The sequence below is a fragment of the Trachurus trachurus genome (genome assembly GCF_905171665.1).
Source record: "Trachurus trachurus genome assembly, chromosome: 5".
NCBI classification, from domain to species: Eukaryota; Metazoa; Chordata; class Actinopteri; order Carangiformes; family Carangidae; genus Trachurus; species Trachurus trachurus.
The window spans coordinates 11,987,207-12,131,385 of NC_139896.1; the positions used below are offsets into that span (position 1 = coordinate 11,987,207).

Sequence of the window (144,179 nt, forward strand, 5' to 3'; positions counted from 1 at the left end):
TAAACTTGAGATAAGAAATAGAGATTAGTATAGCATAAATAAATACATTAGGCTACTAATAGAAATATTAGCGTAACAGCTAGGCTAGGCTAATAATAAATTAAAAATAAGAAATGGTGGATGATCTTAAAGTAGCATTATCGCAAATACGGCAATAATTGCAATAAAAAAAACTGAAATATGCAATGAATAGGTCCAGGAGAGCTATAACTATACACGGTTTTGCGTAGGCCTATATGCGATAGGCCTACGCAAAACCGTCTTTGGCTGCACCACTGGCCGCATAGTGGCCGAACAAAGAATTGGAATTTGCGATAGTGCTACTTTAAATCAATGTGATGACGTGTGAGCAAGACAACTTCTTCAAGTAGCCTATAGCCTATAAAAACATGAATTGATCTGCAGGAAGATTGGCTTTTAGTTTGCTATAGATTAAGTCTAGGCCTTCTTATTTACTAGTGTTTTATTTTTCTGTATTGTATAAAGTTGACAAAATAGTATATAATAGTATATAATAGTAGGGAGTAGGGACAGTGCATTTGCAGAATAGCTCCTTTTCAGTGTCTGTTAGACTTCTTTTAACATGAAAACTGGGGCTTGCCCAATGGCCAAACTTCAATATTTGAAAAAAAAATAAATAAATAAATAAATGACACATTTTACTTAAATTTATGCTGAAATGAAAAAGTGCACTGCCACGTTCAAAACATAAAAGTGTCCTGTCCATTTTGCTGCAATCGTAATTTCGTTTATTCAGCCTAATAGAAATAAATTGCATGCTGCATATTTGCAGTTTTTTTTCAACGCATAAGTGAAAGTAAAAGAAAACACAAAGATTCAGTCAGGTCACGGAGGGGTTTGACCGCACTACATCCCGTAACTGACAGCACAGCTCAGCACATTACAATATTTCCTCTGTAAGAGAAGGGTGGGGCGCCCTCAAACGCCTCTTTTACAACAGCAACTTCACTCGCTGGCCAAAACGGTGCAGCCATCTTGCACGGCGCATCGGGACCAACTAAACTCTCGAATCTGGCTTGTTAGCTTGTTGCAAACCACGTTATTATTCTACCAAAAGTCACTCCGCACGACGCTGAGGCGAAATAGTCATCGGGACACCGTAAACACAGAGGCGACGGTGAAACATTTGATGGAAACAGTTTCGTCTCCGGTACGATGTTGTTCCGTCTCGTACATCCCCTGGAATGACAGTTGAAGCCATTGGAACCGCCTTTTAGAATGCGGAGCAGCCAATCACAGCTCGCCAAAGTCCCGTTGACTTGTTGTGCGCATGCGCATGTCAGTTGGTAAGTACCTCACTTCTCTCACAAGCTCACAGGAGTGTGAAGATGGCGGTTCGCCCGGGCCCGCTGGATGAGCTGCTTTTACACACAGAGGTGAATAAAGCGGTAGTTTGTCATCCTGTCCGGTTTGTAGAGTCACAACTATCGGTTTTGTGTCACAACAACCACTGGGGTAGGCACGAAGCAGCCGGTAATTACATGGCTATAGTTCCGGGACAAGGGGGTAGCGAGAGCTAATGTCCAGCTGGGGACTTGGTCAAGACGATTGCTAAAGCAGGTACGCGTTGGTAACTACTTATGTTGTTTTCCTCTTTGTCTCGAAAAGAGTAGTACACGAAAACCAAGCACCGGAGCTGTCAGAGGAATCCAGTAGATGTGTCAGAGTCTCTTGCCCCATCCTCACATTCAAGATTGTTTGTGCTCCGTCTAAACAAGTTGAAGCGCAGGGGGTCTCATCACAGCGAGGTCCCCATGGTTCAACTATGGACGCGTCGACGGCCAGCACGGACTCCTCCACCACCACGGGACACGATCCTCCTGGCAAAACACTTGTTGTTGTTAGTGGCGGTGCAACTTCTCTCCCTAATCACCAGGGGAAAGTAGGCTCATACTCAGCGCAGACTTTCAATGGGAGCCAAACTATGAACTCTCACACTCCAGGAAGCGCTGCTGCTGCTGCTGCTGCTGCTGCCCCTCTCGGGGGGGCGACACTAGTGACAAGTGGCACTGGTAACAGCAGCGTCTCTGCGGTATCTGTCGCAGCTGTCAACAGTGGACCAGTGTTGTCTAAAGGGCTGGCCAGTCCCATAATGCCCCCCTCGTCCAACAGTGTAATCCAGACGCCTCTCATGAACTCGCAGAGTGTTGTCGCTGCAGCTCAGCCAACAGGACCCACTGTGACACTCGTCAGGCCGCCTATGCAAACCGCGGGGTCGGGTGCAACTTTGAATGGGAACAATAATACGAGCGCTGCTGCTGCTGCTGCTGCTGCTGCTGTGGTTGCCAATACAACGGTGCAGTCAGGTATTGCTGGCATACAAACTCCGCTTGTAAACAATGGCCAGCCGTCCAACTCGGCGTCTGTCAGCAGCGGTAGGTCGCACATTATCAAGGCAGAGCCACCTACAACAATAATACAATCGGCGCGGTCGTCGCCGGCTCTCACTCCCGGTGCCATCAGCGCTCCACGGACTCAGGCTCCGGTAGCTTCTGGTCCAGCGGGGATCCGGACTATGACGCCTCAGATGTTGGCCCCAAGACTCCCCCAGACCTCCCCAGGACAGCCCAGCATACACAACATCCAGCTCCCCCCGGGTGAGTCAAGTCAGAAGTTTTTATTTCATGTACACTGGAATTTATTTCCTCATTATTTCCCACACTGATTCATTAGGTTTAATTTTAATTTCAATAAGCACGTGGTAATATTGTTATTGACTACTGCTCATCCAACACAGAAGCCTTTAACAAATGTGTGTCCCTGACTGTAGACTCCCTATGATAATCAGGCTGAACCACTGATCTGCTGTGGTTAATGCTGACCACTCCATGATTTTGATCAGATATGCTCTGGATCAGCTGTGAGCTGTTGTATTTATCCAGAAAAAAAACAAAACTGGCTTGACAAGTTTCTATTCAGCAAGTGTAGGTGCTGATACAATTTTATTTAAGTTGTCTCTTCTCATCAATATACGGTCAGGTTGCCTCATGTTTTGTCTGATCTGATTCAGGGATGGTGCTTGTACGCAGCGAGAGCGGACAGCTGCTGATGATTCCTCAGCAGACTCTGGCCCAGATGCAGGCCCAGGCACAAGGAGGCATGGCGCCCCGCGCTGCCACACCAACAAATGTGCCTCCAGGCCAGGTAAGATCACACACTCTGCCAAACAAAAGCTTTACATCAGTGTCAATTACGTCAAATTTCTTAAGTGGCAAGGGCATTATTACAGCTCATGCTCAGCTTGACTTCCTGCCTGCAGCTGTGAGAGTGACCTGTTGAGTATAATTAGTTTATAGCACATTTGTAGGTATATGGACAGCGGTGCTGTTGTATTGCACAGTTTAATGCAACATATGGCTGTGTTTTCTTTTTTAATTAATTTAGATATAAATGGAGGATGCCTTTTCTAGTTTGATGAAGGAGTGTTGCACATAACATTTCTCTTTGTGCCTCCTTTAGGCCCCAGGAAACATCATCAGCAGGCAAGTGGCTCCCAGCACTATAATTCGACCGGGCTGTCCAGCTCCAACGACACTCGCAGCGACCACTTCTCTTCACAGGCCTCCTGTTCTTCAGGTAACTCTGTCTGACTGTGGGGATTACATCACACAATTTCTTAGAATATGCATTTAGTTTGTTGCACACTGGATTGTGTCCACTATTTGCATAAGCTGCAGCCTTTCTCACCCATTGTTCCATGACAGAATCATTATGTCACTAAGCACTTAAGCCACAGAGAGCAAATATATCTGAGTTACATTTATCTCATTTACACAAAGTGTCTCATTAACTGTTTGAAATTGGGTCAGCATGTTATTGCATTATAATTCACCATAATATTATCAGTTAATGTGTCACCAGTGACACCAGAAGGATCCTATTATGAGTGCATTTTCTCACATTGAAAAGGACACAAACTCTCATTTTCTAGATGTGTTAGTAAGCGCATAATGTGAATTAATGTCTTTCATTTTACCTGGACTTATTGGCAGTCCTGAATGTTGTTTCCTGGATTTAGTATGGCAGAGCTGAGGCGTAGACTTGAAGGAATTGTGCTTGTTTTATAAAGTAATATTCTATAAATGCTCTCAGCTAGAGAGCTGAGGATATGCTGGACTCTGGACGTGATGCGTAAACGTACAAAATAAATGAGACCAGAAGACCAGAGTAAGACCAAAATAAACCAAAGCGTGCTCAGATTTCTATGTCACAGTCTAATGCAAATGCTATTATACAGTTATAAATAACTATAACAAAGTAGTGTGATAAGGGAGGGTGGGAAAAAAGTTAGCATATTTATGCATTTTCTAAATGTTTTCTTATTATATATCTGCATAATTTGTTTATATATTTCTACTTTTATTTTTTCATATATTTCATTCTGTGTCAGTGTGTTAATTAAGTAGGCCATCCTTCATCAGTCCATAGCTGGATTGGTTATAGCAGTGCCATCGATTGGGTGGATATGTGCTACTACTCCCTTGACTGGTACACAGGAGCTTTGCCTTTCCAGAGTTGCCAACTTGGGAACTTTGACACTCAATTTTTTTTCTGACACTTGAATGACATTTATTTCATTTCATTTCATCATAGTCGCCCAAATTGGCAAAGTGTCTGTACCAGACAAGGTAGCAAATTCATTTAGACAATCGCACCGCTAAGATCAATCTAGCTTCAGACTGAGGAAGGACTAACTAATTACTAAACTAATTAACATATGGTTATGTAAGTAAGTGAATACATACAATCCTCACAAAATTCTAAACATATTCCACTGCCACCTTTTTGCTTGTACCTTTGAGTAAACTAAAGACACTGTATTTATTTTTTGAAGAATACTGAATTGAAATTCAGTAAAACGCGCAACTGTTTCTTATCAGAAATCTATTTGAAACTGCACCAGGACACACACTCTCCACTAAAGACTTGACAAACATGTTTTAAAACCTTTCAACAACTAAAATAACAAGTTATGATGGTGATGTCTCAATTACCAGAGCTCTGTTGGGGCAGCAGTACCAGGAATGACCACCAGGACTGTCACTCAAACAGCTGGGACCACAGTTACTTCAGTAACAGTGAGCAAAGTGAGTGAGTTAAGAGATCCAATATTGAATGCTGGGTTTGTAAATGTGTACTGTTAAGTGACGTATTTCATGTAGACACTTAACTTGTACTGTATTTCTTACAAATATAGTAAAAATAAAAGACGGCCAAGTGTTTTCTGGTCTATGTCATGGTTATTCACAAATGAGACATTCCTTGGTTTTGTGTTTCTGACAGGAGACCATGGAGAATGTGAAGAAATGCAAGAACTTCCTGTCTACGTTGATAAAGCTGGCATCCACTGGGAAGCAATCAACCGAGACTGCAGCCAGTGTGAGGGAGCTGGTCAAGGACCTGCTGGTGAGTGAGCTGTACACACTGACAGTGACTCTAACATGTCAAATGCCTTGTTGTTTTCCACTTTTGACAAAGTCTTCGACAATTATATATATGAACTTATTTGAAAACGCCCTTGACAGCTCACACTCCTCATCTTGTTTATATTTTGTACTAGGAGGGCAAACTGGAAGCTGAGGAATTCACCAGCAGATTGTACAAAGAGCTCAATTCCTCCCCCCAACCTTACCTTGTGCCTTTCCTCAAGGTGAGAAAACATATCTTGCTGTCACTGTCAGTGATACGCTGTCCAGAGAACATCAGATAAAGGCGTGGTTTATTCTCTCTGGACCATGGGAAACTTGATGTCGTATTTAAAGGAGAAATCCAGGCAAATTCAACCTGGGGCTATAGTTCCTTAATATTTTAGGTCTAAAAGAATGGATCTGAAGATTTTCTTTTTTAATTTCTCCTGTTATGCAGTAGTTCTGTCTAGGGATGTCACAATTACTTGTTTTCACAATTAATCGTGGTATTAAACGCCACAATTAATTGATCGTATTAGATTCCTAAATACCGTCACTTTCTGAAAAAGATTATGTTGGAACCATATCTGCAGATGTGCACCAAAGTAAAGGTAAATGCACAGATACTGGTCCATTTATCTAAAGTAACACTGAATTAGTAGGCATTTAAATGTAAGCGTGTCATTCGTATTGTGAAAAAATCATTAAAATAAACATAAACATTTGATATAGGTGACAATTAATGACTTAAATATTTCAAACACATCCACCCCCAGTGGATTAATAACTGGTCCTATATTAAGAGATTAGTCATGTAATTATATTTTGACTATATATGATTTTACACATTCATAGTGTTGTGAAATTTATTGATGCATAATAATCATGATAATCATAATACCGTGATTATTTCTCTGACAATAATCGTACCAAGAAAATCTATAACCGTGACATCCCTAGTTCTGTCTGTCCCTGCATCGGCACACCAGCATATAATGGGAGCAGATGGATCTTAGGCTGTGTATAGGCTGTTTACATCCCACAAAACCGTGTTTTTTTTTTCACAGACAACATCAGATGGCTATTCAAACATACACCAAGGAAAGCGGACATGATTGTAAACTGAGCTGTAATAGTAAAAGTCTCGTGAAGTCTCGCACAATCTCGCAAAGTTTTCGTAGCAGTAAGAGTAAATCTGGCTATTGTTTATTCTACCTATAAACACACTGAGTGCGTCAGCTTGACTCTCGCGTGAGACTTTGCGAAATCGCGAGACTTCGTGAGACTTTGCATTACAGCTACGTTTACAAACATGCCCGCTTTCTTGAAGTAAACAAACCCCTCGGTGTATGTTTGAATAGACATCTGATGTTGTCCGTAAAAAAAATGTTGGTTTTGTGGGATGTAAACAGCCTAAACAGCCTAAGATCTGTCCGCTCCCATTATGCCGGTGTGGTGATGCGGGGACAGACAGAACTAATGCATAATAGGAGAAATCTTCAGATCCAAATCTTTTTAGACCTAAAATATAGGAAACTATAGCCCCAGGTTGAATTTGCCTGGAATTGTCCTTTAAGTGCATTTCTAAAGTGTTCATCTACTTGTATGTTTTCTGTAGAGAAGTCTGCCGGCTTTGAGGCAGCTCACTCCAGACTCGGCAGCATTCATCCAGCAGAGTCAGCTCCCCCAGCCAGCCTCAAGTCCAGTCTCCTCCACCTCACCCACCCCCAGCCCCAGCCCCACCCCCACCACAGTGGTCCTGGGCAGCCCTGCCCCTCGCCTCACTGGCCCAATCAGCAGGCCCCAGCTACAGCCAGCTGTCAGCAAGCCAGGACAGACCCCCCCACTGGTAAACTCACTGCTCGGTTTCTCAGATGTCAGCTCAACTTGAAAATTTTGAGTTACATCAAAATATAGTGAACATGAAATGATCCATATGTGTCACCGTGGTAACAATGACATAATCGGCACTTGAAACCTTGTCAGGTTCTCCAGCCTCAGCAGCAGAGAGCAGTGTTGAGACCTCAGGTAACCTTACCAGCGACCCCCATGGTGACTCTCAGGAATCAGGCCCCTGGCCGCATCATGCTGGGACAGCAACAGGTCCAGCTGAAAGAGCTGCAACCAGGTGATGATGTGAATCTGACAACCACCTCTCCGTGCATGTGGCTGTCTTTCTCTGAGTGACCTTTAATATTGTGATTTTTGTGTCTCTCCCAGTTCCTGTGAGGCCAGAGGTGCCATCTGCTTCTAAACAAATCTCTGCTGCAGCCTTGACTCCAGCTCAAAAGAACAAGCTGAAGGAGGCGGGTGGCACTTTTAAGTAAGAGAGTTTATCATTTTATTTTCCACAAACATTATGATGGTGTCACATAAAGGATAATACAAATCCAATGAATAAATAAAAAGCCCTTAACAAATACTCTATGTCTTGTGGATTCATTATCATCAGGCTAATGTTTGTCTAAGGTTTATCTCACTGCGTTTATGTTTGCAGGGATGATGATGACATCAACGACGTGGCCTCCATGGCTGGAGTGAACCTATCAGAGGAAAGCGCTAATATCCTGGCAACCAATTCTGGACTAGTAGGAGCGGTGACACATTCCTGTAAGGATGAGACCTTCCTCTCCTGCGTCACGCTGCAAAGGAGAATGCTGGAGATAGGTTAGACACTTTAACATTAACAGCACACAACCACCATCTATTCACCCAATCGTCCTTTTCCAGAGGCAGTAAATACATGGCTGTTCTCTTCCAGGCAGGAGGCATGGTGTGACAGACTTGGGTGCTGAGGTGGTGAACTTTGTCTCTCATGCTACACAGCAGCGACTCCGGAACCTGCTTGAAAAAGTTACCCAAGTGGCCCAGCAGAAAAATGTCAACTTAAAGGTTTGTTCACAGCTGCACTGTGGACATGACAATGTGACCTTTTCCCATCCTGGTTTAAATTCAGCATCAATCTCTTGCAGAGAAGCAGCACTGATGCTATGACGTGTCCAATGTGTTTTAAGATGCAAATATCACCTGCATCTCTACAGTGTTTTGCATCTACATATATACAGTAAGTTCTCCATCGTTTCCTGTTTGCAGGAGGATGACAACCACGAGCAGAACAGTGATGTTCGGGCTCAGCTCAAGTTCTTTGAGCAGCTGGACCAGTTAGAAAAACAGCGAAAGGAGGAACAGGAGAGAGAGATCCTCCTGAAGGCAGCTAAGGTACGGCACCACAAATGTCAAACTTCAAAATAATCCATCCACAGGCTATTGTTGAAATGACAGAAAGTCCCCATCATATTAAAACATAACGCAGCAGCTTTGTGGTGAGGAATAAAGAAGAATCTGTTCATTCAAATAGCGGGTTTGAAATAATGTGTGAATAGACAGTGAGATTTGGATGAAAACACCTTTCTGTTGAGAATAGATAAAAGATTATTTCGGAGATTGAAAGAACAGCTTATGCAACCTTTAAGATATGCATTTTGTTGCCTTGATGTTTTAAATTCAGCAGGCACATCACTGATGGTCCTCTAGGTTCAGACAGATTTTCAGCAGCTACAAGCATCCACTTTTATTATTATTTTATTGTCCAACTCTGATGTCTGTTATTTTTTAATGCTTAGATGAATTCAAGGCCCTTGTATTTATAATAGCAAGTGTGGAATGAATAGTTATCTGCTTGGCGTACATTTAGTGTTTTGGGTAGGATGCAGCTTTTCTCTTCTCCAGAGGTACATTAATATTCTCTGAAGTTTGACAAATGGCCACCTGTGATTGCTTTTGACTCACCCTCAGGATGCCAGTTAGGATGTTACTCAAAGTGATTTTAACAAATCTATAGTGTGGTTTATCAGATGGCGCTTTGGATAAATTTATAACATTAGATTTAAGTCTAATAACTCTATGACATTAAGAATAAAAATGATACATAGCTTTGATAAATCATGTGGGCTTTACACAGCAAGTTAAAGCAGTGAAAACAATCTTGTGCAGCTGATGTAAAGTCTAAAAAACATTTCAGCTTTGAACGAAATATTGATGGATGTGGGAATATTCAGAAGACTTCAGACTCGGCCAAAATAAGTAGTTAATGACCTTGGCTCTTTCTTCTGCCAACATTAACATGTCTCTCCTTTTGGTTCTGCAGTCTCGAGCTCGACAAGAGGACCCAGAGCAGCTGCGTCTGAAACAGAAGGCAAAAGAGGTACGCTGAGAGAAAGGGTGGGGGGGGGGGGGGGTTACAGTCAGCTGTCGGCTGTTTCTGTATGTTTAATCACTTGTAGGCTTGACTTCCATGTTGGCATGTGTGTGTTTGTCCAGATGCAGCAGCAGGAGCTGGCTCAGATGAGACAGAGGGAGGCCAACCTGACGGCACTGGCAGCCATCGGCCCCAGAAAGAAAAGGAGGATTCTGGACTCTCCGTCTTCCTCTGCTGTGGCTGAGGTAACTTTAACCACTGAGCGTTTCCCAGAGAGTGTTGTTTATCCCGGGAGAGCTGTCAAGTCAAGTCCTGTTGTAAAGTCCCCATGTACTTTTGTACATTGTTTATGTCTGATGCTCTCCTAACTCATAAACACTTGCCATCCTCACTCTGTAGAGGAGATGTCTTCACATTGCCTGTTGGAATAAACTGGGCCTGGACAGAATGGAAAGCCATTCATAACTCACACTCACCATAGTTAAAACAGCAGTGGCAGTAATAATAACAGCATGATATATTTAAAAACCTTCTATTTGAGTGTAAAATAGTTTCAACAGACATAGTTTACCACCAACAGTTTGTTTTGTGTGTTATTTTCTGTATTGACTGTGTCAGTCACACAGTGTTTGACAAAGTCTGTCACTGACAGGCCCACACTACCTTGACAGACACCTGCTGTCAGGCGTCTGTGCTGTTGCCAGACTGGAGATGGAAAATGTAATAAAGCTTCTGCTTAAGTCTGGCAGAGCAGTTAAACAAGTCACCAGTTACATTCAATCAATACAATGTGGCAGACTTCGTAATGTGCTAACCAACCATGCTGCGGCTGTTGGCCGTGCTTGGCTCAACATCAATGTTGCTGGTTGAGTTTATTGATTTTTCGTTTCACCACCACACCTCCAGATTCTTGGCTCCCTCGGCCACCATGCACCTCTCCATGTTTACTTTTCACATGTTTGTTGGGTTCTCCTCTGTTTAGTGTTGCTGCCTTTCTCTCCACTCTTCCTCTTGTTTTGGCCCGCTGGGGAGCATCTAAAAGAGCAGGACTTGTTCTGCAAAAGAGCTGTTAAGCCAGTTGCTGAAATAAATGAGCTGTTTCATTTAAGTGTCTCTGAATGGAAAAGGTACATAAACGATTGTTAAGGAAACGATGTGTAATTTATCTCCCTTCATTTACTGACTTCGGCTCAGGTAACTATTTAAAGGAAGTGTTTATTTGTGCACCTCTTCTGCCCCCAGTCACAGCGGTGCTGCTGTTGTGCTGTTTTTCAGTCCGTGGACTTGTTTTTATTGTTTCTTGGAAAATACAAGGGGAAAGATGTCTCTGAGTTTTACCTAGTCCTCTAGAGGGCATGGGAATGGTTGAAACTGAGAATGGGTGATCCATGACTTTATATGAAAATCTGTGATAGTTCTTACAGTAGGAGTCTCCAGAGCCACATTTTGTCACGATGACACATAGACACACATACGCAGACAGACTCTGAAGGTAAAAGCAATACCAGCTCTGCTGTCACAGCAGGTAATAACAGTTAAATAAAACAGCACAACACCTGGGAGAGATTTTGAGTCGTGTAGTTTTATGAGTAACAAAGGCCGAAGCTGCAGCTTCATGAATAATCTGCAGGAGTTTCCAACTCTTAGCTGTTTCAACCAGTTCATCAGCTCAATCTCTTTCTAATAGCTCTGTATGTCTCAAACATGAATGCTTTACTTTTAGTGATACATTTTTAATTTGTGATTGAATTAATTACTCTTAGCCTATTTTTTAGTTTCAGTATTTTTATCATTATCTATTTTAACCTTTTAATCTTGACTATTAGCTCGCACCACACCTCTCAACTCATTTACTAGTTTTAATGCACTGTCAACTGCATCATAATCAGATGTTACAGCTGACTCAAAATGTGGATATCTTAGTGTGTGTGTGTGTATTTTTTTTAACAAAGTGATTTTTTCTTAATGCTAATTCACAATCTTTTCTATGAATTTACCTGCAAGAGAACATGCAGACTGTGCACAGACAGGCCTGAGCCAGATGGTGCTTTCAAACATTCAGCAGACTAAGCCATTTCTCTGCTCCTTGTTGGTCAAAATCAGTAATTTAAATGTAAAAATATACAAGATATGCAAGGTTGGTAAAAGTGCATGCAGGCATAAACAAGGTTTTGAGGTGTTTGTTTTTCACCCTGCCATCTCTTCTCATCCTGCAGGGATCAGGAACAGGTTCCTCTCTGTCGGGTGGGGCCGGTTCGTCGGGCTCCAGACCCACACGGCAGCGCATCACACGCGTCAATCTCAGGGACCTGCTCTTCTGTCTGGAGAACGAGAGATTTACCAGTCGCTCCCATTTCCTCTACAAGGGCTTTCTCAAATAGGCTTGATGTCAGAGAGGAGAGAAGAGAAGAGGAGGAGAGGTGAGAGGGGGGGGGATGACAAGTGTGTGGAGAGACCAACAGCTTCCACCAGAGAGAGAGAGGGAGAGCGTGAGAGACTCTTAGAAATGAAGAGGAGAAGAGCAGCAACTTGGCACATTTCAAGGTTTTTCAAATGTACCTAATGACCTGAAATACAACAGTAGCTACATTTGCTGGCCTCTCTACCTCCCTCTTCCAAAAACGCCTGTTGTCTTTCAGAGGAGTCCTGGACTTGTGCCCCTTTATTTAACCTGTAGAATTTATTTTTGAAGAAGGTGCAAAAAAAAAGGATTATATTAAGGGTTTTTGTATGAACAAATGATTTATTGTACTATTATGCACTGCAGCACAGTACAGTTTATTTTCTGATTATTTGTATGTACATTAGGCTTTAAAGCAATGAAAATCATTTGTTTTACTAGACCACCAACTAATTTTATTAATGATTATTTTATTTTTGTTTGTCAACTGAATTAGTTTCAGCTCCAAACTGTATAACCTACTGAGTTGCCTTCCTAACTATGAATAAGCCATATAGCCATCCCGAAGCAATTAACCCTGCTGTATCACATGAAGCAGTAGCTCGCTCTCTATCTGTCATCTCCGATACTTTACTTGATTTTATTTCCCAGCGTATTTATTTACTAAACTCAAGCTTAAATTAATGTTTAGTTATTTATTTAATTTCATGTGACACCTCAATTGTTTCATGTAGCTTAAATTCAAAACAGAAATGTGCATTTAAAAAAATCACTTTTGGATATTTTATGGGGTGTATAGATTTCAGTGTGTGAAGAGGTGTGTTATTTGTTTTAAATATGTTCAATTGTTCTTTTAAAATTTGTTTGACCTGTGTTCATTTCTAAAACATCAACAGGTTTCAGAAGCTTTTAACCTGTACTGCTATACCAAACAAACTGATCTCTATTTTTGTAGTTGCCCACCAACTCACATTTTTACTCTTTCAATAGTAACTGACAGTGTCCTCCACTCTTTTCCTTACCTGCTTATATTTTTGTGTGCTACTGGACAGCTCCTTAGGTTTTTAGTACCTACAACTTAAGAAACTGGAGTTTCTTCCTGTATATTTGTAAATGTTACACCTAAGGTTTTACACACGGTTTTGTATAGAATTGAGAATTTACCCATACAGCATAAAGAAAAACACATTTTCTCTATTGAAAGTTTGAATAAATAATGATTTTACAGTAACTGTTGTGGGTTGCCGTTCATAGAGATTTCCTTGGGTCATAATCATTTTTATTTTTATTTTATTTTATTGTGATGCACTAGGGGGCAGCATTGCATTGTTGGAACATCTGGACGTGTGATGCATGTGCTACACTGGATAGTGAGTGAGGCTTTGTACATGAATGAGCTGAATGCCTTTAATTCCCTCTTACTCTACCTGTTCACAGATAATTCCACGTAATCCTCTAACATCTGCGGAGCCACATGTAGTACACAGCGTGTCTCCCCTGGGCCTATACAGACATCTACTGAGTAACTCCCATGAGCACAACGCACAGCTCTCAACCCAAAATGAAAGCGCACACTCACACACAGCCTGCTACCAGTCTGTGCTGCTCTTTGTTGGGCTGTCTTGTTTGAGTCCGTCTCCATTATCAGCCCAACACACAGTGCATTGGCAACAGCTGCCACATCAGCTGCTAACATTCACCACAGCCACGGGCTGGAAATAATTAGGCCATTCTGCCAGTGGGACAGTAGCCTGATGTTACAGTGATTGGGAGCAGCTTTTGTATCTGCGTTGACCAGAGAGGAGCAATAAGTGTGTATTTGGAGTCATCAGTGGTGATGAGCCACAAATTCATTTCCCGTAATGAAAGAACATCCAGAGGCCACTAGATGGCAATAGCTCATTTTACCACATCACTGCTGACATGGACTGAGGCAGCATCTCCAGGTTCTTTATAGTTACCCTTACCTGGTCTCATTTGGTTGACTATTGTTCACATGTTTATGCTATTTGTGCTGTTCGCAACACCCACACTGCAGACCACAAGGCCAAGCTGTCAGACACTCTCTACACTTTGCAACACACACACACACAACAACAAGGAGGGGAGAAGCAGTCTATTGTTGATGAAATAAAGTGAAGTGCTGCTGTGAGAGCACAGAGTCTGATAAAAGCCCGGCTTTCTGTCGTGAATCAGCGTGGCTCGACACTGCTTCATGGCGTCTCTGTCTGGTGGCGGCGATGTTTCAGGTAAGGCCTCACCCTTTGTGCCTCGGCCCAATCCAATATTTTTCCTAGTAATCCCTCTTCCACTCCTCAACACTGCTGCTCTTTCAGAGTTAAGTCCACATAAGCTCCCACTTGAGTGCCAGAGGCAGAGCAACAACAGGGATGGTGCGGTTGCCTAGCGACGTCTCAGTCACTGCACCTGAGGGTGTTGGGTAAACACCCTGAGCCTGCCAGAGGGAAGAAGGGATAAGTAACACCACTGTTTCCTTCCATGGCATTTATTAAAGGGGGTTGTTATTAATTTGTTACATTCAGTGTTGTCATTTTTTTCTTTCACCCCAGGGTGAGATTATATAATAGACCATATCTAAAGCAAGTTTATTTGTGTGTTTGCGTGTCTGCGGGCACACACACCTGCCTGTGACTGTTCATCTTGTACTTAAGATGGGGTTCGACTGCTCAGACAGAGCTTCACAGTTGGTGTTCCTCTTGCACTTTTATGATAAGTCTCTGGTCTCTGCTTCTTTGCTTGTTTACGCTCACAGAGGGGCTCAGTTTTAATGATGGTTGGAGGCTGATGAAAGCTCCCCCGGCCCCCATTACTTACATGGATCGGAAGGTTATGAAATCCTTTATTAAGGTAAGACCCCTATAGCTATATGAATAGGAAGGTTGTGATATTTTTTTCATTGACATTACTTTGCAAACCAATGAATTCGAAATTACACTCATAATCCCACTGTATTCACGCTGTGAGACAAATGCAAAAACTAAAAGACAGTTAATTAATTTTATCCTTTTCAACGCCTCCTTGCATAGTGTTGATTAAGTTTTGAGCTTATGAATAAAACTCTCTCCTAGGTGGGACATGAGAGTGGGATGTGGGGGAATTGATGTGGCATGGAGTGATTCAGTGGCTGCCCTTTATCATCCATTAGGATGCACAAATCTGGTGGCCTATATAATACTTGAAAATGAAAGAGTGTGGTTTTTTAGCTTCTTCTGAGGAATCAAACCCTGGCATATAAAATGCAACACTAGTTCATTAGTCTACATCACCTTGCGACTCCATTTCACGTGCCTCTGCACCCTTGTTCCACCCAGGTTAATGCTGACTTTAGGATTCTTTTGTTACGGGGTCGACCGGGGCAGTCTGCTTTGGCCCGGAGATGCTATAATAAGGCCAGTGTTTATGACTGCTGCTGAAATGGGTTTGTAAGCACGGCTGAACCTGTGAGGTATTGACGCAGGGGTTAATAGCCTGTTGGCCTCTTTAATGGAGCTGAATCAGGTCAGGCAGCAGGCAGTGTCAGCCCACAGGAGAGGAACATCTCCATTTACAAAGTCATCTCCTTTATGAGGCGATACAGCCACCAAAATGTGTTGAGCATACACACCTGTGGTGCACACACACAGAGATGTGATGTGATGTTCCTGAGCACAAAAAAACAAATAAGCTGAGACTCAACATGACACAGGCTGATGTGAAAGTCAAAACGGCCATTTGCATTTTAACCCACTGATCTTTTATCTTGTTCTCAAATTGGGGTCAGACTCTTGAAATACTTGCGTGACTAATGTAAGTCTATGTCAGCAGATACTGGCAGCACACTTAGGACGGGAGACATTAAAAAAACATTGCAACACTAAGAGTCCACAGCATTGAGAGCAGCTGGGGAGGCTGTAGATAAGCGCTGTATCATGTTTGCCATCTCTGTGTAGCATGCTAACATTTGCACTAAACACAAAGTAGAGCTGAGACGTGAGCGTGTCAGTGTTTGCAGGTATTCTGTCATAGTATTAGAGGAATTTAAATTTTGACCCCGTGACTCCACCAAAATGAAACATAAAAAATCATGGTAAATCTAGCTCATGTTGACACCACAGGGAAAGTCGGTATGATTCACCATGAATATCTGTACAAAACATGACAAGCCATAAAAAAAATCTTTAGGATATTTCAGCCCTGGACCAACAAATAGATCAGCACAGCCATCCCCAGAGCCGCACCACAGGCATGGTCACATAATGCCGCCATGGAAAAAATATACAGTGAATAAAACATCTGCACATTTTTAATCAGAGGAGGAAAAAACACCAAGAGGGATATGAATGACCACAAAACACCTTTAGGCCAAAGCTCTCACCTGATCCAGAAACACTTTTTAAAATTCAGAAAGACACAAATGAATTATGTATGAGAAGTATAATCTCTTCACCATGAAGTATAAAGTATGTAAATCATGCTCTTTCGATGGAATAAGGACTTTGAATACACAGGACACACGTATAAGATCAGAGTCATAAAAGTACGACTAATCAGCTTAGACGGGGCGTGAGGCTGCCTTTACTCCCCGTCATGTTACTATAATGTCATCATTACATTTACAAGACTAATGCTGCCGCACACGTGTGGTAGTCAATTATTTATTTATACTAATGACTGTGCTGTACATTCATTATTCATAGTAAATGTTGGTCTGTCTTCCTGCAGTGATGCTGACAGAGGGGAATTGGGGGGCAGATGGGAATGGAAGCTTGATTGTACCCTAAAGGACACCAGAGACCGGCTTGGCTGTGAAGGAATCATCTTCTACCATTTAGAGATGTAGCCAGTGTCCCGGGGAAAGCACTTAACCTGTGGCCGCAGTGAGGAATAACATCCAGTTGATGAGAGCAGCAGCTCTGCTCGAGGATGCAGCTCTGGTTTCCCACTGCACTTCAGCATGTAATCACACAAAGAAGCTGCTCTCTGCAGAGCAGCAGCAGCAGCAGCAGCACAGGTTTCATGTTCTTGCATTAAGGATGTCAAATAACACAAGGGAGAACCCATGATGCATCATTCATTCTGATTATATTACAGATGTTCCTGAATACGGCACACATGTTCCCTGAATGTGTGTGAACATTCACAGGGTCACATCTCATGATTAAATGGTTCAGTCATCAGTGGTGGAAGAAGGTTTTAGTTGCAGAGAGTTCCTCATTTCAAGCTCTGAAATCCAGAAGGTCGTTTGTCTCTATATTTCACCGCTGTGATAGACTGGCGACCTGTCCAGGGTGTACCCCACCCTCACCTTATATCAGTTGGGATACCACAGGAATCCAATCAGCCACTGAGTCTTAGCCTGCAGACATCAGCTACACTGACATCCATATTCATGTTTGTTTGACTGTGTTAATGTTGATAGAAGTTGTCTTCATTTTAAGACACTGTTTTAAAATGGAAATGTAACAGTGTGGACATAGCCGTAGTGAGCCTTGGGCTCTTAATGGGTTTAATATATAGCAGCAAACTCGGTTATCTCAATTTATGGTATGTTTAACATTTATAAAAAAAAATTAAGGGAAATAACTAGTTGGCTCTTATGAAACAAATGTAAAGAAGTAAAAAGTACAATATATTCCTTTGCATATTCCACCACTGCTTCTTTTTTTAAGACTCACTGAAAAAAACACCAGTGATGTGTAAGAAATGCTCTTTTTAAATGCTGTTTGATAGGGCATAGAGAGTGTTTCAGCACTGACTGATGAGAGCACCCTGTCTTCATAATAGCAGAGTGTCTCCATTGGACCGGCCATCCATATCATAAATGGCTGGTCATTAAACAGTAACCCCCCCCTCCTCCTTGCAGCAAGAACATCAAATTTATTCTGCTGCTTTGATCTCATTTTAGAGTCCTGAAATAGCAGGAGGTTCAGAGAGGTGCCAGCAGCAGCAGCCTGTCCTGGGTGGTGCCTCCGCTGCAGAGCGACATCAACACTAAACTGTGAACAGCTGATCACGCAGCCAACATCAGAACATCAACATCAGCTGGTGTTTTTCAGATTGGACCGCTCCCAGCAGAGACCCAAGAGACCCACTATAGCTACAGTACGAGAGAGTGGAAATGAAAGGAGCCAGGCTTGGACATGTTTGAAGAGGAGAACTTTATTTACAACACACAAGCCACTGGCTTCGAGCCAGCAGCAAAGCTCTCAGTCCGTATACGCCGTTTATCAAGGGGACGACTTGAGTTCTGCCACATGGAAACCCAGTGAACTTCGACTAAACCCTTCAAAGAAACCCTCCCTGAAGTTAATCTCCTTATCAGCCGAGTGGCTACGACCAAGACGACTTTTTACCATCTTGATTATTATTTCAGAGCAGAGCAGCCCAACCTCTGATGACTCTGTTATTAACTTGGGTCCACAGGACAATTCATTATTGTTCTACTGTAAAGGTTAACATAGGTTTATTACTGGATGTTCTCATTACTGGGACACTCCAGTGGAGATTAACAAGGGACTCAAAAACATCTCTCACCAACTAGTCCGGCAAGCTCCATTAACTCTGCTCACCTCTGCTGTCTTCTGTACCACTCCTCAAATTTGTGGCCGTAGTGAATAATCCAAGATTAATAATGGCTCTATTTTCCCTCCTCATATTTAACATCTTTTTCCTAAAAGCATTTCATAATTGTTATGCATTGTCCCTGCTGTGCTTGGATCTCACTTCCTCTGCTGACCCTCTCCTCCATCCTACTAATCACCTCTCCACACGGCCTACCTGCATCTTGCCACCGCCTCATTTTTCTTCCTCTCTCTTACTGCCTGCCTCTCTGCTTTCTCTCTGGGTGTCTCATTAAAGGCGCTCTATCTAATGAGATTACGCCGTGGGGATTAATGGTGTGGCTAATTGATAGACACACAGCCGGAGAGGATTAAAACCCTTTAAGTCCCCAGCGGGTTTTTTGGCACTTCAGCTGACTAATTGAAATCACAGGATTGGACACAAATATAGTTCCTGACCCCCATACACTGCTGTAATGCTCCTTGGTCTGAGATGCAATAAAAGAAGGAATAGTTGGTTTTATTAGAAAATGAAGCCATATCCAAACAATAGGGTCAAAGATTAACTGTGTAAATCCAAATGGAGTCTGTTCTGCTTCACGGCCCTTTCTAACACTTAAAAATAAATTATTTCACGGTAAAAAGCAAAGACGCTACAATGACTCAGCGCACAAACACAAACCAGTCATTTCATGAACAAATACAGAGGGAAAACTAGTGAATATGAAGCCACTGTGTGTTGAATTTTAATGTGATTTTAGCATATTTCAAATGATTCTGATGGTGTAAGTGTTTGTGGAAAACAACTTGAAGAGTGATGCACTGTCTCTTGTTTTCGGCCCATTTACCATCAGCGCTGCTGTCGACCACACTTGGTGCATTGCCAATGCTGTGCACAAATGGTAGAAATATTAAAATCCAACACACAGTGGCTTTAACTTTAAGCTATCTGGGACACGTCAGTGATAAATAATGACCACGGAGTTATATTTGAAATCACCGAACCAACGCGGCATGATCACGACCCGATCACGATGTGAGGAGGGAACATTCAGAGAAAGATGGCACGTTTTCAAAACATGTCTTGTTTATTTTCTAAAGCACACATCCAGTATCTAGATGAATGAGTAAAAGAATTTCAATACACTGAATAATATAACAACTATCAGCAGGCATGGCTAATGAACCCTCCACTGCCCCGGGGCCAGAGGCCAACAGGAAGAACACATCCGTCAGACAATACAGAGTGAGAGGGGAAGGCTGTGTTTTATATATAAAAGGAGTGTAACAGCATTTTTAGAAATAAAAAAAGAAGGAAAACTGAACTGAAAAATGAATAAGCAGGCATTTTAAAAATGGAATTATGCTTCAACAAAAGACAAAGAAACAAAACTATCCACATATTAAAAATGAACAGGCCAAAAAATCCCCTAGGCCCAATGAAGAGCCAGAGAAAGAGAGCAGCAACGTTTATGTCATCAATACTTCAAAAATAGGTATCTTACAGTATTTTTATTTTCTCAGTGTCTTTATACAGAGTATATTCATATAGTTTCTGCTGACTATTTTCACATTCTCACCACATAGTAACAAGTGCTTCGAGTAAAACATTTTTTTGAAAAAAAAAATCATGCACCTTTTAATAGTTTCGTTGGCCTATAAAAAACGGGAATGTTCAAGGCGACAAAAAAAAAAAAATCTCTCTCAGATGCCTTTGTTCCTAGTCATTTCCAGTTCAACTTTCTTACACTGTCTGACTAATCAGATCATGCCTACATAAGCTTTACACTGTGGAGAAAGCAACACAAAACCGTACATCGCAGGCAAGCGTCTCAACATAAAGGCTCCTAAACTCATGAGTCCACAGAGGAAAGGCAGGCATTCTCCACTAAATTAGAAAACCCCCACATATATAAAAATGGTCTCACACAATGTCAGTGTGTCGCTGTAGTTGTGTTAACAGGTGATGCTTGTGAAAGTCAAACTGAGCAGGTCCTTGGAGAAGAGGGTTGCCTTTCGACCAAAACGACTCTCATTAGCGTCTTTTAGGCCAGAATTGATTGGGTTATGATGTCCAATAGTCCGCCCTGGTTGTGTCCTTCCCTCCTGGGACTGGCTGCTGCGGTTGTTCGTCTGCACCACTGTGGGAGGGAGAGGAGAGCGACAGGCAGGGCTGGTCTGAGGAGCGCAGGGGGCCGACGAGAGAACCTGCCTCCACTGTACTGCACAAATGGCAACCGATCCTGAGATAGCAGGAGTCTGATACAAAAACACACCACAAAAGGCACTTTATAAAATGACAGTGCTTCTGTTCTAAGGAAATTCAAGTTGACAGTGAAAGAGAGAGTCAGAGAGCATCTTCCCCAAAAAAACATTCTCTTCAGTGTGAGACTAAAGCAAGAGATGGTTTTGTTTTAACAATCAATCAAAGCACAACTTCACTACTCGTGTCTCTCACGACTTCCTTGATTTGTCCCGAGACGACTCCAGGTCCAGCAAGGTGAGAGAACAAAAAAAAAGAAAAAAAAAGAAACATCACACTACAAACTCGCCACTAAAAAATATAAAGCCAGAATACAGTTGCGTTGCAGCAGAATTCATGTTTGCAGGCTTGGTTGCTTTGAGCAAACTAACACCAGCCCAGGTTAAGGGTCCGTTCCTCACACGTCGTCTACCACGGAGCCTGCGTCATGTTCTCGGCCGCTGCCTGTGGTTACCAGGAGCATCCATCCATCCGACCCTGCCTCTCCCGACCCCCCGCCGCAGCCCCGCCCAGCCCAGCCCCCCTGCTCCGCTCTCAGTCATCGTCTCCTCCTCCGTAGAGGTCGGCCAGCTTCTTGAAGCGAGGGCCCCAGTCGTTGAGGTAGTCGTAGTCCTGGTCCCCTGAGCTGGTGGAGTTGAGCGAGCTGACGGAGCCGGCAGTCGAACCGCTGCCCTCGTAGTCGAACACCAGCAGGGAGTCGTAGGGAGGAGCCGTGGGGTCGTTGTCTGCCGCCCTGAGACCCTGGAGACGCAAAGACAAGAAAGGCAGAAAAGATCTTCAACCCCTCTGCTCTGAGTTACAGCACAGTAGGATACTCCCTTACTGCTCTGTGTGTGTGTGTGTGTGTGTGTGTGGTCCGACCCGCTGTATCAGGACGGTCTATAGTCGTCGGACTGGATCGAGGCCAGCTGCTGTGCTTCACCAACAATATAATGGAGGTGTTGTTTTTCGCAAACTAACAGGTGCTGTGTGCCAGACTGTAAATGTTGCAGTAAATTTCTTCCTATCTGGCTCATCCACCCTTCAGGCTTTTAATGTCCCATGATGCCCTGGATGCTGTTTCTGAGCCAGACATTGAGCTGCGTACAGTGGCCAAATACAGTATTTCCAGCAGTGACAAAGATTCAGTCGTGGAGAAAACAAGATTGATCCCTATTATCCCTAAGAAGATTATGAATATTTACAAATAACCAATCTGTTAACCATGTTAACCATTAAAGAAACACCAACTCCATCCTCCGTCTTACATCATTGATGAAGTCTCCGATGTCTCCGGGGTGGGGCAGACTGGGTCTGACGGGATACTGCGACTCAGTGATCACAGGCCTCTCGTCCACCCTGCGCACCCCCGCAGGCTTATTGATGATGTGGTCCAGAGACTCGGGCTGCTGCAGCTGGCTCAGGTCATAGTCCTGGATGAACGCCATGGAGGAAAAAACTGAGAGTCAGTTTGATAGTGAAAAAAAAAATTATCATCATCCTCATTATCTAAACATTTCCTGTTTCACAGCTGTTTCTCTAACTGCAGGAGTTGAGACTATAATCAAGCTCAGTTTTCAACCTGGATTTTATTTCCCGGTCTGGTCTCATTGTGCGCCCTCACTGTCGCACACACTTTGATGTGTGTTCCTAAAGTGTGTGAAGGCTCAGCACTGACCTGCGGTGAAATCTTTGCTACAGCACTTTCTATAAAAAAAAAAAAAAAGGAATCTCTGAGCTCCTTTGTAAATGTGCACTGCTGCTGCTGGCTTCAGCTGGTCCCAAATCCTTGTTACATACTTATTCTAGACAATGTAGACTCACATTGGTTTGTCACAGTGTAACAAAGTAAAGTGTAAAGTTTCAATAGTTAGACATAGTGACAGAAAACAGCACAACATTTGAAACATCAGTGATGTCAAACTTCCACTTAACCGAGTTATTTCTATTTTTCAGCCTATAGTAGATCCTCCATTTCCTTTATGTGTCTCAGTGTGGATGAATCAAAAACACACTGAAAAACAAAAACCAACCCTATCTAATGCGTCAGGCTGCCTGCTTTGAGTTGACTTCTGTATTGATATGTTTTGTACGTTTCCCAGTGTGAACACCCTACCCCCGCTTAGAACTAGGAAATCGATCTGGGACACGAGCCACAGTGTGAAAAAATGTGAAAAACACTATAGCAGTCTGAAATGATAAAAAAAAAAACACCGAAATAGATCAAATATTACTGAATACTTTAAGTTACTATTAGATTCTTATAGAAGTAAATTAAATCAAGAGAAACATGAGCCTTGTTCTTTACTGTTCTGTTACTTTGAAAGCATGTGGAGCTCTTGCACCGTCTGTAATACTAGTCAACGCTCTCTCTCTCTCAGGAACCCACATGCATGCACAGTGCACACGCACAGACACACACAGGCGGCATCAGTCTGCTCATATTTATGTGCAAATTATACTGACGGCACTGTGTGCTCGCTGTTCAATTTACATTCATTGCCAACTTTGAAACTAAATGGTACATAAAAGACAAACAGCACTGTTAATACAAATCTATTGTTTACAACTGTTGAAGTGAGTTGAAGTTTAACTGTATTTTGTTAATACGTAGAGCAGGTTGTTGATGAACAGCTCTCCTGCAGCTGATGACTACACTACACCTACTAAATCCTCACCCAGATGCTTCAGAGCGATTATATGCTTTTATGCACTGCAGCCATGTGATGTTAATGTGTGTTGATGTACGAGATACCTAATGTGTGTGTGGGTGTTGGAAAACAGCAGGTATCCAAAAGGGCATAATTAATTACATCTCTAAATTAATCAAAGATGATGGCGTTCAAAATCATTGTTTTTATTTATGTAAGAAAAACATTAAATAAGGGTGCGTGGTGTACAGTTAATTTATAACTAAAAAATTGTTCACATCCATTTCTGAGCAGGAAAAGGGTTCATCATATAAAAAGAGCTGCAGAGTTGTGGAATTCAAGCCAAACAGCGTTTCAGCCCCAGTACTTGTCGAAGGGCAGAGGGCAGATTGTCGCCTGAAAAACACACTCGCTCGCTTTGCGAAAAATATGTTCCCACTCTGCGGTCCAGCTTGCCAAGTCGTGTTCATGGCTAATTTTGAAACTGTGGTACATGCTCTAATTTTGTGTCTCACTTTCGTGGAATTTTATTTTATCAACGTGAAGGAGCTAATTACTGAGCTTTGAAAGCAGAAACAGGCAGGAACACCAATTTACAGGAATAATTAGCAGTTTGAAATTATCCTCACACTGTCATAAAATTGAACTGGTCTGAAAATGTTAAAGCTGTGTATCTAAGGTCACACAGACCAAGGTATCTTTAATATATCTGGGTCTATAAGAGGTCTGACTTCCAAGATGTTTTGGAGGAAGACAAATCTAGAAGTTTGGAGTTACTGTGCTTCACATGAGAAGCATGTTTCTGACATTTGTGTTGTAATCCCCAAATAACTGTAAATGGCAATGCTTTATCTTAAACATCTTATCTTGTATGTATTCCTTAACCCTATTTTCAATGACAAATCAAGACAATCACTGGCAGATTGTTTGATAATAAAGAAATAATCATACATTGGAGCAATAACCACTCTAATTTATGAATAAATTATATTTTACTACTTTATTTAGTATTGTTTTCATTTATAGCTCCACAGACTCCTGAGCTACTGTGAGCCACCTGTCAGAGTATATGGGTGACTCTCACCCTTGTGGACATTAGTTATCGAATCTTTTCTATCTAGTCAGTCCATACCCTGTATAAGAGCGAGAAAACACCACAAGACGCCACAGCTCACTGTGCCTTTGGTACAGTATATTTACTGGCTACAAAGGGTACCTGGTCCTCCTCTCCTCCTCCCTCCTCATCGTACTTGAGGATGTTGTCTCTGACATCGTCCTCGGGGTCGATCAGCAGGGGCTTCGCCTGCCGCTCCTTCTCTCTGCGCTTCATCCACACCACAAACAGCAGAACCAGAACTGTGGGAAAAAGAAATGACATTATAGCAAACACAAGCTGACGAAGGATTCGGTTTATGAGCAGCACTAAATTCTGTCACTTTCATGTTGTATAACAGATGAAAATAAGCTCATGTAGACGTGTTTAGCTTCGACTGTTCCTCTGCGTTGTACTCACTGAGCAGCACGATGATGCAGATGAGGATGGCGATGATGGCCCCGGTGCCGAGGCCGGCTGCTGCTACAGCTCCTGTGGCGCTGCAGTCCCCGTTATCATCACAGGGACAAACTTTGACTCTGATCACCGAGCGGTTGGACAGAGGAGGGTTCCCCGAGTCCGACACGATGACGGGGATCTCGTACATACCTGGGTCCAGGTAAGGAATCCTTAGCCTGAGCTGAGCATAGTCACCTGGGAGGGAGTGAGGTAGCATCAGAGACGGGGGAGAGTGGAACGAGAAGAAGCGTTAAGAGAAGGAGAGCAGTGAGTGGGAGGGGAGAAGACATAGAGAAGGAGGAGAGGAAGAAGAAGGGGAAAACAAGATTAGACAGTGTACTGCAGAGAAATTACATTTTCTTTACTGCAGGATATCGTGTCCTCGTGCGTAGGTATGAGTGAATGACACACAAAATAAAAGCTGCAACCAAACAAACTGTCAGCAATCATTTTGACATGCATGTATGCAAGGCGGCATTAAAAAGAAAAAGGAATGTGTGTAACCTTCAGCATCTATCACTCAGTCAAGCTAAGACAAGAGCCTCGATGGGAGAGGAATCCAGGTATATGATCAGATTTGTCCTCAAGACAACTGCTGTGACACATCCATCTGGGTGGATTTGGTGACAGATCGGTTGCTCGGGGGACAGAGAGATGAATGGATCTCATTTATCACAAACCCGAGATGATACGTCAGCACTGGATGGCACCCGTGTCTCTCACTGCGAGCTTTGTGAGACATTTTGTTAAACTTGGACTTCTCTCACAGCTTAGAGCGAGCCCCGGTCCCCCGATTGATGGCCCCTGTTATGCTGCAGAGGGGTTTTGCATCACATCTGTTTAGTTTATGGTTTAATTCACCTCAGGATGCTGAATGGTCATATGTCATTCCTCCGTACGTCGCATTTTTTACACCACACGGGTTCACATCTTGAATTCTAGCTGCGTTAAAGACAACGTAGAGCGCTTAATTACCACTCAGCCTGGAGATGGTCCAGTTGCGGCGAACGCTGGAGGGAAAAGATGGCAGCTCGAAGACAAAGGGCCCCACATTGGGGTCAGCGTCAGCGTCTGCTGCAGTGATGTTGACCCTGGAGTTAGGGCGTGCACGTTCGCACACTTGGGCCTCCCGGGGAATCAGCACTGGAGCGTTGTCATTTACATCGATCAGGTAGATCTGGAGGGTTCCTGTCCCACTGGCTTGAGGAGAACCTGAAGGGAGGGGGGGGTGAGGAAAGAGAGAAGGAGGAGATGGTGAGATAATGTTAACGATGGAAAGGGAAGAATAATGGTTAGGTAGAAGAGGGAAGATGAAATAAGTGGAGGTGGAGCAGGAGGCAGGAAGAGGGAGTGTGATGAGAAAGCTTCAGAGGGCCACAAAACAATACTTGCATGTCTGTGACATTTTTCCAGCTGATTCATGTGTAGGAGAGAGAAAATGAGGCGTACAAGCAGAGAAACAACTGGGAATAAAAAATGTTTTGTTTACAGAGAGGCTGAAAGTGGAGGAACAATACCGTATACATTTGTAGTGGAGCACCCAAACAAAACAGCCAGAACAAATGAAAAGACATAATGTTTCAGTCCTTGTGTTCAGAACTGGCTGCTTTCTGAAAAGGCTGAGGCTCGACTCATATTGGAGAGGACAATGCTCACATAAAGATTTCTGTTATCTGCTCTCTGCAAAGCCACTGGGAGCAGACTCGGACACGAACCCTTCGCTGAATCCAACAACACAAGCTCATCATAACACACTCAGAGGTTTTTTCCATGACTCATGACCAGAACAGAACCGAATCGGGTTCAGGGAGAAACATTTGTGATGTTTTATGCACTAAGAACAAAACCTCTAATGTGCTTTGATTACAGCAGACACAGTAAATAAACTGCACTTACACTGACTGATAAATATTGTTTTTCAGCCGCTGTTTCTGCTGATTCTGTTCATCATGGTGCTAGGAGTAAGCGCCTCATTGTTTTTTAAGTGCACCACGTTCAAGTTGTTTTCAAAAAGGAACACAAACTCAAAGTTATTGTTACGAGTCAGTGCAAGTTGAGGCCGACCAACAAAAGCAGTGAAAACATTAGTAATGGGGCTGAACTAAAGTGCAAATATAAATATTTAATGTCTGGACTGTTTAAAACCCCGGACTGATGGAATGATAAGAGAACATTTATTTTAAAAAACTTATTTCACTGCATCTTTATGTTTTTGTTGATGAAAGGCCCTTTTTTCCCCTCACAATCAGCTTGTTACACTTAGCAGCTGTTTGGGTTATTTCATATGTGATGTAATCCTGCTGTTCTGTTTCTGCTCAGTGGTTAAAACTTAATGGGAATCAGTTGGAAAGAAGTGATGTCATGATTTTCATGCACTAATCACACTTTGATATAACAATTGACATGAGCATATGTGGAGAAAATAATCCACTACACATAATTTACCCCACAGCTACAAGGTACTTTGAAGATTATGATTTTACACACGCAACATAGCTTCTTCTAATATATGACGAGTTGTAAGGTTACAGTGTGCTGTATATATCCATCTAATTTAAATCATGAGCTATGCTGCTGATCCTGTTGAGGGTTGCGGGGGACTGGAGCCGGTCCCAGTGGACGGTGTAGTGCCTACAGCCATGTACAAAGCAATATATGAAGAATTAGCCTCAACGCAACCAGTTAAGGCAGCAGAATGAGGTCATATGGGTAAAATCAATATCATGATATTTGTCCAATGACTGAAAAAATCACACACAACCAATGTTCAATATAATATGCTGTGGTCCACTGAATAAACCTGACAAACTCTTCACACGTCAGTCGTTTGATTAAAATGCACACATTTAGTCATTAACCCTCCTTCTCTCTCAGTGCCAGTTTATTCATTTTGTCACTATAGGTTTCCACTTGCGCTTGAATTAATACATAACATAACATAATAACATTACAAGCCCCAAACTACGGATGAAGAAAATACGTGTGCTGCTCTGTTGAACAAACAGGCTGCAGTGATATATTGTGGCCGTGATATTCAGTTGACAACCCCCTGAACACAGACTGTCAGCTAGCTGGACTAAATTACTGATGCAGTGCAGCACAGATAGTTCACCGCAGTTGCTCATCAGTGTTGGATTTCAACTTCTTTCCCTCTATCAGACAGTAACTTGGTGCATCAACTATGTAAAGGTCCGTTGCCCTGGGTCCCAAGGCCCATCGACCGTCTTGTCGGTTATGATTGGCTGGGTGCTTTGTTGCTTCTTACGCTTCGCTTGAATAGAATAAGTAAAGAGAATTTCAATCAAAGTGGAATATATCCCCTTGTTGACACTGGGCTCCAGAATCAATAGGCAGTCAACACTTTCAACTTAAGTTGGTGTGCTTCGGGGCAACCAATTCCTCATTTCTCACCGGGGTAAAAACACCTGGGTCCCACCTACTTACACAGAGAGCAAGCACATTTATTTGTAGTGCTTTAGTTCTTTAGCTGCGTACACTGTCTCAGTTCTTAGGATGATACTCATGACCCTCATTGACAGGTTTTATTCTGAGAGTTTTATCTTCTACAGGGACACAGGGCGCTGACCGCCTGTGCTTACTTATACACAGTGCGCTGTGTATGCTTATGGCTCATCCACTCCACAGGCTGTGAAAAATCTGTTTGTTCTGCTTTTATGTTGCTTTATAGGATTTTAAAACAATAATATGGTAGTAAATCAGCCTCTGTTTTGTCATAATGAGTTTATTAGAGCTAAATCACGTCGTCCATTAGACTTGTGTAAACAGGCATTAGCCTCCGCCAAATAAAGTGACAAGACAGACAACAAAACAACATAAATTATTACTTATATTATTTCTTTACTGCTGAGGTGAGAATGTGCTGAGGCGAGTGAAAAAGCTTACACCTACACTCTGATGTCAAGGGAAACAAGTGACAGTACAACATCTGCTCTGGTCTAGTGGGTGTTTTTTAAAATGCATTAGAAATATATTTTTACTGGTGACCCTGTGCACATGCTGGTCTCCTGTGAATCTCCTAAGTGGGACCCGGCTGAACAGGATCTATCTCAGCTATTTATGTGAACCTCACACACAAACCCACACAAAAGAACACCTACAGGATCAGTCCATCCAATATTTCTCCAAACCTTTCACGGTGTCCACTACAGGAAAAGTTGAGGGACCTTTAGGACCCGCATCTTCTGGGGACAATGAATGTCTGAACCTAATTTCATGTTATCTCTGTATCAAAGTGATGGACCAACACACACTGCCGCCCCTATACTGCCCTACAACGCAAGAAGGAAAAATGAGCTTGTCATTTTTGGAACATTAAAGGTCTGCTACATCATGTGGATAAATATCTTGACTCAATCTTGACTCAACGTTATCTTATTTGGGATATATTTGTGGGTGGTTTTCACAGTAACTCCCAACAACTGTGGTGAAACAACGAGAGAACACTTTAACATGAGGTACCTTATTCTGTCTGTGTATAGAGCTACTCAAAGCCGTGGGGAAACAACAAGAGAACACCGTAACATGAGTTACCCTATTTGTGTATAGAATGCACAACACGCCCTACTGTACAACAGGCCACTACCATTTTATGAACCAATGGGAGTTACCCCTTTCTTGTGTTGTATGGCCAGCTTATATTTTGCCTCAATGCACAGACAGAAAGAGGTAACTCTGAAATAAGGGTAAAATGTTAAAGCAGATATCAGCTTCACGGCCGTTTCGGCTAATGCTGCGTTCAAGGCAGGCTTTTGAAACCGTAAGTTACAGCTTCAAGTCACAACTACGACTTGGTAGCGTTCCAGGTAACCCGTAGCTCGTGTTTTTACCATCCTGTTGTCTGTGAAAGTTCCCTATAACGGCCACTCGTAACTTCCGACCCGTGAACTCGTACCAGATCGAACTGGTATGACTTCACAGGAAGGAAAAACACAAAGTACGAGTTTCCGTGAACGCACCATGAGTTAGCAGCCCCCGCCCTTGTCAGGCATCAATTGGTCCTCGTGCTACGTCACCACATTCACGCGCATCCCTTGGCTGCACACACAGCCCTTCATGCCGTTCTCTCTCCTCATTGGATAACACTTGTATCCCACAAGGAAAATTTTCTCCTCGGGTTACAGCAGAGCAGAGTGACGGAGAGACTCGTGTTTAGGCTGAAATACTTCATGTAAGTGATTGCTGATGGAAAATAGGACTATTTAGGACTTATATTAACCCTCTATGGTACCATGTTGCCCTCAGGCAACATACCACTTTTTGGCCTGTCACATCTCCACAATTCATCCCATTTAATGCTGTAATACTTTAAAAAAGAGAGGAGACCTTAGAGAACCAATAACAATGCTTTAATTTATCACATGACTTTCAAGAAGCCATACTGAAACCCATTTTTGCAGACTTTTTCAAAGGAAACAGGTTTGCCATTTTGCTCCACTAAAACGGTCTGAAAACATAACTTCCTGGCCCTTTTTCATCTGGAAAAAAATATATTTACACTAATAGATTAGTAAAGTTTATTTTTTAATAGTTCCATGCAATTTATTTACTTATTAAATAATGGAAACTTGTTAAAATGCACCTGTTGCCCGAAAGCAACAACGTACCATTATAGAAAATTGCAATGTTGCCTTGAGGCAACACTGGACCATTATGGAATCAATATTGCATTATGAGACTATGGTAGTGTGTGTTTAGGTGTAAATATAATGTTCAAAAACATATAATTCATCATAATTTAGTTTTTTATCCTTAATACATTTTATTTTGAATGCAGTAAAGTAAACATCAGGCTATTATGATGATGATGAGGAAGAAGAGAATGAGAATTGGGATGAGGATGAGGCCAGTGAAGGTGAAAGTCTACAGAGACTGGTGTTTCTAATACAGTATATGACGAACCGTAATGGTACAATGTTGCCTACAAGCAACAAACCCCAAAAACTTCCAAAAATAAATAATTTTTTAAAAATTTCTTCAGATTATGTTTATTTAGTCTATTTTGAGACATAAAAACACTCCAAACATTTTTTTCCCCACTGGCATCATAGTGCGTACCATAGAGGGTTAACAAAAACATTCCACTGATATCTGCTTTAAGTTTGAGTTAAATATTTTTTACACAGCTAGACTACTCACAAAAGCAAGGATTTGACCAATTTTATTTTGGTACATCACTTTTTTTTTTAGGGCAGTATAGTCACACTGGTTAATGTGGCAAATGTGCCTCTATTGGCCATTTCTCTGAATCAAAGTCACAACGACACACACACTCATCCTGACTTACCAGACTTACCATTGTCGAATGCTAGGAATGTGGCCTCATACACGTTGTTTTTAACGTACATGGACTCTCGGTCCAGCAGGGCCATGGTGGTGATCTGACCATTGGTCCTGTTGATCTTCAGCCAGTTTGCTGGGTCTGACAGCTTGGAGTACCTGCACACACACACACACAGACACACCCACAGACACAAAAAGACAGAAGGTTCATTAAATACCAACATAGTCCAGAAATGAACTTTTGCAGCCAAACTGTTTCTTGAATTCCAGCAGCTCTGAGCCTTTTATTTGTGGAAGTGCCCATTATCAGGTTCAATGTTCATTACCATAATAAGCAATACCAGCCAAGCACCTTTGAAATATTACAGTGACATGGAGAGCGGAACATATGTTCACCGAGCTTATCATAACAGCAGCTCATTAGCATGAAGACCGATGAAAACCTGAACCCATATGCAGAACAGAACAGGCAACGCTCTTAACAACTTCGCTGCTCTTTGTACCCACACAGCCGCCACGGCAACTCTCATCACTGTCACCGGTCGATACATCAACGGAGTGGAAAGTGACAGCTGGAATTAAGGTCCATATATCCCATTAACAACCATGACGAGTCTTCACGTCTGACTGGAGCGTAGGAAGTGCCTAACTCTCATCTCTAGTTAGAAATGGTTAATTGTAGACAAGCAAGAAGTTTCACCGGCAGCGAGATGGTCAGCGTGTCACTGTGGTGACAGGAGCTGGGGGTGAGAGAGACAGGCAGAGGGAGTGAGAAAAATGAGGGAGTTTATCGCCACGTTTCTAGAAGTGAGAGTAATCGCCGGAAAACGTGATGAGTGGGATACGGGGCTTAATGAAAACAGCGCATTGGAGGCTGACACTAGTTAGCCAGAGCCTCACGGGCACAGAGAAAACTAATTCCACCTCCGGCTAAAGACGCACACCTCTGCACTGGTACACAGTCAACAGAGGGGAGACAGGAACACGGTGGCAGCCTCAAACTCCATCTATGATATTTTAAACAGTTTCCTTTTTGAGAAAACGTAATAAACAGATGGTGATAAATATGATTTCTCATGCAAGACGATGTCATGAAGCGTTAATTGCCCTGCAGTTGAGTTTGTGGTGTTCACAAGGCATGTCACGTGCTCTCATCTCCTTCCTGTGCCAACAAGATGTCACCTCTCACTGTTGTTACTGTGTCTGCACCTGACAGAGTGGAGTCAGTGTCTTACTATACTCATGAGGACTGCTTTGGTTGTTTATTAATAGCACCAGAAAAGAAAAAAAAAGCTTCCTCAGATTCCAGGGTTAATTTTCTCACCCTAACAAGGAAAGAAATGCTAAAACATACAAACAAACACATGTTAATTGCTCCTGTTGCCACTTAAATCACATCTCAGAGTAAAATCAGCTGGCAAACAGGCTCAGTGTCACATCATCTTCTTGTTGCTTTGCTCCTGAGAGAGAAAAGGCGAGGAACTCATTATAAACATAAAAATAATACACAAACTGGCTCCCGTCCCATCTACTGCTCACACACAGGCCTTTCACTCCTCCTCTGTGTGAGCCTACGTGCATGTTTGTGAGTCTACGTTTGTGCATTTCTGGGTCTTTTGTGCGAATACTGTCCCGGGGTTCAAGTAAGGTCACCAGAAAGAAATACAACAGCCACAAAGATGAGGCTGTCTGACTATGAGCTGAACGTCTGCGTGGCATGCTGTGCCGGAGAAGACAGCGGCTCTGAGTTCCCATCAAATAACAGAGACAGAGACTGACAGAGGAAGGGACGGGGTTAGCAGGAGGCAAGAGGGAGGGAGGGATGACAGAAAATGGAGTAAAAGATGAGTCGCTTCTCTCAATGGAGAGAAGAGCTCAGCCCCTTTACTTTGCATGACACGTCCTTTCAGAAGAAGACACCTGGGATGTGGATATTGCTCAGTCCTCTGTACAGAGCATATAGGAGTACATCCCCAACTAACCCCATTGCTATCAATTCAGTAACATTTTTCCTGGTTCCTCTGTGAGAGAGGCCGTCTCGCTGACATTAAGAAAAATCTATCTCTCGTTGGAGATGGCAGATGGAGCGGAACGGTGCCGCTGGACCTTAGTGGACATGTGGGAGTTTCTGTCGCACAAGGTCGATGCCGGGATGGCACGATGCCCGCTGTGTGTCATCCCAGTTAGGAGGGATGGAGGGAGCGATCAATGAGGAGGAAGAGAAGGAGAAGACAGGGATCTAAGGAGGGCAGGCAGACAGTGTCCAACTCATTACAGGATGACCTCTTCACGCCAGTCGCCTGGCAACGGGGAGGTAACTGGAGCTCAGGATGTGGGTGGGGGGTCAGTGGAGAATGTCACGGAAGAGGCATAAACTGTGAAGTAACTGTCCAGCACTGATTAAACATTGGTGACAGAGGGAGGGACGGGGGTGGACAAAATATTGGAAAATACCCCTCTACAGTGCATGTGCTTCACTCCTCTCTTGGACAGCTGACACACACAAGTCCGTAATTGTGAGATATTTCTAAAAATCTCCATCTAAATACACTGGAAACATTCATAACAACTTGTTAACTTGAAGCATGTAGGCTACTGTAGGGGAAGGTCGCATGAGCATCTAAAGAAATGAAAAAACAAATCTGGGGGAATGAAAGGAACTTGATGTCTGTTTGTAAGGGTTTTCTTTATCATTTGACACTTGTGCATCCTTGGATGTTGAATGCATTTACAGAAGTTATGATTTATATAGAGGCAGCTTGAGACTGGGTAAGAAATAATATAGAATTGAATAAGATACTGAAATACTGAATAGATACAATATGAGTTAATGGAAAATAATCTGTTTTAATACCTCCTTAAAACTGCTATAATCATCATTTCATGTCAACAATTGATCAAAAGCCTGCATGGGGGAGAGAAGTGGCTTTTAGATACAAACCAACAGAGTTATCATCCAGTTCTCTGTTAAATGGAGCATTTTAGTATATTTCAGTCCCTTGTGTTGGTTTTTACAACCTACAACTTTTAAGGTTTTGGTTCACTCTCAGTACCCTTTACTGACTTGACTTTACTGTTACCTGGTGACCACAATGGGGTATTAAGCAGCTAAAAAGACATTTATTTCACCAGTTGGTGTAGACCAAAAGGGTAAAACAAGAGTAAATATTCGACTTTTTGAAATACATAATACATGAGGAGAATGGTAATGTTGCTCCATATCTGCTGGATTTGCTAATAACTGAATGTGGAAATAATAATAACTGTTTTGTGAACAAATTTACCACATCAACTTATAATACATATGTAAACCTGGTGTTTACAGCCTGTTTTTATTGCATTTTTAAAAATAGATTTCAGCATTTGAAGGTGGCTGTGTCAGAACTGTACCTGACAATCTGGTGGATGAAGTGGTCGGGGTCTTGGGCAGCGAACACTGTGAGCGTGGTGCCTGCGGGCACACCCTCCTCAAAGCGAATCATCTTGGGGTTGACAGGGAAGACGGGAGGCTCGTTCACATCCTGAACTGAGATGGTGACTCCCGCCGTGGACTGCAGGGAGGACTGAATGCCGCTGGCCAAGTGGGCCTGGTTGGACACCACCACCGTCAGCATAAAGGCACGGTTCATCTCAAAATCCACCGGCTAGAAGAGAGGAGAGAGACACACGCACACACAAAGGAAAATAATGAGCGATCGGTGGAAAATTAGTGTAGCTGATTGCAAGATTTGTTTCTAACTGTGCACCAATTTGAGAAATGACATAATTCTCTGAAAACATTGTGAAACCAAAGTACTCAAGTCATCAGCATCTGGCTCTTCATAGCAGGTGGAAACATGATGCAGCGTTGAATAACAATGGAGAGCAATTGTTGCTTTGAGACTAAAAGAGCTAATTAGGATGGGTGCAGAGAGAGAGACGCAAAACAAACAGCTTCATTTTTTTTTTTTTTTACCTTGACCACCGTCAGCATGCCCTCATTGGTGATGGGGTTGGTGCGGATGGTGAAGTGTCCGGTGGGGTCTCCGCTCACGATGCGGTAGACGGCGTTCCAGTTGGGGCTGTGGGGCTGATCTCTGTCCACCACTGTCAGGTTGGTCACCACCACGTTCACCTTGTTCTCTGGCACTTCCCCAGAAAACTACAGCGAGTGGGAGGGGAGGAGGAGGAGGAGGAGGGGGAGGAGGGTGAGGAGGGTGAGGGGGAAGGTGGATGAGAGAGGAGGTAGAGGCGGGGAAGGGTGGGAGGGAAAACATTAGGCTGATGTTGTTCCAGCAGTCGGCTAATGCATGTTAATAAGGTGATTTATAGAGATTTTAAACATTTGCCCATGCCATCATTAATCTTTGAGTGTTTTGTGTAATTGTGATTAGGAAAACAAACTGCTTTTAGGGTGATGCCAATAATGCTCATTACAATAAAACAGTGGTAGCAAAACAAATGGAGGAGGAATTAGAAAGATAGGAGAGGAAGAGAAGAAGACTCCAGGAGACATATTTATTTAATTGTGGATAATAGAGAATCATAGCTTGCATTATGTTAATGCAGTCTCTTATTCCACGCCATGTCTGCTCATATGAAACTCTTTATCTGAACTAATGGATTTGTTCAATTAAGTGTTTACCCATTTAATTTAGGTTCTGTGCATTCACCAAATCTAGGTTTTAATAAGCAATTAGATAAGTACTGTAATTAAGGCAGCGATAGGAATAATCTTTGGGTAATGATCTTCATTATACTGCAATCTGAGACAACTCCCCTCTGAACTAACTCTGGAGGAAACTTGGTGACAGCTGCAGAGCCCGGAGAAGAATTTACAGCGGAATAGGATACATGTCTCTCTCTCTATAGGGATTTATCTGGCTACAGTGGGATGGGCACTGGAAGGTAGACACACACACACTCATACACTCATACACACATACACACTCACACACACTAAAAGCTCTCATTGTCAGACGATAATCTGTGTTTCCTCTTGTGAAGCGTTAACTTGTTTATGGTGTGTGTCTGCCAGCTGCTGTTCACTTTAATGGCTTCATCACCGTGGGATTGAAGCCGTGTCCAAACCACCCGATTCTCCTCTCCTCTCCTCTCCTCTCCCCCTGTCTTCCTCTCTTCTCCTCTCCTCTCCTCTCCTCTCCTCTCCTCTCCTCTCCTCTCCTCTCCTCTCCTCTCCTCTCCTCTCCTCTCCTCTCCTCTCCTCTCCTCTCCTCCTCCTCTCCTCATATCCCCTGCAGTACAACCAGGCTGATAAGCACAGAACAAATTAAATATGCACTCTCAGTCTCTGGTGTGTGGGCTCCTCCATTTTATTTTCACCCCAAAGCTTTAGCACAAACACCACCACAAACCTCCCAAGCTTGTTTGGCCGTACTGTGAGACGGCTAAATGGAACATGCTCTCTCTGAGGCATACACAATAGTGCTGGCTGCAGGGGCGGGCGCTTTCAAAATGGCCACTCTCTCGCCAAAGCAATGTGGATGTATTGATAAGCCACTAGAGACGCAGACTACAAATTTCTGAAGGATTTCATAGTTACAGAGAAGAGGGACAAAGAAGCAGGGCAAATTGACTTGTAATGTCACAAAAAGTGTTGTCAGGATTAAAGATTCTGGCTTTACACAACTTTCTATACAAACTTTCTGTGCTCTGCCTGTTTAGTAAACAAGCAATAAGGAAAGTTTTACTGGAGGCAAATCTTAGTTAATGTGTGGGCCTTGGCTGAATACAAATCTTCTGAAGGTCTGCAAAATGGATGAGCAGGATCAAAACAAAACCTCTAAGAACTTTGTATATTAACATTTCATTGCCAAAATGCTACAGTAAGATACAAAAGCATAAATGTTTTGCTAAGTTCAGTTTTGAGATTCATGGTCACTGTCTGAAGTTAACCAGTCAATGCAACAGCACATGCAACAGTAAGTGAACCCATCATCATGTTCATACAGCTGCAGTGTTCACCACTCTGACAAACTTCAGTGCAAGTTCAGGGTCTTGCTCCCTCCAACCCTTGTTGCTATGGAACAAGGGCTGGAAAGATTTTCAAAATGTATACATGGAGTAACACCTTTCAGGTGAACAAGGGGGATAATAGGACTTTTAGCATGCATGACACTTTATGCTAGAATTTAAAGACCTCTCTCCATGTGTCTCACATGTATCAATGAACAAAACAAAACTCTAAACAAATCCCAGTTGCACTGGGTCATTTATGCATGGTCATACCCTTTTATTGCCTCTCATGTTTTACACTGTGCAAACATCTAGCATCAAACGTTTGTGCTACAGCGCAGACGAGGGAAATTAGTGATGCTCCAGTGCTGTACAGACCCAAAATCATTTTGAAAAAAATAAATCTGCATCAAAGGTGCAGAGCACAGCAGGAGAAATCTACTGCCTCTTTACTGAGAACTGACTCAGCGAATGAAAATGGCCCATTTTAGATGGCAGAGCCAGAGCTCAACAAGACTAAATGTGATCTTCTCTTCGTTCATGGGGCGTTGAAAACAACACCAAATGCTAATGACGACATTAGGTTGAATAAATGTTCCAAAACAGCATCTTATTGATATCAGACTGACGTCAGTCCACTTAAGACGGCTCTTGTGTCTTCAGCTGTGAAATAAAGATACAGCTACTGGCAACACGCATCTATACCCTCTGCCTTATTGTTCTTGTTATACAGACGTATCGTGCTGTTTTCTTTTGTGGTCTGCTGCTTAAATGTAGTGAAAGCCAATAATAGTGTGCAGCACCACAGGTGAATTAAAAACCGCCCTCTATTCAGATCTGTCAGCCTGTGTGTCTGGGAGTTTAGTTTTTCAAGCCCAAGTCTTCCAAGCGACACTCCTGCTCCTCATTATTGTTTGGTGAATGACAGACGCTGGGCGCACTTCAGCAAAGGTATTATACACTTGATTAAATAGTTTGATTAGATAGATTGTAGCAAGTATCACAGTCTTTTTGTTTATCACATAATGGCGAACATAACACTAACATGGTGCATTCAGGCCCATGTGGTGAGATGAATAAAACATTTAGCTTTTTTCTTCAAATTAGATGCAATATATCAGCCTGCAAGCAATTTCACTTAATTAGTGTGCTTATATTTTCTCTGTGCCACCCGTAGAGAGCAATGAATTTTTCTTCGAGTCTGTCATACACAAATAATTACTGAACTACTACAAATCTAGTTGCTTGTGCAGGAAGCAAAACAAAAAGTAGAGATTGACAAAGCAGCGGAAAAAGCATCTTGTGGAGAACAATTCTTTGCAGCGGATGTTCATGTGAAAGCGTGTTGTTGTCAGTGTGCAGGAGATACAACGGAAATGTATTTATTCACTTTAACTCATTATCATCTTTGAGTCACACATCGGATTTTGTAGTCACTCTTTTACTGGCAAGCTGAGGCAAACCTGCTTTTCTTACATGGGAGTGTTGCAGAGAAAGTAAGTAATGAGGTCCTGAAGAAATGACAAACATTTCTCATCGACTACACAAGCAGACATGTATGTGCATTGTGCAACCATCGTCAGAGTGTGTACTGTGTGTGTCAAGGACAATGTGTTTCCTCGTGTCTGTTGAAGCGCAGCATGTCCGCTTCTGGCTGGCGGGGAGGACTCTGGTCCAGAGCTTCTCCCCAGCGAAGAGCGGTGACGGCGCCAGAGCCACAGACGGGGACAGAGCAGTTCTGAGCAGAGTGGCAGCCTTGTTCGGTGAGCTCTACCCCTGACAGCTGGGGAGCTCTTATCAGAGCATGCGGCTGGAACTGTACTGGCATGCACGCTGACGAAGGCCCCGCCGAGGAGACAGGGATCACACTGTGTGACGCTGACACACTGCTCGCTCTGCCCCTGAGCTCTGTTGCACACAGCATCTGTCTCTCTCTGGAATCTCAGAAATCCAAGTGCTCACATAAAGAGCAGCTATAATCCAGCCTAGGTCTGTCAGGCTGCGGTCAGCGTTGGATTTTTGTTCTATGGCCAGGCTGAGAACAGAGACTAGGAGCTGTACTGTAGAAGCAAAAACTTAAAGGTTGCATATGTATGCAGCACTTGTGCTCAGAGCTTCTGCTGTCAACCGCTGTTTCCTCATCAATAACCCCTCAAAAAACAAACAACTCCAAATACACGGCAATAGGAAAGTGGCTTCCTGTCAGAGGAGTGCGGAGGTTTCAGGGAACAGGGCCAAATGCCTGCAGACAAACCAAGGCCACCAGAGGCCCCTGCTGGCAGGGAAAACACAGAGGAAGGGAGGGAGGGAAGGAGGGGAGAGAGGGAGGGGAGGACCTCCCATCACCAAAACTGCTCTCGATCTCACTCAGTCACAGTACCTCATCCTGTCTCTCCACATGATGTTCTCAGACAGTGTTTTTTTAATAAGCCTCTGTGTTAATTGATATTCTTTATGTATCCGTTCCTACCCTACATCTTTGTCAGCTGTCGTATTAGCATTCACCTCTTCTGAGAAGCCTCTGAACGCACATTTATTACATGATTGTTGTTGTGCAGGTAGTGTCGGCTGTATCCATAAAGAGAAATCTATTCTACATTATCTCAGGGGCGCTGTAGTGGCATAGTGGCTAAATAAGGTTCAGACCATGCTGTTTTGACATATTAGTCATAGTGACTCCATGGAAACCTCTTCTTTCAACGTGAAGCGCCTCATCCAGCATTTATCTAAATTAATATTTTGAACCCTGCCCTTGACATGGAAAAACAACTAGAGACACATTATCTTAAAATTACATATTTATGGTAATTTTCCTTTAATAAAGGGCAGTAAGACAAATAAAGATGATGGAAAACAACTGAGAGAGGCAAAAAAATAATAAATAACAAATACAGCTGTAATCCTGAGATAGAGCTTTTGTCCTCTGTCTATGGCCAACAAGCACCTTTATTACCTGGAGCACAAACAAACACCATCTTTTTAATTGAATTATTGATTTGATCTGAATCATTTTTTCCTGCACAATAAATCTCATAAGACATGAATTCAATAGAAAAAGACTCTCTGTTCTTCCTCCTTCTGGTAGTTTTCTAACGGTTTCTTACACAGAACAAGAAAATATCCACGGGAAAGTCTTGCACTCACCGTCCTGACTGTCAGTTCTGGGGGGTTGTCGTTGATGTCTGTAATGGAGATCAGAGCTGTGGCCGTGTTGGACAAGCCAAAGTTCAAGTTGCCCTCCATGTCTGTGGCCTGGACAATGATGGTGTACTGAGACACTTTCTGCAAAAAGAATCAGAACAAGAGAAAACATGCTCAGGGATTGTGTGGACACAAGAAAGAAACAACAAATTAATATTTCACCCATGTGACATGAACACACTGACACACATATAAATGAATAAATAGTAAATGCATGAGTAAAAATCCCCTAACCTTTAGCTACTATACCAGCCACAGCCATTGTCTGGGGTCTTTTAGAGAACCTGATTTGCTCAATAACAGATGGTAAACAGCACAATACGCACACATGAACACACACACACACAAACTTGCAGAGACAGAGCGGTGTGTTGGTAAAAGGCCCATCCATTATTGCCTAAAAGTCTTGGCTTTCCGCTGTGTGAACAGACCTGGATCATCACTCATTTTAATGGAGGCACCACCACTTAAAGATGCGCCATGGTGCTGCAGATAATACCGGGAGGGGGAATGGGCCTTATTTAGTCAAGTTACAGTGAGGGGGAGTCGTCCCAGAGCGCACTGCAGCACCAGGCAGCACACGCTGAAATATGACACGACCATGACAAAAACACCATAAAGCATTAGGCTTTGTTTAGACACAACTGGATGAAAAAGAAACAGTGAGTCCCTGCTCCAACATCATGACGCTGTCCATGGTTCTGAAAGTTCAATCTGTCCCTAGACTCCACACTGGAGAGAGTCACAGTGTATGTGTGTGTGTGTGTGTTTTCCATCATGACAGTATAAGCTTCTCTGCTTTGTGGTCTCTTCGTCTTCCTACTAATCCATTTGGCTCAGGCCTCCATTGTATCAGAGGAAAGTGAGGGAACCAGAGAGAATGGACGTCAAGGACAGGCCAGTGTTCGCCACATAGGGCCTGCTGCTTTGTTTAACATCCACAATGCGTCCTGTCGTCAGCCTAATGTTCGTTTGTTGCTGGACTTGTTTCGTCAAATTCACCGCGAGGTCATGCTTTGTGAGGACTTGACAGCCAGTGGCACTGGTGTCAGGGACTGCCTGGAGGAATGAGAACGAACCTAGCCGAGAGGTCTAGTAGGTAAAGTCGGCGAGTTGTTTCATCCTGTTGGATGGCAGTGTCTTTGCTTTTTCATTTCTTTGAGTTGTGCCTTTCTTCTTTTTTTCTCCTCTGGTTTATTGTGTGTTCTTTGTTAACTCACATTCTGTGCTTCTTTTGATCTGACGCTATCTTTCTCATCACATCTAGGTTGCTCGGTGTTCTCCGCCTGTCTGTTCTCGATCTGTCTATCTCTCTGTCTGTCCTTCTGCCAGTCCCTGTGTGTATCTTTATATCTCCTTGTTCCCTCCCACTCTCTTTTCAGTCATGAAGGATGCAGTTGATTGTTAGATCAGTCAAACCATTGAGGCCGGCATCTGGAGTCATTTACCATCTCTCCAAGTCAAGTGCGCAGACATGTTAATCTGCACCAAACCAATCCTATTAATGAAAACTCAATACAGACTGACCTTTATTAGACTCATAATGAAATATCAATACCATCTCCCCTCATAGCGCGCTTTAGTAAATAAAGACCTCAATGATTGTGTCTCTCTACAGGCTCATTTAGATCCGGTCACATACATCAATCTAGAAAAAGCACCAGATGGCTGCAGGAAGCTAATAGGCTTGAGCTTTGATGGACGCTTTTTTCTTTGGTCAGGTAAAAGAGGAATGACGGGAGCAGAGCCAGCAGGTGGAGCTCTCACACAGTAGGGGATGTGGCTGATGCGTCCTATCCTGCAGGGTTATATCACTCATCTGAGGGTAGTTGCAAGTTTATGGCCCTTCTAGTGCTCACATGCACATCCGCTAACGCTCCAGTGAGTGGGAACAGGTGGGACACTCAGACTCTTACACACACACACACACACACACCGGGTATATGTGAGCATAGGCGAACCAAACACACAGACACACAGACACACACACACAGCCAAGCGTACTCTCTGCTGTCCAAAAGTGGCTGCCCGAACAAGCCTGTAAAGGGCTCTCTAATGAGTCCTATAGAAGTGCTGAACAGAAAATCTCTCTGTTAGATTAGAGACCGCTGCTGGCAGGAAATACAGCTCCTTGTCTCACGACCAACAGCAACAGCCCAGACTCCCCCACAGGCCTTAAGCCTCACGGACTTAATCTGCAGAAGCTGAAAGCCATCAGAGGCTACAGAAACACCTGTACACGGAGCTGTGCCAACAATAAAAGCCAATCCCTTTCTTCATGGGGACCAAATTAGGTAGTTTACCATCCAGGAGACTAAAGAAAGAAATGGGAAAAGGCTATCAATGTTAGGTACTCGACAAGTCAAGCCAAACAGCAGACAGGACAGGTGGGAAAACCTGGCTGTTCTTGGTTTGTAAGCAAATGGAGTTGTTCTCCAGAGAGACTCTGTTAGCACAGAACACAGTAAAGGAAATAATGGTCTCAACAAGTAAGGCCATGTCAAACAAGAAAATGGAGAGGAGTGGTTTTCTGGCAACACGAGTACAGTGGTGAATTAATTATACCTGAGCTGAGAGTGCATTTTCACTGGGTGTGCTGTACAGAACTATTCAAAAAAAAAGGGTAAAGAGGGAGAAACCAGGCGAGAGAGACCGGCTCTTTACTTGTGCCGTTTGTGAATTGTGTTCCGGCCTGCCGGGCTCCGACCGGCCACAGTCATTAGCTTGTCACTTACAATCTGTCTCAAACGGACTGAGACTCGTGGCTAAAACTGTGGAGACCAACACTCTTCTGTTTCCTCGACTCCGCGCTCTCTCTCCCTCACCGGCCCTCAGTGTCAGTGACCCCATCTTGACAACTTCAATTCACTTCAGCTGAGATCACTTCAATTAAATTTACTGGATTTGATTTGATGCTATTCGATTCCATTTCATCAGATTTTTAGTTCAGTCCAATTCAGTTCAATTTATTTTGGTTCAGTTGAGTTCAAGTACCTCCAGATGTGGGAGTTCTGGCTCTGAGATACAGTACACATCTACAAGGTTATTTTCTACTTTCTCATATTTCATCACAGCACCAAAAATACGCACAGAAGCCAGTTTTGTTTCCATCTTCATCACACCCCCCCCCCCCTTCTTCATCCCTCATAGGGATATCTCAGGCTGGGTTGAGGACACAAACAGCTCAAGACTGGTTTGAAGACATCACAAGCCAGCGGGAACTTACTGCAAGCAGCACACTGCTCTGCGAGAGCTCTTGTCTGAGTCCCATTGTAGAGATATTCATTCGGATACGTAGGTAAATATGAGATATAAACTCTGAATCCACTTGATTAGATACGCCTCCACATTTACGCAAACAGCTCAGAGTCACATTCTGGATAAATAAAGGCTGTGAGTCACATAAGAATAAAGCTGCTGGAATAAAACAGACACACTGGCAAGGGGTTTAGTTAATCGTCCAACCGAGCAATGCAATACAATGCGCAGGACATGACTGAGCATGATGAAAAGTTTTGCCAAATAGTAGGCGGATACCTCTTTTACTACGGTACATCAGTATCACCTTTCTCATGAACAATACAATAATAGACTAAGAAACCAGGCCAGGTCTTAAACAATTCACAATCCAGATTAAAAAAAGGGGGAAATTTCAGCCAGCATCATGTTCTGCAGTTGGTCAAATCACAAGTACAAGGAGCAGATGTGAGTGGGAGTCTAATATCTCCATGCTGAGTTTGGGTATTTGGGCTTTAAATTAATCATGTCATCATCACCACTATCTTGCTATAAGGTGTCAAACAAATATGGATAGAGAAAGAGAGTGTGGAGTAACTACTTCCCCAGTTATATCTGATATAGTGATATAATCTCTGTCTGCTAGTTACTTAAGGATGCCAGTGTGGTTTTACAGGGAAGTGTTGACATCTACAGTATCACATGAGGGAGGGGGGGGGGGGTTGGTGTGATAGATACTGCACATGAGTTACTATTGGAGAAGAGCATGTCTCACAGAATATTTATCCATAGGCAATGGTATTTTAATCCTAGTGGTGCTTATGGGATTGAACACCTGCACAATGTATTCGTACATTGTACACTACAGCGTATATTTCCATTAACACCTAACAGTCCAACATCTGCCTGAAGATTATTAAATGGTTGGTAGATGTCAATACCATAAATACCAGTACCATTTTATACATACATTTTTTAAGCAAGATAACTTTGTGAAAAAGTAAAAAAAAATCTCTCCTCTGTTTATAGACCTCTTTACTCAGACTAGCACCAAAATGTAATGGGTTCTTCCCCGGCTCATCCACCCATCCCTAAACCAAGCCTGGTGCATAATCCTACCGACAAACAAACAAACATACACACCAACATCCGCGGTTTACACTGAATTATCTCACATAGTCTGTCTTTGCAATATGAGACCATATTAAAGGGATATTTCAACATTTTGGCAAATTCCTAGGGGCCAGTTGATTACTTTTAATTGCCAGTGCAAGCTGTTTTGAGCTCTGCACGGCGCACTGTATTCCCGGGCTTTCCCTCATCATATAATCAAATACACAATCCAACAACTCCAAAACACTCTCGTGGACAAGTTGGGACCTGCACATTCACCACGCTATGAAATAATAATGGAACGTTACGAGACAGAGTTGTTTTTGAGGTAACCGGAACTACATTCCCGTCATGGCTGCTCAGCAGAGTGACTTCAAAAGCGAAAGCAGTTCCGAGTAGGCTATTTGCTTCATGTGTCGTAATGTTACATACATTATTATTTCATAGCATGGCGAATGTGCAGGTCATAACTTGTCAACGAGATCACTGTTAATATTCTGAATGCACATATGTAGTTGTACAGTTGATAAAACACTGTGCACTGTATTGTAACGGTTGGGCAACTGCCATTTTTTGTTGCTGTGTGCTGTGTTGGTATGGGTAACGTATGTTGTTTAATGTGTACTGTATCAGTACAGGTTATTGAGTGATTGATTGATGGATTGATCGATTGATTGATTGACTGATGTATATTTTATGATGATGTGTACTGTAGCAGTACGGGTTACTGATCGCTCGATTTTTATTGTTTGTTTGTTTGATTGTTTTTATTGTCAAACTGCGGACCACCTGTGAAGCCCACAACGAATTTCCCTACGGGGACAATTAAAGTATATTGAATTGAATTGAATTGAAGTTTTGGAGTTGCTGGATTGTGTATTTAGTTTGATGAGGGAAACGTAGAAATACCATGAGCCACCGTTGCTTTAGCTGAGCAGCTCGTGTCTCTGCCCAGCCGATCTCAAAACAGCTTGCACCGACAATTAAAGGTAATGAATCTACCCCTGAGACTAGGGATTGTGGCAATAGGCAAATTTGCCAAATGTTGAAAAATCCCTTTCAGCATTTCAAACAATACATACAGGTTTACTTTATAGAGATGTTTGATTTCATTTTTTTTTCTCCTTTATGTAAATGTAACATATTATACAATCTATATTAATCGTCATGGAACTGCACAAGCCTTTGAAGTGTGTTTGAAGAGTTTATCCCTATCCCCCACTACATTCACTATTCAGCAAAATAAATTGCAGTTTTTTCAAATATCCCTATGGTCTTCTTTAATAACATCAACGACACAATAACAATACTTTTCAGATGGAATAAAAGTGTTCCAAACTCTGATCAATGCTTTGGGCACTGAAGTTGCTCATTTTCTTATTTATTATACTGTTTAATATTCAAACAACAAAAACAAGGAAAACAAAATGATAAATAAGTTGTTTACCTTTGGGAAACATTTATCTTCTTCTAAGTAAAATCTACTTCATGTGTCTGTTGAAAATACCTACATCTCTGAGGTTCATTTGGTGAAAAACAACCAGGCGTTTTACAACTTAAAGTATATAAACTGACTAATGTGCAGCTTCACCCTGAACTCGTGGTGTACAATGCCAATATAGTTTACAAATCTTGTTTACAACCCGAAGTCAGTGCATAGTCACAGATGCAATACATATTCTACTATCTATCTATGAAAATATAAATGCAATGGCTACATTCTTGCGCCATAAATGCGAGGTACACTACGTGAAGGGTTCAAGTAGAAGATTATTCAACAAATGCCGAGGTTTAAGTCATCGATAACAAGGTGTGGAGTGTGGATATTAGAGCAATCAGTGCTCTAAAGTGAAAATGACGGATGAGATAGTGTGTGGAAGTGGTGCATTATGAGTGGAACTGTGGAACAGATCTTCATATTGACTGGCAGTGTTGCCTGAGAGAGAGATGAGATACAGGGCTCTAGTTTCGTAGACCGCGCCAACCGGGTGTGTCCGGGTGCATTTGGCAAGTTTCGTGCACCCCGGCGCAAGTTTCACATAGGACCAGGTCGGTTTGGACACCTTTTTTTCCCTAAATGAAATCATCATTTAAAAACTGCATTTTATATTTACTTGGGTCATCTTTGCCTAATTAAAGTTGTTTGATGATCTTAAACAACAAGTGTGACAAATATGCAAAAAAGTAAGACATCAGGAATGGGGAACATACTTCACAGCCTTGTACAGTATGCAGCCTAAGGGAGTTGAAAATCACAGCACATGATATGAGTCAGTGGTCCTGAAATGTTGTTTCTCTTCTATAATACACATTCTACATCTTGGAGGCGACGTCTTTCCACATACAGGCTTCCTTCGCCTTTCAAACGGAGCAGAACCGGCACAACACCGGCGGTAGAAGCAGGTCCATGGAGCTGTGTGCCGCGGACATGCACAACGCGCTTCTTCATTGAAAGCTTTGGATGTGTGTGCGCAAAAGATGCTACATCTGAGCTCACAACCAGTTCAACATTTGAAACACTACTTACTAAAAAACCCTAACATAACAACATCTGACTTTGGATGATATTTGAATGAGGTTATTGTGTCAAGGGAATTTACCATTGACCTGAATAATGCACACTTCTTTAGTCCACTTTTAAATTTTTTCAATGAGACTCTGCTTGCATTGTTAGTTTATTGGCTGGGTTGGGCTGGACCAACAAACTCTGACTTCCTGAGGCCTGCTGCCATGAAAACGTTTCCTCCTAATGAGATTAAACCCTTCTTAACTATGTTTCTCTATGTCAATAGATTCAGAAAGCGCGCACAGGCCCGAGGGACTCACAGGACGTGATGGGACAAAATTCTGATGACAAGACACTGTAACTTAATTATGCTGTCATCTTGTTGACTCTCTCTTCTTAATTGCGTTATGTGTTGATTATCTCAAGTTGCAGTTTGAGTGAAATATAAACATAAGGGTGAGTCTTCTTTTATTGTATTCCTGACAAAGGAGCGGCACAAAATGTGTTTCCTGCAGTCGCTGATCAATAAATGTGTCATTTTGAATGGAGCCTTAGTTCCTTTACTATCAAACTGTTCTTAGCATTCAGAATAGTAGCCACGGGTGTCGCCAGGTAAAAATCAAAAGAGCAAAAATCTTAAAAATGATTTCTCTTAAGAGTGAGCCATAATCAAAAAAGTCATCAAGGGATATGTCCATGGGCGAAATATTAAACCCAGGGAATCCTGAATAGACAAAAGAACTGATATTTTTTAAACAAGTGTAAAAATGGTGTGCTGCTGAAAAGAGACAAATATTTGATCCAGACCAAATTAGAATAGAAAAGTATCATCAAAAAGAAAAAATGGCTTTAAGTGGAACAATTCAGTCTTTTGGGGACAAAATAAGTCCAGTTCATTCCTCACTCTGTGCACATAATAGGATGGATATTGAATGGATATTTTCTTGATTTGAATGTTATAAACAGTCAACATCCACATATAGCCTATACACATCAATACTCTTCATTCAGCAACACACTCACAATCCTCCGAAGGCTTTGCTGTCTGGCTGCTGCAGCCCGTGTGTGAGGCGGCGAGTTAACATAACTCAGCATCTCAGAGACAATAAAGCCCCAGGCCCGTTTAGGACGCCTGCTCTCAGCCTGTGTCCCCAGTCAGGCTCGACAGAACCTAATAGAGCCAGGCTGTGGGCACTCATGTCCTTGAGGCTGTCTTGGCGATGTCCTAATTGACAGAGAGACGGTCCAATGCGAAGCTGGCATCAGCCCGGTGGGCAGCCTGGCGCCCGGCCACGCCACACCATCCCATGCAAAACTGTTCCAACCCAGGGCTCATGGGAGATTGAGACAGCCTGGGGTAATGAAAGACAACAGCTCTGCCTGCCAGTGGAGCTGGTGCCATGGAGGAAGAGCACAAAGGGAGAACAACCGCGCCAGCTGTGGCACCCTGACATCTCTCACTCTGCTACCTGCTGCATGGGAGTTGTAGGCTATACTTCGCTACAAATGCACTTTTTCTCAGTCTGGAGGAACATCATTTTAATATAATCATCATGTAGACAAAACCTCACCTCAGAAGATTTCACCTCCTGTAACCCCCCCCAAGTCTAATTTGTCCTCCAAGAAGTTAAATGCAATAGAAACACACATACACAATAACCATGTTATACTCAGAATTGAGCATATAGAGAGTCAAGCACACATGTACATGACTTGACCCAGCTTGTTAGCCTGTGGGAAGGAGCATGTGGAAGAGTGAGGTCATGTGTGGCAAGAGGTTGTGGGCGGAGAGTGACGGAGAATAATTGGTATTCAGCGGTGTCAGAGGTAAGTGATACTGAGCTAACCTCCATGTGGCCCCTGGTCTCCTCAACACGAGAGAACCTGCCTCACCCCTTAATTAGCACATGAATATTCCTATTAGACACCAGCATGGCGGATGAGGATTAGTTTAAGTGTGAGAGACAGAGATGGGAGAGGCGACAGGTATTCAGTGTCTCTACAGTGGGTATACATATTCATGTTTTTTTGTGTAGCAGCATGTGTATACACAACTGTGGCTGCAGAGTGTGACACCTGGGATCAGGCTTATCATATTTGCTGCTTGCATCTACAACACCACCACCGTCACTGCATGGGAGTGCGTACGCAAAACACGTGCTCATGTGTCTGAACACGTTGCTATGTTTGTGCTGATGACCTTGACAGCAGGTGGGTGAACTCCCAGGTGTGTCCCAGTTTTGGTGGGAGGATCAGAGGCAGGTGGGACTCAGCTTGGCTTGATGTGTCCAGATTAATGAGCTTTCCCTCACTCACATCAGCTGCTACTGCTGCCGCCTGGGCCAAGCTGGAAACAGGGACGCAGAGTTGGCCCGCATTCACCAGACTCATTTATATTGTCCCACAAATGTATCAGGCTATCATGCCATGCCAGCTCCGTATAAAATTTGGATAAGGAATGAGCACTGATGTATTGTATTCTTCTGTTATCAAAACCTGGTTCTGTTCTTGAGATTTTTAACTTTAATTATTCTCCAAATACGCTCTCCTTACTGTTGGTAAAATCCTGCTTAAATTTCCAAAGTGTTGCATGGCTGGGTTTAGTGCCGAGAGCGACCAGCGGGACTTCTCAGAATATAAACATTATGAGACACACTCATCGGTGCCTTTATGTCGGTACTAAAATCAGCCAACTAAGTTATGAGGATGAGGATTATCCTCATAATGACAGCATATGAATTTGAATGTTTCCCGGATTTTGCCAGTAGTATTTGTTTTGTGCCACAGGGAGATCAGGGAAGGTTTGATTTGTGTATACACGTGTGAGCATGTGTGTATGTGTGAATGTGTGTGTGTGAAAGAGAAAAGCTGCAGGATGAACAATCTGCCATGAAACACTAATGCCCACAGTCACCTGACCCAGCTTGGGATAAACAAAGTCGACCCTGCGTGACCTCTCTCATTAGTAGAGTAAGATGGAAGATGGAGCAGGGATGGTGCATGTGTGGATGTGTGTTGTGGTGATGCTGGTGGTGTGTGGGTTGCCCAACAAGCAACAGACACACATCTGGGCGGTGGATGAGACAAAAGAAAACTATGAGAAAGTTTGATCTGCTGGACATACGTGGTCATTATATCTGTATATCTGATCTGCTCCACGTCCAGAGTTACATTTCATTCTGTTTCTACACAATGAGATAACAGGAAAATGTTTCTACTATGTTCTTGGTGTGTTTATTCTGATTTCACTTTTCACTTTTTTAGTATCATCCATGTATAAAATTAGAATTTGTGAGCTCAAATCTTCAGGTTGAGGTGTTTATTTTGTAATTTCATAGTATTGTGTTGCAGAAAAATTGTATTCAAGGAACAGAAAATAAATTTAGTTGTAGTGCCTTTATTTGCCTTTATTTAATTACTTGCAAATCTGATTTGAAAACCTAATTGGTTGAAAATAACCTATTCATTGATGATTGTAATTAATTAATGTGTTAATTTGCTTAAATGGACAAACCAGATTAAGATATCAGTCCTAACATCCTATCATACTACAGCAGCTTACCTGCATTTGACAAAAAAGGACATTTCTCTGACCATAAGAGACGTAAGCTGGAGTGAAGCAATCCTTGACTGTGCCTGTGTGGGTGGGTAGATGTGTTGCAAGGTATTGTCCCTGCAGAGATGCTTTGTGAAATAATAAATGACTGAGTGGAACAACTGTGTTGCTTTCAAGTTAGTTTTTGAGTGGGCGGGACATGAGGGAGCAAGTCGCTACCAGAATGAATCAAGTCAAAAATACAGAGTGGCCGTCCCGGTAGCAGAAGACCCACGGAACAGCTTAGTGTCTTGGAGAATGTTCTTATTTATTGTGAGTTAATCTTAGCACAAAGACAGGAAACAAAGGGAAACAACTTCTCATCTGCAGTGGTGCTGGTCTGTGTCTAGTTGGAAACCTTTGATACTTGATACTCGACGACCACAGTCCAATAAAGGCAGAAATGATTTGTCTCTTTCTGACTCTGGACTAATTGACATATCAACTTAAGTGTTTCACCTTTTGATAGTTCATGAGAAGGTTATTATAACAATAATATTTCAACCATGTTACAGCACCATTGGCCCTGGCTCTGGGGTAAAGATTAATCTTATTGCTGGGGCACAAATTAGACTCAGAATAATCAAATGATGACAGTAACAGGGACACACAGTTGACACTGACCTCTCTGTCCAGACCGGCTGCCACCGTCACTATGTCTCCGGTCTCGCTGTTGATGGTGAACATGTTGGGGATGGGGCTGTGTGGCGACTGTGAGAGGATGCGGTAGCGGACCATGCCGTTAGCTGTGGTGGAGTCGTCAGAGTCAGTGGCTGTAACCTGCATCACAGACGAACCTGAGGAGACAGAAGCGTATAGTTCGCTTAGAAGTGCGGTGGAATAATCTGAAAAGCTGATGGTGCAAACAGCAGAAGGGGAGTTCAAGCTGGGAAAAAGCATGAAGAAAAAAACAAGCAGGCAATTTTCATTATAGTGCAGAGACATGTTTTCAAGGTCCTCCACACACACATTCTGTATATTTTGAAAACACATACAGCGTACTGAAGTTTTCTTGTAAGCCCATTACTGCTAATGAATTTGTCGAAAATATCAGAAGGACGAAGTCTCAGGGAAAACATCAAACCCATTTATAAACAAGAAACAAGTCAATCAGACTTTGCAAATTGCCGTGACATTCTCTGTTTTTTGGGAAACAACTTTGAGAGCGAGTGCTATTACAGTGGAAAGTACGAAAACACAAACAAAATCTGTTAAATAAGCTCTTATTTTAAACTGTGCTGTTTTCTCCTCCATATATAGCCAAGCTAGTGGGGCAAAGTTTCCACCTCTGCAGAGTCCATTTAGTAATGAGCAGCGCTGGGTCTGCTGCCATTTCCACCATCCATTATTTCAGCCTTCAGTGGCACCGTGGCTGCCCTTAATGCTCCCATGCTCTCTCCCTATTTGTCTTAGAATCACAGATAAACACTGCCATTTAAGGCAGGCAGCTCAGAGGTGGTAAGGCAGAGGGTGTGTGTGAGTATGTGTGTCGGTAAAAAGTGTTAGTATGTCTGCATTTACTTACAGGTGTGTGCGTGCGCATCTGTATGCATGTGCTTGTGTCTTCGCAGCACGTATCAGGGTGACAGGCCCTGTGTCCCTGCATCTTCCCCAAGCAGAATTATTGATTTGCACGAGTTTGTCAGCTGGGCTCACAAATGCGATCAGGCAATTAGGAGCACTTTGTGCTGGAAAGAGCAGAGATAACCTCGCCCCTCTCACAGGGTTCTGTGAAAATGTCACTTTCCATCAGGCAGCCATTTACAGGCCGCCGCCGCCGCCACTGCTGCTGCTGAGAGAAAAAGACTGTCAGCTCGCAGGAGGGGGACAGCAGAGACAGCAGCGGCAGACAGCTAACGCGTGAACATTCTTGAATAAGAAGACACTGTGAGAGGAGGAAAACTTAAAGAGATAAGGACAGAGCTCAAGCATAAAAAAGAGACGGAGAATCTGAAAAAAGAAGAAATTGGTAATTACAACGCCTACATGTTAGATTGCCTTGTCTAAATTAATTAGGAACTAATTTTTACAAAAAAAAAATTCTGATGGATATTAAAAATACAACACTGTCTTAATGTGGGAACCGAAAAGAATCTCAGCAAACTAATGCCAACCTCGGAGGGTACAGTAGGTGGTGGGTGCCACGCTGAGGAGGAATGAAACTAACGATGTTCAATTATCACATCAAAAGCAATCAAAATTGTTCGACAAAAATAAATCCTATATATCTGAGGGTGCAGCAGAAGTAAGAAAGTCAAGTTTTCTCCAACACCTTTCAGATGATAAATGTAAATAACTCGGGCGAAGCAGAGGCGACGCTGGATTCGTGGCAGATTTTGGCTGTGTCTCCCTGTGGGTCTGAGCAGCTACTGGTGTCTCCATCCCCATAATTGGGTCTAGATGGCACCATCATTCCTGTGACAGCCTGCGTGGACAGGATAATTGTAGCCTCGATTTTCAATTTAAAACTTCATTAAGTTTCAAAGCCGGATTTGTCACTTTGTCCAGCAAACAAAGGAATAGAGTCCAAGAAAAGACAGGAAGTAGAAAAACAATTACTGCTGTTCCACCGAGGACAGCGTCAATATATAATCAACCTCTCCAGTCGCACGGCGAGGGAGAAGTTGTGATGTTGAATCACACGCTGGCACTGCTCTACCTTTTCATTTCGGTGAGGAGGATTCAGAGATATGATGACGGTGTGCTTTGAGATCCAAAGCGAGGCCATGCCTGAAAGGGTTAATCTCTGAGCCTGTTTAATTCCGCTTTAATTTGAACACTAATTCCAAATCCTAATTGCTTTTCCACCAAAATCACCGGAGCTGAAAATTTCAGTGGTCGGCCACCTTACTCACGTGACTGCAGATCAGCGGTGAGGTCTATCTGCTACCTAAACATTAGTCAGCCAGAGTCAACACCTGCCTGCCAATTAGAGAGAAGATGGAGAGAGGACGGGTGTAGTAGATGGACAGATAGAGCAGGAACAGGGAGATTGGCACACACAGATGCAATGATAGGAAGCTGAGGAGGAAATTGCGAAGCTGAAAAAAAAAAAACAGTCAAGATGAGAGTATAGGTGTGAGGGTTTACAAAGACCACTAAAAGCAAAAGTACAAGGGGAAGTCAGGGAGTGAGAGGGCAGGGGGTGGAAGGCATAAGAGGATAATAACTCTCATCAGTGGAGGGAGATAGAGGAAAAGGAAAAAGTGGCTGTAGTACAGTAGATAGCTAGAGAGAAGGAGAGTTAGAGGTTGAGCTGTATAAAGGAGGTAAAAAAAAAAGAAAGGCTGAAACCTGGTGAGTCTGGGTGGAAGTGATGAAGGGGGGCAGTGTTCATACAAAACCCTCTAATGGAGGCCACTGCTCTCTGAGGACAGTCACACAATTGAAACCATTCACAACCGTTCACTACGGATCTGAAAAAAATACTGGATGGAATGCACAGGAAATGTCTTTGATCCCTATTGTTGCATGATAGCCATTCCTCTGATCTTTACCTTCTCACTTCTACAGTATTCAGCATCACCGGGGTTGAAGCCTGAACCAGGGTGCAGAGTGAAGTGGGGAAAGAAAGTTATTTCTCATGTCCAGCATTTCAGCCGCAGTAAAAGTCAAGATCATTTTCTCCACAGACAGTGGCAGGTGACAGACAGGTGAAGCACCAGCACAAAAGATAAACAGCTCCATTGGCATGTGTCAGGTTCTTTACACTCTCTCACTCCTATTTTACACATCCGTTTACTTGTCATGTTAGACGCTACCTGACCTGTGGGAACATTTGTATTCAGTCCTTTGTAACTCTGGTGCATTGCTGTCCACTGCATTACAGACTAGAGGTCAATTTTACAATCAATCTGCCTCTCTCTCTAAATGTTAAAGGGACATTGTGTAAAGCAATCGCAACCAACTCAATCGTATTGTTTATGCTGCATTCATGTGGAATCGGGCAGAAGGCAGACGGACGACAGCCGCTGCACGTAATGGGATGAACAAACATCTATTTAAACAAGTGGTCCGTTGGCACGAGGCAAAACGCTATACACGTGACAATATGTTGTCGTGGCGGTGTCGTATTGTGGGGGCTGCATTGGCTCCATCCTTTCTTAAACTACAGCGCAGTGATGGTTTTCAAACAGACGGCACCTCGATCGTTTCTCCCAGAGCCGACCGCTCCGGTGTCTCTGGTGAGTTTCTGTAGTTATTGTGGTTACCTACGGTCCCGCTGCCTCTGAACGCAATGATGCAACGCAAGATGGCGGCACAACATGGCAGCCAGCACTGAGCTTAACAGCTCTATGTATACATGAATGAATATTTGTTAAATGGGGGTAATTACTAATTAATGAAACACATACTTTTGAACAAAATAATCGATATTTGTGAATATGTCTCTTTAATGAAATTAGAACAAAGTCAAGAGAAAAATAAATTAGAAAGTTTGCTACAACTGTAATCACAATATTGCAAAGACACTTTTCTGATGGCCTATAAAGAGAAGGTGGGTTTGGTAGCCACAGATCACAGAAGACTAACTGAACAATGTCATGTTGTATATGAGCATCAAGCAATCTGATTTGTTCACCCAACCGGCCTCATTATAAGCCCAGGTGTAATAAAGCAGCAGCATGGAAACATGGAAAAGCAGCCATGGAAACACCCCCAGCGACCCTCAGCAGTGTGCTCCAGCCTGATGGCCACAACATGAACCTACATTGCTGTGAAATCATTTCAATCTAGATGAACATTCAGGATCATTAAAAAACATTCATTTTAATATGGAAATCAACAAAAGCAAGTGGGCTCTGCACCTCTAGCTCATTAAGTAGCTCATTAAACAGCCGGTTTCAGAACGGGAGAAGGTAAAACATGTTTCTGGGTTCTGTGCATTAAATAAATTGGTATCTACCAGTGGCACCGGTTCAAGGAGTTTGGTGCTGTTTACCCAGTGAAGATGTGGAGCACTAATGAACATCTACCATGACATCTGAATTAACTCAAAATCCATTCTGCAAGATACAGAATGATAGACCTTCAAACAGACAGGAATACGTTTTCATTTTAATGTCTCATGTGGCTTTTTGATTATTTATTGCAGCTGCTGGTTTGGTTTAGCCTTGATGTTGCATGTTCTTACTGTCTTTAGTAGCTGGTTAAGGGAACATATTATGGTGATGATGCTGAATAAGGGGAAGTGCTGCTTAATACTGACTTTTACTGCACATTTATCATTTTAATATACTGTGGTATAATAGTTTATTGTAGCCTATAATTCAGCTGGCTGTTGGTTAATCTTTGAAATAATCAGAGCTTTATGGTGAGGTAGTGTCATAACTTTATATCTCAGGCAAGGGATGAGTAGACATGCGGTATGTGTGTGGGTGGGTAGACCTAAAGGTAGACTTTAAAGAGGAACTATGCAAGATTTGCACTTTAATTAAACAGCTTCAGAGTAATTGTGATGGTTAAATGACTTGTTATGGGGAGAGAACCTAGGGTCTCTTGGCCAAATACCAACCTTGCAAGATCAGTGCCTCTGACCCGGTGTCCCAGATTTAGTCTTGTCTCACTGCTTTACGACACTACGACACAACACAGCCGGTAATCTGTAATTTGTTGTTAACGTTAACGACCTTGGTAAGGCAAGGCAAGGCAATTTTATTTGTATAGCCCGTTTTTACAAACAGTTTGTCTCAAAGGGCTTTACATGGCATCGTAACAACATCCTCTGTCCTTAGACCCTCACATCGACTGAGGAAAAACTCCATAGAAAACCCTTTTAACAGGGAAACATCGGAGAAACCTCAGGGTGAGCAACAGAGGAGGGATCCCTCACCCAGGACGGACAGACGTGCAACAGATGTTGTTACAGACAAGACAGATTACAGTTTATGTCACAGAATGTGCGAAATATGGAAATGTTAGCAGGAGTTGATGAAGGCAGCCTCTGGTGAGGGAAGGGGGGGGGGGCAGGGAGACATTGTCCACGGATTGCCGTCTCGCCAGCTTCATTGAAAATAAATGCACACATGTGAAGGGGGTGTATACTGTGAAACTGAATCCTGGTAGCTACTACATGTACATCTAGGAGAGGAAGAATAGAGGACCGACATGTATCAGCTACACTTTGTTAAAAAGATTATGATTATAACACTGAATGAAGGTCCAGTGAGGGTATGGGATCCTTTCTTTACAACACTTACACCTACATACATAATTAATTTGATTTTCTTGCCTTTAAGAACAAAAGGGAAAATAGAGCACATTGTCTGCATCGGCTCCATCACATTTATCGACTTAGGGTACGAGACATGGTGAGAAACACCTGCTGCCCGAGATGAAGTCCAAACACTGTTGTGCTCTTCCACCTCTGCTCACCCCCCCCCCCCCCCCCCCCCCATCTCTCCCCTCCTATGTCAATCACTAATTATCCCTGCAGGCAAGACGGAGAGAGAAAGTCTCTTAAATCTCTCTTGGAAACCGTTAGCAAACTATTCAGGAGAGAGGGGAGAGGGAGCGAAGGAGAAAGACAGAGAGACAGACGCAGCACCCCTGTCCCCCCTTGGGAAGGCAAATCGACTGTGAGAGAAGGCACTCAGCTGCTGGTTTTGATCTCACACTCTCATTTCAGAGGACCTTTTTGAGAAAGATGGTCCATAAAAGGGAACAACTTGCTGTCAGAGTCGGGGATGTGGGGGAGGGAAGGAGAAGAACAGAACATCACAGGGCTGATGTTCTGAGTACACTGCAGCCTACGAACATAAGAGCTCTCCGAAGGAGTCACGCCATGTCGAAAAATCTTTATTTGAGGCCACTTAACACAACGCAAGGACTGTCTCATGTCGCAGTCTTGAAGATTTCACACAGTTTTAGATCATTGTGGTGACCTCACATGAGAACACAGTGGTATTTCATGTGTTTTTTCATTATATGTCTTGGCCTACTTGCGCACGTTTAGCAGGTTTATAATGTTTCCCCATGATTATCCACCTAGTTTCACACTGAATCTCATTTATTCCTCATTAGCAACAACTGAATGTGATCAGCCAACTCATTTTGTCATGTACTGTTTTGTTAGGTTTGATTACCAGCACAAATTAAATTCTATTAGTCACAGGTTCTTGGTGCTGAGCGGGGACCCAGTGGCGCAGAGTGACAAATGAAGCCGTTACAAACAGATCCTGACTGACAGTTTGATCTGGATCTCGGGCCTATGTGACATCTGGTGACGGTGATAAGGGTGGTTCCCTGTAGGTCTAACTCTTTGATGGCTTTCACACAGTGCTAGATGTGAAGATGTGTTGTAATGCTTCAGAGAACCTTTGATATCTGGGTCTGTCGATACAAAATGTGATACTGTTGCAGCTTTATACATATCTCCCCCTCTGCATGACATTTACAGAAATACAAGTCTTGGATTATAAAGGTTTGTTGCTATGATGCAGATTTTTATAAACATTACAAACATCTAACAGTTGAACAGTTTCTAGTTTCTTGGATTATTCACTGTGCACAATGTAGACGCTCCTTTGTGAATAGGTGTATTCAACATCTTCCTCACTGGTGTGGCACAGAAGCTCATAATTAACTCTCCATCTCATGTGTCACATTTCATCTTTCTCTAAGACAGTGGTGCCTGGGATGATGGAGCGTGAGCGCTGAATTAACCGTGTGCCATCAGCACATGAATTTAATTTATCTGAAGTTTTTGAATTTGAATAAATTCACACATTTTACCATTAAAACGAGTGGAACTGAACAGTTTAACCTTTTCGAAGTTACCAAAAATACATTTAGCAGTAGTGCGGATCATTTCCCAGTTTCTTTTTTTCTTTTTTGCCAGGGTTTTAGTCATTTCCACTTCTAAGACTGTCACTGTGCCCATACAAAAAGTGATAAAACTTAGTTTGTAGTGCCTCACAGAAAGAGGTAAGTGAGATATTGCTTTAACATAAAGAACATTTTATGATAGCAAACACATGTAGCAGATGGCTACATTATAAAAAAAGGAAAAACTAAAACAAACACCATACAGTACGACTATGTTGTGCTTGGTTTATCATTATGTGTTAGATTAGATAAATAGATTTAAATATTCTTTGATGTGCAGCCATTGGTCAGACTTTCTGTGGACAGCTTGATACTCGAGGTATTCCAGCAGCATCGTTGCCGAGAGCAGCACCTGCCACCTGCACTGCTGTGACAGGTTTCAACACGCCACCTGTTGCAGGGATGGAGAGAGGCTGTCTCCCGGGGTAACACCCGAGGGATTTCTGTGGTCACTTTGTGATTTCCACTGAATAATCTCTGTCATATGCAAATGCAGGATACACACTGGGGGATTTGAGAAGCTCTGCATTGATCCAACCCACACCTCCTTTCATAATTACTGAAAATGTCAGTCAGTTTATGTGTCAAAACATTTAATGAAGAAATCTATATTGTAAATACTGTAAGAAGCAAGTGGGTGAGTCAGGGGGGGACAATAGTGTACCAGTGAAGGATCCTGATGGTAGAGTGGAAAGGGCACCTTATGACACCTGAGCAGCAGGCCATCAGCTCAATACCTTGCATTTCTTGTCTCTCTCCTCCTAAGGGCAAATAGACCAACCAAAAGATAAGACTGAAGAAAAGAAAAAATACTCAGTACTGTAGGTGTCGAAAAATAAAAGAGTTGCTGAGGCATTAATGAAAAAATATGGAGAATGCCCTCCAGTATCTCTGACTCTCTTCCCTGTTTTCCTTTAGATGGATTATTCAGTGTTTTTTGAAGAAACATTTTTGTTGTATTAGGTTTTGTGATACTGTATTAGTGTCTAGTTTAATTAAGTCAAAGTCAGAAAGTTATACACATTACCTCGGGTGGATATCTGACTCGTTCTCTAACTGCTGGGCTGGAATCAATGCAACTGGATGTAAAAAAAAAAAAAATCTACTTCAGCAAAACCGTGCAATGTTTAACTGGATGTCTGGGCTGGCTTCATTAATATCAAGTAAAGGGTTTAAGTAGCGGAAGATATATTAAAGGCTTAAATGGGCCAGAAAAGTATAAAATGTCTCTAGAACCTACATTAAAGATGAATTGGGCTTATTTATGTTTTCTTTGTCTAAACAAGCAATTAGGCCAACACAGCAATTCAGAGACCAATCACTGAGCTCCACATGAACAATATGCTCTGTTGACACCAAACTCTCAGCATCTGACACCGTGTGTTCACAAACGAAAGTTAGTTGGCAGTGATTACTTAATGAAGAATAATTAATTATATTGCATATCCTGGAGTATATCTCTTGGTAATTGGATTCTATTCAACAGATCCCTTTTCTGTTGAAAACAAAATAGGATTCAAATACTTTTTGTTGTTGCATGTTATCATTTTAAACTAAACAAAGAGCATCAGAGTGAAAAACCAAGAAAGTAGCTTTTGGAATCTCTGGTTGCCCTCACTAATTAGGAGCTCTGTATATAGACCCACGCTCCATTGAGGAGTAACCAGTGCACTCTCTTACACACACACACATAGAGAAACCTCATACTCGCTCATCCATTTACACGCGCACCGCAACATGCTTTCCTATATTGTTTACAAATCCCCCTGAGATAAAATTGTAACAGAACAATATCAGCGTGCTGTGAAGACAAACACGGGTCCTCGGGGTCTGATTGTTAGAACAAGAGTTCTTCCAGTTGAGACGTGAGAGCTACTTGCACATTCTGCTCTTGTGCCTCGCTTGGCACTGACCGCAACTCTGTTCCCTGATTTGGAAGGAAGGTCTACATCTCTCCATGCTCTGCAGAATCTGATAATGATGCATCCAGCCAAGATACTGTAGGACAAATATCTCATGAGGTTGCCCTTGTCTGAACCGACGGAAATAATAATAAAAAAAAATCCAAGTTATGGCAAATTCACACCTCAAAATGTTGGTTCAGGTCTGAGTTTACTTAAGGCCACTGGAAGGGAGATTGAAAAATAAAGGTGGAAAAGATGAACAAAGATGGAAAATAACACATGTGATTGGTTGAACTGAGACTAAATTCTCTCAAGGCCAACGGGGCGACGTACACAGATGAACACCATCTAAAAACCTAAAGGGTCTGAAAGGGTGTATTCAGACCTGGCTCGTTTGGAGCAGTTGTTCCGAAACAGGGAGTGTTTGACCCCAAACAGCGGTGGTGCGTTTGGGCAGATGTGAACACAGCAATGGCAATCGGATACAGGATAAAACAAATGGGCTGAATTCGCCTCAAAGGGGTGGTCTGGTCTCAGCTCGCCTCCGTGGAGCCCTAGTGCGGTTAGCTTGCAGTGAAAACTTAATCAACTCAGCAGCTGACACAATTGACTCAAAAAAAACACACCAGCCACACACACTGTTTCATGGTTGGTGTTTTTCCTTGGTAAACTCCTCCTCCTTCCAGGCAAGATTTCTGACCAATAAGAGAACAGCTGGCTCACGCATGGCATTGTCGTGGAAATTGCTACAAGATTTTACTACAACCTCTACAAAGACTACGTTGCTACTTATTACAATGATAATACCAATCACAGTAAATTTTCCACCACAGCTTTTATTTACAATTTTAGACTGCTTGGGGCCGTCTTTGCTGTTACCTTGTGAACACAGTTGACCCAAAAGAAAAATGCAACAATTGTATTGTATCGGACCCTGAATCGGAACAAAGTGAACGACCATAAGCAAAACTGCAATGTCAAAGTTATTAACAATAAAACCTTTTACTGTATCTGTTCATGAATCGAAAAGAGTCATGTACTGTAAGCGGATTTCATGCTCCCATTTACAGGTATAAGTATTTAGGGCTTAACCAATGGGAAGTGATCAGAGTGCAGTTTGAGCTCCTCTAACAGAAGGCAACAACACTGCCTGTTCACTTCATCGGCCATAATACAAGTTCTGAGCTTGTATAGGATGAATCTGATACGTGCAAATGCAAAACTTTTCTTTTGCTCATCACAAAATATTAACCACAAATACTTCTTCAGGCTGTGGCTGCTTCAGGCCTCTAATAATATTCAAATTAAAAGATGAACATGCTAAATTACTGCTTTTGATTGAAAGCACTCTATTTTTCATGAGTGGTCAAATGACTTTAACTAATCTAATAATCTCATATAATAAAAATGAGCACGGTGGAGTTAATGCTGCTCACACACCAGAATGTGGTGATAATGCAATGAGCTGTTTGCCAACTGCCAAAAAATATCAGTAGAAGCCAAGGACTGTGTTATATTATTATCTATAGGATCTGTTGGGGATTCAACGTAGTTCCTGGTGCAAATGAAGACAGTTTTACCACTTTTGAGGGCCTTCATTGAACAAATTAGTGCAGATGTCACCTGAAACATATCTCACATTTTTATGCAAATGATGACAACCAATGAATGTCAACGTCAAAGTCACAGCACACGTGTCTGTGACTTGAGAGGAGTGCATAATAATTTGTTTTGTTCAGTGTTAATGATTCGGAGCAAAATGAGCAGGAGGAGGCTGCACTGAAAAGCTCAGAGTGACTCGTTTACAAAAATGGGAGAAATGAACAGACTGGGTCATTTTAATCTGCATGAACTGAGCGTTGGTTTCACACTTGTGAGGTGTGAACCTCAATTTGGACCTGAGCTTTTGGATCCAGTGGACCAACACCAAGTGGAGTGTTGTTTTCATGCCATTTAATGTAGTAAGTAACAATCATGAATGTAATATTAAATAAGACCTGTGTATCGACCTAATTAATTACAGTGTAATTACCTATGTAACCGTATGTAATAACATGTACTTACATTGTAAATACATAGTGTATTTTGGTGTACTTACAGGTCCTTGTTACACTTGTAATAAGAAATGCTTGTGCAAAGAGAGAGGCCACTTTGGCATTTCTTATTACAAGTGTAACAAGGACCTGTAAGTACACCAAAATACACTATGTATTTACAATGTAAGTACATGTTATTACATACGGTTACATAGGTAATTACACTGTAATTAATTAGGTAGATACACAGGAACAAGGACCCCTTAAAATAAAGTGTTACCCAAATCACCATCATTTACTTTGTGCTGATCACTCCATGATTAACTTTGTGATTTGTGATGTCTTCACAGAGTTTTCCTTTGTTCCATGGATTTACTCTGCAGCAGGTTTTTAAAGTCTCACACAGTGGACACTTAAACCAAATCAGGACAACTGCAACCCCCTCTAAAACCCCTCATCATCTCCTCTCGGTTGCTTTGGATAAATTACCACTTGAGCCTCATCTTAGTCTATATTTCTTACATTAAATATGGTGCATCCAGAGAACTGCCATGTGTTATTTTTGTACTGAGGGAAACTTAAAAACATGATGATGGACATCAAAGATAATGATACCGCTGGAAGGTGAAAGTCTCACTGAATCTAAATATGTGTATCATGAATCTGAGGAGAAGCATCTTAATTGCCTCCATGAGCTCACAGCCACAGTTTTAGCTCCAACTGTTTTGTTTTTTTGTGTCTTTGAGTGCAGACTTTATCCGTCATGGTAGAAGTACTGTAACTCTTACCTGGTTTGGAGCCTTCGGCCACAGAGCCGTTGTACACTTGATTCTGAAACTCGGGTCTGTTGTCGTTCATGTCAATCACGTAGATGTACAGGTCAATTGGATTCTCAACCTGGTTGCCATTCATGTCCACTGCGTGGGCTCGCAGCTGTGAATATACACAAAAGCACAAAGAAAGGATCATTAGCGCTGAATGCTGTGAATATTAGCTCCAAATATAGCTCAGCTGACAAGAGGCTGCGGGGTTGATTGATATGAAACTCTGCAGTCTGCTGTGTACTCGAGCACACGGCACAGCCTTGACTTTATTAACTAGCAACTTCACTCAACTGGCAAATATTCTGTTTCTTGCCTGCCAATGGGGCAATGAGTATCCCGTTGGTATCTTGGCAAGGACCACAACAACACAGAAAGGGGCAAAGTAGTGAAATGTTCCAGACACACAAACAACACCTATTTTGTTGTTAGCGCAGCCAGAGGCCTAAGGAATATCAGAGAGGTGTTGCTGCTCAAGCTGTGGCTTCTTTTTGTTCGGGGAGAATGTTTGTCTCGATTTGTTTTGACAAAACCAGCCATTTGGATGGATGTCTCCGAATGATGAGCTGTTCCTTGACAATTCACAGTGTGAGAACAGAGAGTGCAAAAGACGGAGAGATTGAAGAGACGGGGGGAAAAAAAGCGGTGCGGGGGGAAAAGTCGAAATGAGATGGGAAGGAGAGGAGGAGAGTGACTGAGCCTTGTGCAAGTAAATGAGAGATGAAAACACAAAGAGGCAGTGTGAGGGTGTGGGGGATTGAACAGGGAGGACTGACAAAAGCAATCATCATCTACAGTGGGATGTCTTAATCTCCACTGCTGCTGTTACACACCCTCTGCTCCCCACCAATCCCCGCTAATGATATCTAACATAACGCAAAGCTTTGTAATAGCCCTGGAACCAAACCGGCACTGTTCACTGTGACTTACATTACTCTCATTCAATTGCCTAGAAATTCATATCCTCTGCAGAAATGTTATTCAATCACGGCCTGGCTTGGTAAGAGGAGAAGGGCTCTTATTCTGGCTAAAACTGACACGCTGGCAGCAAAATATTTTGTCTGCCACTACACAGACGAGGGGGGAATCTGCCTGCCAGCCCATTTACAGGAAGTCGTGATGTATTGTGGGGGTGACATGAAAGATTGAATGGCAGCACCTGCCTTCGCCACAACAAAACTAATCATGTCTCCTTTTGTGCTTGCCTGTCAAGGATGTATCAAAACATACCCAAACACACGCCCGCTGGAGCATTCACACAGGCATCCAAACACCAATTCAGACACATGTTTATGCATATCAACATGGATACTGACACAAGTGCACAAATACACACTGGGGAAACACACACAGCCAATCAAAAGAGCCCTCTTTAGCCACTTAATGATCCTCAAGATGCTAGTTTTCCATTGGCTGAAGCACAGCAAACAAACATGAAGAGGAGACGCTATAAACAAACAAGCCCAATCTGTTTTCTCAGCTGTGAATGTTGCACACTTAGGGATGTGTGACTGAGTGTGTCTGTGTGTGCGTGTGTGTGTGATGATGACTGTGCAGTTCAGTTTTTGCTAAGCTGTGGGTATTTTTGTCCTGAATATTTTATTTATTTATTGAGATAAACAATGTGTATGTCTCAGACGTGTTTGTGTTTGTGTTTGTGTTTGTGTTTGTGTTTGTGTGTGTGTGTGTGTATGTGTGTGTGTGTGTGTGTGTGTGTGTGTGTGCGCGCGCGCGCTGGAGCATGTCTATGTTTGTCTGTGTGTTTGTGAGCTCAATGGAAATGGAGGAAATAGAAATGTGACCCGAGGTGCATGAAGAAGTGTGTGCTGCACAGACGAATGCGTGTGTGTGAACCGACATCAGTATTCTGCAGGGCGAGCTTTAGCATGACTGGACCAACCACAGAGGAGAAATACAGTTTGTATTTGCCCCATTGATCTCCTTACCCAATATATATACCCCCACTTGTCCCACACTTCCAGGAGGCCCTTGACAATTTTGCACACAATTGTCTGTGGAGTTTTCTTTTTTTTTTCTCTGCTGAAATGTTGCACATAACACTGGTGTTCCTGACTGCCTAGCCACTATACTGTAAAACTACAGGCATTTTCCACACAAAATGCTGTGACTCAGTGGTTTCAACAGGGATTTTGATTGATTAAACGTGCCAAATGTGCTGCTATAACTATTCATATTTTTTTTTAGCCAGGCTCAGCACGGCACCGATGGCCTGTCAGTCATTTGGCCCAACACTCAACCAGTGAAATACTTTAACCATTACTGGATGGATTGCCACAAAAAGAGATAAAGACAGATTTCTAGAAGATGTCATGATCACCTGATCTTTCCCTAGTGCAAACAGCAGATCAAATTTGACACCAATTTAGTGTTGAAATGCCTGCTAGATAAATTGGCACAAAATATTGCAGAATACATCATCCCCAGACGTGTCCTATAATGGATTTTGAATTCAACATTTGTTCAATACTTTTGTTTATAAGCAGATGTACTAAAGTGTCTGCACTTTGTTTTGAATGCTAAATAGTAGATATTATGCAAATAAATCCAACTTGAATTATCCTGTTTGCATGCTGATGTTAGCATTTAGCTCAGAGCAACACTGTGGCTGTAAGAACAGGCCCTACACTAGTGGCCTCTTAGTCTTTCTGAGTAGAAATAATCAATACCCTTATTCTATCATTCTTAATCATCTGTATTTATTGGTGAATACTTGTGGCCAATTGAAACCAACCGCCTAACAGCACTATTGGCGGCTTGTGATCGGTGCATCGGTGTAAACACACACTCGCTCACTTCACCCCGAATTACATGGATTCATGCAAACTCGTGGGAAAAAAAAGTCCCAGACATTCATATATATTTGTTCAATTTTTGCTCGTGCCCTGCTGACTCACAGAAGCTCACTCTGACAAAACCGAAGCTCAGGCTAACACCCACTCTCCTCACCTCACAGATCACTTCCCCCTGGTGCTAGTCTGACAGAAACAGCAGCCTCGTCTCTCTTTTTACTTGAACCCAAAACTAACAAGCAAAGTTTGGCCTGCGAGAGCACAGCAGCTCTGGGAACTTCTTGTCAAGTTGAAAGAAAGTAAGCATTGGACTAAATTTCCCCTGGGTCAAACTGCCTACATTCTCCTACACTGAATCATACATCACATCACAAGCAGCATGGGTCCACGGGAGCCTAAATGGCAGCAGCATTCAACCTTAAGTGCCCTCAACCTAACATGCCGTTTCCACTACAGGCAGTGTCAAAAAGGAAATGTTTACAGAGTGGCTGTCCTTTCCCAGGGACCAATAGCCTATCTACTCTATTGATCCCAGTTTGCTGGTTGAGTGTATGGACAGACAACAAACACAAATGCAGCAGCGTCCAGAGCCTGAACGTAGCGAGTCAGGGAACAGGAGACTCATCTAAAACTGAGTGGAACACATGCACAAGAGTATGAGACGAGCCAATCAAGAAGACAATCATTTAGAGCTTTGTGTTTGTTTACAGTCACTGCACGTACTCTGTGTGTTGGTGTTTATAATGAGTGCATATTGCTGAGTGTATGCGCTGACAGACACTGAAGAGATCCACTCTCCTTTATTCTACCCGTCCTCCGAGACAGGAGCATGCCTCTGAATTAGCTCTATCAGCAGCGCGGCAATCTATCATGCTGACAGTCACGCAGGTGTTGTGAGTCTGACACCGGCGCTCACTGTGAGCCGAGGTGTTAGTCTTTGCTGATATACACTGAAACCTGTAATGTGTGTATATTAACCAATGGCCTATTGTTAACACAAGTCTCATGTGGTGTGCATATTTAATTCACACATTCACGGAGCTGTTTAACCCAAGGTTTCAGAGGAACCAGTCTTGAGCTCAACCCTCCAGTTTCTTGTCTGTGTGTATGTGTGTGTGTTTGTGTGTAAGAGAGAGAAAGAGAGAACGAGAAAGAAATCCTATGGGCCATAAGCCGGCTAACTATACAGCTGTCAGCCCACACCTTTGAACAGCACAGCTGCAGAGTGCATGAGGTGAGAGTGCAACAATGTGTGAGAGAGGTGGGGTGGGCTACAAGAGGGCAGCAATACACGGAGACACAGAGACACACACACAGACACACACACAGAAATGAGAGACCTGACACATGAACACTCATCATATATCAGCATTCGATTTGGTCCGTGTGCACACACACACACACACACGCAGCTTTGCGGTCACACAAGCGTATGCAGCCACTCGAAGCTGCACCTGCTCATTAGCTCTGATTGTAAGAACAAAGACAACAGTTTTCCTGCACTCCACTTTGGTCGTCTCTCCTCTCTGTTCTATACATCCTGAGCTGCTCTGTGTGCAGCTAAACCCCAATCTACATGACAGCTGAAGTGGCTGTGTGTTTCCTCAAGGCATCCTTCATTTCATTGCTGGCTTTCGTATCAATCAGAGCCTGGAGAGGCTGGTGTGAAGCCACCACACGGAGGCCAACGGAACAACAGGTCTTCCGCAATGTGGTTGGGATTTGACAGACAAGCATTAGTGTGAGCATGAAAGGTAGATGGAGAAGAGAAAAGGCAAGGCACATTTCCACAGGGATAAATGGAGCGTAAATTGAGTTAGAGGGGAAAGAGAAACAGAAACAGACAAGACAGGCAGTCGTTTCGTCCTTACATGGAAGGAGGCTCTCTCTTCTCTGTCCAGGGGTTGGGTGACAAACATGTTGCCACTAATGGGATCTATGTTGTAGATGCCACTCGGGGGCTGATCAGCGCCTGCTCCTGTGATGCTGTAGCGGATGCCAACATCTTTGTCCTGATCGGAGCGGATCTGAAGATACAGAAAAAGAGAAACAAGTTCAACAGAGAGGAAAATCTGTTTTTTTTTTTTTTTTTAGCCCCGGCTTTTGCTGCATTTTTACCAAAAGACACAGAATGTTCAGAGCATGGTAAATGACATAAATCATCGAAATCACATTGTGAAATGAAAAGTCAAAAAAATTGGACAGAAAGTACATTAGATGTTTGATAGATACTTTTCCGCTGCAGACACTTGAAAATGTACGGCATGAAAGGTGGAAATCGAAAATTGCATAATGTGCAGAGAGGGAAATGGATCCACTGTCAGAAGATTTTGTCCGACCTGTTGAGTTTCTGGTTTATTTCACCTTCATGACAGTTTCTCAGTAGACCTTGAACAGGTGTAAAAGGACCTTACTGTCAGCTACCTGCCTGGATGATGTGAAGCTGATTTCTCATCTATGTCTGACTGGGGTTTAATATCTCAGCGCGCCTGTTCCATTTTTAACACTTGGCTGTTTTTTTTTCCACTCGCAATTCAAAATGTGACATTTAAAGTGTGATATATTGACTTTGAACAAGTTTCAATATGAACGCCCCCACATCCACAGCAGTAAAAATATTAGTACTTTTACTCAGAACCTTGTTGACTTTAAAGAGGACAAAAGGAGGAATAGAAGACAAAAAGGACTGTAGTATTTCATCCAGACGCATTGATTTTCACTGGGCTCCTATTGGATTCTACTGTGTCATTAAACAATGCAGCAACATTAATTAAACATTTGTGGAAATTATGGGTCTGAAAGTGTTGCCATCACAAAGTGGACACACAAAGCGTTTCACCTCTGCACCTAACTTATAATCAATCAGCTGGATATATTAGGTACTTCAGAGTACTGTACTGCTTAGTCCATCATTTATTCAGTCATTGTAGTGTTTGTGTGGGTGTTAAAAGAAAACAGGGTTTTAGCATTTGATTGAGAGTCAGATCAAAAGATTGACACCTCATGGCTACTGAACAGCCTGCACCTGGTTACTTTAGCTTGGTGTAAACTGTCAATCCTACTGCGATTATTTAGGAAAATACGGTATAACAGAGTCTCCTACTCCTACTTCCTTTACAGCTGGATAATATAATGCGTAGGCCAGAGCATCTCTAGATCAACTATACAGTACTATCATATTGCAATATGATAGCATTTTGATTAATTAAAGCTGCAGCAGAAATTAATAATAAAGACTTGCTTATATTTGCACACACAGTAATTAAATAAAATATAATCCTTCAGCCCACCAAATTAAATGATCACTGAATTCTGGTCCAAGTCATTTCAGTGGTGTTAGTTTGATCATAGGCAGAAATACAAGACGCTGGCACTTACACATACACACATGCCAAGTCAAATTAACATTATAGTACATCTTTCTGCATTTTTCATTTTGTTTGTTTAATCACAAAACACCACCAGTGATCATTCAGTCAGTAATTAGATGGAGACTAGATTAATACCAGAGAAAAAAGAATGAGGAGAAGATCTGAGGCTAAAAGACTATTCAGGGCTAAAGCCTTGCCTACATGCAGTCGTAATGTGAATACTTCAGGAAAACACTTATTAAATTACTGCATTATGGAGACACTATAAAATGAACTATAACAAATGTTTCTCTCCTGTTAAATATTTAACTATGATGAGATCAGTATTAAACAATGTCAACAGATGTCTGCTAGTCTTGAGCTGTGCAGTTCAGCAGTGATTCTCTCTGTTTGGACTGTTTAGCCTGAATAATTTAGGGCCATGAAGTCATGAAAATATGTTTTATTTCACAATAAAAAAGATCCAATTGGAAGAAAGTCAAACAAATAAAGATAATTTTGTGAGGCAGATGTAAATGCTTGCCCCTAAAAATCATCCCATGACCACAGTGATGAGTATCTCTACTGAGTATTTGTTAAATAATTGTTCTGACTTCTGAAAAATCATTTTCCAAAGACATCTGTTAATAACTTATGTTAAATGGCCCTAATACTGTAATTGATTTTGTTGTAGTAAATTAGACAGCAACCAGCAATTAGTTATACAGACAAATAGATAAATCTGTTATTATTTTCACAATAGATTGTTTTTGTTTTCCAAATAATAAAGAGGTTATACTCAACAAGAGCTAAATGTGACATATTCAAACTGCTTGTCTTATTATATTCATGGTGCTACTGCATGATGACAAGTATTGTGTCTCCAGATCTGAGAGCTAACGACCATTAAACATTTTCATTTGTTGAATAAAATGAAACAAACTCTAGATGCCACTCATGTTCATAAAAGGCTTGTGAATCATGGAGCAGTCTGAGCTGAGTGCCACATATCTACACATCACCTTTTTGTGGACTTCACCCTCCGGTTCTGAACCATCACAGTGATACTTTTTTTTTTTAGGGGACTGAACCATCACTATGGTTACAAGTCAGAGTGAATAATCACAGAGTCAAATGGAGAAAAAGGAAAGGCTTGACTCTTTTTTCTCTCTCTATCTTTCTCTTCCCCTCATATGCAATTTTCCTGGTCTGTGGGGCTGCAGATCATGCATGAAAATGAAATTACTTCATCCGTTCAGCAGTGACGGCGGCTTCTGCATAAAACATCTCTCTGTTTGAACATGATACCCTCTCTCTTAATTTCCAACATGGTCCTCCCACACCCACAGTGTAGCACTCCACTGTGAGCTTTCACAGCCGCAATTTTCATTTCCTGAGCTCACTTCACTGTGTGGATCCTATTTCTGTCTGTGAAGCACGGATCAGGACCCATGTGGATCCATATGTGGATCCTGTGGGTCCAGAAGTACGGTATTGTATAACTCCTATCAATCAGTAGTGCACTGTACTTTACATCGAACCACGAAGCATGACGATTTTACTGTAAGACTAATTAAATGTATTATTCACAACACCTACCATCTGTCAATCAAAGCCAGTTGAAACTGTGGCATAAATAATAATGTAATTTGATCATTCACCCTCATCATCAGTGTGGAGTGCGCAACAGAACAGCTGGATTATGCATTTCAGTAATGAGAACGTGCTCGAGAAATCCTCTGTTTTATCTGTGAAGGAGACAAACATGTTTAGGCTTCACTGTTCAAAACAAGAAGAAATGAACTGAGGCGCACCATGAAGAGTCCCATCTGCTTCAGCTGCAGGAGCATGCAAAAAAAAAAAAAAAATAAGAAGAAGAAGAAGAAAAAGAAAAAAGAAAACTCTACCACCCTACAGTACATCTGCCATTTCTTCATGTAAGAATTTCCTGGGTGGATATGAGCCTGCTCATGGCCACTCGCACGCGTGTGTGTGTGTAGTGAAGTGTTGGACAGGTAAGAGATTCTCTTATGTGTGCACCAAAGCGCGGATCAAAAGGACCAGCTCAGTTCAATAATTCACAAGGTCGGTCGTCATGCGAAAAACACACATATGAAATCCTCACCTGCCATGGGTTTCTGCGTCTGCATCAGGACGTCTGCTCAGTCACTAAGCGAGTGAGTGTGTGTGTGTGTGTTTGTTTGTGTGCAATCTGTCTCTTCACCAGAACTTCAAAGCAGACCATGTGTAGTTGGTGTAATAGCCCCAAGAGGAGACAAAGGAGCTCTAAAATGTCATGCGGCCTGTGCTTCGATGCCTGTTTAAAATTCCACATCAAGGCCACCTGAGACCTAATGTCACATTCACCAGTGTCTCTTAATGAAGAGTCTTTATATCAATAAATTGAATAAATGAAGAAGCATGGCTTGTTAGAGTCTTGGGAATCCAGTGAGTGACAACTGTTAAATTGAGCCATTTGAATTGAATGCTAATGATAAAAGCTGGGATCCCTTTCCTTCTCCTTTCCCTCTCTATATATCCATCGCCATCTTTCAGTCTCCCGCTTGCTTTAGTAGCTCCTGGCAGATAGAATGGCTACTAATCACACTAAAAATAGCGGAGGAGAGGCAGATGCAAAGGACTTAACTGGCTGTCTGTCTCCGTCAGATCAGACCAGACATCAGATAAGTGACCTATTTGTAGCTCTTTGAGAGTGATTTCCTTGATTACTGACAACTGCTGGGACCCTGTGGGACAAGCTATCAGCGTGAGAAGAAAGATGGAGAGGGATGGAGGCAGGGAGACACAGGCATCGAAAACAGTGGGGAATTGGGGAAAATTAGATGAAGAATTAGTGTTCTGTTAAATCTCCTCAGGGTGACGCAAGGCACACAAACAGATAGAGGGAACGGAAAGGAAAGGAATACATTTCCATTTATTGAGCATAGCGGTTGGCTGACTAATTAGCGCACTGTGAAGTTTCACTCTGTCCAAATCTCATTTAATTGATCCAACCCTGTATGATCACCCTATCTGCATAAATAGTCTGATGCCTACATAAACAGGGATTAATTTGCTGTTTATGCGATGGCACTATGTGTTTCATGTTGGACTTATTTCTAGCGATGCTGCATAATGAACAAAGCAGCTCTCTTCCATGCAAAGGACAAGCATGTGTGGAGTTGTACTTCTCTTTCCCCTGCAGTATTCTGCTTCCAGGAAACAACAATCATTCAGCCAGGAAGTTATTAAAGGACAGTGTGCTGCAGGCACCCATGGGATCATTAAGGGTTACTATGTGCTATGGGCTAATGTCACACAATAATGGGAATCTGTGGTTTACACTCTTTGATAGCCTCTTTTTATATCTTGTCTGTGCTCCGTGGTTCAGGCCTGTGTTGTGGTCCTTTGACTTCACACTCTCCGTCTCTCTCTCTCTATTTTATAGCTCTTTATGGGCTCGGCCACCTCACTTTGCCTTAAAGGCACATCAAACACCCCCCACAGGTTACACAGGAGCCACACCAGCAATCCAGGAGATCGTTCAAGACCACATATTGATTCTCGCAATTTACAAACACTCACCTCACTATTATCAAGAGAACAATGCTGCCTGTTGTTGCCACTAATGGTCACTTTTTAAATTGATCAAAAGCCTCAGGAAACAGAAGTGCCCTCTACTGAGTGTTAAACGTGAAAATGTCACATATGTATGTATGGGCACTTACAGTCATCTAGGAAGCTTCATGACTGCAAATAAACAGCCAGTTCGACCAGATCCTGTACAGTGACGCCACTATGAAAAGGTCAGATCTTTAAATATGAACTGTTGCTTTGTCTCCTGTTTCTGGTCAATGTTTGTCTGAAAAGGCTTCAGTGAGAAAATATCATGAAGTATTATGCTGCCCCCTCCCCCTGGACCTCTCTTGCCAAACACATGCACCGATCTGTCCGTGTTCAAATCCTCAAACCTCATTGTACTGCTTTTGATATGTAATAATGTTGTTGTCTTGTATAGCTTTAGTATGTTTTATGATCATGTTATCATCGTTATGAAAAGTGTTACATAAATGAAATATATTATGTCTGTATTAATAATGATCATTATGAAAACAAATGTCAGTTTGCTTTAAGCTTTTGAGTAATGTCAGTTTGAATGTCATGTTGAATTAACATTGACATTATATGTAGAGCTTTTCCTCTACATTCAAGCATTCTATGATTACAGTGTACTTAATCATTAGAAGAATAAGCACAAGTCTGACGTTGATTACACAATGAGTTGTTTTCTGTAATCTAAAATGAAGTCCTATGTGCTTAGTCAGTGTTTCAAGCTGGTTTAAATCAGAATTACATGTTCCTCTGATGCCTGAAAAAATGTGAGTTTACCAAATTTAAGAAAACAACTGTGGTGAAAATAACGGGTTACATTTACCCTTGTTACTGTAACAAAGTGTTTTTTTTTGTGAACTCAGTAATTTCACTCTAAACACTCACTTTGCCAGCTATGATTAACCGTGTGAGAATGCAAATTAATGAGAACAAATGAAAAGGCAAATCAGCAGCTGCAGCAGAGTCAAAGCTGCTGGTGAGTCTGTAGCATCGTGGTCTAGTAGCTGCTGACTGAAGCTGCTCTAAATACTGTAGTCACTGACAACGGTCAAAATAAGGTTGCATCTTCCTCATTTAATCACTGATTTACTGCACCCGTGACCCGGCGACCACACCAAGTGTCTCAAATCAAACACACCAGCCAGGTAACATCCCCGACTGGTGCATGTTTTGGTCTGGCTCAGTGCTGAAAGCTGAGGTACTGATGCTGGATTCTTCAGCTGTGACTTCTACATTGACTTCTACTGTCAGTGAGGTGTTCACCGCCTCTCTGCTGCTTTTCATCATCCGTGCGGTGACTGCAGAGCTCAGTGAGACCAGAGGGGCTGCTTGGACTGACTGAGTTTTGCACTGAGAATGAAAGAGCAGAGAAGCTGGATTTAGAGCAGACTGTGTGGGACTTTGTGGACTCAGAGTAATGTCTGGACAGTGTGTGTAGAAAAAATGACTGATTGCAGACTGATTGAACTGTGGACAGCATCAACAACTATTGTGTTGCCAGATAACGTAGTGCTTCTCCATCTTTTTTGCTTTTTTGCTTAAAGCAGAAGTAAGTGGTCCGGTCGTTTTCGCTAATGCTGCGTTCCAGGCAGGCTTTTGAAATCGTAAATTACAGCTTCAAGTCACAACTTACGACTTTTGAAACTTACGCGTTTCAGGCAACCCACTCGTGTTTTTCCGACCTGTTTTACCGGTGAAAGTCACTATAACGGCCACTCGTAACTTCCGACCGGTGAACTCGTACCAGATCGAACTGGTACGACTTGACGGTCGGAAAGTTACGAGTTTCCTTGAACGCACCATAACAGTCCTCGTCCCTACGTCACCACATTCACGGCGTTCCTTGGCTGCACACACAGCCCTGCATGCCGTTCTCTCTCCTCATTGGATAAAAACTGTAGGATACGATAAATGTTTTCTCTTCGGCTCAGAGCAGAGCAGAGGGACTGAGAGACCCGTGTTACGGTCCAAACACTCTATGTAAGTGATTGCTGTCGGAAGATATAACTATTTAAGACTTATATTAACACAAATATATCACTTACTTCTGCTTTAACTCCATACAATTTGGTACAAATGAAGGACATTTGTACCAAATTTGATGGAATTTCTTAAATATTTGTGATAAAAGGATGGACGTAGGAACAGACAGATCATATAGTGCCTCCTGCCACAGCTGTCAGCACATGTTTAATTTTGGTTGGAGATTCTGTGTGTTTGAGTCTGTGTCTCCTGAACATTTAAAACCTACTGTAGGTGTTGAGTACAAAGCCTGATATATAATCAGAGCAGACCATGTGATTCATACTTAATGTTACAATAACTTACATAAATATCACTAAATAGAAAGCTGGTGTACTCTGATCATATAGCATATGCTTACATTTAATGCAATTGCTATCATTGTCCTATTTCTGGTGTTTCCGCTCTATAACTGTGTTCTTCTTCTTAATCCTAAAACAATTAAGATAAGTCTAATGGAGCTCTTTGTAAGTTTTGCCAACGTTAGAACAGCTGTTCACTTACCAGTCTTATCAGGGGCTTCAGCCATCGTTACGTTTACAGTGCATGAGGTTATAATTCGCCCTCCGAGCAGCACGACTTTATCCAGATATTTGGCAGATGCTGTCTTAATTATGGTTGACAAATATGACAGCTAAAGCGTGACTGAGAGGCCGCCAGAAGGGTTCAGTCATGGCCTGTCTGTGCCCTGAGTAGTTGTCATCACTTCCTCCCATAATGCATCCCAGCATGGAAATGCCATTAATTTGCCTTTACTGCATATTAACCATCCTTGTGTTGTAAATGTTTTCCATATTTGGCATCTGGTGCTATCAGTGACATTTATTGTCTCATCCAGCAATATTATGTTGGTTATGCTGCGGTCTCTCTGTTTTTTCTTACACTCCAATGTTACTGCGCATATCAAAAGAGCTATTTGTGGGGTTTGCTGTTGATATATAGCCAATGTTAAGCTACTGTATACATAGCAACAACTGTTTACTTACTTATTGCAAAATGAACATCAAACTTCATTCTTCTACTCAACATTAGCTCTATACAGAGAGAAACCTTTCTATTTCCATCAGTACAATTCCTCCAGTCTACTGAAGTCTGCTAACAGCTCCACTGTCAAGTCACTGTTGTGTCCAGTCTGCCCTGAATGAAGTAGGTATAGTAAGAGCTGGACTTCATGTTTTAGAAATGGCTAAATCCTTGGAAAGACCAGGGAGTGAGCAGCTTTTAATGCTAATGCTGTTTATGAAATAAATAAAACTTACCAATGGCTCCTATATGCAATAATGTGTGAGAGAGTGATAAGAGAAACCGAGACAGTAGTAAAACCTTATTGCTTGCTGAGACAAATGTTACTCGTCCCATCACATGGAAAACACAGACAACACAGGAATGGTCAAGTACTGTATGGTTAATATGCAGCAGGTAAATGCAACAAAGACAAATTAATAGCATCTCCATACTTAGATGCATTATGGGAGGAAGTGTTGCCAACTACTCAGGGCACAGACAGGCTATGACTGAACCCTTCTGGCTGCCTCTCAGTCACGCTTTAGCTGTCATATAGCTGTCAACGATAATTAAGACAGCGTCTGCCAAATATCTGGATGCCTTGAATAGAAACTACTTACTGACTGGATGCCTCATATACTCAGAGGCCTGTTCTCTTTTTAGACTGTCTCCCTCTGCGAACTGTCTGCACATGAGACATAATAATAATAATATGGTCATTTAGTGGAGCTTAAAGCGTGATTTTGTTACCATCCAAAATTTAAATAACTGCTCCGAGTCAGCATTAGTGTGCGATGTTGTTCTCTAAGCACCTGATGAGAGAATAATCTGAAAATCTGTGACATTTTTAAACTGGCTTTAAGAAATAACCGTATCTAATTTGCTTTCTGATGCGCTCACTTCTCCCTCTTTAAATGGTTCAGATTTCCCTCAAGTAGTGTGAATTTCCAGTCATTTCACTGAAAGCTCATTTCTATTTGCTTTACTGTTCCTTTTTACACTGCTGCCTGTCAACTTGGGGGGAATTGCTGGCAAACTATTTAGATGTTTTTAAAATATGCTGTTAGTTTCTTCTTTTTTTTTTCTTGAATGTTTGTATGACATATTCACATCAGGTGTGACACCTCAGTGAGTGGGTTTAAAGAAAGAAAATGAGACTGTGATGCTGGAATAGACATCTGATTTTCTAATCCTGAGTAGAGCGACAACCTGACTTCACAGTTTCTGGGGTTAAAATATTCAGATCAGCGAGTAAACCTTTGCTTTTTGTGGGGATGCTGGAATGGTTGCTAATATGAGTCACTGTGAATGGGTGAATTGCTATGTTAAACAGTATTATCAAAAGGATCTGTGCATCTGAAGACTACACAAGCATCCTTGAAAATCGCTGTGTTTGATAATGTCTCATCTCTCCCTGCTGTTATACAGTATCTGTTTTCTCTTTGTTGAACATGAGGGAAATGGCAAAACTACATGCTTTTTAACTTCCTCTTAAATTTCAGTTTTGCATTGCTTTGATCCCTCCTGCTGTGTGCTTGTCACTCTTCAAAGCTGATGTGCCCTACTTTTGATGGGTAAGAGGAATTCAAATAGTCTGATAGCCCATCCACACAAACATCCAGTAAAATGACATAGGAGGAAAGAGGAAGCGGAGGATGAAAGAAACAGAGAGATGAGCTGACAAAATGGAAACAAAATTTCCAATTAGGAAAAATGTGATACCTCAAGTTTTTGGCAGCCCTCAAACTTCCCTTCCTGCAACATACAGCTAGAATTACCACCTTGTAAGACTGTGCCTCTGCCAACCAGTCGAGCTGCTGTTTACACCCATGTCTGTCCAGACTCACACATGGTGAGGATTTTAATACAATGTATAAAATGTTTTTTTGTAATAGTGGCAAAAACATGTTTTGTGACCTTGACCTTTGAACTTTGACCATGTTAAGCCAGTCAAGTCAAGCCAGTTCATCTGTGAGTATAAATGACACTTTTGTGCCAAATTTGAGGAAATTCCCTCACAGCATTCCAGACAGACAGACAGACGTTTGTCTGTGCGCGCATACGGACAAACAGATTGATGGACGGAAAACCCAGAAACTCCACGGCTGTCGCCAGCACAGGGGCATAATAGCAACCTCACACACAAGAGTGTGGTGATAAAGAGCAGTAAAAGCTGTCAGTTTAGTGGCATCATGAGAAGTGAACGGTGCGGATGGTTTTAAAAATAGTCACACAGGAGGTCTGTGAGAGAGAAGCTGCAGAAAGCTCAGGTTTAATATCTCTCAAGTGAGAGCCACTGACAGCCACCGTCGCATACAGTTATCCTTGATACTCATATGAACAGCTGCATCTGCGGCAGGGAGGCTGGTCCATTATGGATCTGAAACTGAATGGGAAATGAAGCACGCTCCATGAAGCTATGAAATATGTCTTTTTTAACCTAATATACCTCCTTTTCATTTTATGTGCTCTCCCATTCTGTCTGTGATTGTGCTGGTATATCAGTTTGTCTGTCTCTGTCCGTCTCTTTGCACTCCCTCCTCCCATTTCTCCCAGTGGGAAAAAAAGCTGTGAGAGTCCCATCAATACAAATGAGTGAGAGTCACCACCTGAGGAAAGCTGGTCTACTCTGGTCCTGACACTGTTATTCAGCCATTCCTCTCCACTTTCTAACACGGTCAATTGAATTGAATCCTCTGAGTTCCTACGGTTTCCTGAGGTAATGTTTCCATGAAGTGGATTCAGGTTTAAAGATAACAGGGTAAGATTTTTTTTTTTTTGCTCGACAATTTAGGGAAACAAAACTGAAACCTTTTAGGAATAATGTTTTTCTCCCTCCAGAGGAGCTGTTTTAATGTGATGTATAAGAGGAAAAGACAATCCAGTTATAGGTGAATGTGAAAAGAAGGAGGAAGCGTAGAGGAAACATCTGAGAAAGCAGAGGCATTGTCAAGCAATATGTCTTTTAATTAAGAGCAGAAAGCATTCTGAACGCCGGCAGCATACCCAATACATAACCTTCAAATGAAAGTGTTTGGCACGCTTTTAAAAAACAGATATGAAGTCTTTGGAGAATAAATAAATTTTTCATCCTGTGCTGATATGGATCACAGATATCTGAAGGTTGTTCCTCAAATTTTGACCGTGAGCCTTTCTGACATCTTTCTCTTACACTCAAATACGCTCCATCTCCTTCCTCTATGTCAGTCATCATTACCCAGAAGAGAAGAAGGAGTCCCACAGCTTTAACATTTTGTATCTGCTCAAAAATAGATTTAACGCTTTCCCAAGTGCGCACACGCACACGCACGTAACTGTCTCCACCTCAGACCATTAACCAGACAGAGGAATGATATGTAGGTTTGGAAAAAAAGGGGGGCAATTAGAGAGAGAACAAATATTAATGGAAGTTAAGAAGTGACTCACAAACCCAATTATGGCATTAGCCAGGCAATTTAGATGAGCTCTGCAAGAGACGAGAATCCTGTTGAAATGTACCGGCGGTCTCTGTGCATTAACAATGCCATTAATTCCCCTGATGCACAGTGTGGGAGAAGAATAGAGCAAATGCAGCCATTCTGTCTCTCTTATAAAGACAGCCATATTCCCTAATTCTGCGATGGGAATGGAGGTGGCAAAGGCTGACGTCCTCGTCTTGCCCGCCCCAAACAGGCCACAGAACCCTGGAGAGATTCAACTCGTTAAAAAGCTCCATTCTCCCGAGCTGCCCAACACAAGGACAATAGGTAAACCATGCGACAGGTCTGCCATGAGCAGATAATTATAGTGAAGACATGGTTGGCTGCTGGAAGGCTGACTAAAGGGAAATAACGGGGTACACAGCGATAGATAGATAGATAGATATAGATAGAGTTGTAGATGGAGGGAGGGGCAGAGTGGAGCTTTCTGCTGCTGTTGCACATTTCTGCTATTGTCAAATTGCATCCCTCAACCCAAGCTGCTGCCACACGCTCCCATAGGGGACATGCAGCCCTGACAGCCTGGCCAATCAGCTGCACCCTGAGGCCGGTTGAAAGCCCTTCTGGCATGCCTAAGGCTACCGAGGTCCAACCAATCAGTTAGAGGCCAGGCTTGAAAGGAGGACCATGCTTGGCTCAGTGAGCTGCTAAGGCTGCCAATGAGAGTCCAGAGGGGAGCTCGAGTGGCTCAGAGGGAGGCTGCCAGAGGGGTCAGAGTGGACGAGGGCAGACTGACAGTTATTTAGTGAGAGGCTGAGCTCTGTGTCACTCACAACAGCACTCAGTCTTTGTACAACTGGATTGGCTCTAATGGGACTGTCACCTTCTAATTGTCCAATTGGAGATGCTGAGACTGACAAACACACACACACATGCAGTCAAACACAGTGACATGGACACACGCACACACTGAAATGGACACACACACACACACACCCTCAGAGATACAAGCACAAACCAGCCAAAGTGTGCACAAACGTTTATACACATAAACAGTCCTTCTATCCATCCATTCATGTGATACATTTATCAGACCTGGTTTGACACAATTTTGTCTGAATATATTTAATGCTCAAAATAGAATTAAAACTTTGTGGCATTAATTGGATGAATAGATACATGTACAGCTAATGAAATAAATTAGATGTTATCAAACCATCTGGCAAAGCTTCTGTTTGTCCACAGCCAAGACACTGACAAGCTGGATTCAAATGACGATAAAAGATTTTCCACATGAATGGCCCAAATGTAGATGTACTGCTGTATGTGTCTTGACAGATCTCTACATCATCCTAAGTGAGGTTAATGACAAACAGCCTTGTGTGAAGAACTGGCGACAATGAATGACAGGCCAATTACAACAGCGACAATGGAAGTGAATAGTCCTTAACTGTGTTTTCTGGACACCTCCAAAAAGTAAGACCTATAGGGGAAGAAGGTGATGGAAGCAAGAGAAGTATTTTGGCAGATCTCTCGCAGGCAGGAGGGGTGTGAGACAGTACATCCTCATCATGAAAAAGTAAAGTATGTGGAACAAGATTAAAAGGAACTTTATTCCTGGAGACCTTGCTGTTATTGTTAATGATTCAGCACCAAGAAACTGCTGGATTCTGGGACGCTCTCTGAGGATCGCATCAGGGAAAGAAAAAAAAGAAGGGGGGGTTGAGGGGTGTCCTAGAAACCTTTAAACCAGAACGAGACATGTCAACAAACTCTGTCTGCTCCTTGAGGAAACTGGTGAATTTTTATCACAGGCAGACTTTTGCAGATAGACTTGAAAAATTAAACTTTGTGCGATGATGATGATTGAAAAAACTGTGGGAAGTAGAGACATTATGACTGTATGAACCAAAATTTAATAGCTATGCAGACATTAGCTGTAACTGGAATTACGGGCAGAATTGGAGACATTTTGAAGAACTGGAATTGTTAAGGTTAATTAGACAATAATCTTTACCTGCTGCTGTCGATATCAAGTGATAATTGCTTTGCTTATAATAGTGGGTGTAGTCTAGCACAGAGTAGCTATAAAGTCTGTGACCTCACATTTACACCTCTGAAGTTGCAGTGTATGTTATTTGATTCAACTATAAATAAGTTACAGGAAGCACAGTACATACTGTAATGTATTAGGAAGTAGCGTCATAGGAAAACAACAGTAATACTAAAAACAGAACTGATGCAGCATTTAAAGATCTCTGACCCAGTTCACCTCCACATTTCTGCTCTTGCACAGTCTCTGCTGCTGTGTGACAACGTGACAAGATGCACAGATATAATGTGAGTTCTGACATTAACAGAAAATATTTTGTCATATTTGAGACTCTCCCCAGGGTTAGGATTAAGTCCTGTGTAACCTGGAGAAAGCTGACAACTGCTGTTATCACTTTTGGTATAGAGAGAGCTCACAGTCATAACATGCTATGCTAATACAATGCAGTGTTTTGATGTACTGCTGAAAAATCGGAGAGAGAAAATGAAATTAAAGCCCCCGGCTATATCCAGCTGAAGCTGAGAGTAGCCAAGGATGTGAGTCATGACTCCCTCACAATTAGGTGGTCCTAGATAGGAAATAATTTGGGGGAAGAAGTTAATTGTGCAATAATTAAGTAAGTGGTTTGAAAAGTTGGTTTCACTGAAGTTCCCTCCACAGTCTCTCTCACTGCCTCCTTTTTTTTTTTCAAAAGGGAAGCGTGAGGTGCTTTCCATCTAGAAACTAGGCTGTAGAAATAATTAACAAGTAAATAAATGATGAGGAAACTTCTGTCAGGTGTTATTTTTAGACAAATTTGGTCTTGAATAATGTAGAATATTGGTGTAGTTCAGTCGTACGACCTCGTGCACCCATGTCTCTACACACACACACACACACACACACACACACACACAGACACATGCACACAAACTAGACACAGTGGACACAATGTATTTGAATGCACAGGGGACGCAATAAAACTGCAGACAAAACAAGCGGATCCAAAAAGCATATTATGAACTCATTATGAGCTGTAATGAAATACGCTGTGCAATATGAGGTTGTAAATAAACCATTGTGTTTTCATTTCGGATACTGAGCAAACAGCAGAACAGACATTACAATGTCATTGAGCTAAGTTGCTCCCACACACACAATCACACGTATATAAGCATATTATATGTGTATGTATAGCACATAAATTTGAGGCGTTGAGCCCAGTAAACCAGATTAGAAAACCAACAAAAAGCAATACGCTCCAACTGTTTCTGAAGTAAGAGTCAAATTCTCTCCTGCAAAGTTTACTCTGTTTGTGTGCTTTTGTTTCCTTCTGATAAAATCCAGGTAAATGAGCAGCTTCTAGCTCTTCCGACTGTGACTCATTCAGTGTTAGCCATGAGCGCCACAATAATGGCCTATTCCAAATAATGAGGTAAACTAAATCATTTTGCCCTGCAATAATCCAGTTCACCTATTCACCTTGAGACCTTCATTTTTCTTCACGGACGTGAATGTGTGATAAGGCTATCATTAGTGATAGAGATATCATTACGGTTTCATTCAGCTCCATGGACACAGCACAGAGTTACACAGAGAGCAAAAGAAACACCAAACACAGATGTGTCTCTTTAGTCTTTCCCTTGGCTGTGGAATCACATAATATTAAAATAACTGTCCGCAATGTGCTCAATTATTTCCAGCTCCTTCCTTGATTCCTTGTCCTGTGCGTGGGTCAGCATTGCAAGGTAGCCAGTGTTTGAGTCCTGGTTAAATGAAAGGAGGATCTTTTCTCTCCTATATTCAGACCGCTTTCCATCAGTTTTGCCTCATTGGCCCCAGTATAGGTGCTGCAGGAGACGGTTGAGATGAGAATGCCACAAATGGCCTGAAACTAATGTTGGCCTCCCTCACCCCGCAGATTTACAGCACTCTCGAAAGACTTTCTATTTTTTCTTTCAATTTCAGTTAGTCTCCCTTTCTCCCCGTCCGTCTCCCACCCTCACTGCTGTTCAGTCTCTCAAGAGGAGGAGCTCTTGCCATCCACCTCACTATCCATTTAACACGCAAGCTGTTTTGCAACCCCCCCCATTTCCTCTGCACTTACATCTGTCATGTCAAATTATTTGACAGCAAAGCCTTGGAAGCGTATTCCATTTGAGTACAATGGTAAATCAATGCCATCATGGCTGCATCACTCGTGGGTCTCAACTGAACTGAGACTGAATCGCACATGTCAAGGTAAAAATGGCCAGTAGTAAAATGAAGCTATGGCTAGGTGCGTGTGTGTGTGGCTGCTGCTGATGATGGCAAACATCACAGAATGAGTCAATCAGTGAATTATGAATCAATTATTCAAAATGTTACGATTGTATCAGTTATTATTTACAGTTAAAACAGCAAAGCCTTTGTTTTGTATGTGTAATTGGATCTCTTGGCGTAAGTGGGATTAATCAAATAACCTACAGCAGCATTGGCCTCTTGCTGAATGAAAAAGAAAACCACCACCGGGCTACTACACACCTCTCTGGGCATGTCATTTGCATTATTTGATGGTTGCAAGGTGGTAATTACATTCTGCAGGTTAATTGGTCTTTTTAAACCTGCTGAACTTGCCTATGTGAAGGCTCGTGTGGAGAAAACACAAGCTGAGACTCAAAGAGTTTGAGCAGCACAGGAGAGCTGGTGTGTCCTGAAATCGAGTGTGTAAGCTTTAAAGGTTGTGCTTAGCCACTTCTGAGACCGGCAAGATAAAGCACAAAATCCCCAGTGTTCCTCTCCTCAGCTGCCTGTCAGAATGGAGAGTTGTGTTGCAGAGAGAGCCGGGGACAGATGAGCTCACGGAGCAACAGAGTCACATCCCCCATGGTGCACTGCTTTTAGCAATGGCTGAGGGCTGAGGCATCTATACTGTGTTCACATACAACAAATGTAAGCTGCAGGATGTCTCGCTGCAAACACAAATGCACTTTTTAACACACATACACACACACCCAACCTCAGCACACGCATGGCCACACACACAAAGGAGGCCCTTGAGGTTTAATCCAACCATCTAACACCTGACATGTGAAAAGGGGATAAAACGGGGTCCATTTCTCCAACAGGGCAGCACAATTTGGTGCCTCCCCTGACACCCCACAGCCCTGCTGTGTGTGTGCTTGGGAGGGTGAGTGTTCAAATGCTTTGGTGGAAAATCTGCCCTCTTGCAACACATTGGTGAAAGGCGATTTCCGTAATCCGGGGGTGTAAGCCTCGCTGTACAAATGGGCGTAAGGGACTTTGTGTGTATATGTACGCGCGTGTGTGTGCGTGCGTGTGTGTGTGTGTGTGTGTGTGTGTGTGCGTGTGTGTCAGAAATGCTGGCAGAAAGCTGCTCATCTGTCTGAAAGACTGATAAGAGGCAGTGAATGACAGGGGTTTAAAGAAGAAGCCCACCACTGAGTCTGAGCGTACGATGCCTCCATGACCAGCATACGCTTGTTTCTCCTTCTGATAGTCACTGGTGTTTTAACAGTTTTTAAAAATGGAGTTGTTACATAGATGTTCACTTAGACATCAAACGACTTTTAAACTGCAAAGATATGAATCACGCACATCCTGCTGCATCTTAGATAAACAACACACATGCACAATAAGTGATAAAAGACGTGTGGTCGTGGTTGTGAGTCTTGTGCAGTTGTCCACACCTTTTTTCTAAGATGTGTTGTGGAGGAAAAGTAGAGATGGGAAAATAAGGGCAGTTTGCACATCAATATTTCCTTTTTATTTAGTCTGCACTTCTTCTAAATGATGGTTGTCAAATGTACAATGTACATCATAATGAATATTTCTTCTAATGGTGGCTGTGTGCCCCATTGAATTATTCTTTTTTTTTAACATTCTGCTTCGGCATTTTCATTTGTTTGATTATTTCCCTATATCCTAATTTAATTTAAGCAAAAATGCTGCCCTTGTGAAATTGGGCTTTTTCTTTGTGGCTCTTTTCATTGAAAGGCTGGTGGACAGACACAGATAGGCATATGAAAGGACTTCATTAAAGCATACAGTTTCACAATGAGCAAAATTTACGAAACAGAATCATGAATATCAAAAACTTTATGACTCTCTCTATAAGTCTCTTCATACTGTAATAACAAAGAGTAAGGGCAAAAACGTCAAGACAAATGATCTAAAAATCTTAAAATTACATGTTAGATGAATAAATATTCAAGTGAGCAGATGATTAATGACTTTGCACATCTGAAAGCTTTGTCTGCAACTTCATGGTGATGCAAAACTGTGCCTCCGCAGAAAAACTGAAATCTGCAGAATCATTAACATATAGCAGATCAAATAAAAATGCTAACTTGAACAAAACTTCCTGCTTTTGAAACATTCCTTTAACATTTGGATGTCATCAGAAAACACAGACTGTGCTGTATCTGCTATTATAGCCGTGTTTCCACTGTGGGAGTTCCCGGTAAAGGGGGGGGGGGTACTCTTGAGGCGACGTGATCAATTGTGCAACAGTTTCGATCATCGTGCAAGCAGTTTTTTTTTTACTTTTTTATTTGTGAGAAAATCTCCACCACTTAACCTTAGATCTGTTATATTGGTCAAATAACAATCTTTTTCATTCATCTTCTATACTGCTCATCCTGGGACTGTAGCTGACACCTATAGGCAATTTAGAGTTGCCAATTAAGCTAACCTGCATGCCCTTCTGTGTGGAGTTTGACGGCGGCAGTGCTACACAATGCCCACATCACGACTAAATCGGAGACCAGAGTCGTGCTTTTCACCTGCTGGGCGTGCTTGAAAGAAAACACCAGAATGCTGAGAGCCCTGGCCTTGTACTGATTCTAAGAGATATTATAGTATATTCCCCACTCCTCTCTCTATGTAGCTGGTCTGAGCAAGTACTTAGAAAGAATATGTAGGTTGTCTACTTAGCTTTTTGTTCAGATCTTACCTTCTTTGCAAAGACAAGTTACATAAAAGTTCTGCAGTACAAGAAAGACATTCCACATCAGGAGAGGATGTGTGGCATTTGCTGAAATTATACAAACTGTCACTCACTCTGACAAGCATGTGGGGGAAGGGTCCTCGGGAGTTCTCAGGCACATTGATAGGTGGGATGACCCAATCTCTCTTCTGTCGCCTCAGCCCATTGACAGAGGAGCCTCTCTGATGTCTTCGAGCAAACTTGATAACTCTGGGCTGGGATTCCCAGACTCTTGACAACATTTCTTCAATGCCAACCTGCAAAGAAAAAGCCAAATATATCATATCACCGCACATCTCGTACTGAATAGCTTGCGCATGTTATCATTTGAAGAATGCAATTTTGCCACAACAGGCTGGAAGATGAATCTGTAAAGTGTTGTGAAATGACAAGTTTCCCTCTCTGCTAAAATTGAAACTAAAATACTGGATGTCACACAAACAATAAAGCCATTTTGGGAGAGTGGCAGAGAAGCAAACACAAGCAAACATAAATAAACCTTTTCGTTTTTTTGAGAGCTGCTGCATCACATTTCATTAGGCCCTTGGCAAGACACCTGAGCCAACCCCCCGCCCTCGGCTTCTGCCTAAGAAAGCGAGACCACCTCTGGGTTTACGTGGCTGGGTTTTGTTCAGAGATGCTTTGCTGTGTCTGCAACCCTGCACATATTTTTATGCAGACAACATTATTTCTGCTTGTACCTGCCTTCTCTGACCCTGCTGAGGAAAAAAAATCTGACACTTAACCCTGATAGAAGTCTGTCATTGGATAAAATATGCCCAGATGGAATAACAATGATTTTCCTCAAAAAAGTGTGGAAAGCACAAATAGTAAATGTGGACTCCTGGACTACTATTCTATTCCCCAGGTTTGTATGTATGTTGCTTCTTTTTATTTTTGATGTTGAGCCTTCTTTGAAGATCATACAGAGCCATGGCATTATGGGCAACTCCTATGTGGGAACGTATGGGTGTACACACACACACACCCTTCCCCTGTGAGGACTCCCCCTGGCTATAGCTGCAGAAAGAAGATTGTGTTCTTACTCATCTTGCCAGGTGAAATAAGGGTTAGAAGGGTGTGTAAAAGAAGAGTGTTTTTCTCCCAATCCTCTATGGTGTCCTCCTGTGTAAGATGGTTGTATTGCTGTAATCCACCTAATCCTATTGTTGTCTGCGCGCCCTGCGTACACACACACATTCACTGGCAGTGTGCCGCTGTCACCTGAAGCACAGTGGAAATTCTCCTCCTTATCCCACCTGGAACACACACAACGCGTCGCACAGGCACAGACAACCAACCAGCGCGTACACATGAGTGACCGGCGCCACATTGCCAAACACAGAGCAGAGGTTCATCCTATCAATACACACCTGCTTTGCCTGTGAACGAGGCAAACCGTAAGCTACACCTGAGCAAACACGGCGCATATTTTTCATCTTTTGTTTTAAGTCCTTGCGCATTCACAGCTCAGAGGACTGGACTGCAAGCACAGTGCGGGTCTCTGGACGGCCAGGTCTGTTGGTTTATCTGGGCATGAGCTTGACGGAGAGGGATGGGAGCGACCTGGGTGGATGGTTAGAGGACAGAAAGAGGAACGAGGGGACCAGATGTGTTTCCCAGATAAGATAACTCTCGTTCCAGGTTCGCTCATCCAAAACACGCACAGGTACCAACTGGCATGGGTGAGACAGAGAGCGTGCCAGTCTCCTACGTGGGCAGCGGGTGGAATTAGCCTCTCTCTGTGAATATGTGTGTGTGTGTGTGTGTGTGTGTGTGTGTGTGTGTGTGTGTGTGTGTGTGTGTGTGTGTGTGTGTGTGTGTGTGTGTGTGTGTGTGTGTGTGTGTGTGTGTGTGTGTGAATATTTGCAGATGCTCATTTGAAACAAATAAACAAAAACAAAGGGAAAACAAACAGTATGTAAAATAACAAACATGCAACAGAGGATAAACAACACCCTCTCTGGCAGACGATGATGAGTCATCAGGACTGTCTGTGTGTTGGTGCATATGTGCAGCGATGAATACAGAAAACATGTACAGTATGAGGCCTCCTCCTCATAAATGCTCACTCTGGTGCACTGCTGCCACGATAAAGTCTTTATCCGCCTTTCTGGCTATCAGCAGAAAAACAGAGTGAATAACTAGTCACTCCATCCACCAATCAGCCTGCTGACGGCGGCAAACCCATCAGGCCTTACGATAACAGGGGTGAAGCGTCCGATTGATCAGGCCCCGACATTCCTTTGTCAGTGTTGCCAGAATAGAAATGAAGAAGAGAAACGGTCAGGCAGAGAGACCGACTCGGAGAGAAACAATGAAACGGAGACATCCCTTATTGTAAGGCTGCATGTGGATGATATCAGCACAGTGGCTGCATGTGACTGTCACTTTCAAATAGCAAGGCATTTGACAGGCTGTTGGCACCGTGACAATACCAGAATAACAAAGGGAAGAAGGAAAAACTGGAACATGCTTTCTGTGGGCTGCCAGGAGGCTACTGTAGGTGCTTATTAGATTTTTTGGATTTCTTTTTTTTGTTTGTCTGGATGTGTGTGTATGTATATACTATGTGCAAGTGCATTGAGTTCGACATGCCTCTATGCACATATGGGAAATCATACGTGCTGGCCTTGATATGATCATGTGTGCACGCACGTGTCACGTACGAATGTGCAAAAATAATGCATGAACATATGTGCCGGTGTATTTGTCTGTGTGTTTGTGTGTCCCAGTGTGTGGGTGTGGATGCATGTGTGTGTGTGTGAGTGTGCAACACATGACAGGCATTCAGTTAGTGTGTCTGTGATGCGCCTGGGGCTCCTGAAACCCAGAGGCAGAAAGGGCCAGCTGGCAGCTCTCTGCTCCCAGGCAGCCTGCGCATTGCTGCAGCATTCTTCAGGCCTGCAACCCCCGAGCCCTGGAGCTGACATCTGGAGGTTATCAGCCTGACAAACAGGCAGAACAATACAAAAAGAGCATGTGCTCATTCCCCATTCTCTGTTCAGTGCGGCTCTGAAAACATTTCATTCAGGTCTTTTGATGTTTTTCATGTCTTTAGAGCTGCAGTTTGCTGGTTCACTTTGATAAAAAATAAAAATAAAAATAAAAAAGACCAGTGCTACAGTAGTCTTCAGTAAGAACATTCTCCCACGAGATCTTCTCTCAACAACTGGATTGAAGAAGAAATGAAAAAGAAATAAATTTGAAATCTAACTTTGCATTTAAAAATATTGAAATTCTAGTTGCCGCTATTGAGACACGCAGATTTTTGGTGTGGATTTTCAATAATTCTAGCTAAAATCAGAGTTAGAGCACACAGCAAAGGAGCAACCATCCGACTTGCCAGGGTTGTCTTTCAACAACACCAAGGTCCCCTGTTCCACCCAGCTGCTGGCCTTTGCTGTAATCTACCTTGAACAGGTGAGGCTGTCTGGGGAGCAGGCGGTAAAAAAATTCAAATCAAATAAGCACTAAAACCCTTCTCTGACAACCGGTCGACTCCAAATCCACTGGTGCATAACTGATGGGCTCTAAGCTGGTGGAGAAGGCAAACCAATGTGCCATGAAATCAGCACGAGTTGGAGAGCACTCAACGAGAGGCCCTACCTGTGTGAGGTGCGATAGCCTGAGTACATAAACACGGTAGAAAGGGCTCTCAGGCCAAAGATGCTCTACACTTCAATTGCTGTGGTATATTGTACACTGGAAAATTAAATAGTAAAATGAGCTGGTCGTCCATGGAGCACATTCCGAGTATGCTAATTCCTGCTACTAAAACAGAACAGAGAGAAACCAAGCCAGTTATTAAAAGCAAATCAATGCACTGTGACTGGTGCTGCACAACAAAGCAGGAGTATATCGTGTACTGAGGCCTGTTCATCTGAGGAGATTTGAACCATGCATGCGATTTGTTAGAGTGCAGCGTTTCTCTCTCTCACATTATTTGTCTCTCCACACTCTGTCTTTTAATTGCCACTGGGCAGAAGAGGATATCCTGAGCTGCTTCTCTCCTCCGCTGCCGTGGCCATGTTGATTACGCCGAGAGAGGTTGCGGTTAGCTGATGCGATTATGATAACCTCTTTTCTAAAACAACTATTGACTTTCAGAAAAAAGAAAAAAAGAGATGGGCTCAGATAACAACTATTCATCTCTGTGTTAACTGAACTGGAAAAGGAAAACGGGCAACACAGTTCAGAAACACTGGAATGCACTCTACTGTTTTAACTTGAATGCAACTGCAAACAGCACAGTGTTACTGTTACTGCTACAAATCAGAAAGTTTAACTGTTTAGGAAACAGTTGCATACTTGCATTTCAATAGTTTATTGGGGAAGTGTCCAAAATAAATGGTTCATTTCTGCAAATATAGAAAATCCACGTCCATGTCTGAATAAAAAGATAATTTTTCTTGGAGTAATTTGTTGTTGTCAGATATATAAAGTACATGTAGGCTAATAAACACAAGCAAGATTGTGTTTATCATAGAATGACAGTTATTCTACTGTACTGTTTCACACTTTACAAAAGTTTAAACTTTTGTCAAGCAAATCGTGTAAACACTACACAAACACTACTAAGTACTGTATGATTTGCCTTTTAGATTGGTGAGACATGCACTGTATTTTATCAATGAGCAAACTTTCATAGTGAGGGGGCAGACCAGGGATGGCTGCAGGGAACAGGAAGTCCGGACCAACTTCACAACATGACCTCACCCACAGAGTCTGGTCCGCAGCGCTGCCTGACATTACAGCAGGTCACAGACTCCACCAGGGGTGTTGCCACCCATTAAGCTCTACTGGGGCACAACTCAGTCTGAACTGACTTTGCTTATTCTTTAAGCATTAAAGTGTACTGCCTATATGACATTTATTTATACTGGGGCAGAGCTCATTTATACTGGGGTTGTGCCCCAGTAAAAGGGGTCTGGTGATGCCTCAGGACTCTGCCACTATGGACTAATTTTCTGCCATCGTGTTAAATTACAGCGGTTGCATTTTAATAAACGCTCAATTCTGGAGAGTACAGAATGTAACACAAAATGAATCAACCAGACTGAACAAGTCTACCATAAAACTGTGATCACTTATAAATGTCACCCTTCCCACTCAAGTCATAAATAGTTGATGTTGGTAACGACAAACTGCTAAAAAGGGTGATTTTTCAGCCTTGTGGAGGTTGTCACTCACTGTTTCAATGAAGTCCTTTATCCTATGTCACTCGAACAATGTGAAACTATGAGCGATGACAGTCTTGCACTGTGCAGTATGAAAGAAGTAACAAAGATATACAAATATACAACATCATATTAATCACCAACCAAACGGTTCATTTGTTTAGTCCCTTAAATAGAAATTTTGTCACCCATGTTCCTGTCACATATTTTCCTCAAGCTCACACTTTATTTTAATAATTACATCTTTTATGACTGTGCTCATGATGAAACAAGTATTTATTTTAATTTTTCCTCAGGGCACACCAGCAATTTTCCATTCAGGAGACTGGAGATTCGAACTGTGGTTCCTGATGAATAAATGACAAGGACATGTGTAAGGACAGCAAAACACATACTGAGCTGTACGTATATAATGTGTTTTTAATTAGAAAAAACACACATATTTCTTGTTCAATTATTGAATCTTTCTCTAACTCCGCTATGTGGGGATCATAATTATACAGTGAAACTACATCACCTGGTCCTCGCAGACTCCGCCTGAGTGGAACATTAGCTCAATCAATGTCAATTATTTCCCAGTCTCCATTATTGCACTGCCAGGAGTGGGCAGAATTTTAATCCCCACTCCGCAATTATTTTAGCTACATGAGTCTTGGGCTTTTTGTCATGATTAGAAACATGACTGAACATTAAGCCCAATGGCGTTCAACAAGTACTGCAGGAGAAATGATAATGGCTTTGTCACTCAACAAAGTGCAGCCCCAGTGGAAGTCAGTAACAGTGGTTACATTTGGCCCTGTGTAATTTTACAGTCTCCGTTAGCTAATAGAGCCTTGGTAGCAAATAGGGTCATGTCTCAACTTGTCACATATAAAACAGTCCTGCTACTTCACTGCTGTGCATGCGCTCTTTCATAAAAATGTTACCTTGGATACAGCTGAACCACACAAAGACCATGTACATGATGAGGAAGTGTGCGTGCATACAGGGTCAAAAGGAGACGGCAAAGTGTCCTTGCAAGAAAGACTGAATGGGTCTGATCATTAAAGTATGTTTCGTCACATTTCACCTCGTTCATGTTTTATTTGTTCAGTAAACTTCTTTGCTGATTGATGGGAACATTTATCAGATAGACACTTCACAGTTTCTGCACCAAGCACTGAAGTATATCTACACAGAAAGAGTCAAGGCCTGGGTTTTAATAGCATTTTATTGAAACTAAATCCAGTTTCAAATCCTCTTATCAAATATAAATCCTCCTCCAGTGTTTTCTTTCTATCAAATATAATTAGGTTTAGCTTTCAACATTTAAAATTAACTAAAGTTGAAAATAACTCAAACAAAGATCTGTACCCGTGGTTTATTGGCTGATTAGGCAGAAACAGTTTTGACTGGATTCCAAGGTGATTCACAAAAACCTGTAGCTATAATCTGAGATGAGGTGAACAGGAGAAGATGCAATATGAAATCTGCTCGTTCCAAATGCTGAGCTCCTGATGCAAAATTATTCGGATGACTTAATAAAATCATTTATCTAATTGAAGAGTCAGGTATCTTTATCTCTGGCTCAGTATAAACCTGCTGAGAACAAATGAACCAAACAATAGAAAATAACTTGGGTTTAATTGATGAACAGGTTTTCCAAATGTATAGCAATTCCCTCTGGGTGTTACAAATAGTGTTCACAAGGCAAGTGACCATAATCTTTACTTTTGATGGCCCAAATCTGTTAATGCTTTAGTCTTAGCATACATTTGTGCCAGACAAAAAAGTTCCCTCACAGCGTTATAAAGAAATTGTGTTCACAAGGCCAAAACTGTTTTTTATTTCTGTAGGTCATCACAGCCTTGACCTTTAATAACCCAAATAATTCATCATCATTTATTCCAAGTGAATATTTGTGGCAAGTTTAAAGTTTTGTCCCACAGTTGAGTCCACAAGAATACGGCAGATGGACAGACAACCCAAAACCAATATGCACCCAGCTCCGGACGTCACCAGCATGGAGGTATAAAAATCATAACAGGATTTCCTTGAGTTTGATAAGTGTAGTGTTTTGCCACTTGGTAACTAGATCGTAAAATCATAACCCAGCACTAAAACAACTAAACAAAAATGTAGCAGTAAAAATAAAATCAGCACTGAGGCAAAACTTCCTCTTACTTCACTATATGAGTTAAGGTCATTTCCAAGCAGCTGAAAAATGAAGTCAACACTGAGGTGCCACATACTGCAGGTTCTTGTGGCTGGCTCCTAAAGCAACTCAATCCCCATAGACTCCTGAAATGTGCAGCTTTTTACAACAGAAATAAACATGCTTAGAGCCTGGTACAAAATGGTTTTTGGTCTCTACTGTATGCAAGTGTGTGACATTTTTACAACTCAATTGTTTCAGTTTTGTTAAGGCACGCACAGCTGAGGGCAGGGCTGCTAGTTTGAGCGAAAGGTTGGTGCCATCAGATTCTGCAGCTTTCTGCTCGGCATCAGCTCAGCTAATTCACTGAACATGACCTTTGTGCTGTTTTTGTGTTGTTTATGTGGAGGATGTTTTTTTATACCAACATCAGATAAATAATTCGGCTTGTTGTCCGAAGATGGTGAGATTGAAAACTTTTCAGAAACATTTGATGCAACATCCAGCTTTATGTACAGTACAGTGTGATCAATGGTAACTTCCAATAACCCTACTGTAACTCTAACCAGTGATTTTAGTGGTAGACATCCAGTTAATATTAACCAGAGAGTTACACTACTCAGTTATTTGAATAATCATTAATACTGGCAATGAAATCAAATTAAATCCTAGAGCAAACAGTTCCAGCACTCCTGGCAGCATACCTGTGATTCTGTATTTAATTACCTTAGTAAGTGGTAGAGGATGGGGGTGTCCAGCCAAGGCCAGCTTAACGGTGGTTTCCCAGATGTGTGCGTCATGGAGCCCCCGGGCTGTCACCATGAACTGTACGGGATCTGTCAGGTTGGCCACTTCCTGCTCCGCGTACACCGTCCCATCAGGCCTCACACTGAAATAGGGGTCGCTGCTGATAAAGCCCACCTCCCTGTTACGCTGGCAATCCTCAAACTTCACTGCAGAGACAGAGAGGAAAAGGGGAAAGGGGAAACAGAATTAGAGAACAGCACAGTGAGATTTACTCCATGAGGTATTTGCAAATCCTTGACACATCTGGCAGGCTTAAGATTAACCCGCATCCATCAAGATGTATCTTGAAATATCTCATCCCCACTGCTGTCACCTCTGATTCCCTGCTTTGGCGTCTTTGGCAAAACAAACTGCTTATCTGTTCCTGAACCGGAGTACACGGGTGGAGGGGGGGGGGGGCTTAATTCTTTTTCATATCATTCTCTCCCCAAACTAGATGGTGGCAATGTCAAAAAAGCATTTCCCTTGGCTTCTCCTGGGAAAGCATGAAGAGAAGGTCTAAGACGCATCAGGCTGACTGGGACGATTGCGCTCCATCCTTTGCTGCTAAGCTCATGGAGCCCAGCCTTGAATGAATTTTGGAGGGTTGTGCTGCTTGACTGAGACAAAAGAAAGGACTCTCGTGTTTGAATATGCACACACACACACATACACACTCACACGCTGCTTCAAGGGTAAAGTACCGTGTGTATGGGCGGGTGGGTTTGGGTACAGGGGGCGTTTGAAGTCTTTCCACTTCACATATGAGTAAAGAGTTGGGACAGATGAGACACCGAAATAGACAGGGAGAGATGGTGTTGGACTGTTGAGTGCATCAGAGGAGATTCTCCAGAGACGGCTGACATGAATCTGCCATTATACCACACAAAACACAGGAGGAATCGACAGTCTCAGATTCAACAATCTGGAAAATCCTTTCATTTCATTGCCAAATTTAATCAACACTCAGTGCATCATTATCCCATGATTCACAGCATGATACAACGACATGAAGGCCCGATATGACTGATACTGTGAGCGCAAACACACACATACACACACAACACACACCCAGCCTATCACTCATCTTCCTTTACCCCCAAGTTGAAATGCATGTGCTCTGATCTTATCTTGTAAACTCTGGCGGCTGATAACAAGACAAATTGATTTCATAAATCAACCAAGGAACAGATCGGCTGTTAAGAGCTATGGCAGCATGATTTTTCCCAAAATTCAGCATGAAGAATTCTGCACAGCAAGCTCTTTATCAACCCATCTATTTAATTCATCGCCCAGTTTCCTGTCAAAAGCAGCTCCCAAACAACAGGCTAATAAAGCATTAGATCTCCACAGCCACTGCAGCTTAGCATCACACAAATGAGGCTGCTTGTTTTCAGCCTCTGAGTAATTGCATGCGTAATGGGATGGATAGTAAACACAGTTTTGACAATGTGCACATCTGTCTATGTTGGCAAATGCAATCCATATTTTCATTAAAAAAAACTACAACCCAGTGGAGAACATCCTAATGTGAGTGATAAGCTTTGTATGAAATTATGGCTTTCTTTTGGGGATCATTTATCAAGACACGGTGGGGAGGGGCGGGGGGAGGTTGATTTAACATCAGGTTGTGACAATATGACACAGACCTGCTTGAATTGTCCACAGATGAATCGTGATGGCAGGCATGTATTATGTAAATGACTTCAATTAGCTTGAACTGAGCAGGCTAATTGTTGTCACTTAGACAGCTCTCTTGTGGTGCAGCTGGAGAAACAAGGCTCGAGGACACGTGCACTGCAAAACGCTGCATACAAATGCTCGTGCGCGCGCGTGTGTGTGTTCATAATGTGTAGGAGTAAGTTCAAAGTACAGCTACTTTGAGAATGACTGTCCTTACATATATTAATTTCGATGTTAATTCTCCAATAAAACCAGCAAGGTCTCTGCGGGTCTGTCTGCTGCCTGCGGTGGTGCCAGTTGGCATGGGAACAGAAATGTGGTCTGTAAGGCATTGCCATTGTGCAGCTCTGTCAGAGGAGTGTCTTAGGCTCTTTGTAAGGGCAGAGCGCCGGCTCTTGGGTTTACCATTCACCGCCTACCCACATGGGGCTGGGACCGTGACCCTGATTCCTGACACATCTACTTAGTGTGGAGATATTCATAAATGCTCTGCTATTCATTAAAAATCCTGTTCACAAAGCGCATTCAAATCAGGTGGTGGGATCTGATCTGCCACGCTGTTAAATGGAGATGAAAGCGGCAGAAAGAGACAACGCTGAGACTAGCTACTGATAGAGAGACTGTGTGTGTGTGTGTGTGTGTGTGTGTGTGTGTGTGTGTGTGTGTGTGTGAGAGAGAGAGAGAGAGATAAAGAGAGAGAGGGAGATGGTAGGATAAAAAGGGAAGGCATGAGATAAGTGGCAGATACTGTAGCACACATAAAAAAGAGATAGAGATATATAAGAACATTTATAAAATAAAGCCTAATTGGAACGAATTTCACAGCCTTAGTTTTAAGACAAGGAAAGTTAACGCACAAACCATGCTAAGGAGTTTAGTAACTGATGTTACATTGATGTAAATGCAAACAGTAGCCGGTATGTATCCATTGTCATTGTTCTTTAGTGCATGTAATTTGTTTTTTCTTCTTACGCTTGGAAAAAAGAACATCCCTAAGTATGAAAAATTGAACTTGAAATAAATTAACACAGAAGTAGCTTCAGGGTTTTTCTGAGATGAAGGCCTCCTGGTCAGTGAGTCCTTCAACAACTTAATAATAATATTTAAAAAAAACCATACATATTTTACCACAGGTTCAATCAATGCTACCACTGGGCTTAACTGCATCAGGCGGCAGACCGGACTGAGTGTAGGTCTGCCTCTGGCTATGTGGGAGCTGTACATGCACCACATGTACACATGTAACACTACCTGACCCTTTGTATCTTCTATGTCCATTTGTCAGTGCACTTTTTTTTCCACAGATGTTCAGATCTGAAGATAAAATCGGATACTAACATGACGGCACCAGACTTTGCTGTCAGACACTTACTGGACAAGCAGCTCCATTCATTTGCCATCTTTTATAACTGTGAAAGTTACTGTAATATGAATTGATGGTTTGTCACTGGACATAATGAATATATTGTTATTTTCAACTGGGTCACAGTCAGAGTCGCATTTCGGGGAGGGACAGGGACTTCCCCAAAGACTGTCCATCAAAATGAACTCTTTTAGTCTGATTGGAAGAACAATAAAATGTCTAAAAGGAGATGTCATGATTTCCTGCCACCGGGTGGCCTTGTTTGCTCATCGTACGTCTCTCTGGGTGAAGAGTGTCACTCGGTCAGTGCAGCCTGAAGCTTGAATGTGTAGTTTTTCAACATATTACTTTTAACAAAAACTTAATGTGAATGGATACATTGAAGAATGAACTACAGGAAATGCAAGGAAATCTTTGTATAGTACTACAGTATGTTATATAGATGAAAGTGCACAGATGTGGGTAATGCATTATAGTGGACGGTGCTGCTTCAAGGTCAGCAGATCAGACACTGTATAAAAACAGGAACGATATTGTGCTTAGCTTTTAACAGAAACAGACTAAAATATCTACTGAATCAATTGCCCTATTCCTCCGTACTGTAGGTGTATGAAAGAGTGAAGCTATCAAGAATACTAAACCACTCAGTCAAGTGTGTGTGAGTGTGTGTGTGTGTGTGTGTGTATGTTTGTAGCCTATATGTACTCTGTTCTTTGTCTATCGTGTAGTTTGTGTGGACCTTTGTGTATGTGTGTTGGTCTGCCCCTTTGTACTGTAAGCTTATTTGAGTGTATGCGAGTGTGCAGGCAACTTTGTGTGTTCTGTTGTGTGTGTCTGTGTGCGTCAGTGTGTGTCCTGTATATTTTAGTGCGTCTTGCCATCCACAGCGGTGTTTGGCAGGCTGCTCAGGCTGGTGTCATTCTGCTCCGCTGCTCTTCTCTGGACTCGTACAGCAGAGAACACGCTGTCCAACAGAGCAGCGAGCGCAGCACAGACGCGCCTAAAACAGAGCGGGCAAGCAGCCGTGACCACCGACCACCGAGCCCTCCACACACACACACACACACACATACAGTACACACGCAGTGACACGCTTATGCTCTTTGTCTCATCCTGCTTGTAGAGCCTCGACAATACCCCAGAGGAGGCCAACGCAGCCCTTGTGTAGAGACATTACATGTGCATAATGCAGATGGCAGGTAGTCCTGTAACTCTGCACTGGCTGCTTTGTGCATCCACATGGAGCATGCCTCCCTCATCCCTCTGCATCCGCCCACACCACATTCACCTGTCGACCATGCACGCCTCCCCTCTCCTCTTCCTGTCACCATCGCCTCCCTGTCTCCTCCACTCCACTGTTCTCCAGTGTCACAGCTCCCCATCCTCTTTCTCTCACTGTCCTTATTTCTCCCTGTTTAACCCCCTCCTCCTCCTCCTCCTCCTCCTCCTCCTCCGCCCCTGCCCTCATCTATCCTCCTCTCCCCCTCTTCCTCTTGTATTCCCTTCAGACTCAGGCACTCTCTCTCTCTCTCCCATGCAAACCGGGGCAGCCAAGTCTGAGCCGCCAGCCCTGCCAGACATAAAAATGGGCACCCCGGTGGGTCAGTTATTACCACTGTTAAAGCGAGCTGAGAGAATGACACAAAGGAGCCACAAGAGGCAGAAAAAAAGACATCACAAAAAAAGGGTCAGGTTCAAGTCAGTGTGATTTTAACATTTTCACAGTTGCTGGTTTTAGAAGTGATTTTACATCAGATTTTATTCAGATAATTCTTTCACCTTTAATGCCTCTCTTACTGGAGCGTTCTTTTTCACAATTCTTGCTTTTACTCTGAATGTCTCACCTTGTATTTACTGCCTCTCCTCCTGATTTGATCGGTTTTTAATGAGCTGTAAAATACTTTTTTCCCCTGTGATTTGGTGGATTTATGAATGAAGTTTGTGACATCAGCTAAAACAGTTAAATATAGACAAACTAGAGCATACATGAAAAGAAATTAAAAAAACTTAGGTGTTAGCGTCACTGTGATGACTTGCTGCGAGTGGAGCTGGTAAAAAGGTCCAGACCGAGCATATGGAGCTGCTTTTGTTAAGGTGGTGCTCATCGCAGTTGTGGCACAGTGCTAAATAAACATTCCCTCTGGTACCCCACTGCTTTCCTCAAGCCAACAGGAAAATCAACGCCACCCACTCAATTTGCAAATAACAGTATTTTTGCCAGGCTGAGGATGTGATAGACAGCAGCACGGAGCACACTGACAAGTAACCGTGCATTGCGAAAATACACAACATATTGTACGTAAGACACTGTGACTGCTTAATGCTGCACTGCAATGCTGATACATAAGCATATGACTGATCATTACTATCTGCTCTTTTTAATATGATTAGTGAGCTAATATTCAGAAGTTAAGTCCACAATGAATATGTTGAACGACTGTGTTTCACTCGACACTATTAAGAATAGTAGGTGAACTCGTGAATTTCCCCGTCGTGGGATGAATAAAGGCATACTTTACTTTACTTAAAAATCAATGAAATTGTGGCAGCTTATTTATTCAAGCATTTGTTTTTGAGAACGGTGCTATTCAGTGTCACTCACAATAAGATGAATTAATTTAGCATCCCACTTGAACTTAATCAGATGTTGTTCTGTTAAACAAAATACTAAAGCTTCAATAATAGACTAAGAAATAAGACCTTTGAATTTCACATAATAAATCCACTGCTGATAACAATGAATAAAAAAAAAATAAAAAAAATAAACCAGGTTCTGTGAAAAAAAATGTGAGCTTTTCATGACCTGAGAGAAACAGTCTTGTATTCAGTTTAAGTGTTCTCTTTGGGGAAAAGATTTTTGATGAACTAAAATGATTCATGACGGTGCATGTAATCCTACACTGCAGGTTTAAACATGAAAGAAGACTGAAGGTGCTATGTTTTCACCAGGCAGTTACATTACAACAGCTAAAAACCTTCAAGTTCAGCTTCCAGAGACATTTCAGTTCAGTAATATTCTTCCCAACTACAAGAGAAGATAAGAAAAAGTTTCCAGCTTTCACTGGGCGGTGAATTAGCTGCAGCAGAATGGTTGTGATTGGCACGGAAAGATGTGAAAACTATTTTCTGATGTCTTGATTTATCACTACTATGAAGCGCAGCATCTTGTAACCGTGTAGCCAAACCTGACGCACCCTGTGCTGAATATCCACATCCCTTGAAACTCCTGAAATCCAGCCCACTGTGTCCCCACAGGAATGCTTATAACTAATTCAATTTACATGCTGCTGTTTTTAAAACACTGCAGGTACAATGTGACTTTCCTGAAAAGGATTTTTTTTTTTTTTTTTTTTTGCCGCAGTTGGAAATGAATTTCTCTGCCTCTGCACTTCTGTTTTAACAAAAGCCCACACAGTTCCCTCTGACAGCTCGCTCTCACAAAAGGAAACCACTGCGACTCAAGTGTATGTGTGTGTTGCTATGTGTGCTTTTGCGTGCAAGGGAGCCAGAGAGAGAGAGAGAGAGACATAAAGAGAAAGAGTGAGAGAGAAGAGGGACATCGGAGTGGGAGTGTGTGACACAAGCTTTTTGCATATACGATTATTACAGCTAGCTAATGCATAAATGGGAATGGGTGTCATCGACTCCCTGCGTTGCTGTAGCAGTGTGTGTGTGCGTGTTTGTACGTGGGAAGACAAGGTGCTGTCAACCTGCATTTGTGTGCGTCAGAGCTCATGTTTCACTTTTTAAACACCACACGGTTGTTGTGTGTGAATGAAAACTTGTCACACTGTTACTGCACTGTCAAGTCAAGGTGGCCGACATCCGCCCACGACCCCCGACGCCCCCCCCCCCGCCCGATCCCACCTTTGTTTTCACTCCGTCACCTTCCGGCCCCTGCACGCAGGGAGGATCGGCAGTGAAAGAGGGCCCCTCTGCGTTGGAGCCATACAAGCCTTGTCAGGATCCACAGAGTCTTTATGCTGCAGATCTGTGTGTAATGTAACCGCACACGTACAGGATGTTGTGTGGGCCACATGCTCTATGGGAGGTTTTTCAAAGGTTGTCATGGTACTTCAGTGGATTATGAAGATTTCCTCACAGATATTTGTTTTTCTCTGCACACCACATCACTTGCACATCATCGCATTACACAGTAAGGCTTCGCTCCACATTACAGTACAGCTTGAATCTTGTGTGTGTTAATATGCTGCTGCATTTGCTGTCCTGTGAGTTTTGGCCGGGGCACTTACTGGTAGAGAATTTGGGTCTTGCACATCCCCGGCCCTTTGCTCTTATCTCTGCATTAGCCTTCTCTCATGGGCACTGGCATGAGGAGGCTTGAGGAATGAGAAAGGGGAAAGAGGCAAGATAAAGAGGGAGAGAGGGAGCAAAGCAGAGCGGATGCAATTAAAAGACTGGGTCACAGATCGCAGTGCCAGGCGTCAGTGTGATTAATACACCACCATTCAGCCCAGGAGCTTTTCTGCTCTCTGCGTGGATGTGTGTAGTGTGTGTGTGTGTGGGGTTTTGTTTGTGAATTTGTAATCTCTTAAGCCTACTGCAGCTAGGGGGCACAACTGTGTCTCAATGTGCGCTATCCCCAGGTGTGCCATGGTTAACCTTTTTTTAAGGTCTTCCTCTTTTCCCGGTGACCTGAGCAAACAGGTTAGAAGAAATGATGTGTCCCCGTTTGACCCTTGACGTCCAAGTTGAAAAAGGCTTCCTGCTACATCAAGAGGAAGAATGGACCATACACCTCGAATTGTCAAATGGGAGTGACTCATAACTATACAACGTTTAGATAAGTTCACATGGCAGCATTGTAGGAAAGTTTAACGGGCACACACTGGTTTGTTTTTCTCGCCTTTTGACTGACCATCTCATCAGCAGCTACCCACTAATTTCAGACTGTGCCAAGTCAGTTAAATCTGGCTCCTCATCAATCCACCCTTTGCAGAAAACTCACATCAAGGCAGCAAACTTCCCCCCGATGGAGCTGGTGGCCCTTCTCTGAGCCTCATGCTAATGAGAATGTTCCTTTTTGAAACGCACCAAGCTGCACAAACATATCAACCGGTTCTTTCTTTTGTTTCTTTCATCTGGCTCCCACTCACCAGACCTTGCCTTCAAGGCTTCCCCTTCGATTTAGCATGAGCAGAGAAGGAGCCTCGCTTTATCACAGCAATATCTTTTTTAAGGAGGTGAAGCGAAAGAAACTGCCTCAAGGCTACACACTGTCTGTTATCTCCCAGTACAATGTAATAATTTCACATAGCCCAAAGCAAGGTGATGGGACCTCAGCTGGGCCAAGTGACAAAGAGGGGAATGTGAGCAAACTGAGGGCAAGGATCAGGGGACAAAGGGGGCTTCTGGGAAATATCCATGACTTTCACTCGACCGTATAATGACTGTAATGAAAACCCATTATTCTCAAGTAAGTATTTTTTTCCTGCGATGAATCACATTGGCCCTGCTAAACATATTGTGCAACGAGCAAACAAACATCAGGTTTTAGATTATGGTCACACTTTAATCGTAAAAAAAAAGAAGAAAGAAAATTGACGCAGTGCAGAAATACCTTCCACGAATGGGAGAGACATATTGGCTGAGTGAGTAAATGAGTCCAGCTACTGTACATGAGGCAGTGCCCGGGCTGTGTCCAGTGTTTATGGCTGCAGCTAGTTATTTTTAGCTGGTCTTCATTACCCTGTGGACTGGCCTTTATAAATACTATACGACTAAAAACAGGCTTCCTCCCCCTGCTCCTCCTCCCGGTCCTCAGAGAAACCAAAGACTCACTCACAAGGTAATCAGCTTTTAATTTTCTCCCCCTTCTCCTCTTACATTCTCTCATTTTATCTCTCTCCCTCTCAGCTCTCAGCTCTCGCTCTCCATCACCCTCACTCACTGACTGAGCCGACCTGCAGTCCCTTTCTTCTCTCCACTTTTCTATTTTTCCTCTCCTTTTTCTTTTCTCCCTCTTCTGTTATTAGCATAAAAGTGTGTGCATCCCTCCCTGGTGATTGTTTAGCTGCTGTGTTCAGCATCTCGATTTGATTCTTCACAATTGCTCTAATTAGCATTACAAATATACACTTAGAGAGGAGCAGAAATATCTGTTACGTCTGACAGACTAATTTAAGAGAATAGAGACCAGAGGAAAAGGCAACACTAAATTTGCGTGATAAAAGGTGTACTACTTCGTCTCAATAATGAGGTGCCTTATCCAAGTCCAGTGGAAGTACACTTTCACTACATTTATGTAAATCGATGAATGGGGTGTTTGCTTTAACTGAATAAAGCAGCGCGCCGAGCCTCTGACAATGGGAACATATTGGATGTTCAATCGTGATAAAAGGTGTAATCACAACAAGAAACATACCTCTTATCTTCTCTCGCTCTCCCTCTCTGCAGCCCAGATTATGTCTTCTAAAGCTAATGATTAGACTTAAGACAGATCTCCTTCATTATCCGTTGCTCTCATCCGTTTCTCTCTAATCCTGTCTCGACTCCAAAGCCCCCCGGGGCAAGCGATAGGCCAGGGCCAGCCATTAGTCTCTATAGGCCCCGAGACCAGGGACAACACTCATCCGTATTTTCCCTAGGAGGAGATCAAGGCCATCTCTGAGGTCAGCTACCAACTGCCATCACATACTCATAATTGTTTCACTGCTTCTTTTTTCTGACTCTACATTCGGGCATTTACTTGCTGTTTAAAGGGTGATCTTTGCCTTTCTGCTCCATCTGATCTAAACAGGGAGACTCTGAGATGAAAACATGCAGTCAAAGTAATTGTTCAGTTGCAGCCCTGCCATCTGAAACTATAAAGGTCGTTGTACCGATCAATCAGCAGAGTAACTAATGAAAGTAATTGGGGGCCATTATTATCACAGAGCACACAAAAGTGGCTTTAGGTTGCTTCCTCCAGAGGGGCCGAGTTGAGTCTGCAAAGCACATGATGTTCATCTGAGGAGCACAGGTACACTGAGCGTAGGGACAAATTGTTGTGACGCGAGTGCTGATGTTGTCATTATGAGGGTAATTGCTTCTTCAGCCGAGGAACAGTATTAAAACACGAATCAATGCCCGGTGCCGCAGGCTGTACAGAAAACATTTAACAGAGTTCAAAAAAGTTGCCAGGAACAAGCCAAAAGGAAACACATGACTGCAGAGAGGAACGGAAAATTATGTACATGCATAAAATAATTAGCACGCCTCACATCAATAACCTAACAACTCTGCATCGTTAAACCTGTGTTATTCTTTTTCTTTTTTTGTTAAATGAACTGATAGTATTATGGTCACTTGTGTCAGGGGAGAGTAGCTTCTATGAAGTTGATATTACAGTGTGAGCAGTTTCGCAGTTCACACATCCAGCAGACATGAAGCAACATTAGCATTCATTTGAAGCTGTGTCTGGTCACATGATTAATTAAATCTTCTTTAAAGTCAGTTTTACTCTTGATCAACTTCTAAGAGAAATATCCAGCCAGTAACAGTAAATTTGTGGGCTACAAAACCAAAACTATGAGGTGAAAGATGGGGAACTGCAGAGTTGAGTGACCTTTTTCTGTGAGTTCATCACTACAAACAACAACCACTCTCACACTGCACCTGGGCATTTCATCTATTATTCATATATACATACCGTACTGACTAGTGCAACTTTAAGTTCAAGTCACATTCGGAATTTAGTAAGCAGCGTATGTCCAGTTTATAACAGCATACACTTGATTTAAAACATTTGTTAACTCTGGCATAATGCAGCTAAAATATTTCATTCCGTGGAATCAGTCTTAACACAATCCCACTTTGAGCTTGGATATGTGCAGGTACTTGAATCTTAAAAAAAAGTGTGAAAAAAGAGTGCAGCGCTCCCTTAATAGCAACAAATCTGAGTTTCTTTCAACAGCTATTTGCTTTGAAGCCACCCTGGTCTGTTCCAGAAAATCAATTAAAAACATGACTAATACATTTGCGCCTAACATTCTCCACTTTTCCTTTTTAGCGTGTTTGATGTCCCCCACTACCTAACACTGAGTAGATACTGAGATCACAGAGATAGGGACGGGAGGATTTCGACAAGAACCCTCTTACACTCATTCAGTGCTTCAAGTGAAGCTGCAACCTAAAATGAAATGAAATAATGAAGAATATCAGTTGACTCCTACTGTGCTCTTTTAGCACAACACTCCACAGAGAAATCCAACACGCCTCAAAAGCCAAACAGATGAATGGTATACTACAGTATCGGGCCATGAATGTCCTCTTTGTCTTTCAGGCCTGTAAAGACAGTTTTATGTTGTATGATTTATAAATAATCTGATGAAAGGGTCTTTTTTTTTTCCTCCAGCCTTCAAGTCCCCCTAGTGACGGCTATCAGAGAGATCTGCAGTGGTCCTTAATACGAGCATACGCCTGTCCCTTAAGTGGGCAGCACTAAGCCTCATTGTCTGCTATAGATGTAGGAGGCACAATAGGAGAGGCTGTACCTCTCTGCTCAACTATCTACCAGGAGGGAATGGGAGGTCGGTCTCCGCGGGCCGTGGCGCCAAAACCATTATTCTTATCACTGCAGGACAACTTACCGCAGGCCAGACAAAACCTTTCTGAAAGGTCAAATGAGTGTGTCTCTCAGTGTGTGTGTTTACCTCCTCCCGCCTCTCTCACACCAGACATTTCTGTATTTCTCATTAACTGATAATACATCACTCATGACCTTGTGATAAAAATACATTAGCTGGAGACAAGTCATTAATCTATAAAGAATCAGGCTGTTTAGGTTATCAGGTGAGAATGGGTGTTGCGTGTTATCGCACAAGTAATGGGAATCGGTTTAATTGCCCTTCTTACGCGAGTGTCTATACTGTAGTAAAAGTGGTTTGTGTGTTGTCTTTTGGAGCAAAGTTGACTTCACCACATTGAGTTGTCATTGATCTGGTTCAGGATTGGTAGTAAGTGACAGTTTACTAATCTGGGTTGGATCTGAGTGTACTACAGGAAGAGTGGCTCTGTCACAAGTGCTTGTTTGAGAGATAAAATACATACGACTGATAACAACAGAGTCTTTCTGTTGTATTCACTGTCATTGTACTCACATCTTGACCTTGGTGGAGAAGACAAACTGCCCAAGCTGACCAATCAGATTTTTGCTCTGTATACACTGTAGCAGTCACAGTCTTTTGTGTAGTGCAGATAATGAACACTGTTTATTAACACTGTAAAAAAAAAAATTAGAAGACTTTTTTTCTGACCAACATGGACAAAAACTTAAGATCTAATCGACTGTGTAGCGGGTATTTATTTCAATTTCCCCTTCTTGGATAATTCCCAGCCTAAAATTAGAGTGTTTTTTGTTTTCACTTCAGAAAAGCTGAACACACTCACGATTCACTGTGTGTGTGCGTTTTCTGCAACAACCAAAAGAGAAGCGAGAGTAGCACGAAGTCATTTGTAATCAGTAAAATATGTTTAATCATTCTTGGTATCATTTTTCATTAATTTAATATAGGCTATAATTACTCAGAAGCATTATCTCCCACTCCCATTACAAACAATTAAAATACACCATCCATTCTGTTGATTTGGCAACAAAAAGCTGATGGCGGGTTGCCAGCCTGGCAAAACGCTTCTAAAATTTAGTCTGAGGCCCAGGAGAGGTTGGCTAACAATTTTTTTTACTGGAACAAAAGCTTGAGGATCTAAAACTAGAAATAACAGTCCTGAATGCTCCGCACAAAAGCACACCAAGGGCCTGTTTCCCAAAGCTGGATTATTGAATTACCAGTTTAACAGCACTGAATACAAGGCGCAATGGCTCTTTTACTTCATCCATGGTCAGGTTTCAGGGTTCTGGGTTTTACTTTATTCAACTAAAATGATTATCCTTCTTCTTGAGACAGCCTCCGATTTAATGAAATAAAGCAAAAACACATGGCCCATGTGTGTTCAATGAAATGCGACTTTAAAAGAGATTCAGTTATTTAGTTTAAAGCAACAATGTTGATGAAAAGATGTGGGAAAAAAGCAGCTGGATGTGTGTGTGTAGTTAATCTAAGCATCCAAAGTGCCAGATGTATAAAATTGTTGGTGTCGAAATTCAGTGGTCTTTCTCCAGGGTGCAGACACATACTGTATTGTGCAAGTGAAATTTTCAAGTCATAAAATAAAATATATATAGCCTACCTACAGATTACAATGTAAACAAAGTCTGTAGTATAGGAGCACATTCAACAGAGCCGGCCTTAAAGCGATAGCAGCTTTGGGCTTTGAAATATCAAATTAATTGCTGAGCCTTATTTCTATGCCAGCTCCACAGTCGAGTTTGACTTTCTTGCCAACATCAATTTGTCAGAGTCAAACATTTTAGAACAGCCTAATTCTTCCAGTTTTTTTATTGAAATTTAAACAGCTCAAGTCCAAAGACCTTGTGTGGTACAAAGGAAAGCACCAAAGCACCAATGATGCTTCACCAAACTGAATAATCATGTAAATGTCATAGAAAACAGGGCTTCACCATGGACTAAAAAGCTTTCCTGCAGCAGAAGAAGTAATGAAGCCCAGAATGCAGGCAATTCCTACATGTGTCCAAAACCCCTACTTAGAAAACCTCAGACTGTACAAAGGGAAGCAGCATGTTGCGCCACCCTCTGATGCATTATTAGGATGACACTACTATACTGCAGGAGGCGCTGCTGTTTATTGCTATCAGAATGGTGAGGAAGGGGAAGAGAGACTGGGCGGTCAGGGGTTTATCCTACATCAAGATAATGAGCCAAAACATTTCAGCTTCACGTGATGGAAGAGTCTCTAAAGCACACGGAGAAGCAAAATAAACTGAAAGTGAAGCAGGTCATGGGAACATCTGCAACAGTGTTGAGATGAACTTTCAACAATATTTAATTCCCACTCTCCAAAGAACATCACAAGTGTGTTCAGCTGCTGACTGAGTTAAAGTTTCAGATCAAATTTTTGGTTTCAGAAATCTGTCGTATTCATTTGTTCTGTCTTTTTTATTATTTAAGTAAAAACTGCAAAATTGGATGTGTGTAAAACTTTTGTCCGGAGTTAAACTCTCCAGACGTTGAGAGTTTGAGACACTGAGACACTGAGTCTATCTAAGCTAGCCAGCAGCTATGCTAGCGTCATGCGCTATAGCTTGCTAATCCACAACGTATGCTTGGACTTGAGCTGTCTGCTATGCATAAATCTCTGTTGTGCCGCAGGGAGAGAGGTGACAGGGAGGCAGATGAGGACATTCAGAGCAGTATGAAGGATGGTGGCAGCCATTCCCCCAGGCCACGGTGATGATACTACATCGATCCAGCCACTCTGGAGCCTGAAGTGGAGAGCCTTTTGGCTTTGTCAGCACTGTTCAGCTCAGCATTGCTCCAACTCCCCTGATCACTGTCAGAAACCCAGGAGAAAAGGGCCAGAGAACAGGAGGAGAAAGTGCTGATGTGTCTGAAACCAGAGAGGTGGCGAAGGATAGGCTAAATAACGGCTAACTATTCACCAAGAACTTCTTTATAATTGTCTCACTGTTTGGGAAATATATGTTTAAAATCAGGCAGAGAGAAAAGCAAAAAGGCAGAGGTGTTTTTTTTGGAGATGCTCCTCATTCATCTATGTCTAAACTGGAGCAACGCTTTGTCCTTTTCAGCCTGAGGCGTCATTCTGAATGTGGCAGCCAAGGTTAAGCACAGACTTAAGCAACGTGGGCCTGAGTGTTGCATTTTAGAGTTTCTTCAACTATACAGGAACACACAAAAAAGATTTTTTAATACATCCAGCAGCATAAACCAATGTTTTGACACTGCTAGGAAGTTCTTTAGTTCACGTTATATCGTGTTTAATCTTAACTGAAGTCTAAATTGATATACTTAGTTATTTTATAGGTGAAATGCTGAACTATTTTTTGTATTTTTAGTAGATGCTGTCTTGTCATCAGGGTCCCTTGCAGCTTTGTGCCTCCACCACCCAGTTAAAATCTACTGTAGGTCTCTCCAGACTCATATGTATGACATGACAGTGTGAGAGAATTTAATATGAGCTACCACGTGTATTTTGTTATAATTAACGGATTCTAGTTAGTTTATCTTTGAGTCCAAGCATGTGTTTGTGCCAATTACTGAGGAAGTTCCCTTAGTTCATGAGAGTGGGACAGACAAACAGAAAGGAGAACGCCGGCCAGGACGGCCAGAGCGGACGTATAATAAAATCCAATCATTCTGTGGGGACTTGTAAAACTGAACTTTGTCTTTCTGCTGTGCACAGGAAAAAAAGCTTTCATTCACCCCATAACTGTTTGTGAGTTCAGCAATAATGCCGCAGTGAAATCCATTAGACACAATTGCTATGTTGGCATGGTTACTGTTAAGGTGGGATAAGCAAATTCTTGCAAACACAGGGAAATCTGCAGGGATGTCAGATGTATAGAGATGACAAATATCCATCTCTCTCTACTTATGTGTCAATGTAATCAAGTCAGCTTGTTTTGGGCTGAAAAGGTGCAGCACGCAGTGGTGCTTACAGGACCTGCCTCCACAATCACAGTCCTTAAGTCATTATGTCAAAAGTTTTGCGTTGCTGTCGCTACCTGCATATGACTTTCATTATCTTTTTTTTATTTCGAATATTTGATAGCCTTATGAACTAGATGAGCTCTAGCTGAAAGGGTTTAGGTGTTCATAAAAGTTTACAGACATCTCCCAATGAAATAATGGAATGACATGGCATTTCCCTCCATTGAACTGAAAGAAAAAAATAAAAAAGTTCTGAATGAGTATTTCCTATGAAAAGCTTGCTGGGAAATGTCAAGTCGGCTGTCATTAAAGACACAGTGACATTTTTATTCCATCTTTTAAAGCTGTGATTCCATCTCTGCCAACAGAGGCCCTAATCTCTGCTGCTCCCCAACAGACAGAAGCCAGACAGATTAACTCAATTACTCTTTGACTTGAGTGAATGAAGGAAACAATACATTTCTCATTTAAGTCTAATCCTGTGTGGGAGCAGCAGTGGAGGAATATTGCAGGTGGAGGAGAAGGCAAGTGATGGGGAGAAGCCGGGAGCACATAGGGCTTGAAAATGAAATCCAAGGCAGCCGGCATGTTTGCTCATCTTTTTTCATGCTCTCTGTTAACTGCAGCCGGTGAGCAGCACAGCACAGCGAGAGAGACGGCAGGCAGGAAGATGGAGAGGAGGAGGGACCGTAGTAGACAGAGAGATAGACATGATGGAGTGACAGACAGGCAGAGAGTCAGGCAGAGGGGAAGAGAAATGAGAAAGACAGAATGGGGTTTACAGCTCCAATATGTCAGAGTTAGTTTGTTGGATGAAGCAGCTAAAAAAGAAAAACATCAGCCGAGGTCCACCGTGCTGACACACCCTGGCTAATACCCTGCATGGGGCATTACAGTCAGCTTTGTGTATGAAACATGGTGTGACACATGTGGCCTCTGTATTGTTCTCAACATCTGTTGCCGGGCCATGGATGGCAATGGCCATCCTCACCGCTGCTCCGCCAAGCCCCCGCCTCATGGGAGAAGTGGTCTACTGTGATGAGGTTTTTTTTTTTTTTTTTGACAGCTAAGGCCATCTGTCAACACATGACATCCCCTTCCCAACTTCCTTTTCCCTCCCATAAATGTGGAACCAGACACGCGGGGGTAAGTTGCAGAAACGCAGTCGCAGTGTGAAGGATGGATATTTGTACGGTGGGCATGAAAAGGTCAGGGCTGGGTGCTTATTGCAGCAACATCAGTGAAACCCTGGAGCGGCAACAGCGTTGAAACCCCGGGTCCTGAACAAAGCTCTGTCAGACTGCAGGAGAAAGCTGTCAGTGCAGACGCCTAAACCTTTACCGCCCTTCCTTCTCCCTCACACTCACTCTCGCCTCGCTCTGACTCATTGTGTCAGCTCTTCAAACTCTCTCCATTCTCTCCTGCCTTAAGCTAGACGCAGAGAGCAAAGGGAAGAATGAGTCCATCTCTGGCTGCTGTAAACAAAAAGAAGCACTATTTGTAGTATGTGCATTTTCTCTCGCTCCTGTCTGCATTCCACATCAAACTCCTCTGTTCCTCAAAGATGCAAGGAGGAAGTCGTCCATCCACCTTTTTCTTCATTTACTGGTCTTTCTGTTATTCATAGATAAAAATAAACCGAAGGACGGGCAGATAATGAAGATATGATGAGGACATGGCAGTGACAGTGATCCAGGAATATTGGACTAGACTTAAGCAGCTTCAGCTCTGCTCCTCGGTGCTGAATGTTGATACAGGCTCATTAAAAATTCATTGTTCTACTATGAAAAGCACACGTCTGCATTTTGGCCAGCCTGAGAGACACCCAGCAAATGTCTGGACTGTCTGTGGCTTTGATCTGTACAATCGCGTCTGGCTCTGCAAAGTCTGACATTTGGGATTAAAAACACTGTGGTTGCACAACAACATAAAGGGTTTCTCTGTTATTCAAAGCAGCGAAAAGCAAAAAGAGTCGACTGCCATGTCAGCAGCTTGGTAAGGTAGAGAGGCGCTTTGAGCCATATGGTAACGTCTGCATGCTAAAACACAAATATTTACAATGCTAACATGCTATTAGTTTAGCATTTCAGCATGCTAACGGATGCCAAATAGCGCTAAACACAAAGTGAACTGACGTTTGATGAGAATGTGTTAGTTTTGCAGGTTGATCTCGGAAACACTCACAGTTTGACCTGGTGATGGAGCAAGATGAAAAGTCAGAAGTTATAAAAATTTACCCTGAGGAGAACATGAATGTCTGAACTAAATTTCATTGTAATCCATCCAACAGTTGAAGAGATATGTAAGTCTAGACATGGCTAAAAATGGCTGTGACAAGAGATTTATTCAGAGAGAAAGAGAGACAGACACAGACCTTCCCTCTTTGTCAGAATGTGCTGTAGATTTTCACTTTTCAAGCAGTAAGACGATGTTTCCTGCACCGTTAGCATATACTATTATTCACTGAATTAATGGCCACGAGGGAGCAAGGCCATAATGTATTCAGAGCAAAGAAGACATTTCTTATTCATTTCATTTTGCCATTGTTCACCATTCACATCCTATTCAAACCCCTGAGATCAAGGTTAACTGCTGCGCAACAGTACATTAAGTGAAAGCTGGAACTATTCAAAGAGATGAGGCAAAGTCATTGGTCATTTAGTGGCATCACAGATCCAAATTTCCACTACGCATTGTTATTTCACAGTTAAGACTTCTAATGGAACATACATCATCAGCGTCATTCTCACCGAGTCTTGCAATTCAGTATAAAGCTGTTTAAGCTCCATGTCAATGTATTTCTAGTCTGTGGGTTGAAAATAATCTATTCATGCAATATTGGTAGCATGAGTGGGGCTCTGTCAGCCTGCAGAGTTCCCTGGTGAGCATGTTAATTACCAGGTACAAACACGGTTTAGAAATGTAAGTTAAATGAGCGATTCACCTCCCACAATGCACCTTTCAATATCCTTAGCTTTTTCTAGCTTCGAAAATGTTAAAACTAAATCACATAGCTGATGCTGTTCTTTGCAACAACAAAAAAAAAAAACCTTTTCACCTCTTGAAATGATGAAAAGCACAGAGTGGATCTGTCTCAGAGTGAATACACAAGGACACCTCTATAAACCCACAGAAGAAAACGGTCAAATGATGGTTTTGTCTGCACTTAACATTCAACATTTGTGTAGTTATCAGCAGTCTGTTCTCTTAACGCTGCTCAGGTGGAGTGGGCGCGACTGAGTGCTGTCCTGACGCATCTGATGAATAAGAGTTGCATCCAGACACATTTTTATACCTGCTTTTAAATTGTAGTGACTCATTTCACCAATATTGTTCAAACTAATCTTTCATATACTCAACTACAAACTCTGAGTCTATAGATTTTCCTGTTGGGACAGTTATTGGGATGTGTCTTGAATATGAGCCATCTTTATACTTAATATCTGTCTCACAAACTTCTCAAAAACGTTAGGAGAAAATTAGCAGTTTAGCTCTTGCCAACTTCTAAAAATAATTTGATTCCCTGCATTATAACAAATGTTTAACAGGTCTGTCACGATAGGTTGATTGAGCTCTTCCAAAAAGAAAAGAAAACCTACTTAACAATGGACAATGAAGGAATCCTAATGACCATCCCCATGACAACTCCCATGATCCAGCTAATTCACAACATCAATGTTATTGTTTCGATTGTGAAATACCCTAGCAGCAGAAAAATACATTTTATGTGTGTAAGTGCAGGCTTTTTACTCTTTCTCTGCAAGCCGACACCCATTTCTTAATCATCCAAGTTCTGCAACTCATTTGAGTCTGGGTTTTGGCGGCAGCAGGCTAAACAAACCGGTGCAGATACAATATCCTTTTACTCAGCCACAACCTCTGGCTCCTCCTGGGGGAACCCAAAGGCCTCCCAGACCAGATGGGATATACAATCCATTCAGCATTTTGTGGGTCTGCCCTGGAGTGTCCTCCCAGTTGGTTGTACCACCTGAATACCACCTTAGACAGGCATATGGAAGGTGTCCTGATTAAAAGCTCAAAAGTACCTCAGCTGGGTCTCCGTAGTGAGCTGACTCTGCGTATCTGAGCTCCTCACCCCAGCCCTAAAAGTGAGTCCAGGACCCCCCTTGCCAATTGGCAGCAAAAAGTTCTTCTCAGTACTGATACTATGGATGGAAAATATTCTTAGGAATTACAGACTGCTCCAGAGTCTTTAATGCAGAGGAAGTTAAATAAAATACCCAGAAATAGCATCATCAGTGGGTGTATGACAGACTACTTATGCACATAAGCCAGAGGCTAAAAATTGATTCGGTGAAAAGAGGTAAAATTACCTTTACATAAATTGTGTTTCATCTTGCTTTTGTGTAAATGGCTTCCAGCAGTGGAGTTCGATCGAGCTCTCACTTCACCTTGGTCTACGTTCCTGTGCCAGAGAAATTTCTGAGGCGATGTTTGCTACTGCTGCTGCTCATTCTGCACAGACACACCCACACAAACTACAAACCTCAAAGACTATGCTTGCATGCAAATGGCATACAGTAAGTTAAAACTCTCTTATTGATTTACTTGGAAGTTGCTCTCACATGTGCTTGGAGACATCATGTTATGTGAACTATAATAGCCTTCACAGATGCAAGAAAGCAGTCAGCATCCATAAAATCTTTGAAAATCATATTTTTTTGTGCAAAAGAACATTGACTGTGCACAGAATTATAACACTGACATATAAATAAACCACTGGTAGGGTGACAATTTGAATATATCCATGTCCATTAAATAAAAATCACTGCTGACCAAATAAAGGTTTGTTGGACATGCAGCTGAGTGTGTAATCAAAGGACAACATTAGTCTGGGCTGTGAGGATTTTCTTTTCTCTCATTATAGGATTAAATCTAACACATTGGACGCACAATATATTAAAAGGCCCTTGTAATTTTGTGAAGACAAAAATAAGTTTACATCCACTGTTTCTCGCCATAATGAAATGTTTGTATCCAATACTCCCTCCCCCGCTGTACTGTTTTTATCCTTTACTTGTTTGCTATTTTCTTTCCTGCTTCCGTTGACACCTTCCCTGCCTTTGGTGACTGCTTCGTTGTGCATTACCTCTGCCAACTGTTGATCAGCAGAAGAGTGTGAAAACTGTGGCAAGATAATGTGTTATGTTACTCTCATGCTCAGATGCGTGTACTGTACAAACAACATCAGGCCCACACTTAAAAAGCATTGCTCCACAGAACTGCTGTTGGTCAAAACCTCTATAATGAACCTTTAATTAGAATAAAGTTTGTGCAGGGTCAAACGCCTACGAGCAGGACCCAGAAGTAGTTATTTAATAATTTAAGAGCAGCATTAGGACTACATTAGCAGCCTGATGTGCAGACTGAGTGACCATTCCTTTGCCACAGCATTATTATGAAGTGTAACATTGCCTTGTTAGCCGCTCATGGTGGGAGGATTTGATATTTGCTCACACCATCACTTGCAGCTGGTCAACATTTCATTTTTAAACATCCCTGAAACATGGAAGGATGTTTCTACTGAAGTTTACAGAGAGTGGTGGTACAGTAAGTGATGAAGGTAATGGTACTGAGTGGAACTGATTCAGTCAAACAAGTACAAAGTTAATGGAAGCGTAAAAATGTTGCTGCTGCTGTGAACAGAACACATTTACAAAAAACTACCGTCTGTGAAAAACAATTTCAGTGAGCTTTGTGTCTGAGTGGCATGTGAGTAAACCAAGGCGACACTGTTCATTTGAAGGTTAAGTAAAAAGGAAATGTGGGTCTGCTCTTTGTTAAATTAAACAACGTACAGTAAACCACTTTAATACTGTGTGTTTTAGCATTTAATTAAATCTAAAGCCATGTTACCACGGCAAATATGAAGATGTAAGTAACTAATTGGTGCGAATGAATGTTTGATCTCAATACTTAATTGTTTAACCTTTCTGTGCGCCTTTTCTGTGGCAGTCCCATGAGAATCTGCTTGAGTTAATATGTTTATCAAGTCTGTTTCTTTATAACATCAAAATGAAAACATGTTTTTTTTTATGTATTATCACAATAAATGCCTCATTTCCATTCTTAACATTGTTTAATCTTTCATATAACCTTTTCAAACCTATATATGTATAACATCCATAAGATCTATATAAAATAAATACAGTCTGTTTATTTGAGAGGAACATAACATCAAAATTAAAATATGGTTGTTGTTTTTTTCATGGTCACAAGAAATGCCTCCTTCCCTTCCCTCCCATTATTTTATCTTTCATATAACCTTATGAAAAACTGATATTTGGCGAATTTCAATAGAGACCATGCGAGTGTATGAAAGATAAAGAGGGAGAGCAAGTGAAGAGAACAAATTGAGAGAGAGAGATCGTGTATAATTTAAGGACAAGTGGTTCTCCCCTGAGACATTGCTGTCAGTTAATAGGTCAGAGTTATTAACACAAGAAAATGCTGCAGCCTGTGCACAACGTCACAGCATTTTGGAGGCAACAATAAATGGGAGAATGAAAGACGTGGAGGATTAATAAAAGAGATCTGCGAAGATAAAAAATAATGAAGCAGAAAGAAGAGAAGGAAAGCATGAAAATTATAAACACACACACACACACTAGGGAGCTTATGATCAGATAAAAATAGATGAAGAGGCAAGTCATGTTCACGGTCATGGTGAAATGTGCACTTCAAGACCTAAATTGTTCACCGAGTGGCTACTAATGCACCAAAGCACCACTGAATAAAATAGCGAGCATTATATAAGCTCAAATACAAATCGGGTATGAATAACCCAAAACTCTTTATTTACATTTGCCCAATTTTTACTTCCTAGAGTTTTTCTTTTGTGTGTGAGCACTTTGAGTGTGCCACCACATCCCCCAGTGAGTCCATCAGGGAAACATGATTGAAGTGCCTCAGGATGTTTGGCCTGTCTCCCAGCAACGCCGTTGATGGGATGTACACAAGTATTGTAAATGATCTGAAAAAATGTCAACTTTCTGAGTCCACTTCACCAATATCTCCAGCTCATCACTCTTGATGGGCAGAGAGTTGACATTGATGAGTGACAGCAGAAAGGACCCAGTTCATCTCCACTTCCATGCCTTTTTTTTTTCTTTTTAAATCTTTTTCTGCGTGACTTTAAATGTGCAACCACCACAGGCCCTACTGTGAGCAATTCAAGTCAAAAAAGGCTTGAAAATGTGCAGCACATAGCTGAATGAAACACAGAGGAAGATCATTACGGTGGAATACAGAGAGCAAAGAGCTCGGCTCAAAGAGCGCTAGGAAAAAATAAGAAATGTGAAATAGTTAACATTCCAATGTGTGTATCCTTGTACATCAGACTGTCATGATTTGTTGCTTCCTGCTCACAGAGCTGCAGTCTAACATTCGCTTGAACACTGAACTTCACCTGCTTCTCAAAAATCTAATGACAAAACTGATAGTCACACAAAATTCTTGCCCAATCGTAATAGCCACACACCTGTAAATGCTATGGAAACAAACTGAAATAATGCATAACAATTACTTTTGCAGATTACACTGGGGGGTGGAATTAACTATTCAATGTGCTTCTTGATAACTTCACTCCAGCTACTGTAGACATCGTCAAAACCACCAGGAAATTACGGGATGGGCTGAAATAGGAACACGCCCCAGGACAAGAGCCACGAGAGAACGAGCCAAAGGCTGGGGGAGTTGAAGGTGAGGTGAGTCTGAGTCAAAAATAATACTACAAGCAGTAAAGCAGGAGTGATATCATTCAGTGTGACAAGCACTATCATGATGACACTGACTTAGTCATGTCTCCGTCACTCTTTTTGTTTCCTTTAGGTACAAAATGTTGCTGGTGGAGTTTGAACACGATCCAACAGCTGGTCACATATTACACCTATTACCCATTTTAACCTGTCTGCACTGGCTTCCTGTTTCCTCTTTCAATTTATTTGAAAATGTTGCTCACTTGTGTGGAGCCCTGCAGAGCCAGGCTCCACAGTACTTTATGGACCTTCTGCAGCCCCACACCATGAGCTGAGCTCTTAGATCCTCGACCCGAGGCTTTCTGTGTGAACTTTGGATGCCTTGAAATAGTAGGAAAGATTTTACTTTCCAGTCAGTTGCCCCTAAACTTTGGATTAGTCTCCCAATAAACTTGAGGTATTTGGACAGTTTCAAAGAGCTGCTAAAAACTCATCCATATGTTTATTTGTCTATGTCTGATGCTACAAATACAACTAATGACAGGTTCTACATGGATAAACTTGGTTAACATCTGTCCACATATCAAATGTCAAATGTAGAGAAAACTGAAGAGATTCCTTCAAGTTCCGTGACCCTGAGTTGTCACAGTGACAAGAGCGTGACGGATAGACGTACAAACCGATGGAGGCAAATCCGAGGTGCTAACAGCTAATTTTGCAGACTTGCAATGGTGCCACTTTGCCAAAAGGTCAACTAACATGCTGCGGGGTACAAACAGGTCTTAGAAGAGAACACCAGCATCTACTGTAATTGTAGCACCCAGTGTCACCTGCTGGATCAATTTAATCTCTATCTGGTCATCATGCTGATTTCTGAATACAACTTAAAAAAAAACTGCAATATTTACCTTTTCACACAAATTTAATTTCACAGAGTTGAAATAAATAAATCCAGTCTGAGCAGGGCTTAAGTAGCTACATTAATAAATAAAACAGAATGGAGGTGATTGTGTATCATAACGAGGGTAATTTTCTTAGCAGTTATGGGTGTTGTTATTTTTGCCTGTGGTTGAGATTATTATTTATGACCATTTTATATTTAATTGTTCTTACTAATTAACTAGCCTGTGGTTGTATCCCCCTATGTCGACACGTTTGGCTTTGTGGTTAGAATGGAACCCTTGTAATGCGTGAAGCGATGTGACGCTGCACTGAATGGAGTCAGTGTGTTTAGCAAGAAACTTTAATATGGAAGAACTACACTGAAGGTGAAAAGCAATAGTTCCCTTGAAATGGCTGTAAAAATGTATACGCAAAATGTCAAATATACAAAACTGTTCTCAGTGATTATCCATTTTCTTTACGAGTCCGAATTTATTATGGTCCTATATTGCATTGCCAAATACTAAAATAAGCTAGTTGTCATGGTTGTAATGAAGTTTCATTTAAATGACACAGTGTGTTTGGTGGGCAATAGAGATAGAAGAGAGGCAGCTTAAACAGCTGGTTTTAAATCAACTACTAAATAAAATGAATCTTAACGATTGCAATAACAACAACCAGCTCTTGCAGTAGGTATTCTATCTCCGTATCAAATTTGTTAAGGGAGTGAGCATGTTTTCACGGACAAATATTTTAATTCTTGTTGTCCTTGCTTCCAGGAATTACTCGGACTAAGTGCAGATGTAGGTTTGTGTGTGCAGGTGGAGTGATGGAGGAGTGATGGAGGTGTTTTATGTATTTTCTGAATAGAGCCCATTAAAATGTCTGCACACGTCCTCTACCTCATGAATGTTCATGCACTTCTGCACAATCAAGCAATTTTGTCGACATGTAACAATCATGAATTCATGTCAGAATCCTGACCTGTTCAGTCAAACATTTCCAGGCAGCCAAATATTTTACTGCCCTCCAAATCCCCACAGGCTGTCAGACCTCTTAGCAAACAGAAGCCGTCCTGAAAATACCCCCATTTTAACTTCTCTCAGTGATGGGATCATTAGCCGCTGTTTCTATGTATGTGTAATCTCTCACTCATCAGAGCAGTATATGACTCTATAGGTTGTGTGATCCTAGCTGGCCTTGTGAGTGTATATGAGCTGCGTGTGGCAGTATGTAGTGTTGAGCTAATCACTTAACAGGTCCGCTGAGGGAGCGTGCACACTGGGAGGCTGCACACGGCATGACTGAGTGAGACGCAAGCTTGTGTGAGTGTGTGTGTGTGTGTGTGTGTGTGTGTGTGTGTGTGTGTGTGTGTGTGTGTGTGTGTGAGCACTGACGATGACTGAAGGGTTTTGGCAGAACGAGGTCACTCTGTTCTACCAGGTGAATTTGTGTGGGGGTGGACAGGATAAGGAGGTGAATTTGTGTGTATGTGCATCCGTATGTGTGTGTGTGTGTGTGTGCAAGCGTGTGCATTTGTATGTATGACTGCACCGTGATGCATGTAGTCTGAAAATGCAAAAATACATTTCCACGATTATAATTTTCCACCCTTTAAAAGAAAAAATAACATGGCCACAGTGGAATAATCAGTGGAGAGCTGGCGTTATGTTACATGAAGCTGCTGATAACATGTCATCAACTTGAACATTGAGAGCACTTTTCCCAGAGTGAGCGATAAACATATCGTCGTCCAATTTGAATACTGAGTCGTTATTTATATCACAGTGTGATGACCTGACACTGTGTCACCCTGGATGCAGCTTGTTTTCCACTTCCAGGAGAGTGGCAGATGGAACTATGAGAGGCTGTGACTGGTGACTGATTCAAGATAAAACTTTTGTTCACTTTTCAATGCTACACCAGCTCAGAACCACCACATCTCTTTGACAAGGCTATTTGGGTAACTGCTTTGGAGCCCCATGAGGCAAATACTTGCATGTGCATGCAATGAAATATAAATAAGCAGCTAATGTAGCCCTCTGTGGACCCAGGAAGCGATGTGATGTGATGTGAACACTGTGCTGCTTAATGAGTGTCTCAGGAGAAGGCAGGTACATGTCTCCTGTCCCTCCAGCCGCCCCAGAGCACTGCCCTTCTCTCTCAGCATCATTAACTCCTACAGTAATGATGATAAAAATGCACTCTTGTAATGAGGTTAAGCAACATTTTTATGCGTTGACAGTGCAATAAATGTGAAGCTACATTGTGTGTCAACACTAAAAGGCATCATGATGAAGTTTATTCGTTAAGAGAACTCACAAAAAAAAAAAAAAAAAATGGTTTAAAGGGACAACGAGGAGTTTTGGAAAAGCGAAGCGTTTTCACACTACATTTATGAGCCTCCGCGCGCACCGTGAAATTCTTTGACCGGCGCAAGACAGACTCATGTTTTCATTCATCAAGAATTAAAGTCAGAGGTTCGAAGACGATCACATACCGTCGTAGTCTCGACCATAAACGGCGATTCGGCGGATTCGGCGGCGTTATTCTCATGACTCGCCGCGAAACCGAAAGTAAGGAAACGCTGGTCGGCTCGCCCAGCATTTCCACCACCACTAATAATAACAAAATAACGATAGAGACAAAACTATATATTTATCGAAAATGGGCCCATTAACAAGTGTGGGTAACGTAGATTCATCCACATTAATATGAGACTTTTTTTTATTGTCGCTGAATTTTTCGTTCTGCCGATGGAGAAACTCCTCGTTGTCCCTTTAAATGAAGCATTTCAGCAACTCTTCAGTAGCACTGGTGAAAAGGTAAAATACTAAACTCCACATGTCCTGGAAGGTGATGTTGTGGTATTTAATCATATTGTTAATGAGTGGCTAATAGAGGAGTTGTTTTCATAAATGACAATAGAGACTAGGTCTCCAGAGAGCGCCTTTTATTGTTTGATTAATCCAGTGCGAGATGTCTGCGATCTCTGTTTTTATTTGTTGCCCTACAGGGTGCATTTTATTTTCTGCCTCAGACAAACAGCCTTTCATTTATCACATCCCGGGCTGAAAAGACACCTGTCGCATAGCTGGCACCAGAGAGAGAGAGGAAAGGAGAGCCTGGGGGAAAACTAATGTTCACTGTGCTCCGTCCTAAATATTAACCAGACGCTTCCTGCTCTAAACCTGCTGATGGTAGCCACTTGCAGATAGACAGAGGGAGGATGTGCCCCAATCCTCCACGGACAACACTGCCCTACTTGTGCGGAGGTGACCCCATGTGTTTCCATGCTGCCCTACTGCTCACCATTGTTATTTATGAGCTGGCAAAAGGCGTCCTTTTGCAGGGAGGCCACGCGCCACCTGTTTTAGCAGCAGGTTAAAGCACAGTGCAATGTGTTCTGCAAAGGTGAAACCAGAGGGGCGTGAGTGGAGCTAACCTACTCAGCAAAATGGGATACAAGTTTTAAACTAGGCTGCACTAGGCTACGAGCTTTTGAGTTAGCTGCTTGCAGTTTGGCATCAACCTCTGGCTCCAGCTACATTACTGTACAGATGTTAGAGGAGTACCAGCTTTCTCTTTTAACTCTCAGCATGAAAGGGAATGAGTGTATTTCTCAAAAATATTACTGCTACCATGAGCTTTTACTAACACGCAGAGGAAAAAACCCAAAATATGATCTTCACATAAAACAATGCAGCATATTGTCTGCAATTCTAAACTCAGTGTCTGAAAATGGGTTGACAAAAACAGAGTCTGCCAAGCGTGGTCTTGTTTCCTGACTGTAATGACAGTAGCTACGTTATGTTCACATTAAATTCAGTATGCCACATTTAGTTGCAGACATTAGTGTGCAGGCGTACAAGTGCATACAACCATTATAACAAGTTGAGGTTCATTTTTAACATGCATTTACACTTTGACAACATTTTCCCGCACATTTATAAAGTGGATATACTCTCCTAATGACATTCCTCTGTTTTTTTTTTTCCTCTAGAAGTGCTCACGCAAGAAACACTGTGCTATAGGACTTTTATGCACCTCTGGCTCCATAAAACCAGGGAAGCTTGAGTGTGGGATTGAGCTGCAGGAAAAAGCAGAAACCTTTACAGAGACACCTTGAGAAATCCCTTACTGCTGATTCTTTTATTTCCTTTTTTCTGAAGAGAGAGGTTCCCATTTTGGCTAGCAGTCAAGCAGAGAATTAAGGACGTAATAAGGAGTGAAAGATAGTCATCTGGACTGTATCTGTGATTGAATGTAGAGGACATAGGTTGGCAATTTCCTTATTAAGTGCTGTTGTGCTGAATAAGAGCCCTCGGGGTTTATTATCAGTTCTTTAAAATTCATGACATGGGGGAAGAACTACCACTAAGACCCACATCAGTCAGCAGCAGCAGCGGCAGCTCTCAGCATGGCCAGGGATGGACCGGGGTGGGGGCAATTACTGAGTGTGTCCTCACGGAAGTTGAAGCAGCTTCCTGCTATGAAGTAGTCCATCTGCTTCTTTCAAATTTAGTGACGGTGAAGTGTATACTTAAAGCATTTTCTTGTACATGAATGCGCATATGCATCCCTGTGCAGGTGTTACAGAGCACCCCCACACACACTCACAGTAAAAGCAGACATGGTTAATGGACTCTGAGTGAACTTTTGCACCACTTCAAAGCACCAAGGTTGAGCAGAGGACTCTGTTTCCTATAATGAAGAGGAGATAGTTAATCTAGCATTAACGCCTGGCTTCCCATGAGGAAACACCATGATTCAGGGAGGAGTGAAGGGGTCTTCAGTATGCATGCTGACACACAGGCTCTCTCTCTTCTTCTCGCCCTCTCACTCTCTGCTCCTCTTTTTTTCTTTCTCCATGGTGACGCAGACACACCACAAAGAGCGCTTGAATGAAAGGGGCGTCAAACAGACATCGATTTCTAATAGGGAACTTTCTGGATCAGCATGGGGCTCGGCCTAAGTCATGTCTGTGATTTGGTCAAGGACGCCATGTGTGGGAGCATCAACTAGGTGCTGTCTCTCTCCGCCAGGCACCAAATGATCCGTCACAGCAGGACACAGGGATCAGAGAGCAGTGGGAGTCTCCTTTCATCTCTTGGGGATTAGCACTCCCATTGGAGATAAGTATACATATGTGTATGTGTGTTGTGTAACACTCTAGGAGAAGTATCTACCTTTTAGCCACAGGCAACACACTTCCTGTTTCTGCTGCACGCTGAGAATCCCCCCCAAGGCCACAAATATATGAGGCTCCATAGGCAAGACAGGGATGAAGGAGAAGAAGACAACCTCCTTGGGGGAGTTTTCTTAAAATAAACATGAAATTGTATTTGTGCTCTCTGTGCTCTCTCTGACTGAGAAACTGTGACACCACCACCACCGCTGGTTGATTATATTTAAAATATTCAGTGTGTAAAACTCTGTTCACAGCTCCCCATTATGTTCAAGAGTGAACCCATTTGTATGAAGCAGGGAAGACAGTACCAGAAACACCAGAACAATGGTGACACATGCCAGAGAGTGCCATTCCTGGTAATTCAAGTACAGCCATTAAACATGCATGGAAACAATAAAGGCTTCACTGGTCTGTATTCACCCAGCTACACTGTAGCAGCAGTGCCTTCAGGGAAAAGGTGAGGCAAAGAGCAAAGCCATGTGGGAAACAGGATTGCGTGACAATCTGAGTGATCCTGGATCATCAGCCACTTCACACTATGCAACACCTTTACTGTTGCTGCTGCACACAAGGTCACAGGAGCAGGAGTGAAAGCCAGCTACACAAATACATCCAATCTTCTCCTTCCTCTCCCCGACTCTGCTCCTCACTCTTCATCTTCACTCTCTTTTCACACACACACACACACACAGACATACGCACACCGCAGCAGGTCCAGGAACATGGATACACAGCCCGTTCTTCCCTCATTCATTAATGTCTGTTTCACAGCCTGACACTGATGGTTGCTCTTCACACACACTGTCAGGAGAGAGTGTCTGTGTGTCTCACCTTGTGCAGGCTTGCTCCTTTATTGATGTCACTACTAAGAATAAGAATGACTCCTGCTGCGCTCAGTGCCCTGGATACCAAGAACAACCACTCAGCTCTAACTCTTCAAAGCTGCCTGTCTGCACATATCGAGGTACTTAGTCTCACCATGGAAGCAATTTAGTGAGATTTATGTCCAATTACAATAGTCCAAATGTGAATACATCATATCGTATTGCCCATTTACTGAATAAAAATTGGACAGCTTGCGTTTGGTTTCATGTGAGTGAGCGATCCTCTCGATTTTGATGACACTGTTGTTTTCTAATTGTGTTTTCTTACGCCATACATCAGCAACTGTAAATGTGACACTATACACTCACAACTGCCTACCTCTCCGATAACACCAGAGTCCTATTCAGTCAACGTAACAGCCCAGCTCATCCAACGGTGCTTCTCTCCAGATCATGTTCTCTTTCAAAGCAGAGCAGACCTGGCCCTGCCACCGCTGAATGCCCTGGCACAGCCGTCCACCTCCAGTGCACCGGCCATGCCAGCCCAGGCCTGGACACCAGGCTGTGGGCAGCGAGCAGCGGGCAGCTCATAAATGAGTAATGGCAGTCACATTAACATTCGGTGGTAGGGCAGGCCGAGGGCAAAAAGGAGGGGGATCCGGGGAGTGCAGGCGCTCCCTATGTCTTATAAAACAGCACCTGATTAATGTTTGATTCTAGCTGGCCTCATTCCTCCACCAGCACTGTGCAAAGCTAATCTACAGAGTATAGGTGAAAGTGAGAGTGATGGAGCTGAGAGGGCAGGGTGAAGAAAAACTGTTTGTACAGGTGCTGTTTGGAAAGGTTGAGCCAGCAATATGCTGTCTATCCTCTGGCCCGAAAATAAAAAATATCAGGGGCGCAGAACAGTTCAATCAGTTCAAAATGAATAGGAGCGTGGTTATGATGGGGCATGGAAACGATGATGGAGAATGGGGTAAGGACAACAACGGAGTCACGCTTGAGTCACAAATTACAAGAAACAACACCTACAGCAGGTTATTAGCAATAACATTATGTCTATTTAGTTTTTATGTAGCTTATCATCTAGAACATATCTGGCAATATAAAACCGAGAGTTCACCTAATGAATAACAATTGTGCTCCAGCACGTTAGCCTCTAGTCTGAAGGGATTTTTTTCTAGTGCTGACTTACAAAGAGTGAAAACGATCAAAGTGATGGTTATGATTTGAGCTCAACGTGAACATCAACATGCTAACACTGACAATGATAACACGCAGACCAGGCTGTCCACCATCTGACAGCATAAATATATGCTTGTATAACCTATATTATCTCATTTTTATATTATATGAATTTCTTAGTCTCATACAAACCAGAGCTGAGAGAGACAGCATGAGGAGCAACACAAAGAAGAAGGTGTAGAAAGGTGAGATAGCTGCTAAATGGGTAAAATTAAAGACCAACTTATTTATAAAAAAAAAAAGAAAAAAGAAATGCATCTGCTGTACAAACACATGAACAGACGGTCTCATTCAGTGGAATAAACAAATGGATCTCTGAGGATTTACAATAACAGAACTTTATGTTTAATTCTTCTGTTCATAAAATGTCAACAGCCATATGTTGTCCTCCATGTCTGATTCACAGGTGGATGGTGTGGCTGTGCTTTTTTGGGGTGTTGAAGGAGAAAATTGTAGCAGCAAAATGATTCTGGCAGTTGCGTGACTAGGGAACAGAGGAAATTAGACTTTGTCACAGGTGAAAATACACCTCTTCATTTTTCACAGAAATCACTGGTTTCATTTTTCTTTTCCAGGGAGAATACTTTACACTGTTTTACTGTTCTCGCTGTGCGTCAACGACATTGATTTTGCCTTATTTTACATTATAGTCCCGGAGCTGTTTCCATGCGTAATAGTGGCCTGAAAGATAAGGGTAAATCTACAAGTAGCTTAACAATTAGTAAGGACTCTGAAATAATGTGATCAAATAACCTAGCACCCCTAGCACTTTCTGGAAGTCTACCGTGTAAAGAAGGAAGAAAAAAAAACACAGTTCATTTTGAAATTGAAAACCCATCAAAAGTATTGCTCATGCTAACATCGTTGAACAAATAAACACTCTGCACTGTAGCAAAACCATTAGTGAGTCCTTTAGTTTTTTGTAGGATCTACTTTCAAATGCAGATGAGCAATAATTACACAACAGTGTTATGTTGTTAACCCTTTGATGCACAACATGGGTCTAAAGTGACCCGAGTGAGTTTTTTTGTGCTATATCTTTGCGAAAAATGTATTTCATCATATAGAATTCCAGGTATTCCTCAATTAACTTGTTTTTGATCATAATACATCCTTATTTTATTTTTTACTTTTTCACTTTTTTAATAAAAACACATTTTGTATCACTACCCCTCTAATGCGCAACATGGGTCTAAAATGACCCACATTCATTTCCAATGTGATTTCATGCTGAGTGATAGTTTCTTTGCTGTAACTTTTGAAATCTATCTATTTTATGATTGAATGTTCCAAGTATTATTTAATATATTGTTTTTTATTAGTGGGGTCATTATTTCCATTTTTCATTTCTTACTTGTGAACAAAAATGAACAAAAATGTCTCAGTGAGTGGACCAGTTGAAAAAACAAGTATAGCAAGAATACTTCAATTTTAGCATTCCCTCACTATCTATACCAACAACAGACCATTGTTTCCTTGATTACAATAATGACTAGTCATAACTTGTCCTTTTTCCCCATTAATAGCTCTGTTGACATATTCTACTGTGGTCAACAGCTAGCCATAGTTTATTCTATCTGAGTAGGCTATTTCAATGTTATATCTTTGAAATCACTGCAGAGTATTTATCATTTTCTTCAGTAAATATTCTTTTTTTAAGCACATATAATCATATTTACTTGTTTTACAATTATTCCAATTTACCTAAAGAAACATTTGATGACTCATTAAAGATAACTGTGCATAATTGATAAGGTTTTAGTTACCTTGAATAAGTAGCTACATTACTTGTCATAAAGGGAAATACCTTAATATTAGCAAGTTAGCTAACTGTTAACATGATGACATGTTCTAGCTGGTGACAACAATAGAATAATATTCTATTGTAGACACCAGCTAGAACATGTCAACAGCTACCTAGCTAGCTAGCTGGTGACATGTTCTACTGTAGTTAACTAATACAGTAGAATGTAGAAATGTCAACTGCTAGCTAGCTAACTGGTCCACTCTCTGAGACTTTTTGTCTATTTGTTCATAAAATAAGAAAGTAAAAATGGAAATAACACCCTGTACTAATTAAAAACAAGATATTCAAATGATACTTGGAGGATTCAATCATAAAATATATTGATTTTAAAAGATACCACAAAGAAACACTCACCCAGCATGAATTCACATGGAAAATGAATGCGGGTCATTTTAGACCCATGTTGCGCATTAGAGGGGGTGTGCATATGTTGTGCATCAAAGGGTTAATGGAAAAGGCCCAGTGAGACTGGATGTGCTCTACATACCAAATGTCCCATATGGCAATAATTCCATACAGTATAGTGAAAAAGTGAGTCAGAGAGTTTAAATGATATTAATGTGTCAAGTTCTGGTCGATTAAAGTAATTTGGTAACACGGAAGGAAGTGCAGTTAGAATAAACGTCAAGGGAACAGGAACTCAGCAGGTTCTGTCAGTCGGGATGTTGACATGCGCCGCATGAAGTCAGCACCAGCAGTAAAGTGACAGATTAGTACTTAGTACAACATAAAATGTCTGACATGCATACACACACACACACACAGATTCAGCACATACTCACAGTAGCAAAGTAATGAAGTAATGTGTGCGTGTAAGGAACACTGAGAGGGAGCTGTGATTGACAGTCGAATCATTCCCAGTGAAATACCCATTTGACAGAGAAAAGCAACAAATGCAAGAGTTAAAAGCCAACCACAGAAATCACCTCGGTATACTTCACATGAAAGCAAACTTGAGTATTTCCTGCACCTTTGAGAAAGCTGAATGTCTGAGTGGAAAAAAATTTCAGTCTTTTTTTTCTTTTCTTCAAAACGAAGAAACGTAATGCTCTTTGTGCAAAACTGAGTGAGCATGATGCTTTGAGGGCCCAGCGGATGTCATCTCCGTCGTACATTGTAATTCCACCCCATATCGCAAAGAATGACGCAGTTCCACAGCGGCATTGCTCCGCTGCATAGGTCTGCCATGTAGGGAATAGGGGAGTTATAAAAACTGCTCGTCTTTTTGTTCGAGAGACGTTGTAATTTAACTGTTGGTAGCAGTCAGTGGCAATTGGCCTTAATAATGGTCTCTACACTCTAATTGTGTAGGGATTTGCCCGAACCAGTCTTGTCTCACAAGCCCTTAATGCTACTGTGTCAACCGGTGTCGTCGCTCCGAGAAGGGGAGGATGTGTCTGAAAGTGCGGAGCAGAGGAGAGAGGAGAGAGGAGAGATATAAAGGGATGAAGGGAGAGCTGGAAAAGTCTCCCCCAGCAAGAGGTGATGATGAAAGGGGGAGATGATAAAGTGCACTTTACCATTTCCTGTTCCTCATAATATCACATAATGTTGGTGTGATTAACCTCAGGAAATCTGGCTTCATTATTCCCAGTGTGACTGTGAGCTAATTGGTCAGGTCTACTCCATAGCGGAAATAATAAAGAGGATAAAGATGTCAACAGGGGCAGGGATAGAAGTGAATCAACAGGTTTGACAACAAAGGTGTTTTTCTCATGCTTTATATAATGGTCACAGTGGGCAACATGTGTTCTTAAAGGCCTGGACTAATTGACCATAGGTGAAACAGGCTGTACAGCAAAGTGGTGTGACCCTGAAGAAAAGATCTTATTGAATATGATCTCTGTTTCCTTGTTTGCATGCTCTGAATCTCAGCACAAAACCTTGGACCCCATTGGTTCCAGCAAGTTTCCTGTCTGCTCTCATCTGCATCATGAAAAGAGGCTTTTCCTCTTTAAAAAGGCTGATCAAGCCTTATCTTTCCTAAACATGAAATCCACTGGGAAAAGCTGGACTTGTAGCCATTAGGCACTGCCCTCTGTGCCTTGACTCGCTGCTGCCTCAGCCTTTGTAGTTAAAGGCCGGAGAAAAGCTTGTTTCCATTCAGCTGGGAGAGCTGGTCCAAGCCGTGAGACCAAACAGCTCCCAGCACTTTTTTTTTCCACCAAGAAATGCTTGAGTTGTCTGGATAGTTTTTGGAAGATGATGTGCAAAAATTCTCCAGAACAAGATCTTATGTTTTCCCTGGTCTCCTGCAGGTTTGACAGCATTTTTGACGAAAAGTTTGAAAATTTAGAAATGGAGAGTCTTAAATTGGGTAGAAAATAGGAGCTCCTCGCTGGAGACAGGCTGCCATTTTTATGCTTGTTTGTTTCCTTCTTTGCTGCTTTCTCTCTTTACACGTACTCTTGCTCAAACCATCTGCCATATAGGTCCTGTGCGACTTTACTTCAAGAGCTCTTAGTGGCTGTCTTCATCAGCCGAAGATCTGCTGCAGAAAAACAGCTTTAATTGGTACTGAGGGGGGAGGGAAGCAGAAGGGGCTGCACGCTTCACCACGTTTTGCGAATGATCAAGAATAGCATTCAACTAAGTTTCTCCTTTACAGGCATTTAATGGTGACAACATCTCCACACAGGCTCTTTTCTAACATCATCCCTTTTGTAAAATGAAACGCAAAACACTAAGATTATTAAGCAGAGCTCTCTTAAAATGAACACATGTTCGTTTTAGCACCAACAAGGCAAGCAGTGAATCTCCATCCTCTGATTCACATGGAGCCATAGCTCTTAGGTCCCATGCAGGTAAATCAGCTTGTCCAGCTAACTGTAATATTTCAGGTTGCCCTGTCAATATCCCTGAGCCTTGAATTTACCCTACTAAGCACAGTAGCCGACTCTGCAGCCAGAGAGACTGTAACAGCAAATGTCAGAGCAGCTTTGAGCTGCACACACAAACTTGTATAACATGGCAAAAAAAAAAAAAGCTACACAGGCAGGCAACAGTGCAGTCCGATCCATTCCATCAGGCAATTTGGCCATTTCACCAAGGCCACTCGGAAAGCTTCACTACAATTAGGCTGACAGAAATGGCCTCTCTGACGCATTAAAGGAAACCAGGAATGCTTCCTCTCCTTTTCTTCTCCTTGCACTGTTGGGGTTTTTCAATGCTCATGTTGTTTCAGAGGAGCTTTCAGACATTAGCTTATGTTGTTGCTCTAGCTTTGGAGACATTTTGCAGCCCATTAGCTGCTCTTTTAGTTCGAACCACTACTCAAGACCAGTGAATGAGAGGAAAGAGTGAGGAGAGATGCAAGCAGAATGAGAGGAAATATGCTAAAAGTATTTTATCAGGTGCATCTGATACAGAGGTACAGACTTAAGTGGAAGACTAGAAACTACAATCTGTAGTGAGAGCAGTAGTTCTGCATTTTGGGAAATACGCTTATTCCTTTTTCTTGCTGAGAGTTAGATGACAAGATTGACGTGGCTTCATCCGTCTACTCAGCTACAGCCAGTGGGGGTTAGCTTAGCCTAGCATATCACTTCTCAACAGGGGCGTTCGGAGAACATGAGGGGAAAACTGGAGGTAGAATATTTCATAGGGGATGTGAGATGTGGCGTTTGTCAGTTTTCACCAAAGATTCTTAAAAAGACAGAAGTCTGCAACAAGGGTTGCCACCTGTCCCATTTACAGGATCATGCATAATAAAAAAATGTGTACACAAATTTTTATACAGTAAACTATTATGTCTTATAAGTGTTATGAATAATGTAATGTCAAGAAAACTCAATCCAGCTCTATCCTCCATGTGGATTGGAGAAGTTTAGCGTCTTTAAGTCTATGGATAAAAGAAAATGTGAAATCCCAAAACATTTACCAGGTTTAATGTGCCCAGAATAAAACAATCTTAGGCCAAACTTAATTAAAAATCTGCTAAATTTATATTTCTGCACTATTTAATGACAAAGACTTCATACTGCATATGTGACATACCTGAAATATATGATGATTGTTTGCTTGATTTACTTTTAGGCAACATAATGACAAAATGGCACAGAGTAAGGATACTGTACATGGCATCATTACTCTACTGAACACCTTAATTATTTCTTATCTTTTCTCACTCATGAACAATCTTCTGTGTTTTTACTGTAAGTGTTTTTAGGACATGAAACGTTTTATTTTACTTTTTGATTCTGTTTGTTTCAGGTCTCATTGCTCCCTGAGAAACTACAGACAATAGAAGTAATGAGAGTGATGAAAATATAATTAGAATGCTGCGCAGCAATGGGGCCGGGCAATTTTAGGCAAAATTAGGCAATTTGAAAGTGAAACTTCCAAAGCAATAGCACATATGGTTGATTTGTTGTGAATTAAAAAAGTCTCAAAAGTTTTTAATGAGGCATAGTGCCGCAATCAGGACTATTGTCTTGTGTTTCCAGCTGAGGACATCTGGCATGGGACTGGACATTTGTGTAAAGTAGGCTACGGGTAGATTTCTCATATGGCAATGTTGCACAAGCTGAGGCTTGAACTCAAAATCTTAAACACCAACAAACATCCTCTATCTCACTGAGCTAATGGGCAAGTGGAAATGTCACATGTAGCTTCACAAATTGACTAAGCCAGTCAGTCACCTGTGTGCAAGACAGCAGCTGTTAGCGTGTAAAGGCAGATTTCAAACGGCTGTCAAAAATTATGTTATTAAGACAAAAATCCAAAAATACACACATTTCATAGACAGCATGGAGATGTTGGAAAATTTGTTTTTAACAATAATTTATTAGCCATGTTTTCATCCAAAGTGATTCGAATCTACGGACTTTGTGACATTAGCGGAAACCCTGATGTTGTCTTGTGAGTGAACTGCAACACGGGAGCAGATGGGGTGAAAGTGCGCTACGTCACACTTGATTCGCATAGAGCTGTTTCCATCCCATTCGAATCAACCAAAACCCGGCCATAGCGAGCGTATTTCAGTTTGTGCGAATCAGGGGATTTTAATTCGAATCACGGCGTTTCCATCATGATTTTCCGATGCGATACATCTAGATGCGCATCTAAACAGCTGATGGAAACGCACCTATTGGCTCATTAAGTGTAACTTTAAAAATGCTATTTTTGCACTGACTCCAATTGTGCGCATGAGAGTGAAATTCCAAATGCTGTAAAAAGTCCAGTTTTTGAGATAAAATTCTGATATTTTCCAAACATAATCTACCATGACTCCAAAATGTTGTCATTTTTTAATGAACATTGGAAATGTATAAATGTGTAAAGAATTTGCAAGTATATGTTTACAGTACCGTTTACAGTCAAACATTGTGATGCACTGTGCTCAATTTTCGATTAATCAAAAATCTGTGTGGATCGTTTGTGTAGGACGGTCTGAAGATGCTCTGTAGCATGTTTGGTGTCAATTGAGCAAAAATTGTCAGAGGAGACGGACTTCATAATTTGTATTGAGTTTAAGTGGACAAAAGTTTCAAAAGTATTGGGGCTACATTTTGGCGAAAGTAGCAAAACTATAGCACGCACGGGGGGTTTGGTAGCAATTTTTTAAATTTAAATGCAGCTTCGGCTGCCCGGCCCCTAATATACAAATAACAATTACTCGTTTCAACAGAATAATACGAAGAATAAAGCTCATGATAATAATGTTCTGGGGTGAGGGGATCTGTCTGGGTGATAGTTATCTGCAACTCTGAAGTCCACCCATCAGCATGTAGATATGTACATAATCTGATACAAGTACAAGAGGCTCTTTTGGAACAAGCCAAGCTAAGCTCTGTGGCTGCTGGCTCTACTTATTAAATAGCCATCAAACAGAGGGTTTTGTGGATATTGTAGTATAACCAGCAGTATATACAATTTGCCAATGTTGCGTGGTTTGGCTAAGACAGAGTTAAGGTACTTTCCAGTGCAGGTGATGGAGTTGAACAATTTGCACAGCTGGCAGAAAAACCATAATCAATCCGGAGATCGTAGATAAGGGCACTAAAACCAGCCAAGCACAGCGTTTTTCCTTATCGCAATTACACCTTGCCCTCCTGCCTCAGGTACAGCCAATTAAGCTGGGAGAGGATGCGCCGGCAGCCACTTCACATTGAGGAGGCCTATCAGACGACTCCAAACACACCCCATCACCGCTGAGGGGGTAGAGAGGAGCTTGTTAAGCACAGGAATACACAGGCAGGGTGCGGCCAGTGTGTAGTGTTTTCCACTGTGGGTATAGGCTGCATATGTCTGTTTGTCCAAAAACACACACTCAAAAGTGTGAAAACAGAGATTGAAGGAAGTGAATGATCTTGGCTGTGGTGAGTGATTGCACCCTCTGGATGGCTGCCTGCTGGCTGCGGTTCATGACGGGACCAAGGGTACACAGACCTTGGCCTAACACCACCGCCTCCCCTCACTCACTCATCTGCTTTTTAATCCATTCATTACTTATCTGTTCTTCTTCTGCCTTTCACTGCAGAATATCATTCACATTATGTGACTACTCAGCAGTACAGAAGGAGGGAAGAAGGTGTGGGAGAAGAGAGAGCTCATGCGTGTGTTTTGATGTCAGAGCCGGAGGGCGGTTAAGAAAGGCAGTGATGAGGTCAAAATCAAGGATAACACTCAGAATGAATACAAATCTTTGTCTGTTGTGACTTCCTATTCCCTGCTCTTTGTTCGAGCCTAACTGGATTGTTGGGAGAAAAAAAAAAAAAAAACGCCACACTGTTGCAGGCTTGGCAATGAAAAATTGATCACAAACGCTTCTCTGTGCTGCATATCACTGTCTCCTTCACTGGCAGATGGAGGTTAACCAGGTACACAGAAATAAACCACAACTGCTTGATCTCAACCGCAACTTTACATTTCTCGTCCCTGTCGCCACTCGGAGGTTTCAAAGACCAGACACGCAGCATGTGGGGTTTTGTCAACACTGTGTGATGCCACCACACCAATTTAGCTAAACAATTTTGCCCTAAACCATCAGCTTTCATGGGGTGGAGAGCAAGTTCAGAGAATTCACTTCTTGTCTCAGTGCCGTACTGAAACTCTGATGATGACATGCATGGTGGGAGCATCTATACGCACATTAGGCTGTGCTGTAGGAGAAGAGTGGCTGACACAGATGCTGTCATGCTGCTTACAGGGCAAACCAGCCCGAGCGCACACCCACACACACACACACACACACACACACATACGCTCACACACATCATGCACAGATGCAAAATAAGCATATAAACAAACTGCTGCAGTACTGCAGATAGCTTTTTTCTTCAGCCTATTTGATGAAGTGATTAAAGTGTTCCTAAAAGAACAGGAAACCATTAATAATAGCACAACATGTGGAGGAAAATTTGAAAATAAAATGGAAACAGAGGCTGCCACAGTGGGAGAATCCATCTACTCTCTATTAAGACTACATGCAGATACATTCTATTAAAGCTGGAATGAAACAAAGTGAAAAAGATACTCATTGGATACTTATTGAATAGTACAGGAGTCAAAAGGGGGTAAATTGACTAAGTAGGTCGAGGCAAAATGCGTGCAGGGAAAATATGTTGAATTCGAATCCTGATTGGCCACATGGGCCTGTGGATGCTGCTTTCATAATTGCCTTTGCCTGATGTTTTCCTGCTCATTTCAACATTTCCCGTGACATGCAATGTGATGGAGAGGAAAATAGCTTTCTGGTGATGCAAGTGATTTTGCGGAGTCTGTGCCTCGGTTCCTTCCACATCAACACAAACAACCAATCCGCTGTTGCTGGCAGAGTCCACGCACAGATGGCTCTGATTCAAGGGAGTGTGCGGCTGCAGCACTTACCACGTTCACTGGACAGGGTGGTATCTGTCACAGAGAGAGAGAGGGAGGGAGAGAGGGGAGGGAGAAAAAGGGCAAGGGGAGAGGAGAGACAAGGCGATGATTAGAACATAATAGGTTTCAGTAAAAGTGGCACTGCAATACTAAAGTTACCGTTAAACAAGAGAACAAAACAGATCCATTTCGGAGGATTAATGGAAAGTCACAGGCAATAGCCAGACAGTGACATATACAGAACGTAGGGCTACTATTGGAGAAAATTTGCTGTCACAACTGCATAGTCGCTCACATTTGTCTCTGTCTATTATCCAGGCAGCACCATTTAACCAGAATACAGTTTGTTTTCTCTCTTATACTTCTTGTCATTGCCTCAAGCAGTGGGATTCATCATTATCTTCAAACGCTTGTTGTGATGTCTATATTGCTCTTGTGCTCACTCATTGGAACACGTTGCACACACACCTATGTACATCATTGTGGGTGGTATTTATACAGACCATGGCACCACAGCTGGGTGACAAAAACACAAGAGGCAGCCTCGGAGGCTCTTGACGTCTCTCTCCTGGTTGCCTGCCCTTCTCATGTCCTCTAACAGGGTAGCTAAGTGAGATTTGATCAGAGGCAATCTCCATGGCTTGTTTAACATTTGTTGCCTCTGTTTTGAATTTAAGCTAAAGCTGACAAAACTTGCAAAACTACAAACTCTGATTAGAAACACTCTCTGAACTCTAGGTTTCAAAATGTCCAGCATTATCATGAATCCAAGCATCCCTGTGATGAGAAATAATTGGCTTTCTGGTGACTCCGACCGATCCTCTCTCAGGGGTAACACTACATAAAGTACTTGAACTTTGCTTTCTTGCAAATATTTGGTGAGATATGCTGAGAGGAATCAAAGTAGTGACCTGGCAGGGGGAAGATAAATGTCACCACTGCTGTTCAATATCTATATTTTTCATACTTCTTTTACAACTGTTCTGTTGACTACAGACACTGAACTTCAGACTGAAATGACGTGATGCTTCTCCCAGGTCAAAAATTGTATTAATTTAGTAACAGAACAGGAGAGCATTTAGCCCAAAGCAACACTTTGCCCAACCCTATAACCTCAGAGATTCATTAGCATGGCTGCAGATTCTTCATCCACTTGTCCACTGTATATTGTAAGGTAACGTTTAGTGTGTTTGCTGGTGAGGTCAAAGCTCTGATAGGCAGAGCACTCCCACAGTGGACACATGCAAAATATGAAAAAACACCCTAAAGATCTTTCATGTCATTATCACTTTTAACGAAAACCCTGAGCTGATGGAAGATACATATTTAAGGAGATGGGTGTGAGGAGAAGCTCTTGTCTACACTTGGACAAGGAGGACAGACAAGAATAAAGGCTATTATTGTGATTTACAGGTATTGTTCAACCCTAACACTTGCTTCATGTCCAGAACTCCAGATGAGGTTATTCTTCATGAAACCCCATCAAAATGCATGTGTGATCTACACTGAACATTTTTGTCAGGCACCTCAGCAATAAACCAAGTTTTATCTCTGTCACATTCTGTATCCGCTCCATTTAGAGAGGACTTGTGTCACTCATTGACCCTGAGACGGACACAGTGGCTATTTGTTATAGCTCCCTCGACCAGAGACTTAGCTTATCTTGCTCTACTACATGGGCAGGGTCTGTGCTACAACCTTGGTTGCTATGACAACCGCCAGTGGGCTCTGTCCAGCTGGATGCTATAAGTGTCTTCTCAGTCATCCTAGAGACAAACAATGAACTATCGCTCTTAGGGGCTGACTTCTAAACGACCTCTGCCCCGAGACCTGGACCCCGGGAAGAATTCCTTCACACTTGGACGATGCCATTAGCAGTTTCTCACACTTGGCAGCATGTAATATGTATTGAACATCTACAGTGCGTAGTATTCAACATGCCAAATGTCTTACTGACATTTATTTTAGGCTTAAAACTAAATATGTTGGATGGAGCTGAACAACATTCTAAATTTCTCATCATCGGGGCTAATTAGTTGCTGCTTTCTGTGTTGCTTTTTGCACACAACCATCACATTTTCAATAATTATCAATAACTGTTGTCAGGAGACTCGGCTGAACCACTGGTCGGCCTGGTGTAAAATCTTTGAAGAGCGTGTAAGCTTGCTCCGCTGTTGCATTTTCTGGAGGCTCATTTGATTGTCTGTTAAATTATTAAAATGTAAATATAAAATGCAAACGCTGTTTGAATAAATGTCTCCACTAAACTGATTAAGTTACACAAATTTCTCTTCAAGCTTTCTTTATTTTTCAGTATGCATATGTATCTTCGGTTTTCTTCTGTACGGTTGCAGCGCACACTCGCAAGATCGATGACAGCTTTCTGGCTCTTTGGTTGTGGTTCATGCAGTTTGTGATCAAAATGCATAAATGCCAATGAGTCATGCTTTTTTCCACTCACGTCTCAACATAAATCCATTCAAGTTCTTCTTAAAAGCTCTGCAACTTTTTGACTTGTTTACAAAAAGCAAACACATCACTATCTAAATGAGAGTTTTGCTTGTAGACAGCCCGACCGTCTCCATTCACCCTCTCCGTGTATAAAGGCACCCCACTCTATCCCAACAGAACTTCGCTCCGCACATGTTCAATTATTCATCTCCCTCTGTCAAGAATTCAGCCTTGCTAGCACTTGCCAGTATCCCCCACAAATTGGCAGACTGACTCATATTTGGCATATGGTGCAGAGCAGTGCTGCTTTTCCTCCTCTCACAGTCACAAATACACATTCACATACACACTCCAATGATGTACCATGTCTATCAGTTTTGTAAGTGAGATCCCCCCACTGAGATACTGGGCATTCGTCCACAACCTCTTTGCAACAGGTTTCAAGGTTTTCAACAATAGCACTGTACTGTACACGCTGTAACAGCCAAATCTACCACAGTCGGCTGTTCACACTACTAAAAAACTCAAAAATGTATGATTCGGTGTTGCAACTAATGGGAACATCCAGTCTTTTCTGGTGAATTCACGATGTACCGCTACACAGGTGTTCTGGGTTTCTCTGGCTCATTAGAACTTTTTTCCAGTTTGAAGTTGGACACAGATTTTTTTTTACTGGTATTCTGAGAACCAACTATGACAAAAAGAAAAAATATATTACAAAGCTGTACGTTTTTGGGAGTTGTCAGATGCCACAGAGCCGACAGCTGGGTCAAGGAAGTGTCACTCGTGCACAGTGTTCACACCTACACAGCCATGAGAAGGGGTCCATTCAGATTAGCTTCAAACACCTGCGTGGGTGCACCACCAACGTGTTGGGGCTTTCATGTATCAACCACTTCAGTGTCACCTGTATACGTGTGCAGGTGGGAAAGCTCAGGGGTAAACAACATTATTGATGATGGCTGGATTCCATTTAGCTGCTTCAATGTCAAGGTCATTGTACTGTGCAAGGTCACTTTCCCACTGTTATGACAAGAATAAAACAGAACCATATGCCTATAGAGTAGGGAAGTCACGATTATAGATTTTCTTGGTACGATTATTGTCAGAGAAATAATCACGATTATCACGATTATTACAATTATTATATTAAATAATTTTACAACACTATGAATGTGTAGCATCAAATATAGTCAATTGCATTACTAATTACATAAACAAATTATTTAAAGTATCTATTAATATAGGACCAATTATTAATCCTTCAGAGGAAACGTTTGAAGTATTTATTTTATCTTTTTTTTTTCTTACAAATGAGGCGCTAACATTTAAATTCCTACCAGTTCAGTGTTATGTTTGGTAAATTGACATTAACGTAATTTAACCCAGTTACTGTGTATGACTTTGTTTTCATTCCGTACGTGTTGCGGTGATCTGCCGACATGGTTCTGACATAATCTTTTTTGGAAAGTGACGGTATTTACTAACCTTTACGATTAAATAATTGTGGCGTTTAATACCACGATTAATTGTGAAAACAAGTAATCGTGATATCCCTACTATAGAGAAAAGGCCTATTGACAGTGTATTGAGTGTAAACATGGTAGAACTACTCTGACTACAACCTGCACACATGACCTTGTGGATGGATTTGATTAACTGTGATTGAATCTGGAATATCAACTGACTTCAGGTGTTAAGAAACTGATCAATCAGATCTTGTCGCACACTCAACCAACCAATCAAGTTGTGCTTGTCATATTTTAAAACCGGCTCTACTCTCCCCTGTTTTCATTTCAGTGCATTTGCTGTGACCCTCCATCTTCAGTGACCTTCTCCACCTCATCCACCTCCAGTCTTCATATCCAGTCAGACTCCATCACACTCACACATCCAGATCTCCAGCTTCTCCTCTTTCTCCAGGACCACCAACCCTGTCCTCTCACAGGGTAATAAAACATTATCTGTTGATAAGAAATTAGTCTTTCCTGATTGAACTACCTTTTCTCGTATCAGCAGCTCAACAACAAATGATAGATGATTTTGTTATGCTATTATAATAGCTTTCCTTATATACACACTTACTGAGCATTAGGCTACTGTCATGAAAAAACTAAAAGAAGAAGACTTTCTTATACAAAAAGGACAATTGTTGTAGTTTCACAATCACAGTTTTACTTTAAAATCATAAGCAAAAGCAGGAAGTGAGAGGAAACAAGAGCCATTTAATATCAGCTAGTTTTTCAGTTGCATGAACTGAGCTTACGATGTCATAGGAGGGAGTATCACAGTTAGAACACTTCTCTGATTCGCGATGACATTTTATTTTTATTTCTGTGTTCAAAAACATTTTCGAGCACCCTTTAGTCACACATATAATGTGCTGGCAGTGAGAATAAAACACAGACAACAACCTCACTATAGAATGTATAGTAATATTTACTGTCGTCTGCACACACTCTGAGTCATTTTCACAATCTGCAATATGGTTTTTATCGTCTCCGATAGCTTGCTTGTGCACTCCCTCGAGGCAGGAAGAAGGAAACCAGCCAAGCCAATGCCTGCATATAGCTGTTCCACTATCCATTGATGTGAGAATACATCAGTGGGACAAACTGATCTGCTGCAGCTGGCTAAACTGACACCTAGAACAAATTGCATATTGTATTGCACACCATTTAAACATGCTGCCATGGTTTTAATTTTCATGTTGTTTTCCAAATTGAACAGAAGTTACACACCAACTCGAAAGCGGAATACATGAAATGGCAATAGAATAACTGGAAAATAAATAAATACCACAAAAAGCTTTAAAAGACTTCTACTCCATCAATGTTCTTTTTAGATTTCAAGACTAGCAATTCAGCCGGACTGAAACGCCATGTCCTGATCTTGTGCTGTTTGCGTGGTCTTTACTCTCCGGAGAATAAATTAAAATTTCTGACTTTGTGCATTCTTGTCGGGACCACACTATTCGATTTCTTTCAGATTCATCCCAGACATTTGACCTGGTTCTTTATGAAGAGGACTGCTGTTACAAAATGAATCAGTCAAAGCAAGTGGTGATGCGGACTCCCACACTGTATTACAAACTCATCCAAAAGGTCACAGTTACTCATTTCCTTCATCAAGCGACATAAAGAAAACATATTGAGCTCTCACAAAGCAGCAAATTACATCCGCACTGTCTGTTTGATAACCTTTCTCTGTGTGCTTGGCCATCCACAGTCTTCGTATCACTGAGTGGTAAATGTGTCTGATGTTTCCACATTGAACGTCTCAAATGGTAGAAAAGTGAGATTTCCATGAACGTCTCAAATGGTAGAAAAGTGAGATTTCCATGTCTTTTTATTTATTATAAAGAAGATCTAGGTGATATATTAAAGCTGTGAAAATAAAATATCAAAGCGCTCAAAAGCACACCGAGGTGCTCACAGCCTGTATTCAGAAACTGCACCTAACAAACCAGGACTTCATTAGTTTTTTGATGTCACAACCTGGTCAGCCAATCAAAAAGATGTTCGTTATTATTGATGACATGGACACAAAATGTAATTTTCTTGCTAGAGCTGAAAAACGTAATTATCTTACTTTTTTGTATTAACAAAGAGCTATAAGTCTCAAAGATGTTCACTAACACATGCTGAAAGGAAGTCAACATGTTCACAACATCCAAAACAATGCGTTAAATCCGACACAGATGCACACACTCTGCCACCTGCCATGTGATTGAGTGGGGATTGATGCGAGTGCTTCTGTTTGCATGCAGATGCGTCCTTATGCCAAATCTTCTTGTTGCCCTTGTGATACCTAATAACCACAGAGCATTTTCAGCTAATAAATAATACATTTAAGAGTCTAATCAAATTGAACAAATGAGTATGTCTAGAAAACTATTAATCAGAGAGCAAACGTGTATTTACAAATATAACACTGGCACAAACAATCAATTATTCATAAAGCGAATGCTGGGTAAGTGGGCTTCTTCCCGGGTGAGATGCTTCCATAATTGGAGTGGGACTACAGGAGTGCTGGCTGGTGTGTGTGCGTGCACATGTGTGTATGCGGGGGTGTGAGTGCGCCTATGTGTATCTGTGTGCTCAGACACACACAAACACTTCTCTCCATGCGCCAAACTTCCCCCAAACACGACAAGAACAGGCAGAGTCGGCTCATTACTGCCTAATGAGTTGTCTGATTAGTGCCGAATATAAAAGCCTTATTGTCAAACGCTGTATGTTTATTTTGATGAATTATTATACTAAAATGACTGAATAGAAGCACAGTGACATGGAGCATTAACATTTTGTCGTAATAGGACCCTTGTGGAGTGAGAAATCATATACTCAACCCTAAATGCGGCACATAAGCCATAGTCATTACCTAAAAAGCTTTTATTTTATACTAACAGATACAATATGCATGTTAATGTTGTGTAGCATGCAATTCAATTCGAACCCCATATGGTTACAGTATATTGGGACATAAGAGGATATTGATTCTTTCCTTGATGTTTTTCTCTCATAATAACCCAAGACGGGATTGAATACAGTGAATGAAACTTGTTACAAATCATGTGCACACACCCACTAACAGAGATTAGCGTTCACGTGCCCTTGATAGCAAAAGCTATTGTTGCAGAAGTAATGGAAAGAAAGACCGGACAATGGACAATGGTAGAGGAGCTGCCACTTACTTGGTAAAAGCTGGGCAACAGCAATGTTTACACAAAACTACATTCAAAAATATTCCTCAAGGTTTACTAAATAGTATTTCTGTTATGAATCAAATCACTGTGCAAAATGTTCAACAAGTCACTTGCAGTGACAAACCCACAAAGAATTATCACCTAACTTCCTGCACTTTTCAGCTCATTGTTTTGCTTTTTATTACCATCTGCAACTTTGCTTTTTTGATTGCTCTCATTTCCAACAACAGCAAAAAACAAAACAAAACAAAACAAAAACCGGTATGTTAATTTTGGAGGATGTAGTTTGTGGAAACACCTGAAAGTATAACAATACAGTTCAACAGCACTACAAGCTTCAGCCTCCAAAATGACCATAAACTTGAATCAACATCTCTCTAAAACATTTTCAACAAAACTGAACATTATAACCTTCATGGAGCTGAGATTTGTTGCAGCGGTGTTGTATTCGACTGCACAATAGCTGACTGAATGTAAGTAAAAGTGGAGTGAAAAGTCAGATTAGTACTTTTTCCACCACTGCACTGTGATGAATGCTAAAACTCCAGGTCAAAAACACACTGTAGCTTGTGAGGAAAGAAGATTTTTTTTTTTTTTTTTTTTAAAGAAGAAGGTGCGAGCAGTGGAGCACGAGATGCACAAACACACTTGTGATCTGTCATGAGTCATGACTCCCTCTTGGCAAATGTGTTGACAACATGTTGAGGGTCTCGACTGACATCACAGATCAACAGAGCCTGTGAGCTGAAGCTGTTTGTGATTCAAACAGCTTCTTTGGTGACCGAGTGTCTTTCCCTCCTGTGATAACATTAGGGAGGCCTGCTACTGTACTGTACGTCTCAGTGTGCTCTGCTGCAGAATGTGGGACGATTAATGATACCAGCCAGCACACGGGGGATTTATGACTCTCTCTCCCGTCCCGACTATCCTGATGACTAGGAGGGTTTAGTTACTGTAAAAGTGTTTGACTGCACTCTTGTGGGTCTTTTTTAATATTAATTATTCACTTTGATCGACATGTTTCTAGTTCAAAAGAAATGCCTAATTAGTTAAGTTGAATGTGGTTCAACATGCTTTGAAGGCAATTTGGCTGT

At 42.1% G+C, this 144,179-nt stretch overlaps 2 protein-coding genes across 2 annotated transcripts; one reads left to right on the forward strand and one right to left on the reverse strand.

The window, feature by feature from the left end:
• Positions 1 to 354: 354 nt before the first annotated feature.
• Positions 355 to 13,162, forward strand: LOC310986260 (transcription initiation factor TFIID subunit 4-like). The gene is made up of 15 exons (XM_083972105.1): positions 355 to 2,618; positions 3,032 to 3,165; positions 3,481 to 3,597; positions 5,019 to 5,108; positions 5,305 to 5,427; positions 5,582 to 5,671; positions 7,048 to 7,278; positions 7,416 to 7,557; positions 7,650 to 7,752; positions 7,927 to 8,096; positions 8,191 to 8,321; positions 8,523 to 8,648; positions 9,577 to 9,633; positions 9,750 to 9,872; positions 11,844 to 13,162. Exons 1-15 carry the CDS (start codon positions 1,787 to 1,789, stop codon positions 12,006 to 12,008), a joined length of 2,634 nt encoding a protein of 877 aa, XP_083828231.1. The 5' UTR covers positions 355 to 1,786; the 3' UTR covers positions 12,009 to 13,162.
• Positions 13,163 to 20,073: 6,911 nt separating this feature from the next.
• Positions 20,074 to 94,845, reverse strand: cdh4 (cadherin 4, type 1, R-cadherin (retinal)). The gene is made up of 14 exons (XM_083972716.1): positions 94,806 to 94,845; positions 86,840 to 87,022; positions 68,210 to 68,365; positions 63,496 to 63,640; positions 51,565 to 51,737; positions 40,433 to 40,570; positions 35,289 to 35,474; positions 34,724 to 34,977; positions 31,347 to 31,489; positions 26,009 to 26,245; positions 24,995 to 25,228; positions 24,698 to 24,837; positions 22,099 to 22,263; positions 20,074 to 21,592 (listed from the first exon to the last, which is right to left on the reverse strand). The coding sequence occupies exons 2-14, from the start codon at positions 87,005 to 87,007 to the stop codon at positions 21,386 to 21,388; spliced, it is 2,346 nt and encodes a 781-aa protein (XP_083828842.1). The 5' UTR covers positions 87,008 to 87,022; positions 94,806 to 94,845; the 3' UTR covers positions 20,074 to 21,385.
• Between the last annotated feature and the right edge of the window lie 49,334 nt (positions 94,846 to 144,179).

What these genes read in the sequence shown, in the direction of transcription:
- cdh4 (XM_083972716.1), bottom strand. Translation starts at nt 87,007, where the DNA reads ATGTTGTCAAGAGTCTGGGAATCCCAGCCCAGAGTTATCAAGTTTGCT. An exon ending in GGCCGAAGGCTCCAAACCAG is followed by an intron (nt 51,738 to 63,495) that starts GTAAGAGTTACA and finishes CTGTCTCCTCAG; the next exon opens with GTTCGTCTGTGATGCAGGTT. An exon ending in GACCATCTCCAGGCTGAGTG is followed by an intron (nt 25,229 to 26,008) that starts GTAATTAAGCGC and finishes ACTCCCTCCCAG; the next exon opens with GTGACTATGCTCAGCTCAGG.
- LOC310986260 (XM_083972105.1), top strand. Translation starts at nt 1,787, where the DNA reads ATGGACGCGTCGACGGCCAGCACGGACTCCTCCACCACCACGGGACAC. An exon ending in GAGGCGGGTGGCACTTTTAA is followed by an intron (nt 7,753 to 7,926) that starts GTAAGAGAGTTT and finishes TTATGTTTGCAG; the next exon opens with GGATGATGATGACATCAACG. An exon ending in TCCTCCTGAAGGCAGCTAAG is followed by an intron (nt 8,649 to 9,576) that starts GTACGGCACCAC and finishes TTGGTTCTGCAG; the next exon opens with TCTCGAGCTCGACAAGAGGA.